At 39.1% G+C, this 144179-nt stretch overlaps 4 protein-coding genes across 7 annotated transcripts; all 4 read left to right on the top strand.

The window, feature by feature from the left end:
* Positions 1-15917: 15917 nt before the first annotated feature.
* Positions 15918-23967, top strand: LOC126377469 (uncharacterized). Its single transcript, XM_050025203.1, has 8 exons — positions 15918-15927; positions 20177-20290; positions 20803-20917; positions 21489-21628; positions 22281-22363; positions 22815-22937; positions 23371-23512; positions 23963-23967. Exons 1-8 carry the CDS (start codon positions 15918-15920, stop codon positions 23965-23967), a joined length of 732 nt encoding a protein of 243 aa, XP_049881160.1.
* Positions 23968-52388: 28421 nt separating this feature from the next.
* On the top strand, positions 52389-134979 carry LOC126377577 (protein Wnt-7b-like). 4 transcript variants are annotated; one of them, XM_050025385.1, is made up of 9 exons: positions 52389-52613; positions 85433-85652; positions 111332-111463; positions 111544-111641; positions 120395-120506; positions 122696-122852; positions 130618-130814; positions 131255-131397; positions 131702-134979. In XM_050025385.1, exons 2-9 carry the CDS (start codon positions 85540-85542, stop codon positions 131851-131853), a joined length of 1104 nt encoding a protein of 367 aa, XP_049881342.1. In that variant the 5' UTR covers positions 52389-52613; positions 85433-85539; the 3' UTR covers positions 131854-134979. The 4 variants fall into 4 exon arrangements, with proteins under 4 accessions (XP_049881342.1, XP_049881340.1, XP_049881341.1 ...); XM_050025383.1 differs by having other exon boundaries at positions 122696-122861; XM_050025384.1 differs by having other exon boundaries at positions 122693-122852.
* Positions 134980-137822: 2843 nt separating this feature from the next.
* LOC126377595 (GATA zinc finger domain-containing protein 1) lies at positions 137823-139746 on the top strand. Its single transcript, XM_050025410.1, has 3 exons — positions 137823-138317; positions 138723-138909; positions 139519-139746. Exons 1-3 carry the CDS (start codon positions 137919-137921, stop codon positions 139683-139685), a joined length of 753 nt encoding a protein of 250 aa, XP_049881367.1. The 5' UTR covers positions 137823-137918; the 3' UTR covers positions 139686-139746.
* A 270-nt stretch (positions 139747-140016) lies between these two features.
* LOC126377624 (U6 snRNA-associated Sm-like protein LSm6) lies at positions 140017-143952 on the top strand. Its single transcript, XM_050025468.1, has 2 exons — positions 140017-140210; positions 142881-143952. The coding sequence occupies exons 1-2, from the start codon at positions 140120-140122 to the stop codon at positions 143027-143029; spliced, it is 240 nt and encodes a 79-aa protein (XP_049881425.1). The 5' UTR covers positions 140017-140119; the 3' UTR covers positions 143030-143952.
* Positions 143953-144179: the final 227 nt, after the last annotated feature.

Raw genomic sequence — 144179 nt, 5'->3', positions numbered from 1 at the left:
TGTAACCAATAGCATACAGATCGCCTTTTGTGTTATAGTTTACACGCGGCCAACATATTGGTCTGACGTTAACTGAAAAAATACAAAAAAAAAAAAAAATTCAGACCAAACAGCGACAGGATTAGAAGAACGTAGTGGGTAGCTCACTGAGACGTGCTAACCTATAAAATGCTACTTAGGTTCTATGACGATCTTGTGACGTAGCGAGTAGGCGCCGCTACTTCAAAAGCGTGCGCTTTCGTGCCCTGATGCCGAGCAGCAGCGGTATCAGTACTGGTTTGAGGCCGAGGAAATGGATTCTGGTAGGGCTCCAGCTAGAACATCACCGTTTGAGAAATTGGTCGGTGTACTGCGGAACGGAAGGCGATTGGGGCAACCACCGTTCTACACGCCCTATCTATGGAGTAATGGCGATTACTCCACCGACAAGAGCGCAGCTTTAAAATAGAGAGAGAGAGAATGATTTCAGATAAGTATAAATGTAGAAAAAAATACTTACAGTCTTTGGTAACAACCAATTCGATAAGGGTGATGGTGTTATAAGTCAAAACTTCAAATTCGGGATGGTTGAGAAAATCCTTAACTTTGACGAACGTTACAGTATTGAGCTCAGAGATGAACATGACCTGACTGTCAGATCTGGGAAATAATGGCAAGTTATTTAAAAAAAAATTAAGACATCCATGAAGTGATGATATTGTGCTTTATGACATAATTAATATATGGCGTCCTTTAATAATATAAACGCTTCTTTTTTTTCTTTCGAGATCTTAAGTAACAAGGCTGATCCCTTATCACCAGCAGGTTCATCATATCCATCTTAGGACTTCGTATCAACAGTGGCTGCAAGTTGTCTTTGATTACTTGTAGCTCTGCCCACCCCATTTGGGATTACGGGCGTGAGTTTATGTATGTATGTATGTAAGTAACAAGGCCGCCAACAGGCTACAATACAATACAAAACTCTTTTTCTTTTTTTCTTTCTTTTACTTTTCTCGGCTACTTGACAAGCTAGTCAAATGAGACGAAACGTCAAAACGAAAGTTTTCTTTAGAATTAGTATGAAAAAAAAAGGCTTTTCGGCGGGAAACGGGAACGGGACAAGTTGCTTTCTTCATTGAGTAATCTAAATAATTAATACGAAGTGGTGTTTTGTGGTTAATGATCGCATTAAGTTAGTCGGAAGACATTCGCGAGTGTTATTATATTGGAGTATTCAATAAACAAAGTGTATCTGCCTATTTTCGCTTCGTGTCAGGAAGCCGCTTCATAACTCAAAAGTTTATGCGGACTTTTGAGTTAATTCGTTTGGGGTTCGGAGTAGGAGTCTACTCCGAGGGTGGGGGCTTAGGTTTCATCATCATCACCTTTCATCATTTCATTAATCATCAAGAAAAAAAATACGTCAGACATGGCTGTATGGGCATAGTTCCCTTTGCCTTACCCTTCGGGGAAAACCAAAAAAAAAAAAAATTAATTCATAAATGAAATTCGAAATTACATTACTGGCACTTTTAAAGCAACAGGTCTGAAGGTGCCCAGGTGGGCGCGAACCTCCGCTCAGGGCGTCGTCTGAGAGGATACTGATGAGGGGGGTTAGCCAAGTTGCAATCGGTTTCGTTTGATTTTTTTTTTTTGTTTTTTGACGTGACTTATTGTAGGTTTGCCGCAGATGGCATAAATACTTTCAAGGACAGAACGTCTACGGACGTTTCGATTCCAAAGTGTGTCATACTACCTATTATGAACCACCAATGACCCATGGTCTCTGTCCGTGAAAGGGTTAACTACTTGGCCCGAAACGGTTTCGAAAAGCGACAGTGACTGTGAAAAAATGTATGGGATTGACATAAGGTGACATGTCAATCTCATACATTCTCATCACTCTGATAAAATATGTACTATACATAGTTTATACGTCACCTGAGTATATGTATTGGTATTTTGGCCACATCATTGGATACTGCCAAAGCATAGTTCGGTTTTATCAAAGCCACGCCTGTCACTGCAACACGGTACCCTTTTGCATGAGGTGTATCTGAAATAAAATACGTGTAGCATCACGCCAGTATACCCGAAGGGGTGGGCAGAGATGTATAAGAATACAGGGTGTTAGTGACATCGTAACGAAAACTTTGAGGGATGGTTCAGACCATGATTCTGAGTTGGTATCAAGAAGAATTTTCCGTCACAAAAGTGTGGAACTGAATATAATAAAAAAAAACTACAATTTTTTTTATGAATTTCCCGACCCGAAAATCCACTTGATATCAACTCAGAATCATGGTCTGAATCATCCCCCTCAGTATTTGTTACGATGTTACTAACACCCTATCTACTTGTATGACTACTTGTATGTACTTGTACAGGGTGTAAATAACATCGTAACAAGTACTAAGTATGATTCAGCTCACTATTCTGAGTTAATATCAAGTGGAAGTTTCCATCGCAAAGGTATGGAATTGAAAATAATTAAAAAAAAATACATAAAGTATCATAAATTTTGCGACGTAATATTCCACTTGATATTAACTAAAAATCATGATCTGAATCATCCCCCTCAGTATTAGTTACGATGTCACTAACACCCTGTATACACCCACACCTCGCCTCGCTTACCTCAACGGGAATGTACATGTACAGTCATGATGAGCAATATAATGTACCCACTTTAGGACTCTGTCGCACTAACATATTTGACATTTAGTGAGACTTACAGTTCAATTTGTCAAAAAAGTTAATGTGACATGGTACCAAAGTGTATACATATTAATGCTCGTGACCGTACATATAAATTCTTCTTTAACAAAATATTATTTCTTACTTTTATTAGACAGATTTTATACTACCTATATATACTACTATACTATAGATATAACCTCTATAGACAATAGGTACTTACGTAAATGTACTCTTAATAAGCCCAGCCAGGGATAATTGGCAGTTTGCCCATTGTTTCCTTCAGGCAGCTTATATGCGTCTTGAGTTTTATCACAATTTTGATCTTCAGCTTCGCCTGAAACGAAACATTCTTCTTCTTCTATCGTGTGAGTTGTGAGGTGGATTACTAAAGTCATCAACCCTGATATCAGGGTTATTATTGAGCCCCCAAAGGTCCCTGACATAACTCATGTAACGAATACATACTTACATCAGTGAGTAATAACCGGGACCAACGGCTTAACGTGCCTTCCGAAGCACGGATCGTCTTACTTTCGGACAATCAGGTGATCAGCCTGTAATGTCCTAACCAAACTAGGGATCACGAAGTGATTTTTGTGATTTGTCCCCACCGGGATTCGAACCCGGGACGTAAAAATTAAAACAAATAAATAAAGACTTACCACAGAAAACAAGACTGAATATAATTAAAAATCTGTGCACTTTCATAATTAAAGAAGCTGAATAAATTAAAAAATCCATTGAATTCATGAACTTAATCTAGAGCTGGCAATAAACTAAATTATTACCCGTATTAATGACCGATTGGCAATCAAACACTGGTTTTTATTTTACCTTCGGAATGTCAACGGATAGATATGTTTACATCAACAGTTCTCATAAAAGTTACAAATACGAAGACATATTTTTATTTACCAAATTCAAGACAAATAAACTGAACATTTTTTTCCGTTTTCACACAGTCCGCTTACCTAACCTGAAGATTTGACAGGTCCGGTTTTTTACAGAAGCCACTGTCTGTCTGACCTTTTAACCCGCGAAGGGAAAACCAGCCTAATACAGGTTAGGTCACAACAACATTCCAACATTTTGAATATACATCTTCACAAAATTATATCATTCAAACATAGCGCCCATATCCGCGAAGGGATATTCAGAGGTGTATATGAGCACATACATACATCCATCCATTCCTCGCCAGCTTATGTTTAAGTCCCATGTATAAGTACTATTACTATTAAACGGCCACAAATCCTGGACACTTGATTTTTGAACATGAAAAATCATTGGTTTAAGTTTACGCGATTATTATCATATTTAAAACACATAATACCGGGTTCTTACCGCGTTTAGGGTTTTACGAGTTTGTACCGGGACTCTCATATCCCTATTTTAGACGCGGTAAGAACCTGTTATTTTGTGTTTTAATTATGAAAAATCATTTACGATATCCATTGAGTTTCTTCTTACCCGAGGCATGAATAGAACTTTATCTAGATAATCGCGATTAATATGTTACATTAGATATTTATCTATTCATAAGTTGTCGATAAACCATTACAATTAATTAAATATTAAAGATAAACGTCAGTAAGTGTCAAATCGATCTTATCTATCTGTTTATTACATTTAATTATGCTATAGTGTCGGTTTTAAATCATATCTTCATACGACAATAAACGTAGGTACAGTCATGAGCAATATAATGTACCCACTTTAGGACTCTGTCGCACTAACATGTTTGACATTTAGTGAGACTTACAGTTCAATTTGTCAAAAAAGTTAATGTGGTATGGTACCAAAGTTTATACATATTAATGCTCGTGACCGTACATGAGTCAAGCGGTGTTGGGGCCTTAACCATGTCGCTAACAGTCTTGATAAGCGACAGTGACATAAGCCGCGATTCTTGGCAACATTTGAATCTAATAAGTAATCTAATAATACTAAAGAATCTAATAATACTATTTTTTCTTCTCTGTGGTAGTATGATCGAGTATACATTGGTATTTTTTGTATTATTATTTTTACTTATTTTCAAAAATAAGTTACTTATGTTGGTTTTTTTTTTGTGTAGATAAAAAATAATGCACGGATTATATTTGGACTATGTCGCTTTTCCCAGCTATGTAATATCTCAACTTACAGCCAACCAGACATAAAATACAGAGACCTGCAACAAACAATAAGCAATTTAGTTAGCCATCTAGACCCTAGGGCTAGATAAGTACAGTCGTGACCCCAAAGATGTTTATCATAACACAATGACATAAATCATCAACTATTAGCTTGGGTATGGACATTATCTTAAATCCATTAAAGAGACAAACCACACTAGCGTCCTTCGACGCCGCGGCGACGCGACGCCAGAGCCGTGCAGGTTCGGCGTTCGGCAGCCGGCCAGCGCTAGCGTCGATGTCGCGTGGACGTTGCGCGGACACTGACACGACGACAACGCTTGAAAGACGCTAGTGTGGGGGTGTCTAATAGTTAGTTTAGTTTATATATATTATGTTTATGTTTATTATTTTTTTTTAAAGAACGTCTAGGGCCCTGTACCGAAGTTTTTCTTGCAGCTTCTTTTTCCCGGCTATACAAGTTGTGGGAACTGCAGTAGTTTTAGGCAGATGAGACGTTCGTTATGTAAAAATTGACGATTCAAAGTGTGTGCGAATTCAAGTGATTCATGTTACCTACTGAATAAAGATATATTTGGATTAATATACCATAAGTCGGGTCAATATATATATATATATATTGACCTAATATATATATATATTCGTCAATATATATCATGGTAGATTCGCCGCCCGGATTTGTATTGAATATCCGGGGTGTGTTGTCAAATGTTTATGTGGGATTTTATACTAACAACCAGCGTTTCCTACAGTTGTTAAGATAAATGTTTTAAGTAGTGACCATGCTTTTAGTTATGTACAATTAATTGTTATGCATAAAGTCATGATACTCATAAAGTACGTTTCTGAGGTCAGAGCGCAGAACACTGCATATTCCATGTCACGATCGCGACCGATATTTATTGCAACATATGGCAATAGCCATAGATATTCCGTGATCGACGATAGACATTACTAAGAGTTACATCTATTTGCGTTACAGCCGCTGTTTGATAAATGTTATAAGAGTTTCTTCCTGTGTAGATAAGATACTTTGTGACGTTTCATTAAATCAATTATCTCCCCAGCATTATCCCGCTTTTCACAGGGTCCGCTTAATTCAAATTCAAATTATTTATTTCCGACTGTATCTTTCAATGATAGTAACAAACAACTTATATTCTAATGTTAGTAACAACTTATACAACTTAAGCTAATACACACGCGCGACCCTTGGCATGGCAGCGTGCAGCTGCATCCAGCGCCTCAGCAGCGGGGAGTCCCACCGGTCAGCTTACCTAACCTGAAGATTTGACAGGTCCGGTTTCTTACAGACTGTCTCTCTGACCTTCCAACCCGCGAACGGAAAACCAGCCGAATACAGATTACGTCACATACCTCCGAAAATGCATTTCTAGGGAATGTTTTCCTTCACCACTGAGCACGAGATAATCGTTTATTATTCAAACATGAATTCGAAAACAAATTCGACAATCATTGGTTTAGGCCTATGCTGGATTCGAACCTGCAACCTCAAAGTGAGAGGCAAGCGTTCTACCAACTGGGCTACCAAGGCTTTTCAAATAATAATATAAACATACTCTAAACTCACAATAGTGCGTGTTTGAACCCCGGAAGGATTATAGGACGATGTCCTGTGAAGATAGGATGTTTTGAATGAATGTTTGTTTCTTTAGACACAGTTAAATATCTAGAAGAACTGACTAAAGTATGTATTTCTTCTATCGTGTGGGTTGTAAGGTGGACCTCATCAACCCTGGTCTCAGGGTTATCATTGAGACGTCAACGGCTGACATGACTCATGTAACGACTACGTGCTTACATCAGTAACTAGTATCGGGACCAAAAGATCAAAAGTCCATACAATTAATTCAAAATTATCATTTTATTTTTATTTATTTTTTTGTACTTAGTTAAGAGTCTTTTTGTAATTAATTATTTTTATTTTGGTGCAATAATGTTTATTTCTATTGTTGTATTGTATTATTTCCACATTTTTTTTTAAATTTTACTTTTTTTATATTTAATATTTTTAAATTGTTTTAAATACTGTGCGAGTTGTTACAATTGTAACTGAATGGAATGTATTTGTTTATGTAATTTGTGTTCAATAAAATATATTATCTTCTATTCTAATCTCTCTTATATTACTTAGTGATTTTATAAAAAAAAATGTTAACCAAATGAAACCCATTTTGACAATTCCCAACCCTTTTGTAACCTGTTAATTATGACGTCATACATTAGCCCTAACAATTCTCACAAAAGTACCAACACCAAAAAACCCATAGAAAAAAGTGGTACAACACACCAATAACTCAAAGAAATGGGTGGTATTAATAGCTCATTATTCAAAACTGGCCCCAAAGGAAGTATTAAGTGTCAAATGTATTAGTTACGAGGTTTTGAAAAAAAGATCTATTGTTGAGTAGTTTTGTGACTGTGAGTCGCTACTTGGAGGCGCCTAAAGAGTTCTTTTTTTCGTCCGCGACTTTATCTTCTTTGTCGTCGATTTGAGCGGTATGTAATCCGTGATAGCCCTGTTTGAAGAACGCGTGTCTTTCACTGCAGTGTCTCTGGTTCTGTTTTTTGGCGGGAAACGGGAACGGGACATTTGCTTTCTTCATTGAATAATCTAAATATGTAATTAATACGAAGTGGTGTTTTGTGGTTAATGATCGCATTACGTTAGTCGGAAGACATTCGCGAGTGTTATTTTATCGGAGTATTCAATAAACAAAATGTATCTGCCTATTTTCGCTTCGTGGCAGGAAGCCGCTTCATATCTCGAAAGTTTATGCGGACTTTTGAGTTAATTCGTTCGGGTTCGGAGTAGGAGTCTACTCCGAGGGTGGGGGCTTAGGTTTCATCATCATCACCTTTCATCATTTCATTAATCATCAAGAAAAAGAATACGTAAGACATGGCTGTATGGGCAAAGTTCCCTTTGCCTTACCCTTCGGGAAAAACCAAAACAAAAAAAAATGTCTCTGGTTCGAATCACGACTCGGGTCATAGATAAATGTTATCACGGGGTTTCCAGGATCTGTGTCCGGTTAATGGCAATGGACTCGCTCCCTATTACATGGGACTTAAATGTAACTAGCGAGGAGTATACACTTCTGCCTACCCCTTCGGGGGTACAGGCGTGATGCTCAACATGTTTTTTACTAACTAGCCAGTTACAGACATTATCATCTTCCAAGTGTGATTCCGTTTTTCACAGGGTCCGCTTACCTAATCTGAAAATTTGACAGGTCCGTTTTTTCATAGAAGAGACTGCTTTGACCTTCCAATCCGATATGAATTTAAAAACAAATACGAATTTCATTGGTTTATAAACCGAACCGGGATTCTAGCCCATAACACTACAATGTAGCTTTATGTATACACTTATGTATAACCTAATACGGAGGAGTATACACATCAGTCATAATTCACGCAGTCGTTAGTATAATGATGCTGTCGACTTACAAGATTACACATAGGTAGGTGAGTAGTTTGCAATGATTTATTGATCGACAAGCAAACTTTAGACGTGGAGATTTATATTAATTGTTATGTAGGTTTATTTGCTATGCTATTAAAGATATTAAAGGAGCGTTGCGGCGGGAAATAAAATGTTTATAGGGTGAGAGCCCTCAGAGCTCACCATTTCGTGGCTGAGCAAAAAATTACAATTCGTCCCTGACGTCGCTAACTAACGTATCTGAATTTTTTTGCGAATCTGATTGGCACCTTTTGCTATTGTCAATAGAGACAAGAGACAAATAATTTTAGCAAAATAATGCAGACAAGTCGGCCACGAATTACGTCAATTAGCAAACGGACGTAACTTAAATTTTTTGCTTTGTGTCTTATTGATAATTGTACAAGGTGCAAATCGGTTTCATTTGCCGATACGTCAATTCGCGACGTCAACGACGGTTTATCCGAATCTACAGTAAGTTTCGCCTAAAAGGCCGGTCAAGTGCGTGACTGACTAGCACAACTAAGGTTCCAGGGAAGCTTACTACTTACTGATGAAAGTTAGTAGTCGTTACATAAGCCATGTCAGGGCCGTTTGGCGGCTCAATAGTAACCCGTCAGGGTTGATGGGGTTGGTAATCTACCTCACAACCCACACGACAGAAGAAGTTTCCTAACATAATTGCGAAACGTATTTTTTACCGTTGAAAAACGATAAACGAGGTGAGCCGTATTAGTTTTTTTTTTTTTTTTTTGACGTGACTTATTGTAGATTTGCCGCAGATGGCATTAACTACCTGGCCGGACAAATGGGGAGCGCTGAAGGCTCTCACCCGGTACAACGTTTAAGACAACAGGCCTGAGGGTGCCCAGTTGGGCGCGAACCTCGGCTCAGGGCGTCGTCTGAGAGGAAAAATATTTGAAAGAATTAATCGACCCTAGTGGGTCGATAGCGATAAGCGCTGAATGAGGGAAATCGTCGACCACGCCGACGGGGTCGGTATCGGGGTCCTGAAGTGTTTGGTGTCGCGAGCTGATTGGCTGCCTCTATGGCTAGAGTAATCAGGGAGCCGTATTAGTGATAACTGCACTTAAGATGAATTAATAACTCATTGGTACAATTCCGGTACCAGGGTTGTAATCGCAAAGAAAAACACATTTTATTATTTAACATAACACAACATAAACAGTCTATATAATGTCCCACTGCTGGGCACAGGCCTCCCCTCAATCAACCGGAGGGGTTTATTAATTAAATTAACCATTATTAACCTACAAAATACCTACATTTAATCCATATCAATTCATCAATAATTTAATATACTTAAATAAAAGAACTTGACACAAAATACCTTAACAAAACAAACATAAAACAGGAATGGAATAAGTAAAAGGGAATAACCGACCGAATTCAATAAATCACATTATTGAAAAGGACATTATGTTTTGAACTGTCATTGTAATACGACCACGTTATGGTTAAGGCTTTATAATGTTGTAGGTCCTACTGATAGCGGAATTTAACCGGCCACAGTCCACACATACTTCATACAAAACACCTCGTTTTACACAGACACTACACACTGACGTTATCGTACACGCGCATCTGTGTGTGTGAAGTCTGAAGATGTAACAGGCTGCCTGTCTGATCTTCCAACCCGCGATACGACAACCGGGTCACATACCTCCAAATTGCATTTCTTGGCAATGATTTCTTCATGATATTTTCTTCACAGCTGAACATGCGATAATCATTTATGGTCCAATATGAATTCGAAAACAAATTCGAAAATCATTGCTTTAGTACTCGAGGCTGGAATCGAACACGTGAAACTACGATGCAAGTTTCTGTATCTATGTATAACATTATAAATTTATATAACGGACTGCGTGCATTTCTTGCCTAACGGCCTCCATGGTCCAGTGGTTGAGCTTTAAGCTCACGATCCGTAAGTCCCGGGTTCGAATCCCGGTGGGGAAATATCACAAAAATTATTTTGTGATCCCTAGTGTGGTTAGGACATTACAGGCTGATTACCTGATTGTCCGAAAGTAAGATGATCGGTGCTTCGGAAGGCACGTTAAGCAGTTGGTACCGGTTACTACTTACTGATATAAGTAAGTAGTCGTTATGTGAGCCATGTCAGGGGCCTTTGGCGGCTCAACAGTAACCCTGACACCAGGGTTGAAGTTGGTAATCCACCTCCCAATCCACACGATAGAAGAAGACCTTATAAATTTATATTTATCGACCTGCATGCATTTCTTGTCTAAAATAATTAAAAAAAATTGACTGGATCTAGAATCCCACTGTTCCTTCTACCCGCTCTCAGTCGACAGACGACGAATGCGGTCAAGTTATAGTAAAGGGTATATAGGCGGCCACAATCGATACGATGACATCTTTATGAGGTCCCGACCAACTTAGGGTAATTTTGTAGAAAAAAAAAATAGTTCGAAATGCTCGAGAATTGATCTCTTTAAAGAATTTGTTCATTCTTTTGTAAAGTATGGTGCTGAGTCCGGTACGGTCACGAGCATTAATATGTATACACTTTGGTACCATGTCACATTAACTTTTTTGACAAATTGAACTGTAAGTCTCACTAAATGTCAAATATGTTAGTGCGACAGAGTCCTAAAGTGGGTACATTATATTGCTCATGACTGTACACACCATCTAAGTTTATTTTAAGTTATACGTGTCATTTTCTTATCCGCCGAAAAGGAAAGGGACGGGTAGTCTACAGGAATAAATGAAACACACGTCAATTTTAGGTAAAAATTTACAATAACCCTCCTAACATTTTATATTGGCCAAAGACCAGACAGATATTTTATTGTTACAACCGTCAAGTAGCCAAATAGAGCTCCAGCGTCTATTATTTTTTTTAGATAGGTATACCAACAGTACACATATTGTAAAATTATAAAATGCAACTCTTAAATTAGTTTTTGTATATGTGCCCCTATTACAGGTACACACTGCATTCACAATTACAACAACAAAACGTACATATCTAGGTGTATATAACTATATATAAATAAATATGTATAAAACTTAAACAGAAATCAACTTCTAAATGTAAACAGCCATACATCTTCTTAGCAAACATAAGAGTTAAAATAACGTATGCATACAGGACAAAAATAAGTATAGTTGGAAACAAAAGAATTAAAATTAAAAATTCAAATGGGAAAATGTACATTATGAACTTATGATGATACAGAGTTAGTAACATGCCTCAGTATCTTAGCTTTCCGTGTGTGAGTGGAAGCATGGAAAAGGTCTATAGCCTTTAATTTAGAATTTAATAAGTTGTACTCGTCACAAAGCGTCTATGATTATAGCAATCTTTGTTGTCAGGATCGTATTTTAAGTAAAGTTAGTGATTATTTAGAAGATATGAATGCATGGGATTAACTGTCTGAGAACTGCAAGAAAAACCTCGGCACAGCGGCTCGGGTTCTTCCCTGTGCCGAGGTTTTTCTTGCAGCTTCTTTTCTCCAGCTATACAGGTTGTGAAAAGCTGCAGTAGTTTTAGGCGGATGAGACGTTCGTTATGTAAAAATTGAGGATTCAAAGTGTAACTATGTTACCTACTGAATAAAGATATTATTGAATTTGAATATGTTACGCCTCTTAGGCGTCATCCTTGAAATATCCGATCACGCCGTCCTTAAAAAGAACAATCTTGATGTCCTAAACAAGATTGTTTCAGATTCAAACAATACTGTTGCAAACTGTATCTGCTTAAACCCATAAAATATCAGTTTTCAACTGTGTAGTCGACAATACAACAACATAAGCTGGTTTTATTCGCATTATGCGCAATTACAGTCACCGTTTATCAAGAATTATCACCGATTTGAATAATATAATAACTGGTGGACGAAATCAATTATGTGGGTAGCTGTGAAATGGTTCTAGTAGTGCGCCGCGCCTTCGGGCTATGCAGGGTTTGACAAAGTTACGCTGTAGGAATAACTCAACACATACCTGAGAAATGCGTTTCGGAGGTATGTGTAACCTGTATAGGGTTTCCCTTTCGCGGAAGGTCAAACAGGCAGTCGCTTCTGTAAAAAACCGGACCTGTCAAATCTTCAGGTTAGGTAAGCGGACCCTGTGACAACGGGATCTTTATTTAGTTATTTATTTTGAGAAATAATTTACAGACATTAACAAGTCTTCACGTAATAGTGGCTAAGTTATTACCTTTTAACAGTCTTAAAAATTAAGTAAAGTACAAACATTTGACATGCCAAATCTAGGTCTAAGTCACTTCTGTTACAAAGAAAGTTTCCCTTTGTCGTAAACCTTTTGGGACATTAACCACTAGAAATTGGTTGATCTTAGGTTTACTGGAATATCTTAGGATTTACTGCAGTTCGAGCTTTTACAGTAACATAATTATATTCCGCCAAGTTTTTGCCGCATTTTTGTATTAAGCGCGTAGCTACGGTAGTGGTAAATCACTCACGCTCATAATCCATAATGGGGTGAGTAGAAACTTGCCACAAGCAATCAGAAGCCGCGCTTTTAGCACTCACGCGATTGTATATTTGCTTCTTCTATCGTGTGGATTGTGAGGTGAATTACCAACCCCATCAACACTGGTGTCAGGGTTATTACTGAGCCGCCATAGGCCCCTGACATGACTCATGTAACGACTACGTACTTACATCAGTAAGTAATAACCGGGACCAACGGCTTAACGTGCATTCGGAAGTACGGATCTTTTTACTTTTTTGGACAATCAGGTGATCAGCCTAGGTAGATTTGCTTCGGATGGCATTCACTACTTGGTCGGGCTAATGGGTGCGGAGGCAACCCTGTGACATGAACGATTCACACGTAGAGTACCGTGTCACTTTCACTATCTGTCATTTGTGTTTTATGTGTTTTTGTATTCAGCTCATTCGGACCTGTTCAAATCCCGTTGGCTGTTACTGTCAGGTGAATTGATGTATAAAATACAGTGATCGGGATAGGTACTGTATTTGCGAGATTTGTCTTAACATCGTCCCAAATCTTCGAATTCGAATCTCGAAACACAATATTCGATTTTTATTAAACATTCAGTTTTACTTAGTGATTTTTTTTTAGTAATTTGTATGTTAACAACAGGCATTGGAGCAGCGCGGTTGAGTATGCTCCGTACCCCCTCCGATTGATTGAGGGGAGGCCTGTGCTCCACCACGCTCCTCCACTGCCGGTTTGTGGAAGTATTTTTACGGCTAATAGCCGGGACCCACGGCTTAACGTGCCCTCCGAAGCATCAACTTATTCTTTCAGACAATCAGGTGATTCTAGCCTGTAAAGTCGTGGTGCCTGTAAAGTCCTTACCAAACATATTACAGTCTCACAAAGTGATTTCGACAATGTCCCCATCGGGAATCGAACCTGGACCACCAGATCGTGAACCTAACGCTCTAACCACTAGACCACGGACATGTTATTTTGTTGCAATAAAGTATATTTGTAACAAGCCTGTCTATTGCGTGGTTTTGTTATCAAAAATCACATCACGTTTCCTTGTTTATTCGCGAACGTAACTTTATGTTTACATTTTAAGTTCACCTTCATTTCACTTTCCGTGGGTTGATTTTTGGGCTCTGTCATGTCAACCTGTCATCAACCTCTTGTATGATACGCCTTAAGTTTGTTATTGTCAAAATAACATCTAATATGATGATAGGCGACAACAATAAAACAAAGAAGGATCGATTGTGTCATTAGTTCTTGTCAATGTGAAGAGTGGGTACTACCTTAACATAGCATCACCATCTCCGTAGCGTCATCCCGTTTTCTCGGAGTCCGCTTACCCAACCTGAAGATTTGACAGGTCCGGTTTTTTACAGAAGTGATTGCCTGTCTGACCTCCAACCCACGAAAACCAACCCAATACAGGTTAGGTCACACACCTCCGAAAATGCATTTCTCGGGAATAGGGTTTCCTCACGATGTTTTCCTTCACCGCGCAGCACGCGATAATTATTTATAATCCAAACATGAATTCGAAAAACTAAACTAAAGATTTTTGTGATATGTCCCACCACCGGGATTCGAACCCGGGGCCTCCGGATCGTGAGCTCAGTGCTCAACCACTGGACCACAGAGGCCGTCAACATTGACCATAAAATATGGTCAAATAAACTGTAGACCATTTACCATTTGGCACATTAGAGTCAAAACTCATAAAGTGGGATCAATTCAAATAAATGATCATAAAACGTTGAGTACTTTATTAAACGCCTACTTACTTCGCGTATCTTACAATTAAGCGGCTTTCACACGTGGGCAGATAAACGCTCAGGAAATAATTTTAAGTGGCAAAAGTGTTGTATATATCTATTAGATAAATCTTACATGTTTATAGACAGGAATAGACGCACCACGCGCCAGTTGACACTATTTTGATGAGCACAGCCAAAATGCACAAAAATACAGAGTGTTTTAATTATGATAATAACCGCGTAAACTTAAAACAATGTATAATATAGATAGCTATAATAGATATCAGCCTGTATCCACCCACTGCTGGGTACAGGCCCCCTCTCTTTCACGCCAACCTTTCCGGTCCTGTGCAAGTCTCATCCATTGCTTTCCGGCATACCTCACAATGTCATCCGACCACCGGGCTGGTGGTCTGCCTCGATATCGCATACCATCCCTTGACCACCATACGGAACAGCCTTAGGCCAAGCGCGCACTACGAGATTTCGGCGCGCGGCAGAAAAGAGCAGCGGCATAATGTCGCACTGTAATACTGCGCCGCTGCGGTGACTCTGCCGTCAAGTGCGCGCAATACAATTTAAAACTGTTTGTTACAGTATTACAGTGAGACATTATGCCACTGCTTTTTTCTGCCGCGCGGCGAAAATCTCGTAGTGCGCGCCTGGCTTTAGTCTTAGTTTTGTAATAGATATAACTTAACATAAAATGAGATTGTGACTACAGGAATTAGCACTACAGACTGTCATGCTGAACACAGTTCTTTTGTAGTCGGCTTTTGACGAAATTCTCAACCAAACCGAAACTTCATCGGGATAAGGTCGCAAACGCAAAGCTTCTAATACCTGAAATAAAGCGTTTACCGGGTCAGTGTGAAACACACTGTTTTCTGTACCAAGCAGGTTGTACTAAGCTTGACAAAACACTCCGCATTGCTAGTCAGCATTTCCAGCTGCTTAACTGGCAGGGAATAAATACTGTTTAAGTACTTATATTCTTAATGATACCCTGTTTGAAGGGCTCACTCAACTTATGACGAAACATACCTAAACCATTCCCCGGACACTTCATACAAAACAACTCGTTTTACAATGATATTATCGTACACGCGCATCTGTGTGTGTGACTGTTGCTATACGATTGAAGGACTAAACTATGTCCGAGGGGGGTGAGGTAAGCCTAGCTCAGCCACTGGTGGGGAGCGGAGAGTTGTCGTTCTATACGTAGTATTGTTCCTTATTATAAGCCTAAACTAATCTTGTTGAATTGTAAGTAGTAGTACATAAGTATATAACATAAGCTTAGGACTATATCCCAATCGCGGTAGTCAGAGGTACATCTATCGCAAGATGAACTAAGTACCCATACCTCACCGAGCCTTATCTTAAGCCAACATGATAAGTGGTAAGCCATATCACTATCTGGTCGAGTCAACTATGTTAGTGAAAACTGCACTTATGATAAATTAATAACTCATTGGTGGAAGTTTGGTTCGAACCGGCGCTGCCTGATTGAAAAGCAAGACGGTTTATCACAGTGACTTGTCCATAACTATAAAAATAGATCAATATATACGTATAAATACAAAAACAGAAATTCTTCATTTCTGTTATGATCCTGTTGGAAATAAAAAAAATACAATGAATGAAGTTTGGTACTAACATAATATACTTACATAAACAGCCTATATACGTCCCAATGCTGGCCACAGGTCTCCCCCCAAAATAATCAGAGGGGGTATGGAGCATACTCAACCTGCTCCGCTACTCACTGGTAATAAAGTTCTTTTTAAATAAGTTTCGCGCCTTTTCATGGCAGGGAACGGCATATCGCTGCCTATAACCTCAAAATAACCCCCACACCACGTAATAAAGTAAGCCACTTAAAGACACCACCAGTAGGTGTTAACTGGATATAACAAGGTATCAATTGAAGGTGAAGGGGCGCTAGTTTATCATCACAATCAAGTGGTATTACCAGTACCCCAGCTATTACCACAAATTACCCCTCGCCTGACCCTGGTAGTTGTGGGAATTTTGCCCACGCACCGAATCGAATGTTTTTCTGTCTGTTTGATACGATAAAGAGAAAGATTTAACAACACCCTCTATGGTTCAGCGATTGAGCGTCGATCTCACGATCCAGAGGTCCTAAGTTCGGATCCCGGTGGAGACATATCACAAAACACACTTTGTTATCTCCAGTTTGGTTAGGACATTGCTGGCTGATCACCCAACTGTCCGAAAGAAAGATGATCCGCGCGTTAACACCAGACACCAGGGTTGATGAGGTCGGTTATTGACATCCTAACCAACACGAGAGAAGAATATTTATCCCAGATGTTTACGAATTACGAAAACACATGACAACCTGAAGTAGTTCTTAGAAGACCGGAAGTCAATCTCATTACCGTGAACGTAAAACTACATTTTGTCTTTTACAAATACCCAGTGGAATCAGTTGTTTGTCGAATTGGTTTTCGAATTCATGTTTGGATCATCACGTGCTCAGCGGTGAAGGAAAACATCGTGAGGAAACCCACGTTCCCGAGAAATGCATTTTCGGAGGTATGTGACTTAACCTGTTTTGGACTGGTTTTCCCTTCGCAGGTCAGATAGACGCTTCTGTAAAAAACTGAACCTGTCAAATCTTCAGGTTAGGTTAACGGACCCTGTGACAAAAATGGGGTAATACTAGGGAGATGGTGATAATGACAAATACCCAGTTAGTAACATATATTATGTATGTCGCTAACTTACGTAAGTCCTAACAGGATATTTGTAAAACGACAAATGATTGTAGGATATTTTGTGTCACTAACACACTAACTGAAGACTAAGACAAGTGCATTCCACTTGCGTCCTTCAGGTTCGCGCCTCGGGACTAGTTATATCAGTTCCTTGTCGAGCAAGTTCTGTCAGTCTGTCGGACAAAGTGAAACCGGGGAACAAGTGATCAGTTAGTCCCGACATGACAGGTTTACTTCGACGTACTATCGAGGACTAACCTCGTATAATACAAAAGAAAGTGTTCGATACGACCTAGGAGGTTTGTTCCTCAGGGTACAAATTCATTATTATATCTAGGTACTTTTTGAGTACTAAATACAAACATTTATCGCATTAGAGTACAAATTATGAACCTGTAGTTAAATGTACTTTTTTTAGTGTTAATTGTTTGTAATTGATAAGTTTAAGAATATTTACTGGAATTAGCTTTAATTAATCTATTTCAGTGCTACCTAATGAACAAACAAAAAACAAAAAGTGGAAAATTCCACTTGATATTAACTCAGAATAATGAGCTGAATCATCCTCCTCAGTATTCGTTACGATGTTACTTACACCCCATTTAAATACATACAGGTAACCATACATGTACGTATATGGGTATTAGTGACACCGTAACGAATACTGAAGAGGATGATTCAGACCATTATTCTGAGTTGACATCAAGTCGAATTTGTTTTTGGTAAATTCATAAAACAATTAGTTTCATACTTTTGCGACGGAAAATTCCTCTTGATATCAACTCAGAATCAAGATCTGAATCATCCCTCAATGTTTTCGTTACGATGTCACTAACACCCTGTATAATTGAAGTTACATGGTTTACATGGTTACATTACATGGTTTATGGTATACGGGTCAAATTGATAATCTCCTTCATTTTTCAAGTCGGTTAAAATTTATGTTAGAATAACAACTAACTGGTGCAAAGTGGAATTCAGATATAATCCGGTAATCTAAGCCACATTGTTGTAACTTACTAACAAACAATAAATTATGCTAATTTAATCTAATTCTTATTTGTAGTATTGCGATTAGAAATATAACTAGAAATGTAGTTAGGTACTGAACCAGTGAAAAACGTTCGCAATTGTATGGAATATCCGAGGTGTGTTTGTATGTAAACCGCTGATGTCTCATACACGAACACCTTGTACAAGGAACATTATATTATTATAATAACACCTGAAGATGTTCATTACCGGCGCGCGTGTATGAAACTATTGATGAATGTTTAGGACTGTGGAAGAGAAATATATCAGGATCGAAACAAATAGAATTCCATAGTCTCTGCTTACCCCGGTCTTCTTGTCGTGTGGGTTGTGAGGTGGAATACCAACCTCATCTACCCTGTTGTCAGGAATATTATTGAGCCGACAAAGGCCCCTGACATGACTCGTGTAACGAATACATTATTTACATCAGTAAGTAGTAACTGGGACCAATGGCTTAACGTGCCTTCCGAAGCACGGGTCATCTTATTTTCGGACAATCAGGTGATCACCCTGAAAATGTCCTAACCAAACTAGGGATCACAAAGTGATTTTTGTGACATGCCCGCTCGGTATTCGAACCCGGGGCCTCCGGATTGTAAGCCCAACGCTCAACCACTGGACCACGGACCCCGGTGGGGGATAGGCGTGAGTTTATATATGTATGTAAGATGTTTATTGAAGTAAAATAAATTATAATATCAAGGATGTGGTAAATAAAAATAAGAGCTGGTAATTGTTATGTTTGCGAGATCTGTTGATGTGAAAACATCCGTTTTCATTCCGAAGATAATTTATAATAATAATATAAAAATAGATCTTTCATTATGCTTGTTCATTTGACGATTAATTTTGTTTGGTTGGTACTGTATTACTGGTACGGTCACGAGCATTAATATGTACACACTTTGGTACCATGTCACATTAACTTTTTTGACAAATTGAAGTGTAAGTCTCACTAAATGTCAAATATGTTAGTGCGACAGAGTCCTAAAGTGGGTACATCATATTGCTCATGACTGTACCTGCAGTAATTATATTACCAGCTCTAAAAATAATACCGTCTTTCTCTTACGATAAGTGCAAGAAAGAAACAAAGCTAGTTTTAACTAAATAAAATTTGTGTCTGCCTTTAGTACTATGGTCAGCTAAGTATTATGTAATTTCAATGGATATTTGTGTTCATTATTCATTTTTAATCATGAAAGTGGAGAAGATTTGTTTAATTATAATTTGTCTTGTTTTATGTGGTAAGTCTTTAAAATCAATCGAATAGGAACATCACTCATTTTAGCCATAATAATGTAACATCCAACCACCACCACCAACCACCACCACTAAACCACCAACCACCAACCACCACCAACCACCAACCACCAACCACCAACCACCAACCACCAACCACAAACCACCACCGTTCCACACGCCCTATCTATGGAGTATTGAAGGCGATTACTCCACCAACAAAAGCGCAGCTCTTAAATAAAGAGAGAGAGAGAGAATGTAACATCACTATTTTATGAAAATATAAGGATTAGATACTAGATTTAACATATTTTTTTACATAAATAGTGTACTGTGGAACTGTGGTGACCCAGTTGGAAGGACGCTTGATTTTTTGTTAGGCCGTAGGTACGGGCTTATTTTCGAATTCTTATTTTGATCATAAATAATTACCACGTGAGGAAACCCACATTCCTGAGAAATCCGTTTCAGAGATTTGACCTAACCTATATTGGGATAGTTTTCCTTACGCGGGTTGGTCAAAGGAAAAGTCAGACAGGCAGTTGCTTCCGTAAAAAACCGGAGCAAAAAAAATAAGTGGTACGAAGAAATTACTGGTGAAACCAGTTAAGAAATTACTGGTTTCAGGAAGCGCTCGAGACAGCAATTTTTGTGACAAAAGTGACAACATTAAAATGCCTGAAGGAAACGTTGGGCAAACTGCGAATTTCCCTTGGCTGGGAATACTAAGAGTACAATTACGTAAGTATATATTATTCTATTATATACTATATTATAATATTATTTGATTCTATTGTATATCGTTTCCATATCTCATAACTGTGAAAAGCATACTTACAATACAAGAAATAAACATAAAATTGCTATTCAAAATTCTAGATTAAGTAAAATAAACGATGGCTCGTCGAACAATCGTTCTATAGCTACGATGAATTTATAAATCTGAATTGATGGAATTATATATTGTTAGTAATTACGATAAATATAGATATTATTACTAATTTATTACCTATTGATTTCAGTATTTATTAATTTATTTATTTTTATTGATATTATTTTTAAGACTATTGTCTAATGCATTCTGTATGACGTATAATGAATATTTGATTATTTGATTTGATTTGATTTGAAAACTGCACTTAAGATATATTAATAACTCATTAGTGCAAGTCCAGTAACGGGGTTCGAACTGGCGCTTCCCGTTTCAGAAGGAAGCTGCTTAACAATTAAATATTAAAAATATATATTTTCAGGGGAGCCTTATTCAAAAAACTACCGGGTTGCCGTAACCGGGGTGGTTCTAATCAAACTGAACTACGCTTTAGCAGTATCCAAAGATATTGCTAAAATACCCAAACATATACTATTGTAAGTATTATACATTTTTCCTGGCGTCACGTGATGTATTAAGTATGCTTATGGGTTGCTTTTCTAAGGAACAGGCACAACCTGCACACTCCATACAAAAATCCCATTCTTATCGTGTGTCACCTAACGCTTACTCCTTAGCAGCTTATGGCCGTTTAGGCTAAGGCTGTGTTTCCATTGACGCGGAGACGAGCGGAAATGTGCAGGAATCGACCAATCACCGTGAGGGAGAGAGTGACAGAGCGTCTTCGTTTTTCGCTCTCTCGAACGCTGTGATTGGTGAAATCCGCACGTCTCCGCTCTTCTCCGCCCATCTCCGCGTCAGTGGAAACCCGGCCTAAAGCAAGACCTAGAGGGGGTGAGGTAAAGCTAGCTACGAATCGAAGCAGCGCGAGTTACAGTTCTAGTATTATTCTTTATTTGAAAAATCCTTTTACAGTTTAGATCTTTTTACAGTTTTAAGATCTTTTAACAGTTTAAAGACCTTTTTACAGTTTAAAAACCTTTTTACAGTTTTCAGATCTTTTTTACAGTTATAAAACCTTTTTGCAGTTAAAAGATCTTTTTCCAGGGATGATAGCAATGTACTGTTCATCTCTACGGTAAATACCACAACGTATGTCAAGGTTAAGGACTGTCTGCACCATCCTGAACACGAAGTGTTGACGTTGAACACCATTACTATCATAGAATTGGAAATAACAAAAAATTGTGAGTACTTTTTCCACTTTTTCATCAAACAGTAATTTTTACAAATAAATAATATATTATGTAAGTAGCATGCAAAGAATATGTTTTATTTTTCAGTTACAGTCAAACCTATATGTTGGTTACGTGCTAATCTTAACACAAAAAGAGATCTATATAGTATTGGTTACACTGATAGTAAGTATAATTATTTAAAATTCACAGAAAATACTTACCATGAAAATACAAAAAACTTAAAAAAAATACCATGTACCACCATGACTCTCCGTTCAGAACGGTTAAAAAGGCCACATTGAAGCAATTCATCCAAAACAGCAATATTGCTATTTGACATTCGTTGACATTCCGCGCTTTTGCCCAAATGTCGAACTGCTCGAACTGATCCCCAAGACATCGTTTGAAGACCGATTTTAAGGCTAAGCGCTTAAACGGGGTGGGTCGGCGCGGCCCTAAACGTTTATTCGTTTAGTCGAGAACCGCGGGGTTCAAAACGCCACATCGAAGCAATTCATCTCAAAAAGCAATATTGCTTTTTGACATTGCGCTTTGCGCTTTTACTTGCGCAAACTATCTATACTTTCAGTTGCTCGAAATTTAACCTTAAAACTTACATCGATTCCGCGTTATAATAAACTTACCTTAGATTTTTTTTCAGTACACAAGGTATTTGAAAAAGAAATACACAAAATGCTTTATTTTGACAAACAAATGTGTGATGAATTCTACATTAGATCAAACGTGAGTGGTGACTGCCAAGTTAAATTAATTACTTATTGCGAAATAATGTAACGTAAGAATTATAATGTTTTTATTAAGCCCCGGTAGCCCATTTGGAAGAACGCTTGACTCTCCCTGTGAGGTCGCAGGATCGAATCCCAGCACTGACGAATGATTTTCGAATACATGTTTGGATCATAATACTCGTAATTATTACGTACTCAGCGGTGAAGGAAAACATCGTGAAGAAATCCACACACCTGAGAAATGCGTTTCGGAGGTTATGTGACCTAATCTGTATTGGGCCGGTTTTCCCTTCGCGGGTTGGAAGGTCAGACAGGCAGTCGCTTCTGTAAAAAACCGGACCTGTCACATTTTCAGGTTAGGTAAGCGCACGCTGTGAAAACGGGATAACGTAATATCACAGGTTTCTCAATATACCTGTGTCGTAAATATTGTTTTTTTTTAACAGCTGAATGAAGAGTTGAAGACTCCAACGCGATACGAATGCGCCTTTGCAGTTCACAACGAAGGTGCCTGCGTTGTCGAGAATGGTATGGCCATTGTCAGTAACGCATCTGGGTACTGGATGTTGGTAAGTTCTTGTTGATGAATCGAACTTAGGGCACACCCCGGACACTTCACACAAAACATTTTATATGGTATCATTTCATATGGAAATGTTTGTGTTTAGATGAATTGCTTCGATGTGGCCTTTTCAACCCCCCAGGTGACGGAAGCCAAATAGATATTTCACCGTATGCTCATGTGATGGTAGCAAAATGGCCAAGCCACATATATTAAATATTCTTCCTCTCAGACGACGCCCTGAGCCGAGGTTCGCGCCCAACTGGGCACCTTCAGGCCTGTTGTCTTAAACGTTGTACCGGGTGAGAGCCTTCAGCGCTCCCCATTTGTCCGGCCAAGTAGTTAATGCCATCTGCGGCAAATCTGCAATAAGTCACGTCAAAAGTGTTTATAAAGTTCAGACATGTAGACTGAAAATATGATAATCTTGTCATCATCAGATCGGCCTGAGTCTCCACGGGCCCGGCTGCGCAGCCCCCAATCGCTTCATTGAACTGAGCACGTTCCTGCCATGGCTGACCAGATCCACGGATGATGCCGACGTCATATCGGATGAAAAATATAGAAGATCTTTTGACGCTGGTAAGCGATAGAATTCAGGCAATGAAACTACTCAATACATCCATATGTAACGAATAATACTACTTGCAGAACGGCAACTCCCCACCAGCGGCTAAGTTTACCTCCCCCCCCCCCCCCCCTCGGTCTTACTTTAGTCTTCAATTGTATGGGCGGCAAACGTCACACACAGATGCTCGTACACGATAACGCCAATGTGTAGTATGTGTGTAAAACGAACTGTTTTGTATGAAGTGTCCGGGGTCTGAAATTTTTTGGAGGGTTTTTAAATGCACAACCCTCGGTGCGCGAGTCAGACCCGCACTTGGCGGGCTTTTTTGGCAAAGAATCAGAATCATTTATTCAACGGTTTATCACAGATAAACTTGTTAAGAATGTCATATTTATTATTACATTTTTCTTTATTATAATTCATAAATGTTCACCTTTAGACCTGTCATATTTTGTCTTTAGCCTAGAAAACTACCCAATTATCATGGATAAACTTGTTGAAGGTCAATTTAACATTTTTGAATCTACGTCATTTCGCAAGGTGTTATGGCTGAGGTGATTCAAGCCTGCAAAGTCCTTACCAAACAAAGGACAGTCTCACAAAGTGATTTCGATAATGTCCCCATCGGGAATCGTCACCTCCAGATCGTGAGCCTAACGCTCTAATCACTAGAATGAATTATTGTTTTTTTTTTCGTTAGGTAAAGCACCAAAGGTTCTACCAGTCCATGCATTATTTCGGGCGGACCCGCCAAGGTCCCACCGGGATTATACGTATTGCCGTTACCCTATGATGTGTACTGAATCGACGCGCACGAAACGGACAAAGCCACGCAAGAGATACTTCGTTGACTTGAGAGACGTGGAAGGTTATGACTCAAGGTACTATGACAACTACTGGTCCCCTACGTGGCAAGATAAATATCTTAAAAAACACTTAAAAATAGACCATTTTGCACCGGGAAAAGCAAGGATCAAATGTAAGTCAACTATGCATGCCCGTGTAAAAAAAAAACTTTTAATATATTAGTACAACTTTTTTTTTGACGTGACTTATTGTAGATTTGCCGCAGATGGCATTAACTACTTGTTTTTTTTTTTTTTTTTTTTTTTTTTTTTTTTTTTTTTTTTTTTTTTTTTTTTTTTGTGACTTATTGTAGATTTGCCGCAGATGGCATTAACTACTTGGCCGGACAAATGGGGAGCGCTGAAGGCTCTCACCCGGTACAACATTTAAGACAACAGGCCTGAGGGTGCCCAGTTGGGCGCGAACCTCGGCTCAGGGCGTCGTCTGAGAGGAAAAATATTTGAAAGAATTAATCGACCCTAGTGGGTCGATAGCGATAAGCGCTGAATGAGGGAAATCGTCGACCACGCCGGCGGGGTCGGTATCGGGGTCCTGAAGTGTTTGGTGTCGCGAGCTGATTGGCTGCCTCTATGGCTAGGGTAATCGGGTCGTCGGGATCGTATATTACGTCCTTCGGACGCCGATACTTTTCAGTACCGTCCCTAAGCGGGATGTAATCGGAAGCCGCAACTACCAGGGGATTCGGGTGGTGCGGAGCAGAATCGAAAAAACGTTTGGAAGCTAATTTGAGCCATTGGGCAATGGTTGGCAGACCTAGGTCAATGTGCAGATTTTCATTGCGAAGGAACCACGGAGCTCCCGTGGCTTTCCGCATGAAACGATTTTGTATTACCTGTAGACGGTGGATTTGAGAGGGACTCGCATGAGCGAAAACTACCCCTGCATAGGTCATGATCGGACGGATGCAAGTCGTGTAGATTTTCACCTTATTCCTAAGGGACAATTTACTTCGCTTGTTAAGGAGACAATGAAGACGGCCCATTACAAACGCGGCGCGATCGCGCACACGTTTGATATGGGCCTTGAAAGTAAGACGTCTATCTAAGACTACGCCGAGATATTTGACTTGCTCCTCCCAAGGGATCGGCTTGCCAAACATCTTAATGATTTTAAGTTGACGGCGTGACCGTGGCGTGTTATAATAGCCCTTTGAAAAGTACACCGCTGCACTTTTCTCCGGGTTTACCTCGATTCTCCATTTGCGAAACCACTTGCCCAAGGCATTGGCCGCGCGTTGGAGGATTCCGGTCATCATAACTCGACCACGGCACGAAGAATAGATGGCTGTATCATCCGCAAATAAAGCTAATTCGGTATTAGGGGATTTGGGAATGTCACTAGTATACAATGAAAATAGTAAAGGGGAGAGAACGGAGCCTTGTGGGACTCCGGCATGTATAGGGTGCGGTGACGAGAGCGTCCCTTCCACGCGGTAGCGAAAGGTTCGATTTGAGAGGAAGTCTCGTATGATGTGCACGAGACGGTCTGGCACTCCCAGTGAATAAAGCTTGTAGATCAAGCCGTTGTGCCAGACTTTGTCGAACGCTTTCGCCACATCGAAGAAGAGCGCTCCCGTAGCGACAGGTTTTTTTTTTAAGTTTAATCTACTAGAGATATGTTCAACAATACGGTGCACTTGTTGAACGCAGGAGTGTTTGGTTCTAAAACCAAACTGCTCTGGTGGAATAAGACTATTGGATTCGGCGTAGTCCCGTAATCTAGCAAATATGAGCCGCTCATAAACCTTCCCCATGGAATTGAGGAGACTTATGGGGCGGTAACTCGAAGGTTCGTTTTTAGGTTTCCCAGGCTTTGGTATACCAATTACAATTGCTTCTTTCCACTGCTGTGGAAAGACGCAGTTGCTCAAGGCGACGTTGAATATTGCCGTTAGTAAGCAGATGAGGGGAGCACCGAAGTTTTTAAGGACACGATTCGTGATACCGTCTGAGCCAGGGGCTTTTCGGGTATGAAATCTTTTGATAATACCTAGGACCTCTTCCTCAGTTACCTGTGGAAGAGGAGGATCGGTGGGAGGTACAGAAGCCCTACGCTGAACTTCAGAGTTCACCGTCGAGAGGTGCCTACGATCGATAGGGAGAGTGCTGGGCGAGCATTGGGCTTCGAGACTGTCGGCAAGGCATTCGGCTTTTCGTCATCGTCGAAAGCGGGGGGTTGGTTAGGCCTATTGAGAGGGGGAGTAGGAACAACCGTATCCTTTTGAAGAGACCTAGACAGCTGCCAGATGGCCTGGTGGTGGGGCTCAATGCCGCTCAAAAGATTATCCCACCGATTCTGTCGCATGTCATTAATACGTTTTCTTACAGTATGCTGCAAGAGACGCAAATGACGGCGACATTCCTCGGTGCGATTGGAATCATATGCACGGGTGGCTGCGTTTTTCTCCGTTAGCAGATCACGGATGTCGGTAGGCAGTTTCCAGCGATGGTCTTCCATCTCCGGAACCTGTTTTGAACTTTCGTTCAAAACCGACCTCACGTGATCCGTGAGGGAGTTAATAGCTGTCGAGGCCTCCTCTAAGGAGGTTATTTCTACTGGGATACTATCTAAGTACACTGAACTGGAAGACTGGAGGCCTTCGGCCACCTTCTCCCAGTCCAGCACTGTCTTAGGGGGTGCTGGATTATCAGGGGCGTCTAAACGGGAGCCTAGTTTTAATATAACAGGTCGGTGGTCGGATTGTAACTCGTGTAGTACTTCTATAGAACATAAACGTAAGTTTATGTTCTTTAGAAGCGCCAAGTCGAGTATTTCTGGTCTGTGGTTCAAGTCAGGGGGATATCTAGTGGGCTGCAATGGTGTTATTATATCATAATAGAGGGGCTCGGCTAGAGTTTCTAATACCCTGCCTCTTGTGTTTGTTGTTAAGCAACTCCAAGAAAGATGTTTAGCGTTAAGATCGCCTGCAATTATGACTGAATTACTGAGATTAAAGAGGGCTTCGAGGTCACTTCTAAGTAACCTCTTAGAGTTATTAGGAGATAGATAAGCCGACACTAATGTGATCGGCTGATGTCCTGTCATGCCTACTCGACAGATCGAAGCCTCAATGTCAGTGAGGGCAGGTGGGTCTATGGGGATACAGTGAAGTGACTTTTTATAATAAATGAGAGTGCCCCCTTTGGGCGCGCAGGTCCTGTCGTTTCGCACTAGATTATAATTTGCCATCTTGGGGTCGCGGTTAGAGGGTTTGAGGAAAGATTCCTGCACTAATAAAATATCTACCTGATGGTGTTTTACAAACTCGTGAATCTCTGCACGTTGACCCAAGATGCCATCAGCATTGAAAAAACCTATTGTAAGGGAACGCGGTTTGACTCTACTTTTATTTGTACAATCCATTATTAGGCTTTAAATTGGGACAGGGAGTCTAATAAACTGTCAAGTTGACTAAGGGCCGACTTAAAGAGAATACTAAATTCCCTAAACTGGTTGACAGGAAATGCAGAGGCCTGAGGGGCCATCGCAGGAACCGGACGAGGCGCGAGAGAGGCTGCAGGAATACCTAAATTGCTACTAGGTTGGGCGCGGGGCGGATTTGTGGGTCGGACGATTGACGGGGGACGAATCCATGCGGATGGACGCTGCGGCGCGAGTTTGGTCTGCGTGAGTGGCAGAGCCGGGAAATCGCGAGTAGAGTGCGAGGAAGGGGCCATATGGGCTTTAGTGGGACCGGGTTGGGAAGCTGCAGCTCGGGCTGCCCTTCGTTGGGCTACCTTGTGGTGGGTGCGTGGAGCCTTGGTGCATCCGCGATAGTTCGCAGGATGACCTTGCTGACCACACAGCACACAACTAGGGGGTTCTACCTCGTTTTTGCCTCTAAGGCAATCCGAGGTAGCGTGATCCCCTAGGCACTTTACGCACCTAGGCTTGGCATGGCAATGCCTACTAGAATGCCCGTAAAGTTGGCATCTATGACACTGCGTTGGGGGGCCTCCCTTATGGGGAGTTTCGACTTTAAGGCCAGATAGACCGCAACAAGTCTTCAGGTTGAAGATCTTCTTGCCCTCATCCGTCCTTTCTAATATGACTGTGAATTTTAAGACAGCACGGACACGGATTACAGATAGTTTTTGTGGTTGTGTGGATTACCAACCTCATCAACCCTGGTGTCAGAGTCATTTCGGACAGTTACTATATCAGTGATCGGAATAAGTAGTGCCTTTTGTGGTCAATAACCCTAAATGTTATGGTTAATATGTATATGACTACGAGATTTTCGAGATTACGTTCATCATCACTAATTTAAGAGCCACGCTCTTGTCGGTGTAGCATTCTCCATGCTACTTTTTAGGGAAAAATAGGGCAGTGGTTTCCCTCTTGCCTTCCACCCTACAGTACTCTGTCTGACGCGAGCGGGATGACGCCCAGAGTAGTCTATTTCAAAGCCGTCCTATGACTTCTGTCTGTTTTCTGTCCTGTCTGTGTGTAGATTACATTATAATATTATCTTCTGCTTGTAGGTATTAAATAAAAGTTAACTGTTTGAGATCATAGATATTATAATTGTAAAAGTTTTTTGATCCAGACAAACAGTTAAGACGCAAATACATAAATGAATATAATAAAAGCTTGATAAAACATTATAAACAAAAAAGAATATAAAATAATTAAATAATTCTCAAAGGAAAAATAAATGTTTAATAAAATTTGAATATGAATACGATAAGAAAGATAGGAAAGAGAGGAAGGGGAAGACCAAGAAGAGCAGATTAAAGAAAATGTTAACATCGTGTCTTATAGGGAAGTCAAGGAATTAGCCTTTGATAGACTGGAATGGAAAATGCTACACCGACAAGAGCGTGGCTCTTAAATTGATGATGGTGATGAATACGATAACGTCAATGTGTAGTGTCTGTGTAAAACGAAATTGTTTGTGTGAAGTGTCCGGGAGCGTTCTTAATACTCTTGATTTTTCAGTCAACAAAATATTAGAATACGGAAAGGACAGCTGCAAAACTGCTACAGATTTAATATACAATGACATTATTGAGATAAAAAATTCAGAACATAGTGAAATTCACCGGGCAGAGTATGGGGTAAGTTTAAACCACCTGTAGCCCCAGCGACATGGTGTCAAGCAACGCGCGCGACGCGTCAAATAACGCGGGTTTCGAAAATAACTATGTCCATATCTATCTATCTCCACTGTGGTCTAGCTACAACCTCCGTGGTCTAGCAACAGCTTTAATGGTCTAGTAGGTAGAGTGTTGGGCTCACGATCTGGACGTCAGGATTCGATTCCCTAAAGGGACATTGAAGAAATCACTTTATGAGACTGTCCTTTGTTTGGTAAGGACATCGCAGGTTTGAATCACCTCATTGTCCGAAAAAGTAAGATGATTCCGTGCTTCTAACGTCAAGCCTTCGAGTCCGTAAAAGACACCCCCCCTAACGCGCAGTGGAGCAGCGTGGTGGAGTATACTCCATACCCCCTCCAGTTGATTGAGGATATATAATATGTTTGTATATCTACGTGTATATAGACAGCATTCACTGTATCTATGGGAAGAAATCTGCATTCTTATTTATCTCCCACGCAATAGCGCACTTAACCCATGCGATAAAGTATTTCAATGGGTCAAAGATAAATAAATTATAAAATGGTAATCTAGAAAAATAATCATAAAAAAAACAATCTCATTTTTCTTTTTTGATGTTTTTTTGTTATTTTTTTTTTACCTTTGATGGGTTTGCTCTTGGCTCCAGACTTGCCCGAAGGCATTGACGAGGCCTCAGATGGAGCGAGCTCGCCCAGAAGGTGCCTGTTCACTCTGGCCTTGAAAGCACCCGGGTTATATGTATTCGGAAATACAAAAGACGGCAAAGAATTCCACTCCCTAGCAGTGCGCATAATGAAGGACGATGCGAAGCGCTTTGTGGGAATAGTTGGGATATCCACCAAATAGGGATAGAATCCGGCCGTACGTCTGCAAATCCGAAGATAAAAGGGGGATGGTGGAATGAGCTCGTGTAGATCGTGCAGATTGTGTGTGCGAGAAAGTGTTTGTTCACTCATTCATTTGTTTTATTTTTTTAAAGAACGTCTAGGTCCCTGTGCCGAGGTTTTTCTTGCAGCTTCTTTTCCCCGGCTATACAGGTTGTGAGAAGCTGCAGTGGTTTTAGGCGGATGAGACGTTGGTTATGTAAATATTGACGATTCAAAGAGTAACTATTTTACCTACTGAATAAAGATATTATTTTTGAATTTGAATTTATTATTTCTTTACAAGCCGACAGTCCCGGTGATTAGTTGCCTTTACTAAAACATTGCTTTTGTTTCAGCTATCACTATACGACATCCTTTATCAAAATGTTACTTGTTTCAAAGTAGATGTAAGTATAAAGAAGTGCTAATTCCAGTTCGGTCACGAGTACTAATATGTATACACTTTGGAACCATGTCACATTAAGTTTTTTGATAAATTGAAATGAAAAATGAAAATGAAAATATTGTTTATTGTATCCGATATAGGACTTAATTAGGTACATTCATTTAATTATAAATACAGAGATATATTCAAACTTAGACCCAAATAAATCCATCTCTTAAGAACTGGGCAGAGGTCCCCAAACTAGGCACAGCCTGTATCTTGGGGAACCAAATTACAATTAGGTTGCTGAGTTTGTACGAATAAGGTAAAATGAAATGTAGGTATACTAAAATTTAGGTTTACAAAGTTTCCCAAAATTATCACTAAAATTAACATATAACTTATATTAGCCAAATTAACTTAACTTCGTCAAAACTGCAACTATTACAATGAGGTAAAGCATTGTGAAAATAAGAATCGTGTGGTGTAACGATGTGTGGTGGATCATCAAAAGGGTAGTAGGGCCTTCGTTTGTTCATAATTTAGGTCAGAAAGATATTTTGTAATTAAAACACCAGCTTGTTGGACTGTAGCTGATTTCATATTGCACAGGTTCACAAATCTATTGTAAGTAGCGATATGAGCAAAGGCGGGAAATCGTTTCGCGAAAACGGTTTTTAGTAATTAAACCGTAAGTCTCATTAAATGTCAAATATGATAGTGCGACAGGGTTCTAAAGTGGGTACATGATATTGCTCATGACTGTACACACCATCTAAGAGAGGTATTACATCTATTCACCAATTTTTCGTAAATTACGACTTTTTATTCAATCAAAAATCGACCTTTCTACTGCACTGTGCATGCTATTAATACATAAAACCAAGATCAGCATACGACCCCACAAATAACGATCACAGTGCAATAATAAAATCGATTTTTGTTTGTATAAAAAGTCATGATCGACGAATGTTGGATAGATGTAATATCCCTCTAAGTTTATTTTAACTTATATCTGTCATTTTCTTATCCGCAGATTGTCCGAAAAAGTAAGATGATTCCGTGCTTCGGAGGGCACGTTAAGCCGTTGGTACCGGCTATTAGCCGTAAAAACACCTCCACCAACCCGCAGTGGTGCAGCGTGGTGGAGTATGCTCCATACCCCCTCCGGTTGATTGAGGGGAGGCCTGTGCCCAGCAGTGGGACGTATATAGGCTGTTTATGTATGTGTTATGTGGCTGATATGTTTTCTATCTGCCTTAAGACAAAGTAATAACTTTTGTGCCATTTTACTGCCGGGAATATTCTCAAAGTGGGAAGATTCCCACGAAAGGCACATCACTGGTCCCGCTTAGGGACGGGACGGTACGGAAAAATGTCGACGCCGTAATATACGATCCTGACGACCCGATTACTCTAGCCATAGAGGCGGCCAATAAGCTCGCGACCCCAAACACTTCAGGGCCCCGATACCGACGCCGCCGGCGTGGTTGGCGATTTCCCTCACTTTCGGTCCACTTGGATTGATTCCTTCTTTCAAATGTTGTCTTAATTCATCTTATTTTTGTACCGGCTGAGAGCCCTCAGCACTCCCCATACGCGACAATTCTACAATCATCATCACCAGCCCATTAACTTCCCCACTGCTGGGGCACGAGCCTTCCCTATGGATGGATAGAGAGATCGGGCCTTAAACCACCACGCGGGCCTAGTGCGGATAGGTGGTTATTAACGACTGCTAATGCAGCCGGGACCAACGGCTTAACGTGCTTTCCGAAGCACGGAGGAGCTCGAGATGAAAAATTTTTTTTTGTGGTCACCCATCCTATGACCGGCCTTTGTGAAAGTTGCTTAACTTCAACAATCGCAGACCGAGCGCGTTTACCGCTGCGCCACCGAGCTCCTCAATTCTACTATAAGCCACGTCAAATATTTTTTTGTAGATCGACAGCTATTCACGCGAGAAGGTGATAGTTTGGCACGAACCAGCGTTTCATACTTATCCAACCAAAATAGAACAACCACCGGAGTTGATATCTGGAAAATATATACCTCCAATTGATAAGTTTGGGGGAGGGCCGCTCAAACAACCGACACCTAATTTCATCAGGGATACAGTCTGGGAAAAAAAAGTGTCAAACGTACACATCATAATACGTTTCAAGTAAGTATAAAATAAGAATCATGAGCTGAACCACCCCCCTCAGTATTCGGTACGGTGTTACTAACGCCCTCTGGAATTAGCTTTAAGTATTTGTCAAATTCAAATTCAAAAATATCTTTATTCAGTATGTAATAGTTACACTTTGAATCGTCAATTTTTACATAACGACATAACGAACGTCTCATCCGCCTAAAACTACTGCAGCTTCTCACAACCTGTATAGCCAGGGAAAAAAAGCTGCAAGAAAAACACAGGCCCGAGACGTTCTTTAAAAAAAATAAACATAAAATATTTTTATGCAATTGAGTAATTTAGATGCCTAATATCAGTTCTCAGACAGTTAATTCCATGCATTCATATCTTCTAAATAACCAATTATGTTTATTGTCATTAATAATAAATATAAGTAGACTTTTATATTGAAATAATATTTTTTTTTATAAAAGTACACGTTTTATAAATAAAATGTAAAGATTGCCACACCAACAAAAAATATAACTTTCTTACAAAAAAATATAAAAAATAAAAAGCTATTATATACAGTTTTAATAGTAAATAAAATAACATAATTTATTTTAAAAACACTTATGTATTTTATATTTGTGAAATTAAATATAAATAAATTATATTAAAACCAATATAATTTATAAATATAAATTATTATATTTACTCGTATTATAACACATACTGAGTGTTAGTAATACCGTACCGAATACTGAGGGGGATGATTCAGCTCATGATCCTGAGTTAATATCAATTGCAATTTCCAAAATTCCACGCAAATTCATGTGTAAATTCCACGCAATAGGGGGCGAGTATTAACCAATTAGGAATACACTAGCTTTTTTAGCAGTCATTGTGGTCCTTTGGTACACCGGCTTGCTTCTCAAACCCCGGTACTTGCACCAATGAGTTACTTCTCTTCTTATCGTGTGGGTTTTGAGGTAGAATACCAACCTCATCAACCCTGGTGTCAGGATTATTATTGAGCGGCCATAGGGCCCTGAAATGACACATGTAACAACTACATACTTACATAAAGTAGTAACCGAGACCAGCTGCTTAACGTGCCTTCCGAAGCACGGATCATCTTACTTTCGGACAATCAGGTGATCAGCCTGTAATGTCCTAACCAAACTAGGAATCACAATGTATTTTTTTTTTTACTGAATGAGTTACTAATTTATGTTAAGTACAGTTTATAGACGGCGATACTGCGCACCACCAATCACGTTGGCCTTACAGAAAGTGGGTAGAGATGAGCGTGGGTATTTAGTTCAATTTACGATTGATGTGGGGAGGTCCCCACCCACCCGTACCCATCCGCTACCCACCCGCTACCCACCACAACCAACCATTACCCACCCGCCCATTACCCATTTTTTAGGTATAAAGAGAAAGCTAAAATGGTACTGCAACTTTACGGGACAAAGTTAAAAAAGATACTTCGTGCTCCTGGGCATCCATTTTTGCAAGAAATCACAAAGCTTAAAAGATATGAGCATTTGCAGATGAAGGCTAAATTTCGCGGGCCTAATGATTTACATAGGTTGTTTTGGAGTGATGAAGAAGTAGATGACGACGGCGTGATGATTCCTACTGTAGCCCCTGACATGGACGAGACCTCAGAGGATTTGGAAATAATAGAACTAAAAACGGAAAAGCCTCCTTTTGATACTTATACAGTAGACTCAAAAGAGAGTTTTAGAGATATAACTATGTACAATAATCACGCAATGCGTAGAGCTGAAATGAACAATTTTATTTTTATTTTAAGTGTTATTGGCGGAGTTGTACTTCGAAATTGAAATAATTTTTAATAGCCTAATTTCCAAGTAGTCAAATCAGTTACTTTTTACTAAACGTCAAACACAAAATTACTATGGTGTGTGTATAAGCACCGTGTGACGTCATATATAAAAACGTGACCAAATCACACTTATAATTACATTTCTCGTTATTAAAATTCAAAAAAATAAACCTATACTAAACCTATAAATGTGACGTGGCCGCTTACTATGGGTCTCGTGAGGAGGCTCGGTGTCGCTCAGCGGGCAATGGAGAGAGCTATGCTCGGTATTTCCCTGCTCGATCGAATCAGAAATGAGGAGATCCGCAGGAGAACTAAAGTCACCGACATAGCTCGGAGAATTGCAAAGCTGAAGTGGCAGTGGGCAGGACACATAGCGAGGAGAACCGATGGCCGCTGGGGCGGAAGGGTTCTGGAGTGGCGACCACGTGTCGGACGACGCTCAGTGGGTAGGCCCGCTACAAGGTGGACCGACGATCTGGTGAAGGTCGCGGGAAGCCGCTGGATGCGGGCAGCGCAGGACCGATCGTCGTGGAGATCCTTGGGGGAGGCCTATGCCCAGCAGTGGGCGTCATACGGCTGATGATGAAACCTATAAATAAACCTAGTCTTTACTTAGCAATCAGAATTTCATAATTTATCTTTGACCTAGGAAACTACACAATTAAACTAAGTTAAAGTACTTACGTAGTATTATTCCTTGTTCTATGGTTAAGGATAAACAAAACGCAAGTTGTGGTACAAATATTAAAAAATGTAAATTTTTTTACGGTTACATTTAGCCGCCGATGGCCCCTGACATGGCTCATGTATCGATTACTCACTTACATTAGTAGTAAGTAGTAACCGGGACCACCGGCTTAACGTGCCTTGAGTCGGATGCACGGCTCATCTTACTTTCAGACAATTAGATAATCAGCCCGTAATGTCCTAACCAAACTGGGGATCACAAAGATAATTTTTGTGATAAGTATATCCCCACCGGGATACGAACCCGGGACCTCCGAATCGTGAGCTCAACGCTCAACCACTGGACCACAGAGGCCGTTATATAATTATGTTTGTACCTATCGAAGTGGATATTAAACATGAGTATTGTATTGTAACTTAACCTACTTAACCACGGTTAAGTTAACCTGTTTCACAACAAGTCACAATACGGCTGCCTGTCTGTTAACCCGCCGTCTTCTCTATCGGACTTCTTCGAATAAACTTCCAAGTACAGTTAGCAAAGAAACACACTAGTATTTTCCAGAAAAATAAAAAAATGATTCCAGTACACACCACCTAATTTTATTTTAAGTTATACCTGTCATTTTCTTATCCGCTAAAACCGAAAGGGACGGGTAATCGAAAGGCAGAAAAATAATACCGCATACGTCAATTTTAAGAGAAATTTGCAAAAGACAGCCCTCTAAAAATTTTACATCGGCCAATTACCGGACATAATTAAGTTGATAGCACACGTCAAACGGGTTGCATACCAGCAATATACCTATTTGATTGGTCCGCGTTATTCATTCACTGTTTTTAAAATAAACAGCCGTCAATCATTCGTCCCTTAAATTACTTGTTTTATAACTAATCTTTTTGCTGACCGTCCAACTTCAATTCAATGTCAGAGGTCCCGGTTGCAAAGTCGTGAGTATTTTTTTGTGCACCGTACTTTATCTTTTATAGTCTGGCAGTCGCAAGATTTTTTAAGACCTGTCACAATATGGCGTCTAGTTGGTTATTTGATCTGTGGATCGTTAGGTGTTGAAACCTGGTTGCGATTAGTGATGTGCCATGTCACAGGAATATTTCCACTTTTTAAAAAGTGAAAAGGGGAAAAACTTATGTAAAAAGAGCTTTATTAGCTTTATTGAATGTATACTTATCGGTGTAAATAATATTAGTACTTACTCAATATTCTAAATACATAGCACTTGCGTCAGTAATATTATTTTGCATTTCATTTTAATATTAACGGTTGTCAATCATCCCTCCCATTCCTTTTCGGTGGATAAGAAAAAGACGCCAGATAACCCTGACACCAGGGTTGATGAGGTTGGTAATTCACCTCACAACCCACACGATAGAAGACTGTCCATTCGTACAGTTTTTTGTGTAACCCTAAAAAGGGTCAGTCCACACAGTCGCCGGTAGCGATCCGTCAGACATTTTATTACTTCAGATAGTAAAAGCGACAGGTTTATCGCTTTGTCGCGACATAAGTGCTAATTTGAAGCATTTTGAAGTTAAAAGGTGACACGTTTTTGTTTCGAATCGTTTTTTTTTTTAAGTTGATGGGCCAGTTGTGATGAGATAATGAATGTCTGAATGTTTAGTCGACTAGGGAAGCTGAAGGAGTAATAGTATTTGATTAACAGTGATATTCATAACATAAACAGCGTATATACGTCCCACTGCTGGGCACAGGCCTCCCCTCAATCCACCACAATGCTCCACTGCGAGTTGCTGGAAGTGTTTTACGCTTAATAGCCGGGACCAACCGCTCAACGTGCCCTCCGAAGCACTTACCCTTTGTACTTTTTCGGTCAATCAGGTGATTCAAGCCTGGATTGTCCTAAATGTCCTAATAACAATTTATTATACATAAACAGCCTATACGCGTCCCACTGCTGGGCACAGGCCTTTCCTCAATCAACCGGAGGGGGTATGGAGCATACTCCACCACGCTGCTCCAATGTGGGTTGGTGGAGGTGTTTTTACGGCTAATAGCCGGGACCCACGGCTTAACGTGCCCTCCGAAGCACGGAATCATCTTACTTTTTCGGAGAATCAGGTGATTCAAGCCTGAAAAGTCCTTACCAAACAAAGGACAGTCTCACAAAGTGATTTCGACAATGTCCCCATCGGGAATCGAACCCGGACCTCCAGATTGTGAGCCTAACGCTCAAACCACTAGACCATGGACGATGTTACAATTTATAATAACAATAAAAAAAGACTAAAAAGGACAATAAATAGTGACAAATAATTCGGGTACTTTTTCGGACAATCAGGTGATGCAAGCCTGCAATGTCCTAAAGAATATCCATTTATAACAACAATAAAAAAATGAAGATAAAAAAAAATAGTAAGAAAAAGTTCGGGGAATCCATGCGTTCGTTCAAAAAGTAAAAGATAAAAGAGTAGCATGGAATGCCCCAATTAATTCGTAAACAAATAGGTTTAAATAAAACAAAAGAGGAAAGTAATACAAAAAATACGGCGTCACAAGTTTTTTTTATTCAAAGACATTTTGATAAAGATCAAAGTGTTTCTTTTTTATATTTCCAATTCTTTTACACTTCTTCGGCTCCTAATTAATGGTTACTTATTTTAAACGTCGCAATATTCGCTTCCTCTATTTACTCGACTGCAGTAAAGCAAAAAGGAGTGTTATGATTTCCTTCAGGCATAGAAAGAAATAGCATAGAATGCGATACGCAGCTTATCTTCTCGGGCATGTCGTAAAAACCGACAGAGGAAGTGTGTGTATGTGTGTGTGTGTGTATGTGTATAAAAAGGTAGCGCAGACGCATCACTGTTTCCTAGACATAGGGCCTTTATATTTTAGGGCCTTTAGGGCCTGAATAGTGACCAAGGAATGGTATGCGAGGCAGACCACTAGCCCGATGGTCGGGTGACATTATGAGGTATGCCAGAAAGCAATGGATAAGATTTGCACAGGTCCGGAAAGGATGGCGTGAAAGAGAAGTGGCCTATATCCAGCAGTGGGCCTATATGGATCACGGGTGTGCCAATATTAAAAAATAATGGTCCATTTCATCTGCACACCTCTAAAATCACACGCCGTGAAGATGGAACGAAACAAACGTAAAACTGGAAACCAGGAACTGTATTTTGAGCACTAGCACAACACAGACAGGACACTCCATAGAAGAAACCCGTTCTTATCGTGCGCGTAGTTGCGAGAGAGACAGACAATCGACACGCGCTCCTTTACTCTTTAACGACTAATGGCCATTTAAACTAAAACATAGAATAAAGAACAATGATGATCTTCTTCTATCGTGTGGGTTGTGAGGTGAATTACCAACCTCATCAACCCTGGTGTCAGGGTTATTATTGAGCCGCCAAAGGAAACATGGCTCTTATAACGATCACGTACCTACATCAGTAAGTAGTAACCGGGACCAACGGCTTAACGTGCCTTCCGAAGCACGGATCATGTTACTTTATGGACAATCAGGTCATGTAACCTAACCAAACTAGGGATTACAAAGTGATTTTTGTGATATGTCCCCACCGGAATTCGAACTGGGACTTCCGGATCCTAAGCCGAATGCTCAACCACTGGATCACGGTGGCCGTACAATGATGATGATGTCCTCTTAGACGTATTCCTCGACGGCGACACCCTCAGCTAGTGTTAGGGCTCTTGCATGGACGCGGGCGTCACTAACAAAACCAAATTAGGTTTTGAAAGTCTTTTTTTTTACGTGACTTATTGTAGATTCGCCGCAGATGGCATTAACTACTTGGCCGGACGAATGGGGAGTGCTCTCACCCGGTACAACGTTTAAGACAACAGGCCTGATGCCCAGTTGGGCGCGAACCAAATCTAAAGAATCGAATCTCGAATCTAATCAAAAACGCGAAATCGTGAATCTAATCTCTATCTTTAGTCTAAATTGCATTTAGTCGTTAAGGAGTAAGGGAGCGCGCGCACACTATCTGTCTTGCTCACACTTACGCGCATAGTAAGAACGTGTTTTTAGGGTTCCGTAGCCTAATGGCAAAAAACGGAACCCTTATAGATTCGTCATGTCTGTCTGTCCGTCCGTCCGTATGTCACAGCCACTTTTCTCCGAAACTACAATAGCTATACTGTTGAAACTTGATAAATATGTGTATTCTATGAACCGCATTAAGATTTTTATGCAATTATAGAAAAAAAAACAATAAATTTTGGGGGTCCCCATACATAGAACTGAAACTCTAAAAAATTTTTTCATCAAACCCGTACGTGTGGGGGGTATCTATGGATAGGTCTTCCAAAATGGTATTGAGGTTTCTAATATCATTTTTTTTCTAAACTGAATAGTTTGCGCGAGAGACACTTCCAAAGTGGTAAAATGTGTGTCCCGCCCCTGTAACTTCTTAAAATATATGATGTAGATTAGCATGCAAACTACCAACGAAAATTGGTTTGAACCAGATCTAGTAAGTAGTTTTTTTTAATACATCATAAATCGTAAACCGTAATTTACTTTTTATTCAATCAACTCAAGTATAGGAACGAAAAAAAAACTTTTATATTATGTTACTTGCTGTTACGGAACCCTTCATGGGCGAGTCCGACTCGCACTTGGCTGCTTTTTTTTGTATGAAGTGTCCGGGCTGTGTGCTTTTATTCCATGACGCTAGCTCCAAGACGAATGAACTATGGAAATAGGCTCGGATCGTAAATATTGTCTTTGCACGTATATTTTGAGCTATGACCTACATTTCCACATTTCTTGAGATTTATAAGCTTGAAACTTTAGTGTTCGATGCAATATGCAACTTCCTTTCCATATTAGATTTAAGGTAATAATGTCCTTCGGTGTAGTGTGACTTACTTCGAGTGTCTCGGGTTCGATTATCGGCTCGGGCTTTAAACCACTGAATTTGAATTCCTGTTTGGATGATAGAATAGAATAGAATAATTTATTTGCCAGAAAACAGTGTTTACAGATGTTATTGTATACAGTAGTCCGTGTTTTCAACTATCGCGCGCGTGTGTGTGTGCGTGTGTGTGTGTGTGTGTGTGTGTGTGTGTGTGTGTGTGTGTGTGTGTGTGTGTGTGTGTGTGTGTGTGCGTGTGTGCATTGCGTGTTTATAGATAAAAATGATATCACTTGGTTTCCCGGATTGGTGCCCGTTTAATGGCAATAGGCTCGCCCTCTGTTACACAGGACTTAAACATAGCTGGCGAGGAGTGTTTTTTTTTTGTAACATATTGGAGATTTCCTGGACTCTTTCTCCAGTGCTTCCTCTGGCCAGCCTTCCAGGAAAGGATCCAAGTCGCCGCGCCATCTCTGTCCCTATTCGGAGACCATTCTAAATGGGGGGAGGCCTTTGCCCAGCAGTGGGACACTTTAGGCTAGATAAGATAAAAAAATAAATAAAAAAAAATTGCTAAAAAAATAAAATCGAAAGAAATTGCTGCTTAGCAATAAGGCCGCCAGATTTTACTGTATCTATCATCCATTTGTGTAAATTTATTTTGTATGTTGTGTGCAGTAAAGTATATTTGACTTGATTTTGATTTGATAAGATAAGATTGCAGATTTGCCGCATATGGCATTCACTACTTGGCCGGATGATGAGTGTGTGTGTGTCTACTATATACTAATGCCTACCCCTTTGGAGATACAGGCGTGATGTTACGTTTATCCTCTATCTGCCTTTCCCATGAGGAATGTAGCGTGCAGATAACTCCAAAGATACTTTACTACAAAACGGTTTAAACCCTAACTATGCAGGTTAATGGTACCAGTTACTAGATAAAACAAATTACTTCTATGTTAGAGTTAAATGAACAACTTGTAGTTAACAGTCGGTATAGAAAACCATTAGGGAACTGTAATTACTATTGGTCGGTTATATTCAATTAAATATCTTTAGTTCCTTCATGCTTGCAAGAAGTTATAGGTTTGGTTTGGTACGGTAACGATAGTTCCGGCCTGTTGCTGGCAACATAATCATCTCCCTAGCGTCACACCCCAGACACTAACCATGACACCCCCAAAAATGATGATAAATTCATCATTTATTTACTTATACATTGTTTTAAGTTTACGCGGTTATTATCATAATTAAAGCACATAATAACGGGTTCTTACCGCGTTTAAATGGGGATATGAGACTCCCGATATTATCATCAGTCATCCCGTGATCATGGCACTTGCAACAGTGTCGAAATATCGGGAGTCTCATATCCCCATTTAAACGCGGTAAGAACCCGTTATTATGTGCTTTAATTATTTATTTACTTAATCTAGAATTTTGAATAGCAATTTTATTTTTATTCCTTGTATTGTAAATATGCCTTTCACAGTTTCTCGGAAGGAGAGAATACATTTCTACGTACATACATAATGTTTCCATAAACATATTGACTTGCGACCGTCAGTATATTTATTTCTTTAAACAGCTCCCTTAAAAGCCATTGATGACTATACGTCAATACAGTACGACTAAACAATAACCCGGTAGATACCTCCTAATTTTATTTTAAGTTATAACCGTCATTTTCTTATCCGCCGAAAAGGAAAGGGACGGATGATTGACAGACAAATGTTAATTTTAAAACGAATGAATGAATAACCCGCGCGCATAAACTAGACATCTCATTGATCACACCCCAGACACTTCATACAAACAACCTCGTTTTCCACAGACACTACACATTGACGTTATCGTACACACGCATCTGTGTGTGTGACATCTGACGCCATACGATTTAAGTCTAAACTGTGTTCGAGGGGGGGGTGAGGTAAACCTAGCTCAGACGCTGGTGGGGAGCGGAGAGTTGCCGTTCTGTACGTAGTATTATTTCTTATTCTATGCTAGCGTCATCCCGTTTTTCACAGGGTCCACTTACCTAACCTGAAGATTTGACAGGTCCGGTTTTGTGACTTGCGTTATGATCATTATAATTGTTAAGTACATAATTAAACTTTAAACGTATTACTTATTTATTTTTTTATTTAGATATATTATTGAATTTAAAAAATAATTTGTAACTGTTTAAAAAAAATGTTATTAATATTTCAATGATTTTTTTTTAAATAATAATTAATTATTTGTGAATCTCCCCCGGTGTCCCCTAAATGTAAATAATATTTGTATTCATTCGGCTCTAAAGGTAGAGTTTGGTGGTATGAGAAAGTAATATTGCAATTTAACATTTGCGCATATAAAAGTAAGTGCGCAATGCAAAGAAATGTCAAATAACAATGTTACTTTCTTAGATGAATTGCTTCTATGTGGCCATTTTAACCCCACTGATCTATATTGGGCTGGGTTTTCCTTCGCGGGTTAGATCACCAGACAGGTAATCGTCTTGCATTTGAAATCAAATCAAATCATCTATTGTATGAATTTAGGTACATAATTTGGTATTAAAGTTAATCACGTACCTCGGAACGCATTTTTCTGGTTGTGGATTTCACGATGATTTCCTTCACTGCTGAGCACGTGATAAATAAACATTGAAGAACCAAACCTGAATTCCAAAACAAATTCTAAAAGGTGTAGGAGTAGGTTATTTTCGTTTTTGTTCCTTTTAGTATAATGTTTGCCCCGCGGCGACGCTTGCGCCTCATTACTCGCCTATTACGTTGTCATTTGCGTGTCCGTCTGTTCATCTTAAAACGCTAGTTCTGACAGTTGGATGATAAATATTAATATTCTTTTTTTTCTGGCGATAAAATGGTGAGAGGATAATTATTTATGGATTTTTCTATTTCTATTTATTCGGTTCGAAACGCAGTGGGTTCAAAAGACCACATTGAAGCAATATTCATCTAAAACAGCAATATTCCAACGACCTCCGTGGTCCAGTGGTTGAGCGTTGGGCTCACGATCCGGAGGTCCCGGGTTCGATTCCCGGTGGGGACATATTATCACAAAAATTACTTTGTGGTCCCTAGTTTGGTTAGGACATTACAGGCTGATCACCTGATTGTCCGAAAGTAAGACGATCCGTGCTTCGAAAGGCACGTTAAGCCGTTGGTCCCGGTTACTACTTACTGATGTAAGTACGTAGTCGTTATATGAGTCATGTCAGGGGCCTTTGGCGGCTCAATAGTAACCCTGACACCAGGGTTGATGAGATTGGTAATTCACCTCACAACCCACACGATAGAAGAAGACAGCAATATTGCTATTTCATATAAGTTAAAATTGCGCATTTCTTTTCCAATGGCCAAATGACAAACAGCAATATTGTTTTTGAGATAGATTGTTTCAATGTGACCTTTTAAAACCCCCTGTTTAATGTATCTCCATACTACTTGGCCGGACAAATGGGGAGCTGTGAGGGCTCTCACCCGGTGATAGTGATAAAAATGTATGGAATTCACATAGGACACATAGTGACACCGTCACTGTTTGACCTTTTGTCACTCTATGTCAATTCCATACAATTTATCACTGTCACTGTGTGACATGTTGTCACTGTGTGTCAATTCCATACATTTTTATCACTGTCACTGTGTGACCTTTTGTCACTTTGTGTCAATTCCATACATTTTTACCACTGTCACTGTCATTTCCCATAAACAACACATTATGCGTGACTTTATAATTTAATACCTAATCATCGGCACAGACCTATCCTAATTATAGATTCCCGTCGTAATTATTTGTTTAAGGCCCACGATAATGTGCTGCTAAAATATTAACTATAATAATTACGGTACTGACAGACAAGGACCGATATGCAGCGCCGTACATCATGGCAACTCGTGCGCACTTGGCTCGTCTATGACACAGGGATGTACTCAGAACCAGGGAGAGTCTATAGGACCCGCCCTTAATAGCTAAAGTCCATAAAGTAGAGAAATTAAGAGACCAATTAAGGGAATAATATCTAAACAACGAAATCAGACGTCTATGCGTCAAAATCTACTCTCACATAACATAAATAAACATAACATAAACTGCCTATATACGTCCCACTGCTGGGCACAGGCGTCTCCTCAATCAACCGGTGGGGGTATGGAGCATAGTCCACCACGCTGCTCCACTGCGGGTTGGTGGAGGTGTTTTTACGGCTAATAGCGATAATAAATGTATGTATGTATTTATATTTATATATTTCTATTTTATTTTTATTTATTTATTTTACTTTTATTTGTTTTTTTTATTTATAGTATTTATTATTTTATACTAGATGTTGCACTGTCCCGCACCAAATTGTAATAATGTTTCCTATCCACTGGTTGCCTGGAAGAAATTGCTGCTTAGCAATAAGGCCGCCAGATTGTACTGTATCTATCTTCATCTGTGTGAATCTGTTTTGTATGTTGTGTGCAATAAAGTATATTTGATTTGATTTGATTTGATTTGATTTGAAAGTCTCACAAAGTGATTTCGACAATGTCCTCATCGGGAATCGAACGCGGACCGCCAGATCGTGAGCCTAACGCTCTAACCACTAGACCACGGAGGCTATCATGGGAGAAATAAGCAACATTTATCCTCAATCCTCGAAACCGATTATGGGCGTGAGTTTATGTGTGTATGTATAGTATTGAGACTGGATCGTATCTTTACTAACATTACGTCTGAGCGAGATACCTTGAGATAATCACCTCCATCTTTCAACGCAGTCCGTTACGGCGCCACCTCTTAACGGCCCCCGTGGCCCGGTGGTTGAGCGTTGGACTCATAATCCGGAGGTCCCAGATTCGCATCCCGGTGGGAACATATCACAAAAATCACTTTGTGCGCTCTGGTTTGGTTAGGACATTGCATGTTGATCAGCAACCAGAAGGGTGAGGGTTTGAATAACTAAAAATGTAGACCAAATGTTAAATGCTGACCATCTGCAAACTGTAATACAATTTTTATTGCAAATAAATGATTATGAATTATGAGGTCGGCGCTCGAAACGAATTGGTGCGGGGTTTGGTTGAAAATAAGTTTTTCTAAGTTTTCTTCTTCTATCGTGTGTTAACCCTGGTGTCAGGGTTACTATTCAGCCGCTAAGGCCCCTGACATGGCTCATGTAACGACTAATAACTTACATCAGTAAGTAGTAACTGGGACCAACGGCGTAACGTGCCTTCCGAAGCACGGATCATCTTACTTTCAGACAATCAGGTGATCAGTCTGTAATGTCCTAACCAAACTAGGGATCACAAAGTGAGTTTTTGTGATATGTCCCCACCGGGATTCGAACCCGGGGCCTCCGGATTGTGAGCCCAACTCTCAACCACTGGACCACAGAGGCCGCTAAGTTTTCTTATTTCCGGTCTTTAGGGACTAAATATAACATCAAAAGTGAATCCCTCGTTAATTTTGTTAGAAAACTTTTTTAGATACGGTTCATTACATGGGACTTAAACATAAAAAAAATTGACTTAAACATAGCTGGCGAGGCCACTTTAACCTTTTACCTTTAACCTACCCCTACAGGGATACAGGCGTGATGCTGCGTTATGTTGTTGTTGTTTAACCATAAACCAAAAAATAAGAAGCCGTGTTTCAATCCTCACAATTTCGTTTAACAAACTCTCATACAAAAGACATCAACGCAAGTTTACAAACACTGAAATACTATTCAAAAACTGCAAGTTGTTCCCCAAAAACACGATAGATGGCGTTGTTAAGTTTATTCTTCGTTTGAACTTCTAATTTCATAGATAACAGACATATGCATCTTTTATCTTTGTTTTTGGGTATAAAAAGCACAATTACAACTTCCACCCATTATTATTCTGATCAATATAAAGAGAAGCAATAATTGGTAGCACATAATTTTATACATAATTTGATCCGAATATCAAGCAACAAATGTGGAGAATGCTCCATGGGGCTCCGGTTGATTCAAAATTCAAAAAAATTCAAAAATATTTATTTTTCAAAATTGGTTTACAAAGTTAGCGCTTTTTGAACGTCAAACAAAATTAAATTACCTACATATTATGTAACTAGCTGTAAAACTACTACCACATCGGAATCTGTAACGCTGAGGGAAAGACGTGGCCAGAAAAACTCCCAGCACAGGGCCCTAGTCCTACTGTTTCATGTTTTCCTTTTCTTTTTTTTTGATTGAAGAAGGCCTGTGCCTGTGCCCAGCAGTGGGACGTGTATAGGCTGTTTATGATATGATATGATATGATATGATATGATGTATTTAATTAATATAAATGTAATAATAAGTGCGACATTTTGTCACGTTTTATGTTCTACATACATACATAAACTCACGCCCATAATCCCAAATGGGGTGGGCAGAGCCACAAGTAATCAAAGACAACTTGCAGCCACTGTTGATACGAAGTTTTTTTTTTGACGTGACTTATTGTAGATTTGCCGCAGATGGCATTAACTACTTGGCCGGACAAATGGGGAGCGCTGAAGGCTCTCACCCGCTACAACGTTTAAGACAACAGGCCTGAGGGTGCCCAGTTGGGCGCGAACCTCGGCTCAGGGCGTCGTCTGAGAGGAAAAATATTTGAAAGAATTAATCGACCCTAGAGGGTCGATAGCGATAAGCGCTGAATGAGGAAAATCGTCGACCACGCCGGCGGGGTCGGTATCGGGGTCCTGAAGTGTTTGGTGTCGCGAGCTGATTGGCTGCCTCTATGGCTAGAGATTGATACGAAGTCCTAAGTCCTTTATGTTCTAATAAATTAAAAATACAGATGTGTAGTGTATGTGGATGTTATGTGTGTATGTGTGTGTGTGACTGTGTGTGTGTGTGTGTGTATATATATCTCTATAATATGCATAGACATATCCGAACAGAGGAATGCGTACGAATATGTTATTTCGTAACGTGAATATGAGCAGACAAAGTGAGTGGCTAGCGTATATAGTTACATGCAACGATGTGGCGTTCCGGGGAATGTTACCACTTTGGGAAAATTCCCGGCAGTAAAAAGACGCAAAACTTATATAAAAAGAGCTTTATTACTTAACCATTAGGCAAACAAGGCCAGAGTACATCATCATCAGCCGTATGACGCCCACTGCTGGGCATAGGCCTCCCCCAAGGATCTCCACGACGATCGGTCCTGCGCTGCCCGCATCCAGCGGCTTCCCGCGACCTTCACCAGATCGTCGGTCCACCTTGTAGCGGGCCTACCCACTGAGCGTCGTCCGACACGTGGTCGCCACTCCAGAACCTTTCCGCCCCATCGGCCATCGGTTCTCCTCGCTATGTGTCCTGCCCACTGCCACTTCAGCTTTGCAATTCTCCGAGCTATGTCGGTGACTTTAGTTCTCCTGCGGATCTCCTCATTTCTGATTCGATCGAGCAGGGAAATACCGAGCAAAGCTCTCTCCATTGCCCGCTGAACGACACCGAGCCTCCTCACGAGACCCATAGTAAGCGGCAATTTAAAAAAGAAAATCAGCCAGTGTTTTTCTATTAAAGAGTGTTTACAACGGGAAAATTCCCACTTTAGAAACATTCCCGGAAACGGCACATCGATGGTTACATGTGACTATTTAAGAGTCCGTATCGTCGGGAAAAAAGGTAGGCAGATACTTAGATTAAGAAATAGGATTATGATTTAAGCCTCCGTGGTCTAGTTGTTGGAGCGTTGGGCTCACAATGCAAATGTCCGGGTTCGATTCCCGATGGGGACATTGTCGAAATCACTTTGTGAGACTGTCTTCGTTTGGTAAGGACATTGTAGGCTGGAATCACCTGATTGTCCGAAAGTAAGATGATTCGTGCTTCGGAAGGCACGATAAACCGTTGGTCCCGGTTACTACATATTGATGATGATGATGATTGTAAGTGAGTAATCGTTACATGAGCCATGTCAGGGGCTTTGGCGGCTCAATAATTACCCTGTCACCAGGGTTGATGAGGTTGGTGATTCACCTCACAACCCACACGGTAGAAGAAGAGTACTTATTTAAATTCATAAATAAGTTAAATAAAAAAAAGAAAACGTTTTTGTTACCAGATCTGTCTTTATTTAGTAATCAGAATTACATAGTTTATCTTTGACCTAGGGAATTACCCAATTGAAATTCCCATGAACTGTTTTGCCGACGCTGCTAGATATTAGGGAAAGCTGCGGTTGCGGCTGAAATTGAGCTGCTAACGGTACTCATGAATAGTCAAAGGTACAGATAGCAGCATTGTTAATTTCATTAGATATTCGTAGTGAATGTATGGCTAGATCTATTGCCTAGATTCCTAGACCAACTAGGTTAGACGCCAGACTTTGTTAAGATCTTGATTTGTGGGTTATGACTTATATATACAGTCAGTATTTGTTGTTTCAAAACATGAATATAACATCACGTCTATATCCCCAAAGGGGTAAGCAGAGATGTATAGTATAACCCACTCCTTGCCAGCTATGTTGAAGACCCATGTAATCGGGCGAGCCTTTCTGGAAACCACGTAATGTTAAAATTTATGATCTAAACAACAAAGTCACAAAATCGAATTCAGTGGTTTAGAGCCCGAAGTAAGATTCGAGCCCGTGAAATTAAGATGTAAGTCACGCGTTTTCCGAACAGAGCTAACACCGATTGTTGTTTCGGATGTTGAACAATAAAGAGACTTGAGGCCTTAGCCAAGTTCATCATCATCAATTTAAGAGCCACGCTCTTGTCGGTGCAGCATTTCCATGCTACTTTTTTAGGGAAAAATAGGGCAGTGGTTTCCCTCTTGCCTTCCTCCCCGCTGTTGGAAACACCAACATTACCAACGTAATTTTCCTCTACTCTGCTTTTCTTTATGTACTACTTAACTGAATAATAAAGGTATCTATATCCCTATATTGTTAATACTGTCACTGTCGATTGTAATATTTGTTGGTAACTTGGCTGTAACCTGGAATCTGACAGAGGGCAACAGTAACTGTCAGTACTATTCAGAGGCGGAGGACAGGAGTCCTAGTATGGCTCTGTAATAGACTACTCTGGGCGCCATCCCACTTGCATCAGACAGAGTACTGCGGGGCGGAAGGCAAGAGGGAAAACACTGCCCTATTTTTCCCTAAAAAAGTAGCATGGAAATGCTGCACCGACAAGAGCGTGGCTCTTAAATTTGTAATGATGAGTATATAAAAGCATACCTCGAACACTCCTGACGTTGGTTTGCGCTTAAAGTGCGAAAGAGACAGTCTACGCTCTTCTCCCTCCCTCTACTCCTTATTGACTTACAGCCATTTAGATTAAACACCCAGAGGGGTTGAGGTCGTAACCCGATCCGAATTGGTGCGGGACGGAAAGTTACCGCTCCATACGTAATATTATTCTTTATTCTATGGTTAAAGGTAAAATCTCATCAAAATATAATCGTCATTTTTATAAAACAGCCATTTTACTTTCAAAATGATATCAATGTTTTTGAAATTGAATTTTAAAAAGGCTGCACGCAATATCGGCAGCGCTTCCGTAAAAACTTTGGTCAAGTGTGAACCGCACTTGAGAAGGTTCTTGACACATCCTGCTTCTTTATTGGATTGGGAACGAGTAAAAAAGAGAAACATTTAGCTGATTCTCAGAAAAACTATAAGTACTATACATAACATAAACTGCCTATATACGTCCCACTGCTGGGCACAGGCCTCCCCTCAATCAACCGGAAGGGGTATGGAGCATACTCCACCACGCTGCTCCAATGCGGGTTGGTGGAGGTGTTTTTACGGCTAATAGCCGGTACCAACGGCTTAACGTGCCCTCCGAAGCACGGAATCATCTTACTTTTTCGGACAATCAGATTTCAAGCCTGAAAAGTCCTTACCAAACAAAGGACAGTCTCACAAAGTGATTTCGACAATGTCCCCATCGGGAATCGAACCCGGACCTCCAGATCGTGAGCCTAACGCTCTAACCACTAGACCACGGAAGCTGTTATAATAATGTCATAAGTACTATATTATATTATTACTATAATATAATGTCATAAGTACTATATTATATATAATTTATTTAAATATTGTTTGTAGGTTTAGGTTTATATCTTGTTTTATATTAGTATAAGTAATTTCTAAATAAAATTTGTACGCGTGTGTATGACTATCTATATAATATTATACGTTGAATGTTTCTCTTGCCACGTCGGTCAGCTGGAAGAAATCTCTTTGTATAGAGATAAGCTTACCTGTACTGTCTGTTTTCTTTGTATATTCCTTGTGTCTGTTTTATTGTATACATATAAATAAATACGAGCAAATGGAATTCTATAGTCTCTGCTTACCCCGGTGGGAAATAGGCGTGAGTTTATGTATGTATATAAATAAAAACCAACACAGGGATTATGGCTTGTACATGACGGACCTTACATTGTTTGAGGTTTCCGTGGTTATTATCATAATTAAAATACCGGGTCTTCTTCTATCGTGTGGATTGTGAGGTGGAGTACCAACCCCATCAACCCTGGTGTCAGGGTTATTACTGAGCCGCCATAGGCCCCTAGCATGACTCATGTAACGACTACGTACTTACATCAGTAAGTAATAACCGGGATCAACGGCTTAACGTTAATTAAAATACATAATGATGCTAATTCCTGTAAATACCATCTAATTTTATTTTAAGTTATATCTGTCATTTTCTTATCCGCCGAAAAGGAAAGGGACGGGTAATCGACAAGCATAAAATTTATGGAACACACGTCAATTTTAAGCACAAATCTAAACCAACCGTCTAAAAATTTTACATCCGTCAATAACCCGACACAGTTAAGTAGACAGCACGTCAAACGGATTGCGTACCAGCGACGTACCTTTTGATTCGCCCGGGTTATTCATTCATTTACTCATTCTCCCTAAAATTAAGAGCTGTGAATCATCCGTCCCTTTCCTTTTCGACGGATATGAAAATGACGGATCTAACTTAAAATAAAATTAGGCGGTGTCTGCAGGAATCGGGGCCATTACCGGGTTAAGATAACCAAACCGGGTTGGGATAAGTTTGCCTCAAATAGCATTTAAACTATTTGGCCGGACAAATGAGGAGCGCTGAGCTCTTATCCGGAAGAAGAAAACGACAGGCCTAAGTGTGCCCAGTGCGATTCATTTATTTTCACAAGGGACCCCTAAAATTGCGTATAATTCGCAAGTACCAGCCGGTCCGAGTACTTTCCTGGCGACATATATGTACTTACGTCAAAACGACTCCCGATATGGTCGAACTTGTTCACTTACAAAAAACGCATCGCATACTCCAACAGTACAACGATGTGGTTAAATGTTCTCATTATGACTTGCTCCATAAACAACCTAATGCAAGGTGTAAGGTGTCTGGAAGATGTTACTATTGAGCAATATAGGCGCTGATTGTAGTGGCATTGTCCTATTTGGCTTTTCTGATTTATTTGCTATAAAATTCCACTGTATTACGCCTACACGTACATATCTATCTACGTAAATTCGGTCCTAAGGGTACTTAAATATAAATTGCCTGAAAGACATTTCAACTTAGCAATAAGGCCGCCTGTTTCTATTTCTCTTTTGTTACTGGACTTCATCTTTCCTGTGTGTGCAATTAAGTACTTATTTGTTATATTAAGTAACTCAAAGCTGTAATCGTGCGCAGAACCACAAGTTGAAGACGACTTGTGGGCAATGGGATTAACCCTAAATTTAAGTGAACAGACTTATACAATAATACTTACAAAGTTAATCTAACTTTGGTTATTGCTCATATCACTTTCGGGTTATCTTTTCTGTAACTTCCGAAAATATTAAAATTCTAAATTCAAATGTAAGTTATTGCGCCAAAATAAAAGGAAATAGTTACAAAAAGACTTAACTAGATCTGGCTTCTAGCTGATTAAAAATCAAATCCTTCCAAATAATATGTTAATTTCTCGCAAAACTATTTATTCCAAGGAAATGCCATAAAGAAACCATAAATAAACAAATAATCCGACTTACATATATCAAGAAGACAGAGTAATGAATTAAAATAAGATTAAACATATTGTAAATAGTTAACTGGCCGGTAATAAAATAAATGCAGTCGCAGAATGTGACCGGTCCATTCCATTTTCAAACGTTAGTGGATGCTGTGAGCTTGTTCGGAACGCACGCGTCTTTCTAACAAGCTGATTCCGCGGAACGAAGTTCGAAATTCAAATCCCGAATTTAGTTTTTATGACGTTTCGTTGTTACATTACTCTGTGTCGCTTTTTAATTTAAAGTGAATTAGTAGGATTTATTTGTGCCAGTGTTTTTTTGTTTTGTGTTAAAAAGTGGACTATTAGAAAAATGTAGACTTTATATTTACAGGTAAAGTTGTGAATTATTTTTTACAATTTCTTTTTTCTCTAAACTGTGTCCTAGTGCTGAGCAAATGCCTGACCTCTTTCCTTACAATACCTTAAATATTTACCTGCTAACAGTTTAAGACGACTCTTTTATTTTTCTAAGGTTCACGTAGTATATTATAACGTCATGAGAGTAGATGATAATTACTTATCAGCACAAAGTTCACCTGCATTAATTTTAACTTAAAAATAATATATTATACATATATAGACGGGTAGTGACGTGACGAAGTTACGTATGTTTCTGATCATAATAAAATTGTGTTGTGAAATTGAGTGTGATTTGTAAACAGAAAATTATTGTATTGTCTATTTTTAGTAGAATATTAATTTAATTTCTTATATATAGAAATATTTTTGAAATATCTAAAGTTTAAATATTTAAACTTACCTACCTATTTTTTTTTCTAGCAACATATTTATCTGTACCTTAACACAACAAACATAAACAGACTGAATACGTCCCACTTCTGGGCAAAGGTCTCCCCTGGAGCGTACCTCTTTCTACTTTCCCTCGTAGAAATTAAGCCATGGTAATGAATCTAATGATTAAAAAAAATTGTCTATTTTGTTTGTAGGTGCATTTTTCTTATCTAAAAGAAAATTTACTTAGCGAAAGCAAGATCTTTCGAACCATTCAAATAAATGCACAAAACTGGTAAAGTTAACCAGTTGTAATATATTAAACGTGTTACCAATTTTATAAATATTTATGCAATTCGGACATTAAATTAGAATAAATTAATCCAAATTGTCTTTTTAGTAGAAAAGTCGCACGTAATTTTGGTATTAATAAAATGTTTAGTATATTTAAACAAATTCGAATTGATTTCTGAGTGATGTATTTATTTTTGTTTTATTTAAGTACCTAATTTGATGCTTATTTTATCGCCAGATCTCAGAGGAATTTCGTTGAAATTTTCTAGGATGGTAATCATCAGAATGGATGATAATTGGACATTACTTATACGGTTCATCATCCATCATTAAAATTCAAATTATAATGTACTTTATTGCACCAAAATACATGGAAAAAAATACAAAAGTACAAAGTACATGACAAATGGCGGCTTTATCGCTTAAAGAGATTTCTTCCAAACAACCATAAGGTGAAGAAATAACCTAATAATTAGTTGTTCGTGTCATCGGTGAAAGTTGTATTTTCATTAGGATAAGAGGTTTCATAACCGACTTCAAAAAAGGAGGTTCTCAACTCTTCCTCCACTAAGCTCAGCTTCAACTGAGCATTTTGGTATTTTAAGTTGACCTTCTATTAACTTAAGGACTTTACTCACTGGAGTCGAGCATAATTATTATCATACTACGAACAAAATAATACGTAATTAATGACGTCTAATTTAACAAAGTAAATTAACGAAGGTTGAAGCGCCGTGTAAAGATACCGAATGTAAGCTGAGTTCGAGGAAGACCTCGAGGTCGCCGCTGAAGACGGAGGATATAACAGGAGGAGTCAATGAAGAATCTCACTTCTTATTTGCCAGTGGAGTCAATGAAGTCACAATTCCGATTATCAGCCCCCTGGCTTACCCCGTTTTCACAGGGTCCGCTTACCTAACCTGAAGATTTGACAGGTCCGGTTTTTTACAGAAGCGACTGCCTGACCTTCCAAACCGCGAAGGGAAAGCCAGCCCAATACAGGTTAGGTTACATACCTCCGAAATTGTTTCGGGAATGTGGGTTTCCTCGCGATGTTTGATTTGATGGTGATGTTTCCTTTTAATGCCTATAAAGATATGTTGGAGATTGCAACGCTAGAGTAAATAGGCATTTGATAGGTTAGCATTCACCTTAGGGCCTGTCTTACGGCCTCCGTGGTTTGAGCGTTAGTCTGACGATCCGGAGGTCTTCTGTAAAAACCGAATCTGTAAAATCTTCAGGTTAGTAGTTCAGGTTCTCCATTTTTCACCACTCTTTCCGGCCCTGCGCTACCACATCCTTCCTGCCATTGCAACGAAGTCTTCCGACCACCGGGCCGCTGGTCTACCCACTGACCTTCTCCTATCTCGTGGCGACCATTCTTTGCCGGCCTTTGTCCAATGACCATCCTCGCGTCTAGCCGAGTGTCCGGCAAGGAAACATAAAGGGGAACAGTTAAACAAATTCCAAAGCAATGAATTACTATTGTGTTGCTAAAAAAAACTTAATTTATTCATAATACGTGTCTTCTAAAAATATTTAATGGTTGAACGTTTACGAAACCAGTAACAGTTTATGACAGAAAATCATCAAAAGTTACATTATTAATTATTGATCGGTTCAGATTATAAACGACATCAATAAATAACGATGTTTAAAAAAGAACTTGACATACTTATCATTTTTTTTTACCCGAGTTGAAATTAGTTAAATTAAATTGCGGTTTTGATAAAAAAAATTACATCAAAATGTGTTTTTTTTTTAAAGCGCTTGCGTGGTTTTCTCTATATAATACCCAAATTTATTCGATTTAAATTCAAAAATATCTTTATTCAGTACGCAACATCATTACAATTTTAAACATAACGAAAACCACCTAAATCTACTGCAGCTTCTCGCAACCTGTATAGACGGGAAAAGAAGCGGCAAGAAAAACCTCTACACAATAGACACTAACAGACAGAACCAAAATATATAAGTTATACCTAATAAGTATGCAAATCCGACTCGATTTTTATAGTCAACATAAGCACTAATAAAACCGCAAATTAATTTACAACGCGATTTTATGTTTATTGAATTTTAAGACACGTCGTTAGAACATCGTAAATAAGATCAATTTCACGTGTAAAAATATTTAACGAGATCGCGAAATCAATTTGCCACGGTTCGTTAGTTAGGTAGATAGATAAAATGGCGATCCTCGAGGTTTATAAAAAGGCCACATCAAAGCAATAGTTCTAGATACGCAATAATGCTATTTGACATTAGTTCGCATTGCGCACTTACTTTTATATGCGCAAATGTCAAATTGCATTTTTTTGTTAGACGAATCGCTTTCGATGTGTCCTTTTTAACCCCTCATTATCTTCTGGTAATATAATTGGGTTGTATATTAGGCTAAAAATAGATTATGGAATAATAATTACTAAATGAAGACAGATCTAAAACTAACGAAAAACCTTTCCTTTTTTTTCTATTTAACTTACTTATTTATAAATTTTAATCAAGAAAAACTCACCTAATATTAAGTCCGACATTTTGTCACGTTTTTCTATGTCACAGTGTGCTTTTTCATACAAATTCCATAGTAATGTCGTGTTTTGACGTTTAGTAAAAATTAACTGATTTGACTAGTTGAAAACTATTGCAATATTGCTTTTTTTTTAGATAAATCGCTTTAATATGGCCTTTTTAATCCCCCTGGTTATCTTCTGGTGAATTCTGTTGTGTACTAGGTTAAAAATAGATTATGAAATTCTGATTACTAAATCAAGACAGATCTGAAAGTAACAAAGAATATTTTCTTTTGTTCTACGTTACTTTTATGAATTTTAAATGAAAAAGAACGTACTTAATTACAAGTCCGACATTTTATCGTGGTTTTCTAGTGCGTCACAGTGTGCTTTTTCATACTAGTAGTAATTTTATGTTTTAACGTTTAGTAAAAAGTAATTAATTTTATTAGTTGCAAACTAGCCTATTGTGTGATGAGCTGAATAGCTCATCCTAAAAGAGGCGAGTATCTTTCTTGCTTGGCGCAACGACCAACGGCGAAGCAAAATATCAATTTCAAGGTGGGAGACGTCGTCTTGATTACAGACCCCAATTTACCTCGTGGCAGCTGGCCTTTAGGCAGAGTGGCAACTCTTCACCCGCGTGCGGACGGGACAGTGAGGGTTGTGGATGTTACGCTCCCAAGCGGGGCGTTATCTTACTAGGAAAGTCCTGCATTTACATTTTCCTATCAGAAATGTGCAACAACAAAATGATAGAGTAGTTGTTATTCAGAGACTGCAATGTTTGTGGAATATCACGTAGAGGTGAACGAATAAAATATAATGACTCGTGGGCCAGAGACGTGCGTCAGACATGCAAGATTGCACAGAGTAATGAGATACATACATAAAACTCACGCCGTAACGGAGTGGGCAGAGCCACAAGTAATCAGAATAAACTTGCAGCCACGTTTACGATATTGTAATATATCTAAATACTATTACATTTTATTTAAATAGTTCTAAGAACACTTATTTATTTTTTCTACGTTCTCTTTTCAATTAAAAATATTGTATAATATTAAAATACAACGTATATTCAGACTAAATTAACTATAATAAAATGTCACTTATTATTTAAACGACATTAAGATACATAATATGTAAACTATAAATAATACTCACTTTAATGGTACATTCGCCACCACTTAAGTATTAGTTTTATTAATACGTATAATATATAACCTATATTTGTTTTATGAATTACGAATAGAATCATAGAATTTCAAGAATAATATTCTGTTATCTATACGTAATTTAAAATTAAACTCTATAATTATTGAATTCACGTTAAAAAAATGAAAAATTTGTGTGGTCTCGAATTCCACATTACTCTGTCATCAGTCAGAAACCACCATTTTTGTCTAATTGGCAATAAAGTTCTACCAATTCGTTGCTAGTTTTCGTAATTACACCCAAAACGGTACAACTACACAGTTTATGTGGTTAATAAATTATTTTAATTAATTTAGTTTTGGTTGTTTAATTTTATTTGTGTTTTAATTTAATTATTATTATAAATCTTTGTTTGATGACTCAATAATGAAGTATTTAGACAATAGATTTGCATTTACTATGTTAAAATGAGCCATGTTGTGTTTGTGAGCCATGTCAGGGGTCTTTGGCGGCTCAATAATAACCCTGACACCAAGGTTTTGCACTTATCCGTAAGACAAATTTATAACTCATGGATGCAATGCCAGTACCGGGGATCAAACCGGTGCTCCCCGTTTGAGTAGCAAGTAGGGGAATGCAATCCTGATCTCGCGAGATCTCTCTAATTTTTCGGGATCAATCTCGAAACATAACATGACGAGATCCCATTCGAGATTGACGGGATTGGACGAATCTCCTTGAGTTATATACTTTTTGTTGTGATTATGCTGATTTCGAAAGAAAACTTAATTATTTAGTTAGTAATATTGAAAAAATAATTAATAATAATAATTTATTTTTATTTTATTATTATTATTATTTTTATAATTTATTTTTAGTAATTTATTTCTGTGCAATAAAGTATATTTGATTTGATTTTGATTTTTAATAAAGATTTTTGTTTTCGTTAAAAAAAAATTTGATTCAATTAACCTCACAAACAAGCAGTTTTAATCGCTTCAGCTACCGTAACTTTACATTGTTTTATTATCTAGACGAGATCCTGAAAATTTCGGGATCTCGCGGGCTTGATATTTCCAATCCCGCGGGATCTCGAATTTGCGATCTCGAGTCAGGATTGCATTCCCTAGAACCAAGTCGGTGTCACACAGTGTCATTTTTTACAACACAAAAAAGGAACTGATTTGTAATTTCTTACGAACCCATTCGGTTGGCTAATCAGAAATCGATTAAGAACTTAAATTCTCATTTTTTTATACTATCTACTATAGTAGTATTTTTTCCTGTTCTCAAAACGGTTAAGTAATGGTTTCCATAACTGTTAAGGTTAAGCAAAAACTATCGATTTTTTGCGGTTAACCTGCGACCAATCGACCCATTAGATGGTTTTTGTTCGATAGATGAATAAGCATTTATTTGGCCGGCCAAGTAGCGAATGCCGGGAGAGCCAAGTCCACGGTTATGTAACTAGTTTTAAATAGAATCGCTACATTCGGAAAATAGTTATGTCATACTAAATTAATAACTCATTCGTGCAAATCCGAGGCCGAGGTTCGAACCGGCGCTCCCAATTTTAGACACAGGCTAATATACCACAGAATCACAGAGACCTAGTAAGTAGTAGAGAGACTGCTGCTGAAGAAATTGCTGCATGAGTAGTAAGGCCGTTGTACATTTCTCTATCTTGTGTCCATTGTGCTCAATAAAGTATTTTATCTATCTATAGCTGTCAAGCACATAACTCTTCTTTTTGCTTCGCCGCAGTCGGGTAAAAATACTAGAAGAAAAATGTTCAAAGCTGTTTTTTTTTGACGTTACTTGTTGTAGCTTTGCCGCAGATGGCATTAACTACTTGGCCGGAAAAAGATTCGATGATCAAAGCTGCGATGGCTATCTCTTTAAACTACGATACGGAACCCAAAATGACTCCAGAAGCATGCGATATTAAGTTTTATTATTATTTACAACGGTTATAATACAGCGGCTTGTAAACCTATCCTCTGGTTGTTAGCTCGTTCACCCGTGAATGTGATTCACGCTAATGGCATTGCCGGTAAGGTAGACTCGTCATTGTACGAAACAGGTATAGAAATAGGCTGATTTCCAACTAGTCAAATCAATTATTTTTTACTAAACGTCAAAACACAAAATGACTATAGAATTTGTATGAAAATATGTTGAAAATAAAATAAAAAAATATTGATTGAATATATTGATATATTAGATTTAACTTAGCAGGTACCTAATTCTCAGTTTTTGTAATTTAACCATGTCTTAGTGAGACTCTGATCCTGCAATCAAATTGCTTATGCAATTTAGCAGGACATTATTATCTTTGCATTTATACCTATGTTATTTAAGGCCTTAATAATAATATATAAATAATAATAATAAGCACACTGTGACGTCATAGAAAAACGTAATAAAATGTCGGACTTATTATTACGTTTTATTGATTAATATTCATAAATAAGATAAATAGAAAAAAAATATGTTTTTCGTTAGTTTTAGATCTGTCTATATTTAGTAATCAGAATTTCATAATTTATAGCCTGTTAAAAGCATTTGTACGTCGCTTACTCGCATTAATACTAATTACTTAACTCCCCGCGCAACGAACCAATCAATAAAATCATAATCAATAAAAAATCCCAAGGTCTTCTTAAAATATGTAGCGATAAGCTGCCATAGTTAACTACAGTTATTATCAAATTAAATCTAGCTCACAGGTCATTATGTAGTTCTAACTAATCACCAGGTAGCCTAGGTCTATTTTGTAGTACAAATCAGAAGAGTAGAGCGTTTACGGTTCACATAAATACGTAAAAAATAATTTAAAAAACGTCGCACCGAACTTCTTTTAAAAGTAGATACAGCCATCCGAAACCGCGTTCGAAACACGTGACGTCTTATTATATTCCAAGATCCATACAAGCTTCACATGCACTCACCGCTGACTTACATCTGTCAAAATTGTAATCTGTCAAACGTAGAATTTGTCAAACGTAGAATCTGTCAAACGTAGAATCTATCAAACGTGGAATCTGTCAAACATTGAATCTGTCAAACGTGGAATCTGTCAAACATTGAATCTGTCGAACGTGGAATGTGTCAAACGTGGAATGTGTCAAACGTGGAATGTGTCAAACGTGGAATGTGTCAAACATAGACAATGATGTTTTAAGCAAATAAATGATTATAATTATGAAAAAAAGTAGACTAAACGTTAATTTCTCTGGTGTCAGATATTATATTGAAAAACGGATTAATCTTTAGCATACCTATTCACGTAAATGAATTATTTTAAACCAGCTCTATCCCTTTCCTGTACGTGTCATAAGAAAAGGAAGGAAGCCGTGGAACAATAATTTAATAAAATTGTCTCCGCTAGAATCGCCTATGAATTAAACCCGTCCTTAGTCTAAATAAAATACTAGAACCGGCAAAAAATAATATTATTCTGTTGATTGAGATGAGAACCTAGGATAATCGGCCAACTGTCAAAATTGGATCAAGTTTTTTACGTTTTATTACGATAAAAAATACACTTTGGTAATTTGATTAATATATCTTCCGTGTATAACAGTCGTATATGTGTACCAGATAGTTGCATATTTGAGATTTTATCTCTTTATTATTTTAAATTAAACAATTTTGTTGTATCCATACCTATAACATCCCATTACGTCCGCTTACCTAACCTAAAGATTTGACAGGTCCGGTTTTTTACAAAAGCGACTGCCTGTCAATTAGCGAAGGGAAACCCAGCCCAATAAAGGTTAGGTCACATACCTCCGAAAAGAATTTCTCGGATATGTGGGTCTCCTCGCGATGTTTTCCTTCACCGCTGAGCATTTACGATCCAAACATGAATTCGAAAACTATTTCGAAAATCATAAGTTTAGGTCCGTACTTCAAAAAATATTGTATGAGTACCTACAACGGCAACAAAAATATAATACGGGATTCAATTTTTCTTTTTGAGCTTCGGAACCCTACAAATATTCAGTAAGAATATTCTCTTTACACTTCTCTTCTGATACGTGTAATAATAAAGTAAAATTATGAAGATAGTATTTAACAATAATTGTATGAAATAACTGCCTAGCACTTTAGTAATAATCATAAAGTAAATAAATCCACTGATACTGTGTAGAAGTCTCTGATGTCTTGTGGTTCACTGGCTTATTTCTGAATCGGGGAGCGCCAGTTCAAACCCCGGTACCGGACTCTTAAGTGCGCTTTACACTAACACAGTCGGCTCGACCATTATAAACTGCGATACGGCTCACCACCTATCATCTTAATGTAACAGAAAGCTCGGTGAGGTTTGGCTACTTAGTTCATCTTGTGATGAATATACCTCTGACTACCCCAAATGGGATATAGTCGTGAATTTATGTTATCACAGAACAGTAGCCGTATCCAAGTTGCAAAATGATTATGACAATTAACAGTGACAGTGATAAAAATGTATGGGATTGACATAAAGTTACACGATTAAGGTTGCACGTTAAGCCGTTGGTCCCGGTTACTAACATACTTATGTAAGTAAGTAGTCGTTTCATGAGCCATGTCAGGGGCTATGGTGGGTCAGTAATAACCCTGACAACAGGGTTGATGAGGTTGGTAATTCACCTCACAAACCACACGAAGAAGAATCAACTGTTTTTTTTTTTGACGTGACTTATTGTAGATTTGCCGCAGATGGCATTAACTACTTGGCCGGACAAATGGGGAGCGCTGAAGGCTCTCACCCGGTACAACCTTTAAGACAACAGGCCGGGTGGGCGTGAAACTTGGCTCGGGGCGTCGTCTGAGAGGAAAAATATTTGAAAGAATTAATCGACCCTAGTGGGTCGATAGCGATAAATCGTCGACTACGCCGGCGGAGTCATTATCGGGGTCTTGAAGTGTTTGGTGTCGCGAGCTGATTGGCTGCCTCTATGGCTAGAGTAATCGAGTCGTCGTGATCGTATATTACGTCCTTCGGAGAATCAACAGTGACAGTGATAAAAGTGTATGAGATTGACATAAGGTGACATGTCAAACCCATACATTTTTATCACTGTCACTGTCGATTGTCATACTTGTTCTACCTGTACTAGTAGTGATTTAGGGCGTGATTTTATGTTGAAAATAATTACATACATTTGTAATCTGTTACCTACTAACAAGAGTAGTCAGTTTTACCTCCAGATTAAATCCATACAAGTTTCTCGATGGTCACCTTACATGGCAAAACCCCATTTAGTTTGACAGTATGTGTAATTGCATAGGTATTTTTGATATACACCCCATATGGCATATGAGGGGAATTTACAAATTGTTGTTTATGGAGCACATATTAATCACGACGTATTTTCTCATACATACATGAATTGAAAAAAATATACAAACTTTTAATTTGTATTGGGGAATAACAAATTTTAATATACTTACCGCTATAAATTAACAAATTAATTTGCTTCTATGCTGTTCTGGGAGCAAATAAAAAACATAGAACACGTTCAGCTGCTTGTCTTCCCGGGCATGTCGTAAAAACCGACAGAGGGATTGTGTCCTCTAACATGATGGACTATTGTTATGGGCGATAGGCTGATCCCTTATCACCATAAGGTTCATCATATCCAGCTTAGGACTTCGTATCAACAGTGGCTGCAAGTTGTCTTTGATTACTTGTGGCTCTGCCCACCCGATTAGGGATTACGGGCGTGAGTTTATGTATGTATGTATAAATTAACAAACTTCTTTGCTGAATTAAATTTATTTTTGATAACTACATTTTATAGTCTCTGCTATACAGGTTGTGATAAGCTGCAGTAGTTTTAGGCGGATGAGACGTTCGTTATGTAAAAATTGATGTGAGCATACTTGGTTTTCTTATACCACGGTTATGACGTGCTAGTGAGATAGGGCCCTAAAATCTGTCATCATCATCATCATCAGCCCATTAACGTCCCCACTGCTGGGGCACGGGCCTTCCCTATGGATGGATAGGGAGATCGGGCCTTAAACCATCACGCGGGCCCAGTGCGGATTGATGGTTATTAACGACTGCTAATGCAGCCGGGACCAACGGCTTAACGTGCCTTCCGAAGCACGGAGGAGCTCGAGATGAAAACTTTTTTTTTTGTGGTCACCCATCCTATGACCGGCCTTTGCGAATGTTGCTTAACTTTAGCAATCGCAGACCGAGCGCGTTTACCGCTGCGCCACCGAGCTCCTAAAATCTGTCATGTAAACAAATTATTATGATGTTCCAAGTACACTCTCACTGAGAAACATTGTCTTCTATTTCCGTAAATACTGGCCAGTGTTCTGTTCAAAATAACCGCACTAGTTTTAGTATGTTGCTACGGTGCAATGACACGTCAAATATCTTCATTCACTCAGTTTCTGGGAGTAAACAACAGATCCCTGAGCTGCTTGTCGATGGCCTTCGTGGCCCAGAGGTTCAGCATTGGGCTCCCGATCTGGAGGACTGTACTAGTATGTACGGAGTCTTGGCCAAGTTGCATACATACATACAAGATACATGTTGATTATGACAATCGACATGTATGGAATTGACTTATGTCAAATGACAGTGACAGTGATAAAAATGTATGGACTGTCACTGTCATTTGTTTTATCCGGCCAAGTAGTTAATGGCATCTATAATGGCAAATCACGTCAATAAGTCACGTCAATATAAAAAAAAACTATCGTTGTAATCGTTCACAACTACTTCTCTTCTATACAATTAAAGGTCTACTATATATTTTTTTTTCACGTAACTTAACTACATGGCCGGACAAATAGTGAGGGTTTTTACTCGGAGACTATGATAATAATATGATTGTTTTATGACATTGCGTAGTTATTCACCGGTTACGACTTTGCATATCTTTGTGGTTGGATTTGCTGGAAATGTGACATAAACTACAGTTTATTGTTCAGCTAAATTCATCTATTTGCCGCGGTTATGTAGACAGCCTCTATAGATAGACGTATGACCCTCTGTGTACGATAAAGCGATTTGTCATAATCATAAATCATCATCTAAAAAGTCATCAATCAATTCATCATCATCAATTGAGTGATAGAGTGAGAAGCAGTGTGTGTGAGATTTGGTGTAAAATACGATATAGTGACTAAGATTAAGAAGGGAATGTTAAGTTGGTTTGCGTAGAGCGGATGAAGGATAATAGGATTACGAAAACAGTAAAGCGAAGGTTGGTGGTAGAATACATTGACCAAATTGGAGATGTCCTTAGAAAAGGTTCAGTACGATCTACTCTGGATCGGCGTGCGTGTATGAAACGATTGATGAATGTAAAGGAAACAACAGAAGTGAGTCAGGATCTGCTTACCCCGGTGGGAAATAGGCGTGAGTTTATGTACCTATGTTTTAATCATCAACTCCCTAGCTTTAACCCGTTTTTCATGACGTAGGCTTACCTGAACCTGAAGATTTGACAGGTCCGGTTTTTACAGAAGCGTCTGTCTGTCTGACCTTTTATCCCGCGAAGGGAAAACTAGCCCAGTACAGGTTAAGTCACCTCCGATACGCATTTTTCGGGAATGTGAGTTTCCTCGCTATAATATAACAATATTACATGTATTTACGGATCAAATTAATAACCTATTTTGAAATCGGTTATAAAGAAATCTTAGTCGATTCGCAGAAGACATCTCAGTCGCTGTTAGACAGACATAATAACATAAGAGTATAAATAGTATGAAGTCTTTACTACACGTCTCAACACCAGAACTAAATGGCGAAAGCCAGGGTATTATATGTATTATAGTTAGAAAGCCTACACTTCTATAGTTCAAACTAGTTACAACTAAATACTTGTATAAGTCACATAGACTTATATACATATAAAATCAACGAACTCTACTGGCTCATCGCGCCTGTTGCGCCGTTGTCACGCTTACCTAACATGAAAATTTGACAGGTCCGGTTTTTTACAGAAGCACTAGGGTCGATTAATTCTTTCACATATTATTATTATCTTCTCAGGCGACGCCCTGAGCTGAGGTTTGCGCCCAACTAGGCACCCTCAAGCCTGTTGTCTTAAATTTTGTATCAGATGAGAGCGCTCCCCATTTCTCCGGCCAAATAGTTAATGCCATTTGCAGCAAATCTACAAAAAGCCTCGTCAAAAAAAGAAATTTGAACAATAAGCAATTGCTCCCGCCGTTTTGATGCTAATTTGAAACGCATTTCTCGGGAATGTGGGTTTCCTTACGAGAAATAAAACGTAAAAAATGTATTAGGTACCATGTCGCGCAATTTTAGTTCTGTGCCCATAAGTACAGAATGCTACATAATTATACAATAATTCGCCTATTGAAAGGGTCGCAGGCAGAGACCGTGGGTCATTGATGGTTCATAATAGATAGTATGACACCTTGGAATCGGAACGTCATTAGACGTTCTGTCCTTGAAAGTGTTAAGATTACTCCACATCAGTGTAAATGTCGTTTTCATTGTAGATCGAAGTTAGGATACGTCATGCGCTTCCATTCGATTAAACAATTGCCGTATTTTTCAATTTTGTCAAATTAAAGAATTTAAGTTAATTAAATGATTGCTTAAAAACCATTGTCAGAATTTAGGTGAACAACCTGTCCAGCAGTTGGATGGTCAAGACAGACATATACTTACTATTTTATTAGCACATTATCTACTCAACAGATTTTTTACGGCTTCACCAATGGCTTTACGTGACCTCTGAAGCGCAGAATTATCTTACTTTTTCGAAAAGTCAAGAAATTGAAGCCTGCGACGCCCTTACCAAACAAAGGACAGTCTCCCAAAGAGATTTCGACAATGTCCCCATCGCAAATCGAACCCAGACCTCCAGATTCTGAGCCTAACGCTCTAACCACTAAATAAATAGTAGCCGGGACCGACTGCTTAACGTGCCCTCCGAAGCACGGATCATCTTACATTATAATCGACAATTGCTTCGACATCGCACAAATCGCGACTTGTATGCGAAAGTCCCTAAACTTCTCCTAACCCACATAAATACTGAGTTATGACGTCTTCAAACTCTTTGTCACATCTGGTCCAATACTGGCAAACTTACCCCAATATCGACTGATGCGATTTCGAATTTCGCTAAGATATACAACAGTTCTCACTCACTAATCATTTGCTAGTGATGCGCCTACGTTGTGTAATACATCACTATATTTACAGCCCAGCGCGGCGGCCATATTGTGAATTTACGTCTAAGTGGTGAAATAAATAACATGATGCCAATCTATGGTGTTGGTTTACGCGGGAGATTGATAACTGCATTAGCTTATAAAACAAAAAGCTATAATTATGTCAGACTATGCGAATGGTGCTTTACATCAAGCCAACTTCGAGGTGGCTAAGATTTTTTTTTATTTCACACTATTTTACAGTCTTTAAACAGTTACTTTTTTGACAGTGAGAGTGATTAAATGTATGAGTTTGACATGCGTGACTGTCAATCCCATACATTTTTGTCACTGTCACTGTCGTTTTTCGTAATTATTTGCAACTTCGCTAAGGCCCCTGGTCTACGTACAAATATACTTAAATTAATATTTACCTACGTTCTTAACTAAAAAGCGACCAAGCATCACCAACGCCCTCGAGTTGTTGGCACTTCGACTTAAAACGTAAATGATCTATGAAAAATAGTTGTTTAAGTCTACTGACTATTACTTTCATATTTACTTACCTAGTTGAATATTAAAGGCTCGTTTGCTATGAAAAACGATACGGTAATCAAAAAAATACCTTAACATATATAATAACAGTTAAAAAAGGATTATATTTGTCACAAAAAGCTCGCCTCGACTCCATTTTGCTGACACTGCAGCCTTAAACGCTCTTATACTTTGTCATGTGTTTGATTTCACCGCGCGATTTTAAGTCACTGCCCGTTTCAACTTAACACGTTTATAGAATATTTATAGAATGGAATAAACGTTCATTTCAATACAAATATGGTTAAAATTAAAACCCAACAAACCTAGTTGTTTGGTTTGACTGTGGTAGTGGTGTTCACATTTAACATTAATGTCAAAATACAGTAGGTATGCGCCAACTTCTTCTATCGTCTTGGTGCTGAGGTCGATCGACCACATTTACCCTGAAGCACACCACAAGTACACCATAAAGTACCAATAGTAAAATAAATAACAAAAACAGTGGTCCCGATTCCTGCACCACAACACCTCCGAATTTTATTTTAAGTTATACCTATAATTTTTTTATCCGCCGAAAAGGAGAGGGATTGATGAAGTGTTAATTTTAAAATGAATGTGAATAAAATAGTATCTCGCTGATATATGCAACCGGTTTGACATGTGCTGTTAACTCAATTCTGTCGCGTTATTGGCTAATATAAAATTTTGGGAGGGTTTTTCAATTTCTGCCTAAAATTGACGTGTGATCCATACATTTTACTGAAATCAGTACTAATGCCACTTCTGGCTTATTTATATTTTTAAATAAATAACCTACATACATCCCAACACTAGCCTTAACCCTTTCTCAATCATAAGCGTAATTCGTAATCCACTCATAAATACTTAATTAACAAAAACAAACAATAATTAACCGTAAAATTCGAAAACTAAATACCGGTTCCCGACGTGCGGTAAAAAATGCCGTTTTACAAATAATTCTCAACTATCGACTATCAATATATCATAACGTAATTAGTGATTTAATGTTTGCTTTAGTTAAGGCGCAGCTTGATTCCACTTAAAAGTATTCATACACACACTCACTCAAACAGAAAGCTCGGTAAAACATGGGCTTAGCTCTGATTGGTCTCGGGGTTATTTATTTTCGTGGGATAACAAACAATTGGGTAGTTTCCTAGGTCAAAGATAAATTACGAAATTCTGTTTACTAAATAAAGACAGACAAGGGACAAAAACCGTTTTCTTTTTTCTATTTAACTTATAATTGTAATAATGAAAAACGTCGTCGACGTGGACGCCGCGGCGACGCGACGCCAGGGCTGGCCTCACACATAGCTCAGTCCAAATGAAATCTTTTACTTAATAAAATAAATAAGATCTCATGTTGACATGCATTCTACCAACTACTTCTGGAAGAAACCCTCCTTAACACATTTAAACTTTATTAAGTAATTGATTTCCAAAGAAAACTTAATTATTTAGTTAGTAATATTGAAGAATGAAGGTATTTTTCTTTCAGATATTTGGATTTCTTTTAGGAAATATTTTGTTTTTATTAACCTCACTATCACAAACAAGTATTTTTCATGTATTTTCAGCTATCATAACTTTATATTTTTTTATGAACTAGACGAGATCTCGAATATTTCGGGATCTCGCGGGATTGATACTTCCAATCTCGCGGGATCTCGAGTTTGCGATCTCGAGTCGGGATTGCAGCCCCTAATACATTCATAACCCTTCGCCGCAGTCGCGTTAACAGTATAAATATCGTATCAATAAATTTAGCTATTCGCAACGCTTCCGCATCGCAACCATCTGTGTGGTAGAGGCCTAATCTACCGTCGTACGGTAATTTAATACTTTGACCTGCGCACCTTTATAGAGTTGTTAATACCCCATAATTAAATACTAAGTCTCCGCCTCCGTAAACTGATGCGCTTCCTCTTTTTTGTCAGGTAACAATGCTGGTATGTATTGAAATGAATTGTAGGAGAAAATTATAGTTTTGTGTTGAATCCGTGATAGCCCTGTTCCGTGACGAACACGTGTCTCCAGTTCTTTTTTTAACCTTACTTCTAGTTCTTCTTCTTGACGTGACTTATTGTAGATTTGCCGCAGATGACATTAACTACTTGGCCGGACAAATGGGGAGCGCTGAAGGCTCTCGCCCGGTACGTTTAAGACAACAGGCCTGATGATGCCCAGGTGGGCGCGTGGGTTAATAGCGATAAGCGCTGATTGAGAGGGTCGGTATCGGGGTCCTGAAGTGTTTGGTGTCGTGAGCAGATTGGCCGCCTCTATGGCTAGAGTAATCGGGTCGTCGAGATCGTATATTACATCCTTCGGACGCCTATACTTTTCAGTACCGTCCCTAAACGGGATGGGTCTTTCTTTGTGATGACGCGTTTGATTAGGACATTGCAGGCTGATGAGTAACAGGGCCCTTACAAAGAATCTGTATGTATGAATTATGTATGTATGGAGGTTTATGAAACAAACAGCTCTATACATATACCAAGCAGGCATGTCCCATCTTAGACATAGACAGATGGCGTGTCGCAGTGGCCTGTTCGATGCGCGGATCTTAATCGCTACCTGCGTCTGCGCATCGCTTTAAAGACTAAGAGCTATGCTAAGAGTTAGAATGTGGTATCAACTTTATAACTTAGCAAAACAAACGGTATGTTAATTCATACATTTTTTCACAGTCACTGTCGTTTTTCGTAATCAATGAAGTGTCTTCCCCGGGAATCTTCCCAAAAGGGGACACATCAAAACATGATGTACTTATTTACACTTGTTATCGTGTTAATACCATGTTTTAAGCAAATAAATGATTATAATTATGACAGTAAAAAGACGCAAAAGTTATGTAAAAATAAAATCAAAATCAAATCAAACACACTTTATTGTAATTAGATCTGGGGGGGTTAAAAAGGCCACAGCGAAGCATTTCAACTGACAAAGCTGCAATTTGACATTTGCGCATATAAAATTAAGTGCGCGATGCAAACAAATGTCAAATAGCAATATTGCTTTCTTAGATGAATTGCTTTGATGTGACCATTTTAACATTTTTAACCCCCCTGGATGCCAAACTGGCCCAAAACCGACCAACCTATAGAAATAGGATAAGGAGAGCCGACCCTGTATAAGCGGGAGAAGGCTAAGGAAGAAAAGAAGAAGAAGACACTTTATTAAAAAGAAATGTACAGAACTTCATTTTAACAATAAGGCACAACACCTGAATACAGTACAACTTGGGCGGCTTTATTGCTATAGGGCAATTTCTGCCAGGCCACTACCAGGAACCAAACATACAATTGGATGCGAGATGGTGCAACAGGAAATAAAAGTAAACTAAAGTTAATATAATAAATAATTATATTACTTTAGTCTTTACGCAAATAGGATCTGAGTACAGAAAAAAACAACTTACACAAAATAGCAGCCAATGCCCTTGACATTATTTATTTATTTATTGCATGTCACATGGTATTACAGTTCTTATAAGTAAATAATGTACAAACATGTGACACCCTGTAAGGGCACCGCAAAAGTATTTCAACAATAACTTACAACTAAAAAAAATAATTATAAACTATTTTTTATAACAGCCTCCGTGGTCTAGTGGTTAGAGCGTTAGGCTCAAGATCTGGAGGTCCGGGTTCGATTCCCGATGGGGACATTGTCGAAATCACTTTGTGAGACTGTCCTTTGTTTGGTAAGGGCTTTTCAGGCTTGAATCACCTGATTGTTCGAAAAAATAAGATAATTCCGTGCTTCGGAAGGCACGTTAAGCCGTTGGTGCCGGCTATTAGCCGTAAAAACACCTCCACCAACCCGCAGTGGAGCAGCGTGGTGGAGTATGCTCCATACCCCCTCCGGTTGATTGAGGGGAGGCCTGTGCCCAGCAGTGGGACGTATATAGGCTGTTTATGTTTTTTTATGTTATGTTATGTTTAGTAATACTTTTATGTCCCACTGCTGAGCACAGGACTTCGTTAGGAAGCTACGCGAATACGGAATATGTTGTACATTTTTTTGTCATCACCTTCATCTTCTCTGCCCCCCACTGAGGCAAATACTGTTCGGCGCGATTTGCCGCTTGTGTGGGTCCTTCTTACTTCAGTAGACCGGAGTGAGATGGTGGCTGAGTTTGGATAGGGACCCAGATCGTATATAAGCAGTTTATGTTATGTTATTTTTTATATAACTTTACTTATTTTAGAAATTATATATACAACGAGAAAAGAGAGAACAAAGAAAGAGATTTTACAACGGGAACGTTCCCACTTTGGGAATATCCCGAGAACGGCACGTCACTGTTCGTAATCGTGCGCAACTTAGCTAACTACTTCCAACTCTAGCCACCCCGACAGGGATTACAAGCGTGATTCGAATCAGTATGTGTCTGACTTGCAAATGAAATAAAAATCCAAAAGTCAAGTGTGAACTTGTACCAAACCCCGGACACTTCATACAAACAACCTCGTTTCACACAGACACCACACATTGACGTTATCGTACGGTCACGATCATTAATATGTATACACTTTGGTACCATGTCACATTAACTTTTTTGACAAATTGAACTGTAAGTCTCACTAAATGTCAAATATGTTAGTGCGACAGAGTCCTAAAGTGGGTGCATTATATTGCTCATGACTGTATGTATGTACGGGTACGAGCATTAATATGTATACACTTTGGTACCATGTCACATTAACTTTTTTGACAAATTGAACTGTAAGTCTCACTAAATGTCAAATATGTTAGTGCGACAGAGTCTTAAAATGGGTACATTATATTGCTCATGACTGTATGTATGTACGGTCACGAGCATTAATATGTATACACTTTGGTACCATGTCACATTAACTTTTTTTACAAATTAAACCGAAAGTCTCATTAAATGTCAAATATGTTAGTGCGACAGAGTCCTAAAGTGGGTACATTATATTGCTCATGACTGTACACTCGCATCTGTGTGCGTGCCCTGTCGCCATACTATTCTAGTCTAAACTATGTCCGAGGGGGTGAGGTAAACCTAGCCCAGACGCTGGTGGGGAGCGGATAGTTGCCGTTCTGTATGTAGTACACATACATACATAAACTTCACGCCTATTTCCCACCGGGGTAAGCAGAGACCATAGAATTCCATTTGCTTCGATCCTGACACACTTCTCTTGCTTCCTCCACATTCATTAATCGCTTCATACACGCACACCGGTTCAGAGTAGATCGTGTTAAACCTTTTCTAAGGACATCTGCAATTTGGTCAATGTAAGTGCTTCTCGATCTTCCTCTGCCGGCCCTACCATCAACTTTCGCTTTATATACCGCTTTTGCAATTTTATTATCCTTCATCCGCTCTGTATGTAATATTATTCCTTATTCTATGCTTGTAGTAATAATAATCATTTCAAAAAAAGAATAGTGTGAACTTGACATTAACTGGCGGTTAATGGTATTTTCATGTCGGCACGCAGTAAGTATGTTGGTCAAAGCCTTTACTATACATACCTGATTATCGTGCGCTGGAGCCTATTTTTTATTTACGTGTTTTGTACATCACGCCTGTGTACCCGGCGGGGTAGGCAGAGGTATAGTATACAGGGTGTTAGTGATATCGTAACGAATACTGAGGAGGATGATTCAGCTTACGATTCTGTGTTAATTCATCATCATCACCAGCCCATCAAAGTCCCCACTGCTGGGGCACGGGCCTTCCCTATGGATGGACAGGGAGATCGGGCCTTAAACCACCACGCGGGCCCAGTGCGGATTGATGGTTATTAACGACTGCTAATGCAGCCGGGACCAACGGCTTAACGTGCCTTCCGAAGCACGGAGGAGCTCGAGATGAAAACTTTTGTTGTCACCCATCCTATGACCGGCCTTTGCGAAAGTTGCTTAACTTCAACAATCGCAGACCGAGCGCTTTTACCGCTGCGCCACCGAGCTCCTCCTTCTGTTTTACTATCAAGTGGAATTTTCCGTTTTTGTTTCCGAGCGGAATCATGAGCTGAATCATCCCCTCAGTATTGGATACGGTGGCACTAACACCCTGTATATACCTCTCGCCAACTATGATTTGTAATGTAATATAATTAATAGCCCCCCTCCGGTTGTTTGAGTCCGGTTGTTGGGAGGCCTGTGCCCAGCAGTGGGACGTATATAGGCTGTTTATGTTGTTGTCGTCCAAAATACCTCAGTGTCTCAAGACGAAAGTCTTTGACCAGTGCGTGTTGCCAGTGATGACCTACGGCAGTGAGACGTGGCCGCTTACTATGGGTCTCGTGAGGAGGCTCGGTGTCGCTCAGCGGGCAATGGAGAGAGCTATGCTCGGTATTTCCCTGCTCGATCGAATCAGAAATGAGGAGATCCGCAGGAGAACTAAAGTCACCGACATAGCTCGAAGAATTGTGAAGTGGCAGTGGGCAGGACACATAGCGAGGAGAACCGATGGCCGATGGGGCGGAAAGGTTCTGGAGTGGCGACCACGTGTCGGACGACGCTCAGTGGGTAGGCCCGCTACAAGGTGGACCGACGATCTGGTGAAGGTCGCGGGAAGCCGCTGGATGCGGGCAGCGCAGGACCGATCGTCGTGGAGATCCTTGGGGGAGGCCTATGCCCAGCAGTGGGCGTCATACGGCTGATGATGATGATGTTGTTGTTGTTATAATTAATAGCGGGCGAATCTATTACAACCGGGTACAAATCCTGGAAACCACATTATATCAATTACTTATACAAATACAAAATACAAATATACTCTATTGCATCAAAATAAAATAATTACAAAAGTCAGAGGTCCCTAGGTCTGCGTCTTACCTGGGGCCTGTTTAATAAAACTTACAATTGTAAATTACAACGACAATTTGGTGTTCATTACGTAGCTAATATGAAACTGCAAAATATTTGTGATCACTAACTCCGCAATGTACATCAAATTGTCATTGTAATTTACAATTGTAAGTTTTATTAAACAGGCCCCAGGTCCAACGCCTGTCAGTGGCTGTGCAACGGGGCTATGCCACCAGTGTAATGGGTTCGTTTGGACGTCAAATTCAGAACACTTAAGCGCCTAGTTCAACATGACGAAGTTACGTATGTTTCTGATTATGCGACAAATTGTATTATTATAATAAAATTGTGACCTGATTATTGCTTCTATGCTGTTCTGGTAGCAAATAAAAAACATAGAACACGTTCAGCTGCTTGTCTTCCCGGGCATGTCGTAAAAACCGACAGAGGGATTGCGTCCTCTAACATAATGGACTAATGTTATGGGCGATAGGCTGATCCCCTATCACCATAAGGTTCATCATATCCATCTTAGGACTTCGTATCAACAGTGGCTGCAAGTTGTCTTTGATTACTTGTGGCTCTGCCCACCCCATTTGGGATTACGGGCGTGAGTTTATGTATATATGTATGTTGTGACCTGATTATTCAATAAATTATTATTACAAAAGACTCTTATATTATGATCCAAATAAATTCAAACTCACAAATAACAAATGCACATCACAACCATGAACACGACAGTGTGTAAAAGCCCTTATAGTTTATAACTTTAGAACATTTACAACTATAAATAGAGACAGATAAAAATACATGGAAAACATCTTGAACAAGTGAGTTTTATTGCCATTTAAGTGTATTAAAATGGTAATAAGGATATGAGCTTCACTGGAAAAATATTCGATATTTAGTAAAACAAAGTGTCTACATACCTTAGTAATCATAAGTAACATAACTGTTTAGACTCAAATAGACGAGAGAAAAAGTGACTACATAACTTTATATTCGTATACAAAAGTATATACTTAATTGAAAATAACAAATCAAATCATCAATAGAAATCAACTCATTTATTGCGTGATAACACCGGCCCACTAAGTTTCTTTCAGGCTGTCCAAGGTTAGCTGGAAGAAATCCCAATTAGGGATAAGCTCGCCTATGCTTTATCTAACGATAAATTATATGTAAATTTGCTTTGTAAGTATTTTAAAGCAAAAGTATACAAACAAATAAACAAACAAATCATTAATATTGCGATGGGAAATTCTCCTTGATATCAAGCCAGAATCATGGTCTGCATCATCCCCCTTAGTATTCGTTACGATGTCACTAACATGCTGTATATTTTCGGACGCGAGTAGCCTTCAGGCGGGCGAATCAGAAGGCCTCAGCCATCTAGCCTGTTCTGTAAAAGCCAATAACAAACCATTGACCAAGTGATAATGCGTATGGTAACATTCTGACGGTCACCGTCGCAATATACTCACGACTTCACGACTTACTTCAAATTGAAGTCTCGTGGAAACAGAGATAAATTTGACTTTACAGCCTACAAAAATTGGGTCGGGTACTGTCGAGAACAATATCATGTAAGTACCCACTTTAGAACCCTGTCGCACTATCATATTTGACTTTCAATGAGACTTACGGTTTAATTTGTCAAAAAAGTTAATGTGACGCGGTTTCAAAGTGTATACATTATGAGTACTCGTGACCGTACTAGGTGCAAAATAAATTATGAAATTCTGATAACTAAATAAAGACAGATCTAAGTGTACGACACATAACATCGCACATTCAGCAGTTTACGTCAGTCGGCCGAATCTAGGTCGACTTACGTTAGTTCACGATTAATCATCATCGCGTGTACTCTCTAGCAGTTTTGTCATTTAATTCCTACAAATAAATCAGCAATTCATCTCTCTATCAGATCTATCATTCAAAGCTGTACAAATCGTACATCTTTATGGTCCTTCGAGCCGGATCTCGCGTGTGCGTTTTATTTTGTGATTTTTTATCGTGAAAATTCGTCGCGCGTGATACATGAACTAGCACACTAAGCAGAACTATTAGTGATACGTGGAAGTTTTGTCATCATTCAAGTACTATCAGTATCAGGACCTTATCAGCATTATAATCATCAGTTATCAGTTCGAGAATCAGCATCAGGAATCATCATTAATCATCAGCTTACATCAGGAGTCATCTTTAATCATCAATATTCAACAGCATCAAAATAAATAGAGTGAGATACATCTTACGATAAATAAGTTGTGTAAATTTTTGGTATTTGAGTGGTAGCGATTCGGTCCCATTGGCCTCCCACCAGCGGGTCTCACCAGTGGGATTGAGAAGGCGCACATACCTACGAGGATACCATAAATCACTATATCAGCATTATCAGCACAGTCACTCTATCAGATTATCAAGTAACCAGCAGGTCGCCAATAATGGATAGCGTACTAGCAAGACAGTATGTACTTATGCACAATATTGAACGAGCCATTATCAATTTTGGCAAGGATGGACCAGAACGCAGGACCCATGCCAACATCGAAAAAAGGATTAACGCCATTAGTCAATACTGGGATGAGTTTAAAACTAATCACATGAAACTAGTGGAATATCAGGACATCGATCATGTTTATTTTAAGCAGAATTGGTATGAAGCGACTGAAAACTTTTATCGAGAAGTAGCAGCATATTTTCACCGCTATCTGGTCTACATAACTGACCCAACATCAGAAGACAAGCCCATCAGGCCATCTGAGTTGAAATGGTTATCAGAGCTAAAAGGTTTCCCGGGAGCAGATTTCAGTGACATTAAAAATCTGTCCCGCGCGATTTCGTCACCTCATATGACCCCGGAAAACAGAGCAACGCACTCAGGTACCCTGCCGCCCGCCTCAGCTCCGCCGCAGGGCCGCAGCGCCGCGTCACCCGCGCCGCCCGCGCACCGCCTTACCGTGCCGTCGCCTCCCCGCGAACTATTCAGCAGCAACATAGATCGTGGAACATCTAGTCAGTTAGAAGAAAAGCTTCGAAAACAGAAAAGCAATTTTAAGGCTTTCACTCGTACCATTAACAGCATTGATTACGACTCTTTATCAGAAAAGTGGGAATTTGAAGACGCTTTAAAGCTCATAGATTCACGTTGGAGGGCTATCGATTCCCTGCACTGGGACATAGATAGCGAGCAGTATGAAGAAGACGTAGACTACGAGCGCGCCTTTACAAGGTACGAGAGAGAGTACAATGAAGCTAAGAAAAGCCTTAGCCAAAAAATGTGGTCAGCGTCATACAAGACCCGCTCCACACCAACAGTAGATATCCCAACATTCCATGGGGACTATCATAAATGGATATCTTTTAAGGATCTTTTCGAAGAGACTATCCATAACAATCGCTCTATGTCCAACGCACAGAAAATGCAGTTCTTGAAGAGCAAAATCAGGGGCGACGCTGAAAAATTAATTCAGCATCTAAATATCAGCGCAGATAACTATCAGGTATGCTGGGACATTCTCAACCATAGATATCATAATAAGAAGTTAATCTTCAGCTCTCACGTCAATTTAATGATGTCCTTACCGACAATGCAGCAGCAAACATCATCGCTCATCAAGAAAATTCATGATAATACAAAGGAGTGCCTGAACGCTATAAAAAATATAGGAGTTGACGTCACTTCCTGGGATCCTTTGTTAGTTCACATCCTATCCCAAAAATTGGACTGTGAAACCCACAAGGATTACATCGAGTCATTAAAGGCCCCCCGTGAATTGCCGTCTTTATCAGACTTTTTAGACTTTCTTGAGAGCAAGTTTACATCACTTGAAGCGTCTAGGCGAAAACAGGACAACAGTATGCACAAATCAAACAATCAGAATCAGCAAACATACAACATGAAAAAACCACATCAGCAACAAAATAATGTTAATTACAATAAATATCACGCTATTATTACGCCAACAAGCCGATGGCAAAATCATATCATGTGTCATCAATATATAAATGTCAACATTGCCAAGGCGATCATTCAATTTTCTTTTGTAATGATTTTATTAACATGCCTAGCGAAATGAAAATGAAGGTGGTAAACGATTTACGACTTTGTACCAACTGTCTTTACGATCATAAAGGAAATAAATGTATATCAACTAAAACATGTCGTAAGTGTCTGGAACCACATAACACCTTATTACATGATGCACTTAATACACCTACGACGTCATCTTTTAAAATACACAATAAGGAAAATGTGAACGTATCTCAAAATGAATCATCAGAAATCTTATTGGCCACTGCACAGATTAAGGTGCTAGCAGCAGACGGCTTATATCGAAACATGCGTGCCCTTATCGACCAAGGGTCACAAATTTCGCTTATCACGGAGAAGGCAGCACAGGAACTCGGATTACCTCGGCGACACTGCAAAGGGGTAGTGTTCGGTCTTGGCACAAAAGAAAACAGCTGCAAGGGAGTTATGGACATATCAGTATCAGCTATACATGGACAGTCTAATTTTAACGCGAATGTCGTAATTATGAAAAATCTCGTGAAAAATCTACCTAATCAATCATTTGGAAAACCAGCATGGCCGCACATTGAAAATATCAGTTTGGCCGATCCGGAATTTTACATCAGCCGCCCAGTCGATATATTACTAGGCGCTGATATATACGCTCTTATCATGATGGGCGGCATTATCAGAGGAGAAAATGTCTCCCAACCTATGGCACAACAAACCCATCTCGGCTGGTTGTTGTGCGGTGGAGCGAAGACATATCAGTGTAATGTCATCTTGAATAATCTTGAAGACACTCAAAGATTCTGGACTATTGAAGACGTTGCCGACAACCCTCTCAATATGTCAACAGCAGATTATCAGTGTATTGAGCATTACAAAGAGCAGACATATCGGCAATCAGATGGTCGCTATGTCGTAAGACTACCGATGAAGCCTGAAACTTCAGCTAACTATCATAAAGCTATCATACCTCCACAAAATTGGCGTCACGTGAAATCAGCTGAAAACCCCGCTGACTGCGCCAGCCGGGGCATAACTGTCAAACAATTAATAGAGCATCCCCTGTGGTGGAATGGACCATCATGGTTACCATCACACACATCAGACAATGAAAAAGTTCAATCAGTATATACAACCGATCAAGAAATAAAGCAATCAGTGCAAACATATGTCGCTACTACAAGTCCGGATGACACAATAAGCGACATAGTAAACAAACACAGCAGTTTCGAGCGTGCAACCCGAGTACTGGCATGGATACGTCATGTGGGGTCGCGTAAACGAGGTAAACAATCATTTTTATCAATTGAAGAATTAGCAGAATCTCGAGAGATGATAATCCGTTATTATCAGCAAACTGAATATGCATCAGAAATAAACAGTCTTAATAATCAGGAGAAAATTAACACAAAGAGCAAAATACTCAGTTTAACACCATTTTTGGATCAGAATGGATTACTCAGAGTCGGCGGTCGTATAAAAAACGCTCAGATCAAGGAAGACATGAAGCATCCCCTAATCGTTCCACACGAAGGTCATCTAACGAACTTGCTTATAGAACAAGCTCATAGAGACACTTTTCATGGTGGAGCACGCCTGACTCTGGCTCGCCTCCGACAGCGCTATTGGGTAATAGGCGGTAACAGAGCAGTCAAGAAATATCTTCGCAAGTGTGTTATTTGCAGACGGCATGATCCTGTGAAGCAGACACAAATAATGGGGGACTTACCAGCAGCACGTAGCAACCCGTCTCGGCCCTTCTTCAACACCGGCGTAGACTTTACTGGATATGTCGATGTTAAGGCCAATAAGGGTAGGGGCATCAAGACAACTAAAGCATACATAGCCGTTTTCGTCTGTATGGTGACGAAAGCGGTACACCTGGAGCTCGTCTCTGATCTATCATCATCAGCATTTCTAGCAGCATTACGACGAATGGCTGCGCGTCGAGGAGCGCCACGCCATATATATTGCGACAACGGCACCAACTTCGTCGGAGCAAGTCGAACACTGAAAGAAGAAATCATTAATCTTCAGGAGACATTAGATGACGAGTTCTACACACAAGCAGCTGAAATGGAAATCGAGTTCCACTTCAATGCTCCATCGTGGCCGAGTGCCGGCGGACTGTGGGAAGCAGCTGTGAAGAGTCTAAAGCACCATCTACGCAGAGTCCTCGGGGAACAGAAGCTCACTTACGAGGAGTTCTCTACTCTTCTAGCACAGCTGGAAGCATGTCTCAATAGCAGACCGCTTGGTGCCTTATCAGAGGACCCGGAAGATATAGACTTCTTAACCCCATCCCACTTCTTGGCTAGCGGACCCACACTTACCATTGTAGAGACAGAAAGGGACGCTAGAACACGATGGCAGCTGACACAAAAAATCTTTACCCAAGTCTGGAAGAGATGGCAGTCGGAATATTTGTGTCAATTATCAGCACGTAGTAAATGGCAACAGCAGAAACCAAACCAAAAGGTGGGAGACATCGTTATCATACACGACGCGAACTTACCAGCCGGAAGGTGGCCGCTGGGCAAGGTGGTAGACCTGCATCCTGGGAGAGACGGACACGTACGAGTGGTGAGTGTCAAAACTAAAAATGGCATCATACAGAGACCGATCGTAAAATTATCACCGTTACCTGTAACCGATGAAATCCAGCAGGAAAATCAGCAATCCAATCAGCGAGCAAGCAAGAAAACTAATATCAGTTCCAGCTTTAAAATACTAGCTGTCACATTACTAACAATGATGATGACTTTACCGATTCATTGCGCTCACAACATCACTCCACTAAGCAGTAATCAGAGCATCTATTTTGATAAAATTTCGGACATGCATCTAAACAGAGATCAATGGAAGCTAGTTGTATTTTATAATTTAAAACCTTACTGGGAAGGAGCCGAAGCACTTGCAAAATGTATTAACAGCCTTGACAACATGTGTTCTAAGACTGATAAACACCTATTGTGTGATGTAATCATGCTTCAAATACGACACGGCTATCAGGAACTCGACCGCTATAATCACATGTTGCTCGGTCAGCGAATTGACGGCGCGCACGCACGTGCTCGCCGCGGCCTTATCAATGGAGTCGGTAACCTAGCACGTACACTGTTCGGCGTACTCGATGATCAATTCGCAGAACAATATCAGAAGGATATCGAGTTACTTCAGACGAATCAGAAGCACCTAGCGACCTTATGGCGTAATCAGACATCAATCGTTGAAGCGCAGCATAATCTATTACAAAGAGTTGAAAACACCATGGATCTACAGAACAAGTATATGAATAAACACATAAATAAAATCGAACAAATGACGAACACATTAAAAGAAAACATTGAAAATACCGCAAATAGCAATAACTTTGCTTTGTCGGCGATCATAGCAAACAATATCTTCCAAGGTCTGCGAAATATACAAGACTACCTACTGAATACTATAGTCGATTTACACTACGGTTCGTTTAATGTTCACCTTATCAGCCCAGAGCAGTTTCAGGATGAACTAAATGTTATTTCAGGCCAGTTAGCAAAGGATTTGTCATTACCTATCAATAACATAGCTGCTGATCTACCTAAGCTCTATCATATGTTGAAGATCAAGGCGAAAATGACGAAACAATATTTTATTTTCGAAATCAAGATACCACTTGTGGCTCGGGATTATTATGAGATCTATCGTCTTATCCCTACCCACCACGGAATGAACAACAGCATGATGATCAATATTATACCGATATCAGAATATATAGCGATGAATATGCAAAAGGATTCATATTTCCCAATGACAGAATCAGATATATTACGTTGCGACCGCTACGATGACGACACTTATTTATGCCCACTACAAAGACCAGTGTATCATATGACATCAGACAAGAGTTTATGCGTCAGGAATGACGTCACGAAGCAGTGTGCAGTGAACATAGAACCTTGCCAAACCACGTGGTCAGAGTTACAAGGAATCAATACGCATCTATATTCCTGTTGCGGACAATGTCCAGTTCGTATCATATGCGGGAATCAGGTTACCTCAGAACAATTATCAGGGAATGGAATTATCAGTACGAGTGGAGGTTGCATAATCAAGAGCACACACTTCACTATCTATTCTCATAGACAACAGAGCACTGAGCTAAATGTCGAAGCCGACGTGTTGAAGATCGATATTCCACCAATAAATAACATCATAGAGCTACCGATCAGTATTATTAAAGAGGAGAGCATTGCCGATCAATTAAAATACGATAACCATACGTATTTTCATCAGCAAATTGATAAGATCGGAAAACAGATTCAGGAGATGAAGGAAAGTGGTGCGGAAGTAATGAGCATCGTTAAACCCACCTCTCACGACGCCATACAATACGGGATGATATGTATCATTTCTGGAGTTGTGATTTGTGTAGCAGTAGCATACGGATGGCTTCGACTACTCAGACACCGGAAGCAAGCCTCCAGCGGCATCAGCAGGGCGGGGGCGCGCTGCGACCGCCCGCCCACGCCCCGCGCCCCTCCGCTCGCGCGCCCTGCCGTGAGGGCAGCGTGCGCGCACCACGCAGGTGACCCACTACCTCATGAAGCAAGTGAACGGGGCCCGACGACGGACCACTCACCCACAACATCAGAAGCGAGTTTAGTTAATAAGGCGACCTCGCCAAGTTTTATAAATCATTTTAATAATATGTAACTTGTTAGTGAGTACAATCAAATATTTAAGTATCAAATAATTAAGTTGAAATGTAAAATATTTAAGAACTTTATGTACTATCATATCATCTCATCAGACCCTCTCACGCCTCCTTTTCCTCTCCCGGAATATGTACGACACATAACATCGCACATTCAGCAGTTTACGTCAGTCGGCCGAATCTAGGTCGACTTACGTTAGTTCACGATTAATCATCATCGCGTGTACTCTCTAGCAGTTTTGTCATTTAATTCCTACAAATAAATCAGCAATTCATCTCTCTATCAGATCTATCATTTAAAGCTGTACAAATCGTTCTACTAACGAAAAACATTTCCATTTTTCTATTTAACTTATTTATTAATTGTAATGAAAAAAAAAACGTAATAATAAGCTCGACATTTTATTACGTTTCTCTATGACGTCTCTCTCTCTCTCTCTCTCTCTCGTCGTCTCTTGTTGGTGAAGTAACCGCCATTCCTCTCTTCTTCCCGCCAAAACCTTCACCTCCCGACACGACACGACCTGCACCTTCTCTTTTATTTGTTTCATAAATGTTATCCTAGGTCTACCCCTTCCTCTCTTCCCTTCAATTTTTCCTTCTATAATGTTTGTTATAAATGAATCGTGTCGTATCAGGTGGCCAATCATATTTCCTCTCCGGTTCTCTATAGTCTTCAATATGGTTCTCTTTTCTTCAACTCTTTCCAGCACTTTTTCATTTGACACCATTTCAGTCCAGCTTATACCCTCCATCCTTCGCCAACACCACATCTCAAACTCTATCACGTCACAGTGTACTTTTTCATAAAAAAAATTGTGTTTTAAATAGAATTCGAAAACAAATTGGACAATCATTGGTTTAGGAATGTGCTGGTTTCAAACCTGCGATCTCAAAGTGAGAGGCAAGCGTTCTACCAACTAGGCTACCACGGCTCACGCCTGTTTCGTTACTAAGTAGCAAATATTCCTCACTTTCCATTTGTCGATTATATTACAAGTATGACAGTAAGTCACGATCGCTCTTTACAAATGCTTACGTCTTACAACAACGGTACATTGTGTAACGTATGAAATGCTAGTGTTTAAGTATATGTAATATACATAACATAACACACACACACACACACACATACACATACACATACACACACACACACACACACACACACACACACACACGCACCTGCATCTCTAAAGGAGTAGGTGGAAAAGCATAGTAGGGGTGTACTCCTCGCCAGTTATGTTTAAGTCCCATGTCCATCAACCGGGTACAAGTCCTGGAAACCATCATCATCATCATCAGCCCATTAACGTCCCCACTGCTGGGTCACGGGCCTTCCCTATGGATGGATAGGGAGATCGGGCCTTAAACCATTACGCGGGCCCAGTGCGGATTGATGGTTATTAACGACTGCTAATGCAGCCGGGACCAACGGCTTAACGTACCTTCCGAAGCACGGATCTTACTATTCACTAATGTAAGTGAGTAATCGTTACATGAGCCATGTCAGGGGCCTTTGGCAGCTCAATCATAACCCTGACACCAAGGCTGATGAGGCTGGTATTCCACCTCACAACCCACACGATAAGAAGAGAAGATATTAGCAACAGATAATTATACTAATTATAATCATATAGGTATTTATATAATTACGACTTGTGACCAATTTGCACTTTAAAATAATAACCAAATAGGCTTATGACCAAATTCGAAATTTCACTATTTAATACGGTTCAATAAAAAATAATTGCCTAGGGATACGAGTGAAGACCTCAACGGTTGCAGAGGCGAAGATGGGAGCCATTGGTACGGCAATGCAGGACGGAAGGGGCAAGTCACAGGGACTGTAACCTGGAACCAGACAGAAGGCAACAGTAACTGTCAGTACTATTCAGAGGCGGAGGACAGGTGTCCTAGTACGGCTTTGTAATAGACAACTCTGGGCGTCACCCCACTTGCGTCAGAGTACTGCGGGGCGGAAGGCAAGAGGGAAACCACTGCCCTATTTTTCCCTAAAAAAGTAGCATGGAAAATGCTGCACCGACAAGAGCGTGGCTCTTAAATTGACGATGATGGAAAATTAATTATTAAGTTGTGACCAAAATGCACTCATTTTACCAGTGACCTTAGTACACTAAACCTCAGAAGCGACACGTGTTGCAAAATCCTCACCCAAGTTAACTTATGTTCATTTGTTCAATGTAACAATAGACAATTAGATAAAGAAGCTAATACTAACGACATTTCTCTTAGAAACGAGGCGAGAAACTTCAGAATATTTATTCTGTAACACTTACACATCATCATCATCAGCCCATTAACGTCCCCACTGCTGGGGCACGGGCCTTCCCTATGGATAGATAGGGAGATCGGGCCTTAAACCACCACGCGGGCCCAGTGCGGATTGATGGTTTTTAACGACTGCTAATGCAGCCGGGACCAACGGCTTAACGTGCCTTCCGAAGCACGGAGGAGCTCGAGATGAAAAACTTTTTTTTGTGGTCACCCATCCTATGACCGGCCTTTGCGAAAGTTGCTTTACTTCAACAATCGCAGACCGAGCGCGTTTACCGCTGCGCCACCGAGCTCTTCACATATAAACACCGTATATACGTCTATACGTCACCGTACTTACTCATATAAACACCGTATATACGTCCCACAGCCCCAGTGGTCGAGTGGTTAGAGCGTTAGGCTCACGATCTGGATTCGATTCCCGTTGGAGACATTGTCGAAATCACTTTGTAAGACTGTCCTTTGTTTGGTAAGGACCTCTCAGGCTTGAATCACCTGATTGTCCGAAAAAGTAACATGATTCCGTGCTTCGGAGGGCACGTTAAGCCGTTGGTCCCGGCTATTAGCCGTAAAAATCACCTCCACCAACCCGCAGTGGAGCAGCGTGGTGGAGTATGCTCCATACCCCTTCCGGTTGATTGAGGGGAGACCTGTGCCCAGCAGTGGGACGTTATAAAGGTTTATGTATTCGTCCCACAGGCGGGTTAAAAAGCCCACATAGAAAAATGAGTCATGTGAGGGGCCTATGGCGGCTCAATAATAACCCTGACACCAGGGTTGATGGGGTTGATAATCCACCTCACACCCACACGATAGAACAAGAAGTAGCTTACTATAGGGTAGGGTATATATTTTTTATGTATACTGGTACATAAATATATGTAACAAACACCAAAATAATCAATGAATATCTTTATTTGCAGGTGACAAACAGCACAGTGGGCCGACAACCGACGACGCCAGTCAAAAAAGTGACAGTGAAAATGTGTTTTAAAAGATAAAAATCTAAAGCGATTAGGATGTGAAAACAATGTTGGGATGCGTGCGTCGCGCGGGCACTGTGGTACGCGCGGCAAATACCGGGACAAAACACAAAAACGGGAATTTTTTGCTCGTCCTCTTAATTGTACTACTGTGCGTCAGGTGAGTCTCATTATGTTGAGTTTTTTTTTTTAAATTTTGTTACGTAATTTAAGTGGGGTCTTATTTTGGATAAAGTTCAATTTTTGATTGGTTTCGGTTGCCTTTTCTGGTTATAAAGGTTGTTTGGGAGAAAGTTGGACGTGCTTTTTTGTCTTTGCTTACAGAGTGATGAGATGTCGCCATTAGTTCGACCAAGTGGTAAATGCTATCTCAGGCAAACCTACAATAAGTGAAGTCTTCTTCTTGACACCAGGGTTATTCAATAATAACATGTCAGGGGCCTTTAGTGGCTCAATAGCCGTCAAAAACATGGCTCATGTAACCCGGTGGGAACATATCACAAAAATCACTTTATGAGCCCTATTTTTGTTTGGTTAGGACATTACAAGCTGATCACCTTATTGTCCGAAAGTAGGATCGTCCGTGCCTCAGAAGGCACATTAAGCCGTTGGTCCCGGTTACTACTTATGTGAGTATGTAGTCGTTACATGAGTCATGTCAGGGGCCTTTGGCGACTCAATGATAATCCTGACACCAGGGTTGATGAGGCTGGTATTCCACCTCACAACCCACACGATAAGAAGAAGATTACTTGGCTGTAAGACTACAACGTAAGTCACTTATTCCCCGAACTGGGTTACCACGGATTTTAGTTAGACGATGTATCCAATTTTCAGTAATTGATTTGACTGGATACCAAATCGCTCTGATTTCCATACAAATTCGAGCTAATATTGAATTTGCATCAAAAATGGCCGCGCCACCGACAAAATAATCGGCCATAAAAATTTACAACATAACTTTTACGTTATAAATCGTGGAAGAAGTTTTTTTTTTATAAGCAGTATAAAATTCGGAGAAATTATTTTGAAAATTGGCCTTATTAGCAATAAAGCAAATAGCAATTACCTACCTCACGCCCACCCGGTATTCTTCCCCGTCATTTTTGGTCCAGAAAAAATAAAATCAAAATGTCGCCCACCAAAACTTAATTAAAATTGTAAATACTTTAGATACAAACTAATAATTATTTAAATAACTTGTCTGCAAAATCTTATTACGTAGACACTGCACAGTGGTCCGACCTCAGAAAAAAACAAACAAACCTTCCTGTTACGGAACCCTAAATACGCAATTTATACTATATTTCATGATGTCTTATTACGTCGTCAACATAAGATTGACGAAAAAATGACAATAAGATCGAATTATAACAAAAAATATCCCCTTAATAAAGCAAAACCCTGCAATTACGCCCAATAAATCCATATACAATACCAATTTTCTAAAAAAAGACCAACCATTTTGCTTTTTAACGGCGAATGAGACATGAATAGAAATGTACTTGTTAACGTATTATCTGTAAAAGGAGACTAACGTTTACGCGCGCGTTTGGGAGCAAATGGTTTTTTACGGAGCACGGAATCAGTTAAGAGGTTATTTGATGTGGGTTTTAGGGATCGGGGGACTAAAAAGGTTACTTTGAAGCATTTCATTCAAAAAGCGATATTGTAATTAGACATTTTCGTACATATAAAAGTAAATTCGCAATGTCACTTAACGTCAAATGGCAATCTTGGTTTTATAAATGAATAATTTCAATATGGCCTTTTTAAACGCCATTAAGTAACTACAAAAATTCTACTCAACTTATGATATTGTACGTATTACAGCAATACTTACTTGTTTAATCAGAAAAAAAATACATGGCACTTGATATAAACCTAGTAGGTAATTACAATCTTTGCTCAAATATTTATCTTTACTGTAATTAGTTTTATTTTATTAAACCTAACCTGATTTAAGCCAATGCATGGAAATACATTAGATATGAAGAACGTAAAAAATAAGTAATATTATTTCGTAACAATAGACATGAAAAAGTACATACAAAAAAAAAACATGAAGGGATGGTATGCGATATCGAGGCAGACCACCAGCCCGGTGGTCGGATGACATTGTGAGGTACACCGGAAAGCAATGGATGAGACTTGCACAGGACCGGAAAGGATGGCGTGAAAGAGAGGAGGCCTATACCCAGCAGTGGATGGATACAGGCTGAATAGATAGATAGATAGAAATATGAAAAAATATTGGAAGCAAACCATAAACTCCACGCGGCATCGGTGATTCGGGCTTGTGCCATGTATTTTTAAGTTGTTGTCTTTTGAATCTGTTACTAATACTAGGTTAAGGTTTCTGTTACTGACATAGTAAGGACTAGTTTCCGAAATAAATATTTTTAATTTGAGTTTGAATAAGGCAATCAAAACTTAACATTGCAAAAAATACTTTAGATTAAATCTAATATACTACGGAACCACAGTCTCCCTAATAAAAGCGCGAACGTAACGTAAACGCATTCGTTATTGAACATTAGGGACTCGATACACACAGTGAGCAGCCCAATTATATTTTTTGTAGAAACAACATCTTGTTAAGGTATTGAGAACATAAAAGATGTTTATATTATAACGTGTTTTGAACGTGAATTGAGTTTTTATGTATTATTAAGTAAATCATATTATTAGAGTATTTATGATCAGAATTTGTGCCTAGCTATGCATAATGATCGTATATTCGGCTCGGAGAACGCATGGTTTCCATCGTAGAGTCACGAATTCGAATTAGGGAATGGAATCCCGATCTCGCGAGATCTCGTCTAATTTTCGGGATCAATCCCGAAACATAATATGACGAGATCCGTCGAGACTCGAGATTGTCGGGATTGGGCGAATCTCCTTGAGTCCTTGGGTGGATCTCCTTTTTGTTTTGATCATGCTGATTAGAACAGATTAGAAACTTTATTTGCGTCAAACATGGTGAATAAGGTGTCATCATCATCAATTTAAGAGCCACGCTCTTGTCGGTGTAGCATTTTCCATTCCAGTCTATCAAAGGCCAATTCCTTGACTTCCCTATAAGACACGACGTTAAGCTTTTCTTTAATCTGTTCCATGTAAGCTCTTCTTGGTCTTCCCCTTCCTCTCTTTCCTTCAATAATAATAAGGTGTATTAAGGTGTATTTCCAAAGAAAACTTAATTACTTAGTTAGTAATATTAATGATTAAAGGTTTTTGTTTTCTTTTTAAAAAAAATGTTTTAATTTAACATCACTATCACAAACATACAGTTTTCATCGTTTCAGCCATCCTAACTTTTCATTTTTTTACGAACTAAACGATATCCCGACAATTACGGGATTTTGCGATCTCGAGTCGGGATTGCATTCTCCAGTTCGAATCTCGGCTCAGATTCTAAATCACTGCATTCGACTTCGCAAGTTTGTATCATGGATAATTAATATAATAGTATAATTAATATAATGTAATACTACGGTCACGAGCATTAATATGCATACACTTTGGTACCATGTCACATCAACTTTTTTGACAAATTGAACTGTAAGTCTCACTAAATGTCAAATATGTTAGTGCGACAGAGTCCTAAAGTGGGTACATTATATTGCTCATGTCAGTCATGTCTGTACAATATAATATTGGTCCTTACTGTTAAAGAGTTCAGAGAGAATGTTCCCATTCCCACTCTGGGAACGTCCCCGAGAACGGCACGGTATGTATTGCACAAGAAACTACCAACTGATTCCTAGCATGGAGTTGGTCACAAATTGGCCAACCTGGTACTGAACCATAGTAAACATCAGAGGGCATCATTCTTGGTTCAAACAACCCATCATTACTGCCAATCCTTTCAACGGACTCCGTAACCGAAACGACACTCGCTAGTGATGCCACGCTGTAGTTTACCCAGACGAAAAACATTTTACTTTTTTTTATTTTATTTTTTTCATTATGGACAACTTACAAGCCACACTCTGCACATGCAAAGTTACAAACAATAAGCAAAAGATTAAGAGCTAGCTCAATCACAAGTAGTCAAAGCATGCACAATCAAGTGAACAACAAAAACAAGATATAACTATATTACATGATTATCACGTGCTCAGCGGTGAAGGAAAACATCGTGAGGAAACCCACATAACTTTTTTCCTTCTTGGGTTGGAAGGTCAGACAGGCAGTCGCTTCTGTAAAAAACCGCACCGATCAGCGGATCCTATGAAAACAGGATAACGCTAGGGAGATGATGATGATGATTTTTACCGACATTCTTCATCTTCTTTTCGTATGGGTTGTAAGGTCGACAACCGCCCTCACCAACCCTGGTATTGGTTTATAAATAATATTTATTTCCTTTCCTTTGGTAGCTGGGGGCAGACACCAGAATCCTCAGATCTCAGGTTCAGGGAAAAACGGGTGACTCCCACTCGGGTTCGTTCTTGAGGCAAAGGTTGGCGTTGGCCCTCGCTATTCAGCGCGGTAATGCGGCGAGCGTTATGGGCACCTTACAACCGGAAACAGTCAGGGGCGCGTTATTTAATGACTAAGTTTTTTTATAATATATTTCTAATTTTGACATTTGTACTAACAATAATAAATTAATTATAAATTTTCGTAACGCAAATCGTTTATTTTAGGATTATTTCAGAACAGCCTCCGTGGTCTAGTGGTAAGAGCGTTAGGCTCACGATCTGGAGGTCCGGGTTCGATTCCCGATGGGGACATTGTCGAAATCACTTTGTGAGACTGTCCTTTGTTTGGTAAGGACTTTTCAGGCTTGAATCACCTGATTGTCCGAAAAAGTAAATTGATTCCATGCTTCGGAGGGCACGTTAAGCCGTTGGTCCCGGCTATTAGCCGTAAAAACACCTCCACCAACCCGCAGTGGAGCAGCGTGGTGGAGTATGCTCCATACCCTCTCCGGTTGATTAAGAGGAGGCCTGTGCCCAGCAGTGGGACGTATATGTATAGGCTATTTATGTATGTTATGTATGTATTTCAGAACACTTATTGAAAGTCTTTTTGTTTTATTCTACAATCCTATTCTAAGAATTTTTTCCACGAATATTTAACTATATTTATAATAATTTAGAAAAAAAAATAGGTAAAAGCTTTCCCAAAAAATACCAAAAGACACAATCACATCGCATCACTAGTGTGAAATCGTCTTCCTTGAAATAACTATCGGTGAAGCAGGAAACTATACGTAAACATGAAGCATTTAGATTCAAATTGGCTTGCACATAACAGTCATTATGACGGCCCATCATTTTGAATTTCGAACCTAACAACCACGCCCACTTCAGAGCGATTCCGTAAACGATATTGTGATTTACGTAAAAGTTTACGTTTTGGTTTATATAGGTAAGTTAATGAGGAAATATGTGAAAACGCAACTGTTTATTTTTGCAATTAAAACACATAATAACGGGTTCTTACCGCGTTTAAAATGGGGATATGAGACTGCCGATATTTCGACACTGTTGCAAGTGCCATGATCACGAGATGACTGATGAGATAAGATACGATACGATAGTGGAGTAGGTAGATTCATAATTTTCTACGGGCAGACATATCTGTGTACCCGCTTTCTTTGCCGCTTGTTTATGTTTTTGATATCGGAATGTTTTTGTTTATTTTTGTTTATGCCTTATGTTATAAAGTACAAAATAACGAAAAAAATACATCGATTCAGCCTGTTATGTCCTAACCATGGTATAAGAAGACCAGGTATGCTCAATCCTATGAGAAGCCGCCATTGTTAGCCCTTTAATGACGTAAGTGTTACCACCGCGTTACCACTAAATTGGTATCTCCAACATTCCAAGGACGTAAATTTTATTATTGAAAATTAAGTGAATTACTGACTAATGTATTTCATTACTATTACTTGTCACATATTTATAAAAATAATTAAAACTGTAAATAAATCACTCATTACTACTCATTAGAAATGGACTGTATTAATTTAAATTTAACAAAAGGTGGAAAAAGCAACACCCATCGCCATTTTTCTTTTTGTTTTGGTTTTCTCCGAAGGGTAAGGCAAAGGGAACTATGCCCATACGGCCATGTCTTACGTATTTTTTTCTTGATGATTAATGAATTGATGAAAGGTGATGATGATGAAACCTAAGCCCCCACCTTCGGAGTAGACTCCTACTCCGAACCCCAAACGAATTAACTCAAAAGTCCGCATAAACTTTCGAGTAATGAAGCGGCTTCCTGGCACGACGCGAAAATAGGCAGATACACTTTGTTTATTGAATACTCCGATATAATAACACTCGCGAATGTCTTCCGACTAACTTAATGCGATCATTAACCACAAAACACCACTTCGTATTAATTATTTAGATTATTCAATGAAGAAAGCAACTGTCCCGTTCCCGTTTCCCGCCAAAAAGCCCCACCCATCGCCATGATGTTCAAAGGGTAGAAGAAAGATTAGAATGCGGTGTTGCCATATTATAAAATTAATTCTAGTGTGTACTACACAATACATATAAGTATTAATTTTAGTAATTATCTTAGTTGTTAATGTTTTATATATATGATGTATTAATACTTAATAAATATATAAATAAATAGAGCTTTGTAGATAAGTCACATAAACTTATGTCACAATGCCTTCAGAGGTGGGTAGAGTTATTTGTCACAAGAAAATTGCATATTGCCTCTTTTGGTTTTTATTATGGAGGTTTAACATCCCATTATTTTATTGCTCGTTGCTATATTAGGTGCTTCATCATCGGCACACACCGGACACTCCATTCAAATATCTTTTTCTTACCGTTTGCTAGCTAACACGTGATCGAGACCTCCCCACTACTCCTTAGCGATTTCTATTTTTGAAATATTTCGACTCAAACATGATGCTCTACCATCACTGGGTGTGTATGTTCGAGGGTGTGTGGGAGGGTGTTCTTTTTTTGGCCATAGAGGCAGCCAATCAGCTCGCGACACCAACCACTTCAGGACCCCGATACCGTCCCCACCGGCGTGGTCGATGATTTACACTAGGGTCGATTAATTCTTTTAAATATTTTTCCTCTCAGTCGACGACCTGAACCGATGTTCGCGCCCAACTGGGCACCCTCAGGCCTGTTGTCTTAAACGTTGTACCAGGTGAGAGCCTTCAGCGCTCCCCTTTTGTCCAGCCAAGTAGTTAATGCCATCTGCGGCAAATCTACAATAAGTCACGTCAAAAAAAAAAGGTAATTGACCTTACAACCCAGACGGGAGAAAAAAATTGAAGTAAGTACTTAACTTCAAACAGCAAACGTTAACACTTGCGTTAAGTCCGAAGCGACGTCCGCGTCAGTTTCTGTTCATTTAAACTGACTGACTGACAGCAAAGTACTCGTATGGTCACGACATGAATTAACGTAATACTTAAGTTAAATGCTAGAGAGAATTACTGGGTTAGTCTCAGATTGTCTAGGTCGTAGGCTGCATGAAAGACTATTCTCAAAAACTACACAGGGTGTTAGTGACATCGTAACGAAAACTTTAAGGGATGGCTCAGGCCACGATTTGAGTTGATATCAAGTGGAATTTCCCGTCGCAAAAGTATGGAAAAAAACACCAAAATTTTCACGTCTTTATTTTTCAATTTCAATTGAAAAATAAAACGAAATGATGAATCATTTCACCTAGATCTTTTATTGGCTTTAGGGATTAAAAAAAATAATTTAAAAAGGCAACAACAAACAAATTCATTCTGTTTATCGTAAGTGCAAAAGAGATATATAATATCGTCTCTTTCACGGTAGGCGATGAACTGTATCTCTGTGCTGCTGTCAATCTAATTCATTTAAAAAAGCAATATTGCTGACCTCCGTATCGTAAACCGTCGATTCTTAACTCGCAAGCACCACCTCACCGCGCGGTCGATCGCCTAACTCGTGTGATAACGCGGAGCTGGGCTGAGAGCAGCGGAGATGTGCAGGAATCGACCAATCACCGTGAGAGAGTGACAGAGCGTCTTCGTTTTTCGCTCTCTCGAACGCTGTGATTGGCCAAATCCGCACATCTCCGCTCTTCTCCGCTTATCTCCGCGTCAGTGGAAACCCGGCCTAACTTACTATGTCGCATACACCACCAAACCGCTCTACTGCGGTTAACCATCAACATTAACCTAATACTTTCTCCAATTCAAAACCCAGTAAACGTCTAACATAATACATAATCCTAAAGAGAAATCCCAATAATTGAGTTAGTACCATTTACCAATGATTACAGTGTAAAACCGATCCCATAATTCATGGTATTACGATCAACTATCAACCACGGAACTATCTATTAAACCCCATGAGATTGTGTCTAGAATATAGACATTTATCATAAGATTATCGGCTATGACTTCAATAGTTACACGACGCTTCAATAGATTGAAGATCTTAGTGTTTTTTCTTATGGTAATTTCATGGGATTATTATAACATAGGAGCTCGGTGGCGAAGCGGTTAACGCACTCGGTCTGCGATTGTTGAAGTAAAGCAACTTTTGCAAAGGCCGGTCATAGGATGGGTGACCACAAAAAAAAAGTTTTCATCTCGAGCTCCTCCGCGCTTCGGAAGGCACGTTAAGCCGTTGGTCCCGGCTGCATTAGCAGTCGTTAATAACCATCAATCTGCACTGGGCCCGCGTGATGGTTTAAGGCCCGATCTCCCTATCCATCCATAGGGAAGGCCCGTGCCCCAGCAGTGGGGACGTTAATGGGCTGATGATGATGATTATAACATAACATGGTAACGCAGTTGGTTGAACGCTTGCCTCTCATTTTGAGGTCGCAGGTTCGAATCCAGCACAGGCCTAAATGATTGTCCCCTCAAAGTTTTCGTTACGATGTCACTAACACCCTGTAAACTTGGCTTAAGAAATCTCGTTAAAGGTCGTTAAATTACCAAAGGTGTCTAAATTACCATAAATAAATGGCCATAAACTCTCAACTCTGAACACCACTCAATTTGCAGATACATTTTATTACCACTCCTTCTAGGAAGAGTTCGGCTTCGTTTTAAGCCGCATGGCGTAAGCCGAAAGCTCTCCGAATTAGCTCTTTTTATGACCTAACTTTTTGATTAAAAGATTTTTGTGAACTTTTGTTATTAGTTATTATTAGAGATGTAAGGTTACGAGCACTAATATGCATACACTTTGGTACCATGTCACATTAACTTTTTTGACAAACTGAACTGTAAGTCTCACTAAATGTCAAATATGTTAGTGCGACAGAGTCCTAAAGTGGGTGCATTATATTGCTCATGACTGTACCGACTAACATAACATAAACAGCCTATATACATCCCACTGCTGGGCACAGGCCTACTCTCAATCATCCGGAGGGGGTACGGAGCATACTCCTTCCTACACGCTAATCCACTGCGAGTTTGTGGAGGTATTTTTTACGGCAAATAGCCGGGACCAAAGGCTTAACGTGCCTTCCGAAAGACGGAATCATCCTACTTTTTCGGAAAACCAGGTGACTCAAGCCAGCAAGCCCCCAAACAAAGGACAGTGTCACAAAGTGATTACGACAGCGTCCCTTTTTACGATATGAGCAACTAAATGCACGATTAACTAACTAACTATTATTTATTATGATATGGCCAAACGTTGGCAGTCATATCGTAAAATTAGTAACATTATCCACCGGTTCGATTCCCGATGGGGACATAGTCGAAATCACTTTGTGAGACTGTCCTTTGTTTGGTAAGGACTTTACAGGCTTGAATCACCTGATTGTCTGAAAAAATAGATTCCGTGCTTCGGAGAGCACGTTAAGCCGTTGGTCCCGGCTATTAGCCGTAAAAATACCTCCACCAACCCGCAGTGGAGCACCGTGGTGGAGTATGCTCCATACCCCTCCGGTTGATTGAGGGGAAGCCTGTGCCCAGCAGTGGGACGTGTATAGGCTATTTATGTATGTTATGTTATGTATCCACCGGTAGTGGTGGTAGTGTCGATTATATTTAAAACTTGATTGATATTATAATCGATGAATCAATGTAAATGTACAATTTTCCATATCGAATAGGAATATAATTTTGAACCTAAGAAATTAATCGACAATTGACGTTTCAACGATATGGTCAACTTAAGTTGGCTATTTCATGAAATATGTCGATTTCATGAAATGGTCGAACAAATCATGAAATTATCAATTTTACGATCTGACCACGACATATATACGTATATATGTTGATACAAATACCTACTTTATACGCTGTACAAATAAGGTGTTTATTAACTTAAGTAATGTAATTATATGCAAATTATTCAATGTTTTAATGGATTTTGCACATTAACTTAGGCTTGCATTTTATATTGGACTTTTAAAGCAACTATGATGTCTTCAGGACCGTTTAAGTTGAGTTTATGTAGCATAAAATCTTTAAATTATCGTTTTAACATTGATATCATGTTATTTGAGACCCTATCTACGTTTCTGCGTCATTTATAGAATTTACTTTGTAGACAATAGCCAATTGGATAGAATTGTCCTTATGTAGGATGTAACTACCGAACTTAACGACCTCCGTGGTCCAGTGGTTGAGCGTTGGGCTCACGATCCGAAGGTCCCGGGTTCGATTCCCGGTGGGGACATATCACAAAAATTACTTTGTGGTCTCTAATCTGGTTAGGACATTACAGGCTGATCACCAGATTGTCCGAAAGTAAGATGATCCGTGCTTCGGAAGGCACGTTAAGCCGCAGTTTAGGAGGATGGGACGTTCGTTATGTTTCGGTATGTTTGACACACTTTAATTAAACCCTTTACGAGTTTCAGTGTCGTAATGTATGAAAGTCATGTAATTATAACACCCTGTATATGGATTTTAAATAGGTAAGTAAATAAATAAAAAAAATGTAAAAAATTACTATTCAAAGTGTAACTAAGTATGTTACATACTGAATAAAAACTTTTTTGAATAAAATTTGAAAACGCCCAAAATTCCAGCACCCAGACCTAAAAAAAAAAACGAAACTCAATATTCTAGTGTATGATTACCGTGATAATGACACACTACCGGATGGACAGACGGACAATGCGACACGGTCTGCGGGCTGTATATAGTGAATGGCTTTGTCTGTCCCATACAACACCATACAATAACCATACAAAATGCTGTTGGTTTTACGACTGATATCATCCGTTATGGTCAATTAGGGTCATCTAATTTGACTGTATTTATTGTTGAAAATGTCACAGTTACGAAAATGAAGAATTTTTTTTTTTGACGTGACTTATTGTAGATTTGCCGCAGATGGCATTAACTACTTGGTCGGACAAATGGGGAGCGCTGAAGGCTCTCACCCGGTACAACGTTTAAGACAACAGGCCTGAGGGTACCCAGTTGGGCGCGAACCTCGGCTCAGGGCGTCGTCTGAGAGGAAAAATATTTGAAAGAAATAATCGACCCTAGTGGGTCGATAGCGATAAGCGCTGAATGAGGGAAATCGTCGACCACGCCGGCGGGGTCGGTATCGGGGCCCTGAAGTGTTTGGTGTCGCGAGCTGATTGGCTGCCTCTATGGCTAGACTAATCGGGTCGTCGGGATCGTATATTACGTCCTTCGGACGCCGATACTTTTCAGTACCGTCCCTAAGCGGAATGTACTCGGAAGCCGCAACTACCAGGGAATTTGGGTGGTGCGGAGCAGAATCGAAAAAAAAATGAAGAAAGCACACATAAAAGTAGTATCCTAGACAAAAGATAAATTATGAAATTCTGATTACTAAATAAACAGATGTAAAAGTGACAAAAACGTTTTCTTTTTTCTATTTAATTTTAACTTATTTATGAATTTTAATAAAGAAAGATGTAATAGTAATAAGTGTGTTTTGTCACGTTTTTCTATGATATCACAGGTTGCTTTTTCATACAGATTCCCAACAAATTCCATAGTTATTTCGTGTTTTGACGTTTAGTAAAAAGTGCACATGAATTCATACACTCACGCGCATTGTAGTCATGAGCAATAATCATGTACTTTAGAACCCGTCGCACTGTCATATTTGACATTTAATGAGACTTAAACGCCTAGTTAGTCTCCGAATAGAGACAGACGCAGGCGCGGCAGACCGAGGCGGAGATGGCGCGACGACTTGGATGCTTTCTTGGAAGGCTGGCCGGAGGAAGCACTGGAGAGAGAGTCCTGGAAGAAATGGAGGGAGGCCTTTGCCCAGCAGTGGGACACTTTAGGCTGGATAAGATAAGATAAGAAACGCCTAGTTGGACGTGACGAAGTTACGCATGTTTCTGATTATGAAACTTACGTTCTAATTTGTCAAAAAAGTTAATGTGACAGGGTTTCACAGTGTATACATATTAGTACTCGTGACCGTACTTACACTATCTAAAGGTATTTTTTTCATTTCCAATGCAAGTGTGAATCTTGTTTTAAAAACGTATACATAACCTTAAATCCGACATAGAAGGAATAAGTATTATTTATTTTCTTCAGCAATCTTTTCCCATTAAAACTAATACTTAAACCTACTTAATAAAACAAATAATCTCCTTCATACGATTCATTAGTTATACTTAAACAAATTAATGTTATTACAACAGTATTATGTCTAATAAAACGTGTAAGAACTTTCCAAATTATCATATCGATGCGTTTGACAAGAGAATATAATTTGTTGGCTATTACATGGTACTACATTACTACATATCTGTAACACAGAGAGGGATGTAGGAGAAATGAGGCCATAAAATTAAGGGAAAAGCTTCCTCTATCGTGTGGGTTGTGAGGTGGATTACCAACCTCATCAACATTGGTGTCAGAGTTACTATTGAGCCGCTAACGGCCCCTGACATGACTCATGTAACGACTACGTACTCATCAGTAAGTAGTAACCGGGACCAACGACTTGACGTGCCTTCCGAAGCGCGGATCGTCTTACTTTCGGACAATCTGGTGATCAACCAGTAATGTCCTATTAAAAGCTATAGGATTGCCATATTAAAATTCGGGGTCCTAAACTAGGGTTCCAGGGCCACATTATAATGGAACAGCCGTCGTAGAAAATTCTTGGCCCTAGGCCAAAACTTCCTAACAACATCCCTGTATCCCAAGCCGTCTCGACAGACCAACATGCGTTCAGAAACACGGTGCTCGTAAATCAGGGAAGGTATGCTAATAGGCCACGATTATTTGGAATATATCGACTAATGATAATATATTGTGGGCTCTAGACTATGTTTTTGATGGGAAGGGATGTAACTATTATTTTACTAGGTTAATTTGTAACTGTTACAAATTGAGCGTGATATAAGATGAATCACGCTTTAGGGAGGCGAAGACGATATATTCCCTAAATATGTTTAATATTTAAATTACAATAATAATATTGTATGTATTCTTAGGTTAAGATATATTATATTGTATGGGCTTTAGTTGCCTGAATAAAATAAATAAATATTGGTGCTAATTCCTGTAAACACCATCTAATTTTATTTTAAGTTATATCTGTCATTTTGTTTTCCACCGAAAAGGAAAGGGACGGGTAATCGTCAAGCATAAAAATGGAACACACGTCAATTTTAAGCCGAAATCTAAAACAACCGTCTAAAAATTTTACATTGACCAATAACCCGACAGAATTATGTTGACAGCACGCACAGAGATGCCTTCATTCTTCACACTCATTCTTCCTAAAATTAAGAGCTGTTGAGTAATTTGTTATTTGTTGATAAGAAAATGACGGGTATAACTTGAAATAACATTAGGAGCTGTCTGCAGAAATCGTGGCCAATGTAACTATAAAATAAATAACAGATTAACATACATCACTAACCACCTCTATTGCGCAATATTTTTAAAAGGAATGTGGTTCCGTATATCCCCAAACCAAAGACCACCTTGCTACCTCCTTTGTCCTTAGTTTACAAAACTTTTTGGTCTATTTAATTAGACTGAATACTCGAAATACTTTAAAACTATTTTTAAATCTTCGGAAATAATTTAACCTTGTTTACTAATGACGATGAAATGAGAAATGAGGAGATCCGCAGGAGAACTAAAGTCACCGACATAGCTCGGAGAATTGCAAAGCTGAAGTGGCAGTGGGCAGGACACATAGCGAGGAGAACCGATGGCCGCTGGGGCGGAAGGGTTCTGGAATGGCGACCACGTGTCGGACGACGCTCAGTGGGTAGGCCCGCTACAAGGTGGACCGACGATCTGGTGAAGGTCGCGGGAAGCCGTTGGATGCGGGCAGCGCGGGACCGATCGTCGTGGAAATCCTTGGGGAAGGCCTATGCCCAGCAGTGGGCGTCGTACGGCTGATGATGATGATGATGACTAATGACGATGGGATATTATTGTCGTAACTGCAACTATTATTTATAACAAACTGGCTACCGGTTATTTATGACTGTACTTATTGTATAATAGGATAATAGAATTGCAAAAGCGGTATATAAAGCGAAAGTTGATGGTAGGGCCGGCAGAGGAAGACCGAGAAGGACTTACATTGACCAAATTGGAGATGTCCTTAGAAAAGGTTTAATACGGTCTACTCTGAACCGGCGAGCGTGTATGAAGCGATTGATGAATGTGGAGGAAGCAAGAGAAGTGTGTCAGGATCGAAGTAAATGGAATTCTATAGTCTCTGCTTACCCCGGCGGGAAATAGGCGTGAGTTTATGTATGTATGTATGTTACTGTATAACTTCATAATGTACTACTTTCGGGATAGACAGAAAGAAAACTTAAAACTTTAGTTCAATACGATCCTGTCGACCCGATTGTTTTAGCCATAGAGGCGGCCAATCAGCTCGCGACAACAAACACTTCATACCGACCCCGCCGGCGTGGTCAACGATTTCCCTCATTGAGCGCTTATCGCTATCGACCCACTAAAGTCGATTAATTCTTTCAAATATTCTTCCTCTCAGACGACGCCGTGTGCCGAGGTTCGCGCCCAACTGGGCACCTTCAGGCCTGTTGTCTTAAATTTTGTACCGAGTGAGAGCCCTCAGCGCCAGCGCTCCCCATTTGTCCGGCCAAGTAGTTACTGCCATCTGCGACAAATCTACAATAATTCACATCATAAAAACCTTTTTCATTCACCAATTTTTTATTTCACTGGTGCAGCCCACATATCTAATCGTCAAGAAGCATTGATTTTAATTTAATAACAAATTAAAAATTATCTAAAATTGTTTCCAAACAGCCTTCACAAGTTGAATCATGGCCGAATGTTGGGTTAATCTTTTATTTTTGTCATAAAATTTATTTTACGATTGTTTAAAGGGTTCCTAAATGGGTAAATGAGTACCCTTTAAAGTCATAAAACAAATTGTTTTAAGTAGTTTCTTAAAAGTAAAGGTCTTAATGAGCCGGTTCGAAATCCGGTACCGGAGTTGCACCAATGAGTTATTAATTTAAGTGCAGTTTCCATTGTCACATTCCCGGTCCCGGGTTCGACTCCCGGTGGGGACATATCACAAAAATCACTTTGTGATCCCTAGTTTTTGGTGGATCTAAATAACTCATACGAAAACGACCTCCGTGGTCCAGTGGTTGAGCGTTGGGCTCACGATCCGGAGGTCCTGGGTTCGACATTTGACAACCATTGGACAATAGACGTTACAATACTTAGCCCTCGTGAATGAAGTCGCGCGCAAATGCTTGAAATTTTATTTAAAACTAAATCAATTTCACACCAAGTTATCAACTAACATGAGTTTAAGTTATTGAATTATTAATACCCTATATATATTATGTAACGTAATTCTAAGCACGCTGTCTCATGATTTAATTTATCTAAGTTAGATAAGTTAAACCTTGGGTAACATATGTACTTATTACTTACAGGGTCAGATAAAACGTGTGTGCTAAGTGGAATAAGATGGTGTTCATAGTAAAGATAGGCCAAACGACAAAAATAAAGACAGTGATTAAAAATATGAGATGGAATAGATTAAAAAATAGTAACAAACAGTAAAGATTCATCATCACTAATTAAAGGACAGATATTAGTAGGGGAGCCCCGAAAAGGGCTGTTTGTGGTTGAGTCCTGAAAAGGACTGTTTTGGGGATCCATGATGTAATCGCAGGATAAAGCACCGGGAGATTCGCAAGGAACAGTCCGGTGAGCCATTTCAGAAAACCGGTGAACAAAAAATCTGGATCCGACTGAACCGGTGTAGGACCAACCATGGAAAGTCAAACCATCATCTACATAAATGGGGCTTAAAAGAATCGCCATACTGTAAATGTGGTCACCCGGATCAAACCATATCTCACATAGTGAACGAGTGCCCTCTGCACCGGTTCCCAGGTGGCATAGCCGAGTTGCATTGTGTGACGGATGCGCCAGAGACTTGGTTAGGGGAGCTTAAGCTGGATATGTGATCCACGCAGGATATTTTATTTTTGTCTGCCATACGCAATAATCATCATCAGCCCATTAACGTCCCCACTGCTGGGGCACGGGCCTTCCCTGTGGATGGATAGGGAGATCGGGCCTTAAACCATCACGCGGGCAATAATAATCACTAATTAAAGAGTCACGTTTAGTATTTAATTTACATTGTTTCCATTTGCGGTAAATGTGAACGCATGTAATTGGCAAGCTTATATACCAAAATGCTGTGTTTTTTTATATATGTATTGGTGTATGTGTACCTAAATAAATAAATATACTCATCACTAATTTAAGAGCATCGCTATTGTCGGTGTAGCATTCTCCATGCTACTTTTTATAGAAAAATAGGGCAGTGGTTTCCCTCTTGCCTTGCGCCCCGCAGTACTCTGACGCGAGTGGGATGGCGCCCAGAGTAGTCTATTACAAAGCCGTACTAGGACTCCTGTCCTCCGCCACTGAATATTACTGACAGTTACTGCTGCCCTCTGTCAGGTTAATTATTTTCAGTTTCATACTTTTGCGACGGAAACCACTTGATATCAAATCAGAATCATGGTCTGGATCGTCCCTCAAAGTTTTCCTTAATATGTCACTAACACCCTGTCATCATCTCAGGCCTTTACATCTTTATCAGATGATTCAAACAGCGTTTCTGTGGCAGCTTTTAAAATGGCTGTACAGTCCGATGCGAGAGCGACAGTAGCGGCCAACACCCGTCGTAATAAAAGGGTATTCTCTTTGTCGGTTTTAACGACATGCTCGAGAAACAGAATGAGTTCTTTGTTTTTTTTTTGCTTACTTTTTGGGCCTACCCAACCCAATAGAGATAACATTCGTGGTTCATGCATTGCATGTAATTGAATAATACATACATACATTAACTCACGCCTATTTCCTACGCTCCGCATTTGTCCGGCCAAGTAGTTAATGCCGTCTGCGGCAAATCTACAGCAAGTCAGGTTAAAAACGAAAAAAAAAGGCCAGCGACTATAGCCATTTGCTTCGATCCTGACACACTTCTCTTGCTTCCTCCACATTCATCAATCGTTTCATACACGCACGCCGGTTTAGAGAATTTATTAATCTGTTATACAATTTCATCAAATTATGGCGCCCATTTATAACCAGGCCAATAAATAAACAAAGCGCCCCTTGGGTCAATAAATCTAGAATTAATTGGGTCCAAAGCCAAGCGTGGGTCGGACTCAACAGGTACACAACTCATACAACACTGGCTATTTCAATTTAATATCATTCCTATTGGTTTTTGAGAAGCACATTATACTTCTTTTTCTTCTATCGTGTGTATCGTGTATCGTGGGATTGTGTCCTCTAACATGATGGACTAATGTTATATATATAGGCTGATCCCTTATCACCATAAGGTTCATCATATCCAGCTTACGACATCGTATCAACAGTGGCTGCAAGTTGTCTTTGATTACTTGTGGCTCTGCCCACCCCATTAGGGATTACGGGCGTGTGTTTATGTATGTATGTCTTCTATCGTGTAGGTAGTGAGGTGGATTATCGACCCCATCAACCCTGGTGTCAGGGTTATTATTGAGGCGTCATAGGCCCCTGACATGACTCATGTAACGACTACGTACTTACATCAGCAAGTAGTAACCGGAACCAACAGCTTAACGTGCCTTCCGAAGCACGGATCATCTTACTTTTGGACAATCTGGTGATCAGCCTGTAATGTCCTAACCGGGATCACAAAGTGATTTTTGTGATTTGTCCCCACCGGGATTCGAACTCGGGTCCCCCGGATCGTGAGCACAACGCTCAACCACTGGGCTTCTGGGTATGTATTTATTGATTCCGTGCTTCGGAACTTTAAGCCGTTGGCCCCGGACTACTGGCCTACACCTCCACCAACCAGCATTGGAGCAGCGTGGTGGAATATGCTCCATACCCCCTCCGGTTGAGTGAGAGAGGCCTGTGCAAAGCAATGGGACGTATATAAGCTGTTTTATGTTACTTTTATTAACGTAGTAGGTAACTATTAAGTTATCTACGAGGAGCTCGGTGGCGCAGCGGTAAACGCGCTCGGGCTGCGATTGTTGAAGTTAAGCGACTTTCGCATAGGCCGGTCATAGGATGGGTGACCACAAAAAAAAGTTTTCATCTCGAGCTCCTCCGTGCTTCGGAAGGCACGTTAAGCCGTTGGTTCCGGCTGCATTAGCAGTCGTTAATAACCATCAATCCGCACTGGGCCCGCGTGGTGGTTTAAGGCCCGATCTCTCTATCCATCCATAGGGAAGGCCCGTGCCCCAGCAGTGGGGACGTTAATGGGCTGGTGATGGTAAAGTTATCTATGCTTATAATGAGAAATTTAAATAGAAAAAATCTTACTTAAACAGAACCTGAACCCGCAGCCCTTGTCAAGCTGAAACGAGCTTGTTAAGGAACAAGTAATGTGCTCTCCGAAGCACCGTTCTTACTTTCAGACAATATGGTGATCAGCCAGCAATGTTCTAACCAAACTTGACATCATATTAATAATAAGATCTTTTTATTTGTTCTCCACAATGTACATAAATGGGTTTCACAAAATAATGCACAATTGAAGGGTATGTACGAGTGGAGACTGGCGCCCGAGATAAGCCAGAGCCTGTGTTTCGGGATCACCAGTGCTCCAGATGTACTTCCCGGATGTCTTAACATTAGTTACCTATATGTATACATGTTTAAGTTTTAAACTAAGAAATTTAATTGGTGTGTGTGTGTGTGTGTGTGTGTGTGTGTGTGTGTGTGTGTGTGTGTGTGTGCGTGCGTGCGTGCGTGCGTGCGTGCGTGCGTGCGTGCGTGCGTGCGTGCGTGCGTGCGTGCGTGCGTGCGTATAGAGTGCATCATAAAGTGATTTTAAGATGTGTCTCCGATGGGATTCGAACCCAGGACCACAGTCGTTACATGAGCCATGTCAGGGGCTTTTTTAACCTAGACACCAGGGTTGCTGAGTTGGTTATCTACCTAACAACCCACACGATAGAAGATGATTGAAGCAAGAATATTTCCTTTGCCGGACGGTACGTAATTAAAATTTTCTAATTACTGAGAGTAATTAATACAACACAACTACTTTCCAACGCCGTGGGAGTCTTGAAGGTATATTTGTCAATAATGAATATATTAATATAAAATAATTACAATTTAAAACGAACATACGCGTTTTATTATCTTAAAATGAACTTTCGAAATTACTGTTCTGTGTTTAACTGCCCACAAAATTTAATATTGTGACGAAATCTTTACCTACCACAGGCTTATAATGCCACGCCTCTGTTCCTTAATGGGATAGTCAGAAACACAAATCATCAGAAAATAACATGAAACCAATTTTGAGTTTAGAGTGACTTGCATAAATTAACGCGATGTCCTTAAGCCCCTATCTCACTATGGGTTGTTATATAGATTCCCAACCTCATCAACCCTGTTGTAAGGGTTATTATTGAGCCGCCAAAAGCCACTGACGTGGCTACGTACTTATATCAGTGAGTAGTAAACGGGACGTGCCTTTCGAAGCACGGATCATCTTACTTTCGGACAATCCGGTGATCAGCCTGTAATTACCTAACCAAACTAGAGATCACGAATTTTTATGATATGTCCCCAGCGGGATTTCAACCCAGGACCTCCGGATCGTGGGCCTAACGCTCTAACCACTAGACCACAGAGGCTGTTATTTACTAAACACTAGATAAAAATCTGTTGTTATCTAACCCAACCCAACCTAACCACTTAACAGGGTACCACAGGCTCTATTAGTATCTGTGCAATAAATCATATAATTATTGGCAGTCGACAGACGGACAGACAAGCTTTGTGTGGGAGACACCGGTTTTATATATTGAAAGATTTGCTTAAACGATTACAGAGAAATTATGCTTCCTGTAATACTGCCCAGGTTTAGTTTTATCTTCAATAATTTTAGTTCTATAGTGGCCCCGATTCCTGCAGACACCTCCTAATTTTACTTTAAGTTATACCTGTCATTGTCTTATCCACCGAAAAGGAAAAGGACGGATGATTGACGGCTCTTAATTTTAGGAAGAATGAGTAAATGAATGAATAACCCGGGCGAATTAAAAAGGTATCTCGCTGGTATGCAAACCGTTTGACGTGTGCTGTCAACTTAATTCTGTCGGGTTATTGGCCAATGTAATTTTTTAGACGGTTGTTTTTGTGCTTAAAATTGACGTGTGTTCCATAAATTTTATGCTTGTCGATTACCCGTCCCTTTCCTTTTCGGCGGATAAGAAAATGACAATAAAATTAAATAAAATTTCATGGTGTTTACAGGAATTAGCACCAGTATATTTATTTATTTATTTAGGTACCTATACATACACCGATACACACACACAACATTATATAAAAAATAGTTTGGTGTACAGGGTGTCAGTTACATCGTAACGAAAACTTAGAGGGATGATTCAGACCATGATTCAGCGTAGAAATCAAGTGTGATTTTCCTTCGAAAATGTATTAAACTGAAAATAAATAAAAAAAACAACCCAAGCTACCCCAGCACAGATTGCAAGATTTTCCAACAAGGAAGTGTGTAGGAGACACTTAGGCCTAAGCAAATAAAATAAAGTGCAATTAAATTTGCATACACGTTGAAGTAATATTATTCAGGTCGGTTATCTATTTCAATATATCTACTTTTCGTCAAACCCATAGCTGGTATGTCGACCATAAACTGCCTCTCGCAAATGTTCATACCAAAGTTGTCTGTATTTTTATTAAGTACTGTAAAATTTTAAGTCTATGTTCAATAAACGATTAGAGAGACAGACCTTACTCTTACTAGGGGGCAGGTAAGAATCTTAACGGGTCTACGTCACATTGTTTCATGTGACGCTTAAGCACATCTTTGTACCGCAGAATTTGGCCGCCTTGTTTCCGCTTGCCACTCTGAAGTTCCGAATAGAAGATGCACTTCGTCACTCTGTCATCAGACATCCGGGAGACATGGCCGCACCACCGCAACCGCCGCCGAAGGCAGGTGAACGGCCGTTATGGAGGCGTACAGTGAACACCAAGGTGTTTGACTTCGAGAAGGAGAGACTTCAGAAGCTCAGGCTGCCATAAATTATAATTATTTAGGAGGAGTGCTGACGTGCATTGAATGCGGTCGTACATTTAATGCTAAGATCGGATATGTCAGTCACTTGAGAGCACACGAACGACGCTCTCATTAGTTGTTGAGTCGCTGTGGCCGAATACGGTCAGGAAGGATTGATTGATTGATTGATTGAAGAATCTTAATAAGGGCCCTCACGGGGCATTGCAGACTCAACAAGCACCTGCATAATATAATGGAGCTGACCGAGTCCCCTTTATGCAGATTATGTTTAAAGGAAGATGAGACGCCATCACATCTGCTGTGCAGCTGTGAGGCTCTCATACACAGTAGAAGCCGCACCCTTCGGGGCCACATAATGGATCCCCAGGAGGTCATGGAGCTTCCTCCCAAAAAGACGCTCGATCTAATCGAACGGATCGGTCTAGAGGAGGAGTTTTAAATATATAGGGTCTTGGCCACAGTAGATCTGACTAGGTCGCAGTGGCCATTCGGGCTGCATTAGTCCGAGCCCTCTTGACTCATCAAATAATAATAATAATCAATAAATGATAATAATCATCGCCAGTCCATTTATGTCCCCACTGCTGTGGCACGGGCCTTCCCTATGGATGGATAGGGAGATCGGGCCTTAAACCACACGCGGGCCCAGTGCGGATTGGTGGTTATTAACGACTGCTAATGCAGCCGGGACCAACGGCTTAACGTGCCTTCCGAAGCACGGAGGAGCTCGAGATATAAACTTTTTTTTTGTGGTCACCCATCCTATGACCGGCCTTTGCGAAAGTTGCTTAACTTCAACAATCGCAGACCGAGCGCGTTTACCGCTATAAATGATATTGTTTATTATTATAGACGAATGACTGACTTCATCAACAGTAGTGTCTGAATTTAAAGAAATACTATCATGCGTAAAAAAAGATACTAACCCCGCCGGCGCGGTCAACAATTTCCCTTATTTAGCGCTTATCGCTATCGATCCACTCAGTATTCGGTACGATGTCAAATTTTCCTGTCGGAAAATTCATAAAAATGTTGGTGATTTTTTAAATTATTTAATTATTTTTCGTGTTTCTATCGTGTGGGTTGTGAGGCGCAGTACCAACCTCATCAACCCTGGTGTCAGGGTTACTATTGAGCCGCCAAAGGCCCCTGACATGACTCATGAAACTACTACTTACTTACATCAATCAGCAAGTTAGTAGTAACCGGGACCAACGGCTTAACGTGCATGTATGTTAAAATAATTAAACAAATATGGCGGACGTCGGCCATTGCTGAAACGTGGGTAGTGTGAATTGTCTGTCTGTCACTGCGCCGTTAATTGGCCGTGTCATTATGGCTCTAGTATTAATGAAGCCTGTGTGGGAATGGACGGAGAAATCTGCGCTCTAATTGTTGAAGGATGTCTGTAGGTACGTAGTTAATGCCATCTGCGGCAAATCTACAATAAGTCACGTCAAAAATAAAAAAAAAGTCCGAAGGAAGATATTGGTGCTGATTCCAGTACGGTCACGAGAATTAATATGTATACACTTTGGTACCATGTCACATTAACTTTTTTGACAAATTGAACTGTAAGTCTCACTAAATGTCGAATATGTTAGTGCGACAGAGTCCTAAAGAGGGTACATTATATTGCTCATGACTGTACACACCGTCTAAGTTTATTTTAAGTTATACCTGTCACTTTCTTATCCGCCGAAAAGGAAAGGGATGCGTTGACAGGCATAAATTTTATGGAACACACGTCAATTTTATGCAGATAAAAGATCCGCCCAAAATGTTATATTGGCCAATAATCCAACAGAATTAAGTTGATAGGTCACGTCAATCGGATTGCAAATTAGCATAGAATAAAGAATAATACTACGTATAGAACGGCAACTCTCCGCTCCCCACCAGCGTCTGAGCTAGGTTTACCTCACCCCGCCCCCTACCCTCGAACATAGTTTAGACTTGAATCGTATGGTGTCAGACGTCACACACACAGGTGCGCGTGTACGATAACGTCAATGTGTAGTGTCTGTGTAAAACGGGGTTGTTTGTATGAAGTGTCTGGGGTGTGATATCGATGAGGTTATTCATTCAATCATTTTAAAATTAACAGCTGTCTGTCAATCATCCGTCCCTTTCCTTTTCGGCGGATAAGAAAATGACGGGTATAAAAAAATAATAATTAGGAGGTGTCTATACGGCTATTGTTTTGTCGTACTGTCTTGGCGTAGCAGAGCAGCGTGGTGGAGTATGCTCCATACCCTCTCCGGTTGATTGAGGGGAAGCCTGTGCCCAGCAGTGGGACGTATGTGCCTACATAGATTGAGATAGTAGATTATAGACACCTCCTAATTTATTTATTTATTTATTTATTTATTTAGATAGGTATACCAACAGTACACATATTGTAAAGTTATACAATACAAGTCTTAAATTAGTTTTTGTATATGTGATCCAATTACTAATTAATTAATTTTTTAATTTATTAATTTTTTTATTTATTTATACCCCTACATATACCCATACAAACAACCAATTTATGTTATGTTTTATGTTTATGATTTGACATATAGTCATCAATAGCTTTCCGACTGCGATTGCGCGTCACTTTGTAGAGATTGGCTCTACGTCGCATCTTTCATTTGTTTGTACCTTCAAAACTCTATTATAATCGCGCTACTGTGTTAAGACGGACAGACGGACAAGAAAGTAATAATCATATAAGGGTTCCGTTTACCTTTTGAGGTTCGTAACCCTAAAAAAACATTATTTCTTTTAAAAGACTAACTGTTCGTCTCACAGCTGATGTCTCAAACTACAAACACGTAAAATGCACATTAAAATACAGTTATTTATCAACAAACAGAGCACAATGTCGCTCTCACGATGTTATTTGGAGTGCAATTTATGAACGGAAGGCTTTTGTTAATCCGAATGCAGTAATTGTAGTTCCATGTGGCTGAACGGTATGCAAATACCATGAAGTGTGTCCAATGGTAAAAGTTAGGCCCGTATCTCACTAGAACACCAATGTGCCCTAACTCACTAAGGACACCATTGTGACTTTTCTCATTAAGGACACCATTGTGACTTTTCTCACTAGGACATCAATGCAGCCTATTTCACAGGGACACCATTATTCCTATCTCACTAGGACACCATTGTGGCCTATCTCACTAGGGCACCGTTATGGCTTATCTCACTAGGATACCTTTATGGCTTAAATCACTAAGGACACCTTTATGGCTTAAACCACTAAGGACACCTTTATGGCCTATTTCACAAGGAGTCTATCTCACTAGAATACCATTGTGGCCTATCTCACTAGGACACTATTGTGGCCTATCTCACTAGGACACCATTATGACCGATAGGTCTTATTTATTTATTTATTTTATTTATTATTTATTTTATTAAATCTTAATACTAAAAATACAATTATCAATGCCCTGCAAAACTGTTTAAACAGTTTGTCTGCAGGAAAAGAGTCTCTACTAATAATATGAACTTATATCTAATAGTCAATTAATAACATACAATAAGTTAGCTAGGACACGAGTCTAGAAGGTGTTGTTTAAGTAATTTTTTATATTTAGTTTTATTTGGTTCTAGACGGATGTTCTCAGGCAAACTATTAAGCAAATAGGGAAGTCTCTTTTTTAGAGTTCTATCGCCATAGTAATTATTAACTCTAGGGACTTCGAATTTGCCCGCGCACACCGACCTCGTGCCATAACTATGGCTTGCTAAAGATAGTTGGTCATGCTCTTGATTGCCATGGTGGTTAATAGCCAAAAGGTATTTATGTTTGAATGAGATATCACTAGAACACCATTGTGGCCTATCTCATTAGGGCACCATCGTGGCCTATCTCACTAGGACACCATAATGGTGGCGCTATCACTGTCCCGCCACCAACGAAATGTATGCAGTTGATACCTGGTGTCTTGTTGGTTGCGCAACCAATATTTCCTTCTATGATGGATGTTGTCCTAGTGTTATAGGGCCCTAACCCTCTCTCTCTCTTTATTTAAGAGCTACGCTCTTGTCGGTGGAGTAATCGCCATTCCTCTCTTCTTCCCGCCAAAACCTTCACCTCCTAATCTGACACGACTTGCACCTTACTATCTCCCTAACCGCCCTAACTATAACTAACTAACGGGCCCTATCTAACTAATAATTTACTTTGGTTATTATAGACGGTGATACGGCTCACCATCTGCCACGTTGGTCTAACAATACCTAGTGTATGCAGTTGATATCTGGCGTTTATACCACTGCGTTATGTATTGAGAAGGGCCCAAACCCTATTTGTTTTGTAAAAGGTATCCATCTCTTACAGGAGCAGTACGTCAGCGGGCGTGTCGCTGGGCGCGCACCTGGTGTGCGCACGCGCCGCCGGGCTCACGGACAAGCAGCGCGCGATGTGCCGGCAATCCCCCGCCGCCATCGCTGCCGTCGGGGACGGACTAAGGTTAGTTTTTTTTAACGTGACTTATTGTAGATTTGCAGAAGATAGCATTAACTAGCTGGTATTCGATCATTTGTCACCAGGATGGCGTATGCGGAGTGCCGCGCGCAGCTGAGCGGCTACCGGTGGAACTGCTCAGGAGTGGGAGACGGCAACCATTTTGGACACGTCATGCCGCTAGGTCAGTATTACACAGTTAACCATCAGAACCATGATGTATCTAGCAGTCAAACAGAATCGATCAGCGTAATCTCGGCTAATTACGTCACAGGCCAACTGGAAGAAGTTTCTGTTGGAAATAAGATGTGCCTTTTGGCTCTCTTCATGTTGTCATATTGTGTTTCTCTGTTATCCTATGTAAGTATAATAAATTATGAAAATAAAACTAAAAATAATCACTATGCTAATGAATATCACAGCACTAGCTTCTGCTAGTTTGTTGGCTTTGTTTTTGGTTATTTGGCTGGTTTCTGGCTTTTTGTGGTCTGAGTTGGCTTTAGCCATTAACCGGGCATAAATCCTGATAACCACATGATGTTAATTCAGATGACAAGCTTCTTCCAATCCAATGGACGAGAGTGCAATGCTAACAAAACCTTGCAATAGACACTCTAGTTTCAATCCAGGTCAAAATTTTAGGTCTCAATTTTGGCGACCTTGTCGTTTTAAGCTATTTCTTCCAGGCAACCATAGGGTGAAGAAAACAAGAAGATATATAATAGATTACGAGAGCAATAACATAATACTTACCTAACGAAAAATGTTAGACATAAAATAAATTTCAATTCGAGGTTACGGAATTTTCCTCCAGTGTTTCCCTTGTCATAAAACAGCTAATAATAATAGTATTTGATATTGATTGGTAATCAATAAGATGTAATAAAATATAGACTATATTAAAGTCACATTAAATAAACCATAAAACACAGTAGGTACCTAACTCATGTTTGTATAATCTACCTAAGTAAATTGGTATTCAATTAATCAATCTTCGATCGTTTGAAACTAATCATTATTTATTTAACTCTAATGGCTCATTTACTATTCACTTATGTTCACCTACATAATTATAGACTATAAACTATAACATAATATGCACGCCTGTATCCCGGAAGGGTAGGCAGTGGTCGTCGCTAGGAGGCAAGCCTATTGCCATTAACCAGGCACAAATCCTGGAAACTAAATGATGTTATTAACTATCTATGAGAGAGAGTCTTTAAATTAAAACGCCCACATTCCTGAGAAATGGATTTTCGGAGGTATACAGGGTGTTAGTGACGTCGTAACGAAAACTTTGATGGATGATTGGATTCTGAGATGATATGAAGTGGAATTTTCCGTCGCAAAAGTATGGAACAGAAAATAATAAAAAGAAAAACAAAAAATTTCATGAATTTTCCGACTGCAAATTCCACTTGATATCAACTCAGAATCATGGTCTGAATCATCCCCCTCAGTATTCGTTACGGTATCACTAACACCCACACCTACTTGTATGGGTACAGTATGTATTGTGCGGGGTGTAAGTGACATCGTAACGAATACTGAGGGGGATGAAACAGCTGATTATTCTGAGTTAATATCAAGCGGAATTTTTCATCGCAAAAGTATAGAATTGAAAATAATTTTAAAAAACTAAAAAAAAATCATGAATTTTGCGACGGAAAATTCTACTTGATATCAACTCAGAATCATACATACATACATACATAAACTCACGCCCGTAATCCCTAATGGGGTGGGCAGAGCCACAAGTAATCAAAGACAACAACAACAACAACAACAACTCAGAATCATGGTCTGAATCATCCCCCTCAGTATTCGTTACGATGTCACTAACACCCTGTATAACCTAACCTGTATTTGGCTGGTTTTCCCTTCGCGGGTTCAAAGGTCAGACAGGCAGTCGCTTCTGTAAAAAACCGGACCTGTAAAATATTCAGGTTAGGTAAGCGGATCCTGTGAAAAACGGGATAATGAGTAAGTATGTGTTAAATTAAAACTCATAAAGTTGAATTCAGTTTGAATTTAGTGGCGAACTACAACGAAATCATGCGTTCTCCAAACAGTGCTATCACTACTTCGCTATTCGATTCGCTACTTTTTTTGGTTGGATTTCCCTGAAGAGCAAGGCAAAGGGAATGATGTCCATACAGCCATGTTTTATGTATTTTGTTCTTAATGATGATTATTGAAATGATGAAATGTGATGACGATAAATGATGAATGATGGAGTTAACTCAAAAGTCCGCATAAACTTTCCAGTTATGAAGCGACTTTTAAATATTCAGATATAATCAAAAAAAAAATCAAAAGTAATAATAACACTATCGCGAATGTTTTCATACTAACTTAATGCAATTTTTAAGAACAAAACACCAGTTCCTATTAATTATTTAGATTATTCATTAAATAAAACAACCGTCCCTTTCCTGTTCCCACCAAAATGTCCCCCGATTCGCTACTCGCCAACACTCACGCGCATGCACAGATGGTCATCGATAAAAACAATAAATGTATTATTATTTATCGATAGATCGCCGATCGTGATCGTTACCACCTACCACTCGTGAACATTATAATTTATGATCTTTATAAGACATAACTTTTTATTGCAATAAAGTCATATAAGTTATTATTGATAAATAATTCCAATTCGAAGCTTTGGTTTATTATTACAATTATTTATTTACATATACACCGAGGAGCCCGGTGGCGCAGCGGTAAACGCGCTCGGTTTGCGGTTGTTGAAGTTAAGCAACTTTCGCATAGGCCGGTCATAGGATGGGTGACCTCAAAAAAAATTTTTCATCTCGAGCTCCTCCGTGCTTCGGAAGGCACGTTAAGCCGTGTCTGCAGGAATCGGGGCCATGGATGTTAGAAACGGCAGGATACCTCTGTCGGTTTATACGACACGGTGTCGGTCGTATAAACCGGTTGATACGGCTCGCATTCTAACAAAAAGCAAACAAGATTGTTCCTTTTTAATCAATTTCAAACATTATTAATGAATATTTTTATTTCGATCTTTGACCATTAAATTCGTTTTTGGGTTATTTTACTTTGTTGATTGGCGAACACGTGCAAAATACGAATTTGTAATTAAGAAAATAGATACCTACAGATCAGATTTCATCTGAGTTTTGACTAGTTTTTGAAACTGGATATTAAGCATACAAACATAGACAATTAGGTCCCTCAGGTCTGTTGTCTTAAATTTTGTACCAGTTGATCCCTCAGCGCTCCCCATTTGTCCGGCCAAGTAGTTAATGCCATCTACGGCAAATCTACAATAAGTCACGTCAAAAAAATGTTGGTGGTCGAATCAGGTTGCTTTAACTTGCATGGCAACATTAAAACAATAAAAATAAGCGATATTTTTATTAAGAGAAATGATTTCAATCCCTACGTTAAAATAACTAACAGGTAAATTATTATTATATCTGAAAAATTAAGCAACGAAATAATAATCGGAAACTAAGAAACCCGAATCTTCTTCTTATCGTGTGGGTTGTAAGGTGGAATACCAGCCTCATCAACCCTGGTGTCAGGGTCATGATTGAGCCGCCAAAGGCCCCTGACATGGCTCATGTAGCGATTACTCACTTACATTAGTAAATAGAAACCGGGACCAAAGGCTTAACATCCCTTCCGAAGCACGGATCATCTTACTTTCGGACAATCAGGTAATCTGCCTGTAATGTCCTAACCAAACTAGAGATCATAAACTGCCTATATACGTCCCACTGCTGGGCACAGGCCTCCCCTCAATCAACCGGAGGGGGTATGGAGCATACTCCACCACGCTGCTCCACTGCGGGTTGGTGGAGGTGTTTTTACGGCTAATAGCCGGGACCAACGGCTTAACGTGCCCTCCGAAGCACGGAATCATCTTACTTTTTCGGACAATCAGGTGATTCAAGCCTGAAAAGTCCTTGCCAAACAAAGGACAGTCTCACAAAGTGATTTCGACAATGTCCCCATCGGGAATCGAACCTAGACCTCCAGATTGTGAGCCTAACGCTCTAACCACTAGACCACGGAGGCGGAAACTAGGGATCACAAAGTGTTATTAGTGATATGTCCCCACCGGGATTCGAACCCGGGGCCTCCGGATCGTGAGTCCAACGCTCAACCACGACCACAGAAACCCGAATGAAACAAACGATTCTATTAAAAAGCGACAAAACACCAAGTAAAACACAGGGCGAGGTAACCCGCCCACTACAGTGATTTATATGGCACAGCTAATTGACTGTATGTCCACACCTGACGGCTATATCCTCAGGGAATATCTCTCTGGAGCCTGTTTTGAATCCGTCGGAAATCGAAGAAATAATAGGGGCTTGCGAGACTGGTTGGATGTGCTTAGGATTAAATTTGCCTTTTTGTTTTAGTCAAGCTGTGGTGTGCAGAATGATATTAAGGCAGTTTAGTCACAGCTATTGTCTAGCAGGAGTAGCTATTTAGACCGGTGTTTATTCATAATCATAACGTTTATTGCAAGTCACAGTTAACTGTTTATGTCATTTACTGATATGTTTAAAACATATTAGTGCTTTGTTTTTTTTTTTTATTCAAGGTCACCAACAGAGTTAACAACAAGTATCTTACAGCAAAAATCTTCATAAAATGACATAGTAACTGTTACCCTAATTATAGGTGACAACGGCATGCAATGGACTTATAGCAAAGCTAAACTATCCTAAATCTAGTTGTACAAAAGAAAAGCAAAAAAATAATAAGTAAAATGTAAATTAAAAAAATAATTAAGATAACAAAATGATGAATGATGAATGCGACCAAGAATGTGTCAGCCTCGCGCAAAAAGTCGTGAAAACTAACTTCACTTACTCATACAAATAAATATACATCGCTCGCGAAGACTTTTCGAGTAGATGCCTCTTCCACATGAACAACAATCGTTAATCAATTCATTGTTGTTTTTTTAGGATACTTGTATCTTCTAAGCCTACCTGGAAACCAATAATCTTATAGCTATTAAAACCCAATCGTTATATTCCAATTGTTGAATAATAGTAAAAAAAAAAATAATAATAAAAATGTTTATTTCTCCACTTAAAACACAAAACAAAACAAAAAAAATTCTTAGTTGGCTAACATTGTGATACAAGTGTATTTTAAGGGAGCTGGTGCTTGTAAAAGGATTTCCCTTGTACTACAGGTCATAATAAGAATAGCTACTATTCATCACCGCTAAATTAAAAAATAACTAACGTACCAAAATCTTCTCGTGGCTCGCGGCGACAACGCGATAACATTTCACAAGATTGACAGATACAAGTACCTCTAGCTACTGTTATAGTTTATTTCCTCAACAACCGCTACTCTTTTCACCATCACGCTAATAAAAAACAAATCGTCACGCTTCCAATCGTCACTCATAAAAAGCCCTTAGTTTGTCCGTCTGGCGTGTCAAAACTTTTTTTGTTTATTTATCCAATTCGAGTGTTAATTGAGAGAGCGGTCCGAGAATCGTCCCTTGCGGCAACCCATTTGTTTGTCAGTTTGTTTTCGTTTTTGATGACGGATTTGTTTGTCTAATAAATTAATTCGGTTGTAAATGCTGTTGAAATCGAATGTTTATGTTAATTTGTATTGACAGGTAAGGTTAACTGTTGATTTAAAGAGCGAGATGCGTGTCAAACACTTTTTATCAGTCTCTTTTTAAGACATGATTTAGATAGCCACAGGCTTTAATATTTGAATAGATTATTAGTTGTATTCTGTCAAAAGGTGCATTTAATTCAAAAATATAATAACATTTTAAGCAATTAGTTAATTTAAGTTAGAGACCAGTCCAGTAAAAGTATGTTTCCAATTTCGCTAGTCAAATATACATCCATCGAAATATGAACTGAGTACCCACGCTTCACCGAACTTTCTGATATACGAGCTTGTGTGTTTTGTAATTTAAAGACATAAAAAGCCGTTACAAAGACTTCGCCATCAAACTCTTTTGAATTGCCAAGCTTGAGTTTACTTGGGTATACCGCTAGAATAGAAAAAAGAACTTTATACCCATGACTTTACAAATCTTAATGTTATCAGTCAATACGCCGTAATTTTACACAGCATTTATAGCAACGATAATCTGTCCGATCCTCTACGTACATACATTAATTTGTTGATAAATTTTATCAATACCGATTTGTAATACACGAAGCGATATGATCGGCATACTAGGAACACACTAATTGCCTTGTCAAGCCAATAGATTAATTTGACGTCTTACTACGAAATAAGGATATGAAAACATACCAGAAGGTTTGATCAACAAAGTATTATGGTTCAGGGAAATAAATGAAAATATAGGCTGTAATATTCCCCAGAACATCTCCCAGTAATAGGCCTTTTTTAGACTTATTGTAGATTTGCCGCAGCGGTGAAGGAAAACATTGTGAGGAAACCCACATTCATTTTTTCATTAAGAGTAAGGGAAAAGAGACAAATATTGAGAGCTATTGAGGACGGAAGAGGCAAGATGATTAGGCACGTAATGAAACACGACGAATTTATTAAAAACATCATAGAAAGGATGATAGAAGAAAAGAAAGGAAGGGGAAGACCAAGAAGAGCTTACGTGGAACAAATTAAAGAGAAGCTGAAAGTATGAACCTTTGATAGACAAGAATGGAGAATGCTACACCGACAAGAGCGTGGCTCTTAAATGACTGATGATGAATATTTTTTTATGTACATACTTAGTCGAAAAATTCATGCTGTTTTGGTAGCAAAAGGGACCTCAAAAAATCTTAAGGAAGAAATACAACGTGACAACCGCTCTGCTACTAAATCAGTCTTAAATCCCACACAAGCTACTAAATAATCTACTCGAGGAGGGAAAGTAAAAGGAAGATTTTTTTAAATTATGTCGTCAAGCTCTCAAGTGGACCATAAAATTAACGTAAATCACTCAAAACGTCATGTGACGTGTTACTGCGAGTTGACTCACTTGTGTAACAGGTTAGTATTCAGGATTTGATCATGGGGGTCGAAATTGAGCGAACTCTTAAAGCTTAGAAAGTCATCGTATAAAATTACGTATTAGTTACATATATTCTGTAATCTCATTGACCCAGTAGGGTCGATTAATTCTTTCTATAATCCTAATATTATCCTCTCAGATGACGCCCTGAGCCGAGATTCGCGGCCAACTGGGCAACCTTAGGCATATTATCTTAAATTTTGTTCCGGAGACCCCTCAGTGCTCCCCATTGGTCCGGCCAATTAGTTAATGCCATCTACGGCAAATCTACAATAAGTCACGTCAAAAAAATACAGATGATTGAAAAAAATACAGATGAAACACAGATGATACCATATACTGTATCTATCTTCATCTGTGTGAATTTGTTTTGTATGTTGTGTGCAATAAAGTATATTTGATTTGATTTTTTGATTTGATTTTGATGATACGTATGACTCGCCTGCGTTGAAACACTTCATGGGGGTTTTAGTGCTGATAAGTGCTGTCCTAAGTGCCCTAACACCTGCACTATTAAAGACCTTTACGAAGCCACTGACAATGCCGTAAGTGTGGCCAATTATTAGTCAGCAAAAATTTAGTAGCGATCGCCATCGACTCGAAAAGAAGAAGCGCTGATTGAGGGAAATCGTCGAGGGAAACGCCGGCCGGGTCGGTATCGGAGTCCTGAAGTGTTTGGTGTCGCGAGCTGATTGGCCGTCTCTATGGCTAGAGTAATCGGGTATCATCTGTAGGATGCTGTTGTTTCTTTTATAACCCAAGTACGTCCCAGGCCTGTCTGTAGGCTTAATGTTATTAATATATTCTGCACTACCTTTCCTCAAGCTGTCACTGACTTGGAATCACTCCATTTATATCATGTAAATAAACGGATAGCGCGGTAGGACCACTTCTGCAATTTGTAGGGCAAATGACACTTGATAAGATAAATCTTTCTTCCTGACTTGTACATCTTGCACCCACCTGTGATTTGTTAAAGTACGCTCTAGAGATTTTCTAGGTCTAACTTCTGGGGGGTTAAAAAGGCCATATCAAAGCAATAAGGGACTTTCCAGGCTACGTTTCCCAAAAAAATATATAGATGGCGCTGATGAGTTGCCTTCGTTTAACCTTCTAATTTCATGAATAACAGACAATGGGCCCCGATTCCTGCAGACACCGCCTAATTTTATTTTAAGTTATATCCGTCATTTTCATATCCGTCGAAAAGGAAAGGGACGGATGATTTACAGCTCTTAATTTTAGGAAGAATGAGTAAATGAATGAATAACCCGGGCGAATCAAAAAGGTACCTCGCTGGTATGCAATCCGTTTGACGTGCTGTCTACTTAACTGTGTCGGGTTATTGACAGATGTAAAATTTTTAGGCGGTTGGTTTAGATTTCTGCTTAAAATTGACGTGTGTTCGATAAATTTTATGCTTGTCGATTACCCGTCCCTTTCCTTTTCGGCGGATAGGAAAATGAAAGATATAACTTAAAATAAAATTAGATGGTATTTACAGGAATTAGCACCAATGACCCCGATTCCTGCAGAACCTCCTAATTTTATTTAAAGTTATACCCGTCATTTTCTTATCCGCCGAAATTCGACAATTGTTAATTTTAATAAAATACCCATTTGACGTGTGCTGTCAACTTAATTCTGTCGGGTTATTTTGGCCAATATAAAATTTTGGGAGGGTTATTTAAATTTCTGCCTAAAATTGACGTTGGTTCCATAAATATGTCTGTCGATTACTCGCCCCTTTCCTTTTTGGCGGATAAGAAAATTACAGGTGTAAACTTAAAATAAAATTAGATGGTTTCTACAGGAATTAGCACCATTATGCATTTTTTATTTGTTTTTGAGCCTATATTATAAAAAAAAACATACTTAAAAAGAAATAAAAAGTATTATGTTAAATATATTTTCTTATATTACAGCGACACGGGAAGCCGCGTACACATACGCGATCACATCAGCTGGGGTCACGCATGCGCTCAGCACGGCCTGCGCCAAGGGGGACCTACCAGCATGCGGGTGTTCCACTAACAGGTATGTTGGCTCATCTTCTAGACATAGGCATATCAATAACATATTGAACATACATACATATTCATATTAATATTACGTATATTGTTAGAGGGTAAGACATTTAAAAAACGTCTAAAAATTGGCTAGTTAATAAGGAATTTTATGACTTGAATGAATATTTTCAACAACTTAAAATTTACAAATGTTTATGTGATTAATTATTAATTAATAGGTACTTACTTAATTTAATCAATAAAATTTTATTATGCTATTATCCATATGCCAAACTTGAAGATCAACCTAACCAACCTACTTAATTCCTTGATGCTTAATACTGATATTATTTGTAATATTGTACGTCCGACATGGACATGCTGTTGAGTCAAATTTTATAATGTTTGACACCTGCATGTATGTACACAGCTTCACAATAAATGTTTCTTGTTTTGTTTGTTAAGGATATGCCAACCGCCTTATCACAAAGCAAAGACTGAACTCAAAGTCAAAAATATCGGTATCCGGTTCGTACCTTGTGCAACGGTTGTCCATCGCTATCCAGCGTGGAAACGCGGCTAGTTTGATGGGCACCTTTGCGCCGGGAATGACACGAGGTGGATTATTTGAACATGACGCACGTGCACATAGACGTTAACTCACTGATGTTGATTAAAAATCATTTAAAAAAAAATTAAAAAAAATATCTTAATTCATTAAGTAATACAATGAGGGACTTTCCAAGTTCCTCAAAAACAATATAGATGGCGCTGTACAGATTTTCCTTCATTTAACGTTCTAATTTCATGGACAACAGACATCTTTTATCTTTGTTTTTGCGTATAAATGATGTTATTTTTTATTACACTCAGGCACAATTACATCTTCCACCCATTATTGTTCTGATCAAAATAAAGAGAAGCAATATAGGTAGCGACATAATACATAATGTGATCCAAATATAGGCAGTAATGGTCCTGATTCCTGCAGACACCTAATTTTATTTTAAGTTATACCCGTCAATTTCTTATCCACCAAAAAGGAACGGGACAGATCGTGATTTTAAAATTAAACTGTTAATTTTAAAATTAATGAGTGAATAAATGATATGCAACTCGTTTGACATGAGCTGTGAATGACAACGTAATTCTCTCGAGTGATTGGTCAATGTAAAATTTAGAGATGGTTCTTTTCATTTCTGTCTAAAATTGACGTGTGTTCCATAAATTTTATGCCTGTCGATTACGTGTCCCTTTCCTTTTGGACGGATAAGAAAATGACATATTATAATAATAACTTGAAATAAAATTAGGTGTGTGCTGGAATCAGTAGGTACTTATTGATGGTAGTAACAGATAACACCCTAATAATAGTCTTAGGACTTGATAATACCCTCAACTCTTATTTTTCAATTACAAATCTCCTGTAGCTAACGGCGACTTGTATTAAATATCTCCATCTCGGTTCATGAATATTGCATTACAATTAGATAGAGAGAGATAACTTTATTATGTCGAGCGGCGCCAGTAGCCGCCCTAGGGCAATGTTAATTAAACGCAGAACCTTATAAACTTATGCTGTCCTGGTACTTTTGTAAAGAATAATCAGTATTTTATGGACTTCTTTTTTATGGTATGAATTCTCCGTGATCTAGTGTCTTCTTTCCGCCGTGTGGGTTGTGAGTTCAATGACCAACCTCATCAACCCCTGGAGACAGGATTACTATTGAACCCGACAGAGCAGTTCCAGTGGGGCGGCGGGATAGTAGTGTCTATGTTATGGAATCTGTCCACCCACACTGTGTGAGAACCCCATTTGTCCGGCCAAGTAGTTAATGCCATTTGGGAAAAACTAAAAAGTCACGCCAAAAAAGAAATATGTCTCTCCCTTTCTGTGCTATCACGTGGTTGGATAAAAAGTACCAGGCGTTCATAAGCTAATAGGAGATTCTTTCTATCTAGTAGAAGACGGACCGTGACCCCGACAGAGTGGTTCCTGTGTCTATGTTATGTTATGAAATCTGTCCCCTCTGGGTGAGAACCCTCAGCGCTCCCCATTTGTCGGGCCAAGTAGTTAATGCCAAAATGCAAATCTAAAAAAAATCACGTCAAAAACAAAAAAATGACCCCTCTTTCTTTGCTATCGCGTGGTTGGGTAAGGTACCTGGTATTTACCAGGCGTCCATAATCTAATAGGAGATTCTTTCTATCCAGTAGAAGACGCACCGTGAACCCGACGGAGCAGTTCCAGTGGGGCGGCTGCGGGGAGGCGGCGTACGGCGCACGGTTCGCGAGGAGGTTCCTCGATGCGCGGGAGTTGGAGGCCGATGCGCGCGCGCTTATGAACCTGCACAACAACCGACTTGGCCGGAAGGTGAGCGAGGTAGATATGAATATGATGTTGGATGAATTTTCAATTAAAAAAGTCAAATTACTTGTATTGACATGGTTTACTTTTCTCAAAATCAAATCAAATATACTTTATTGCACAGAACTAAATTTCAACAATCAGACATAACAACATGAATACAGTACAATTTGGGCGGTCTTATTGCTCTAGAGCAATTGTATTTTTTTTCTTTTCTCCTGTTTATTTGTTAAGCAAAAAATACTTACAGTCACACACCTCTCGTGCACAACTGCAACTGTACAATCAGTCATTTGCCGAATGTTTCTAAAGTGGCAATGTTCCCGTTGTAAAAACTTTAATTTTAATAATTCACGTTCTTTAACAGACACTGAATATATTCTAGAATCTTTGGTCTTTTTGTCAATATCCAGTTAGAACTTACATAAGTTGGCGCCATATATAGGTTCTAACTGGATATTAACGGCCTCCGTGGTCCAGTGGTTGAGCGTTGGGCTCACGATCTAGAGGCCCCGGGCTCGAATCCCGGTGGGGACATATCAAAATCACTTTGTGGTCCCTAGTTTGGTTAGAACATTACAGGCTGATCACCTGATTGTCCGAAAGTAAGATGATTCCGTGCTTCAGAGGGCACGTTAAGCTGTTGATCCCTGCTATTAGCCGTAAAAACACCTCTACCAATGCGCATTGGAGTAGCGTGGTGGTATGCTCCATACCCCCTCCGGTTGATTGAGGGGAGGCCTGTGCCCAGCAGTGGGACGTATATAGGCTGTCTATGTATGTATATTGACTTCATCGTAGACGCGTATCTGTATGTATACCCATAAGATTGAAGACTAAAGTAAGACCGAGGGGGGGTGAGGTAAACCTAGCTCAGCCGCTGGTGGAGAGCGGAGAGGGGAACAATGTCGGAACGGCACATCACTGCGTACAATCCTACATACCCAAAGCGTCATCAATTCACACATTTCATTGCACATAAATTGCCATTGTATTGAAAACGCGACAGCCAACAAATAAACAACGAAACGGATGCCTTATAAAACCACTTCATTATCCCAATCCAAATTGAATGCGCGAAAACAAACTCGCAATTATTATAAACCAAAACCAATAATCATAAAGAAAAATACAATTAATAATTTTAACAGCGACTATTTTTTATCTGTCTACAACTCTACATATTGGCATGCGAACTGTCTGTTTAAAAAAGTGGCTTATTAATAAATTAAAAAGTAAAAAATGCAAGATGGCGGGTCGTTTTGGCGGGAATGAGTAAAACAAAAAGCTAATATGGCTGACGTGTTTTGTAATAAGATGTTGAGTTTTGTTCTCACCGGGAGCGTTAATATCGCTCATAACTGATACATCGTGTTTGGAATGATAAGTGGGTATGCGAATACGAATTTTAGTGGCCTGTAAGGGTTCTGTACAAAATTATACATAATCATATTTTTTGCGTTACACATGGTAAAAAGTTTATAACAAGGTAAACAGCAAAAATTAGGTGAGCAGCACATACAAACCCGGATTGAGCACAGCAATTTTAAAAGAAAGTTTATATAACATAAACAGCCTATACATTGTTTTAAGTTTACGCGGTTATTATCATAATTAAAACACATAACGGGTTCAAATGGTTTCTAACATTCCGATATCAAATAGATAAACAAGCGGCAAAGAAAGAGGGTAAACAGATATGTCTGCCCGTAGAAAATTATATTATGGATCTACCTACTCCACTCCAATCTCATCAGTTATCCCGTGATCATGGCACTTGCAACAGTGTCGAAATATCGGGAGTCTCATATCCCTATTTTAAACGCGGTAAAAACCCGTTTTTATGTGTTTTAATTATAAACAGCCTATATTAGCACCACCGCTGGACTCAAGGCACCTAAGAATATTAACACATTAGTTTTCATCATCTCATGTTTTTACTTCAATATTACGTTATGGTGACGTGATGTTGATTCAAATATAATCCTCTCAAACGACGCCCTGAGAGCCGAGGTTTGCGCCCTACTAGCCACCCTCAGGATTGATGTCTTTAACTTTATTCCGGTTGAGAGCCCTCAGCGCTCGTAGTTTATGCACTGTGCGACGAATCTAGAATAAGTCACGTCGAAAAACTAACTAACGAATTAAGTATGTCTTTATTTTTTTTAACACGTCCACCCTGCCTGCCTGTAGATACCCGTTAATTTGCAACAAACTAGCGCACATTATCTAGAAAACCCGCACGAAATCACTCAATATGAGTAAACCGTAATTTTCTGATAGAGATATCAAATCAACTAACAGCAACTGGCATGTAATCAAGGGGTTTCACATCTACACCAGAGGAACCCTGCAGCAGAGTGCGTTCGAAAACGGAATCACGATCTACCTCCCGCGTTTTGCGTTTTGCCTGAAGCATAATTCTGTACCGTCGGTGAAAAGTAATACAAGTCCAAAATTCAAGTTTTGAGAAAATCGAGTTTAAAGTTAAAAAAATTCTAGCTCGCGACTTATAAGGAATAATGGAACAGAAGTTAGATGTGTCGATAGGTGATGATGGAAGGTTTCTTTTCTAATAATTAGTTATATTTAGAACCTAAACAGAAATGGTAGAGGATCAAAATAAATTACATGTATCAGTTGACACCAACTTTTATACTGTGTAAATTGATACAAGTCTACTTATACCTTTTTACACACATAACTATACAAAAGTAATCGTTGATATATCATATTTCAATTAATAATTTTACAATCTTATTCTACGAAAAACAAAATGTCTTAGAAGAAAGTTTATTTCATAAAGTTGTAGAAAGGCAAAATTCTATTTATTTTCTTTAAAAAGTAAAGAAACGTAACTTATATCAATTGACACAAACGATAAACTATAACGAATTTGTGTCAAGTGGTTTAAAATGACTTATTTTTACGGTTTTATTGTGTAAAATGATACATGTTTTTACGAATTTCTAGTAATAAATACATATAAAGATGGTGCACGTATACATAGTGTAAGGTGGCGACAATAAGATATTTTTGTTATGATATTACTCTCAAAACTCATAAATAAGCGGTCAAAACCACCACTGCTGCCCGCTACAAACACATTTTGTCCACAACGCCCCTAATCAAAACCACTTTTGGTTCATTTTTGCAGTCAAAATCTTACAAATTCAATTATGATAATATTTCCACCCCTAACAAATGAAGGTAAGGGGAATCATATTAAGACTTGTCATTAGGAATGTTTCGGGCTAGCCTGGCAGTATGGCCTGAAGATAAAGGTGATGTACCTACGTACATTTTAACCAAAATCACACAAACCGGTAAGTGTTACTTCTTTCCTGCTGAAACTATTTAAAAGATCACAACTCATTCCACAATCAAAATCCCCTAAAGTAAAGTAACATTCGATATTTCGAATTATCAAAATTCCCGGCCTAAAGGTAGACGGCAACATTGACAGAACGATAAACGGAGTCGAATCAATGTTGACGATAAGAATAGGTAGTGAAAATGAAGATCATTGTTTCACCTGCAAAACTATTGGTTACACAGGGCTATCCTCAGGGTAGGTCTTATCACCTTTACCATGGTCTGTCATGGTTAAGCTAAATGAGCTCGTTTCCGCAAAACTCTACACGTAAGCACACGTGGGGGACTTTCCGCGTATCCTCGCGTATGGACCACTATTGTGAAGTGGGCAAACTTCCCACTATATCATCATCATCCTTCTGCCCTTATCTCACTCTAGGTGGGGTCGGCACAACATGTATGGGCAAATGTCCCATCTTCTTCTTCTATCGTGTGGATTGTGAGGTCGATTACCATCCCCATCAACCCTGGTGTCAGGATTATAACTGAGCCGCCATATGCCCCTGACTTGACTCAATGAATACTCGAATGTCCCATATGTAATGTTATTTTAATGGGCTCAGTTTTCCGCATAAACGCAAGTGGTCCATTATGCGTGCTTTTATTGACTATGTAAACCTACTAACTCCTTTCAGAAGCTCAAATACCTCCTGGGATTTTTAGAAACTTTGTGACCTGGTTTAAATAAGGGGTTGTGCCCGTGGTGTTGCCAATTATTTATTCTAATCTAATCTATCCTACAAGATCCCACTGCTGGGCCTTTGCCCAGCCGTGGGATCTTGTACTTTTCCCTTCCTCTTTCCATTTTTCACAGTCCTGTGCGTAATTCTCTATTATGTAATCAAAATACAGAAAAAAAATATTACTGGTGGTGCTCAAGAGTTCAGAGTAGTTATTTCCTTTATAAAAATGAGGAAGATAGACAAATTTACACCATTCAACGTATTTGAGAAACTGGTAATCTTCTCTTGTGAAGATGTGGCAGATCCTGCTGCCGATGCCGAGCTGGATCCCAGTAGGACCTTAAACCCAAAAGTATGTACGATCATCTACGGCTGTGTAGGTTCAAAAATACAACTACCGGCGCTTGCATCAAAGATCTAACCAGCGTGTATTGAATGGCTTGCATATTAATTGGAGCTCGATAATATTTGGAGCCATTATTTCACGTCTACAACCTCCTTGGCAATGAAGGCAGCGTTCAATTTGCCACCGCTTAACCTGCATGTAATCAAGAAAACTATGTAAAACAGCTATGCTTCGAGCTAAGTGAAGGAGACTAACGACAGTTATGACAAATCTCAAATACCTCTTGACTAACCCTGCCATGGTGATAACGACGCCATGATCAGGACCCACAACTTATTGAGGTACTGTAATTAAGTACTACAAGGTAGCTATAGCAGAAAGAGAAAAAACACGGTTTGGTCTGAAGTACTAACATTCGCAATGCGGATCAGATATGGTTTGCTGTGGCTCTAGACAAAATTCAAACACAAAAAGTCTTCCCATAGACAGGTTTATGCGGAGGTCACCCTAGGATACACACTGGTGGTGCATGGAATCGAACTTGTATGTATCATTATACACGACACGTTATTGATATCCAAGATCGTATTTTCTGAAATAATTTGATATATATTAATTTATATTACTTTTCACGAAAAAATAAATTTGGTGTTTGATGTTACAACTAAAATTATATCATTAAACACGGACCGTGAGAATTCAAGGATTGCGTGTATTTTAATATATGTTGAGTTGCATTTACTTACACCAAAATATTTCATGAAAATCTTCATTTCACTTTAATGCAAGTTAAGATGAATTATGTTACACGTATTATAACAGCATGAATCCTTCACAAACAGTACTTATATCACTGAACACAAAAATTATCTCCGTATTTATAATAGCTACAGTTACGAGAATTAGACAGAAAGAAAGAGAATTTTTTGAACATGAAGTGTGTGCTAATAACTCAAAAGTGATACAACTCGAGTTGTATTACTTTTCACCGACGGTACAGAATTGTGGCTTCTGAACGTACCAACCGCTAATTTTGCACAATACTGTAATTGGTCCTCGAGGGCATAAGAGATGCGTCGAAACGTCGAACGTTAACAGTGGGATACTATTTGCGTGCGCAAACGCAAGTTCTTAAGTAAAAAAGAGAACGGGTTTTGTTTTAGGCAGGGAAAATGGGTTTCCTTTAGCAAAATTATACTACTGGTTGTCACAGGTCTTAATTTTTTTTGACGTAGCTTTTTGTAAAATTGCCTGAGTTTTAACTACTTGACTGGACAAATAGGGAGCTTCTCACCTAATACAAAAAATTAAAGAAAACAAAAAAAAATCAAATATATATATTTGCTCAGGCCTGAGGATGCGTAGTTGAGCGCGAACCTCGGCTCAGGGCGTTGTGTGAAAGGATTATATTTGAAAGAATGAATTCCCGAATCGATTTCCCTAAGGAATTTAGGAAATTAAAGAAATCGATTTGATGGATCTGTAGGGCTAACATGCGCAACTTGACAAAATTTCGTCACAGTCATTTTATCGATTCTGACGATATAATTATGTCGTTTTGTCGATTGGTGCTAATATGTGAACCCAAATAAGTCATATGTCGTTCTGTCAAAATACGAACAAAATCACGTGCCACGCATGTTGGGGAAAAAAGAAACTTATGGATTCCGACAAAATTGATTGAATCGATCGATAATTTGCCCTGCTGGAAGCTTCAAACGTCGACCCTTTATTGGGGAGCTTCTTGTAAAATCAACGACCAACCCCATCAAACCTGGTGTCAAGGTTACTATTGAGCCACCAAAGATTAACATGGCTCATGTAACGGCTACATACTTACACATACATACATAAACTCACGCCTATTTCCCACCGGGGTAAGCAGAGACACACTACATACACTACATACTTAAATACTTAAATAGTATCAGGGAGCGGAATTGCTTGCTTCGCATCGATACTTAGAGAAGATTAAGTTCAATTTTAAGTAGTAGATCTGAACATCTTACAAGTACAAATTACATAGTACAAGTCTAGATTAAAGCGAATAAATTAGACGTTTCCGCAGCTTTACGATTGACGATGGTATATTTTCCTCAATCAAATGGACAGATGATGTATCTAATAAAACTGTAGCGCACATTATTGGCACTAAAACATCATGAACCGTTGGAGCTGTCGTTTGGAATACAGGTTGCAGGGTATGGTTTGCATCTGAATGGCTGAACCAGTCTTGTTGGAATTCCTTCAAGTGGCTTTGGGATCTGTATACGAACAGTTAGGCAAAGGCAGTGCCGACCCTAGCAAAATATGAAGGTGATGCGTGACCGCAACCTCGCGCCCCACAAAATAAAGTTTTTTTCTCGATTAGTTTACGGCCACCGAAATACATATACATACATACATACATAAACTCACGCCTATTTCCCACCGAGGTAAGCAGAGACTATAGAATTCCATTTGCTTCGATCCTGACACACTTCTCTTGCTTCCTTTACATTCATCAATCGCTTCATACACGCACGCCGGTTCAGAGTAGATCGTATTAAACCTTTTCTAAGGACATCTCCAATTTGACCACCACCACCGAAATATACCTAATTAAATCTTTCAAAAATGTCGTTTACGGCCACCCATTAAATGTATGAGTTTTAGTGGCCGGTAAGAGGTCTAATTCACAGGGCAGGTGTGCCCAATCCAGTTACTCCCCTGTAGATCCGGGGCTGCCAGCCAGGGTGGTCCTGTCTTGGCTGATTTTGCCCCAAAACGGCGCCCGGTGCGATCGCACCGTTCGCACCGCCGTAGGGCCGCCATTGGGCAAAGACAAACAGTTCTCGCCAGCAAGTCTCATGTAATAGAGGCAATCCTATTGTCATTTATTAATTCGCGAAAAACCAAAATAATTCACAATTTTTACCATAAAAAACTCAAGTATGCGTTACAAAATTATACAGAGTGATAGCGACATCGTAACGAATACTGAGGGGGATGATTCAGACCATAATTCTGAGTTAATATCAAGTGGAATTTTCCGTCGGTTGGCTGGACTGCTACATCGATTTTAAACGTTATTCATTTGGCCCTGTCAGCAATCGATATCAGCAGGACCTCCAGATCGCTGGTCGAATACTCTGACCAAGGGAGACTGTTGATATGTCTTTAACAGTGACGAGCTGTTCCTTAGTACACGCTCTTTAACAGACACTGGCTGCTGCTTTTCTTTTTCAAACTGTTCTTTTTTATACTCTGGTCTTCTGCTTAAAGGTTAGGCTCTTTTTATATAAGTGACGCGTCTTCTGCTGCCAAAGTGGGAGCATTCCCAGGAACGACACGTCATTGGTCGTTAACGAACCCTTCTCCTCCCCAGCTGGTGAAGGACCTGGTGCGTCGCGAGTGCAAGTGCCACGGCGTGTCGGGCTCGTGCGCGCTCCGCACGTGCTGGCGCGCGTTGCCGCAGTTCCCGGCCGTGGCGCGCGCGCTCACCGACAAGTACCGCCGCGCGCGACACGTCACCTCACACCCGCCCGCGCCCGCCACGCATGGGGGACACCTTGTTGTACGCAGGTACGCTTGCAAGAGTCTCTACTTTTCTATCAGGTTTGGATGAAAGATGTAGCACTCTTTACGGCGTCCTTGTCTTTAAGGCGTTTGTCAAACAACGACGGTGAAGCAGTTCAAATGTAGGATTAACTTGCATGTACTAAATGTATTCGTGTGTAAGCCATCAGCAGATTACACACAAGTCAATGGAATATTCGAACCGCTTCACCGCCGTTGTGTGATAATTGCCTAAAAGACAATGGCGAAGTGAAGAGTGTTTAAAAACCGCTTCTACGCCAACCGCGTCCGTGCGGTGTTGTGTGAACACCGATTTTGCGCTCAGTTCGAGGTCTTCCAGGTCACAACTGAGAACTGAGTCAAGGAATATTCGAGTTAACACCTTAGAATGAGAGTGCAGATGTTGGCATATAAGCAGTTTATTTATCGTGTGTTTCCTTTCCCAGAGCGCGTCAGAACGCCGGCGTGGGTCGTCAGCCGCGGAAATCAGAGCTGGTGTACCTGGAGGCGTCTCCATCCTACTGCGAACCTGACCTGGTCTCCGGCTCACTCGGCACGCACGGAAGACACTGTAATAGAACATCTAGAGGTATTTATTTAGGGTTCATTTTTCGAACACAGTTAGCTCCACCATTATAGATGGCGATACGGCTCACCACTTATCACGTCACCCTTAAGTCACCTTATGTCAACTTAAGTAACCTTAAGTCACCTTAAGTCGCCTTATGTCACCTTAAGTTAACTTATCTCACCTTATGTCATCTTGTCTGACCTTATGTTACTTTATGGCACCTTATGTCAATCCCAACTTTTTCAACTTCGCTAAGGCCCTGTAACGTATTAAGTTCATAATATTTTTTTTGAACCACTCATTCATTCAGTTCTCTCTCCAGGCGAGGACGGGTGCGAGACCCTCTGCTGTGGACGAGGTTACAACACGGTCCGGACTGTTGAGGAGACGAAATGTCGGTGCAAGTTCCACTGGTGCTGCCGAGTGACTTGTGAAATCTGCGTCGCCGTCAATGAGGTGCATGTGTGCAAGTGAAGGGACAGCTTCGGAATATACAGGTGTAAGTGACATCGTAATTAAAACTTTGAGGGATGATTCAGAGCATGATTCTGAGTTGATATCAAGTGGAATTTCCTGTCGGAAAATTCATGACTTTTTTTTATTATTTTCAGTTCCATACTTTTGAGAGAGCCAGAATCAAGGCCTGAATCACCCTTAAAGTTTTCGTTACGATGTCACTAACACCCTGTATACAGAAAACATGACGTAATAGTACCTACTCATTGCTATGTTAATATTAAGTATGTGAAAAGTTCCGTGTTAGCAGCAATCCGGAGAGTCTTCAGCGCTCTCTATTTGTCCGGCCAAGTACAATAAGTCACGTCAAAAAATAATAAGAAAGACCATCACGTTGGCCGAACAGAAAACTCGGTGAGGTTGTTTCTTCTTAGTTCATCTTGCGATGGATGTACCTCTGACTACCCTATTGGGATATAGTCGTGAGTTTTTGAAATCCAATCAAATACCGTCGCCTTATAGTGAAAATGACGTAAGCGTTTTAAAAAAAAATATTTTTTTGTCAATTTTTATTTTTTTCTTTTCTTATCCACGAGCGCATGCGCCACTTGTATGCTGTACGGCAGAAACGTACTTAAATAATGTTATCATTAAAAAATAAACACTTAGTATTTATTTAGAAGTAGTCTATAAGATTTTCATACTGTTTTCATTTCAATAACTATAATAACCTGTAAAAATTATCTTTATAAACCTTACTTTTTTATTTCATAATTCAACTTAAGCATTGTATAATAAAGTAAGTATAATATTGGCCCCGATTCCTGCAGACACCGCCTAATTTTATTTTAAGTTATATCCGTCATTTTCATATCCGTCGAAAAGGAAAGGGACGGATGATTCACAGCTCTTAATTTTTGGAAGAATGAGTAAATGAATGAATAACCCGGGCGAATCAAAAGGTACGTCGCTGGTATGCAATCCGTTTGATGTGCTGTCTACTTAACTGTGTCGGGTTATTGACGGATGTAAAATTTTTAGACGGTTGGTTTAGATTTGTGCTTAAAATTGACGTGTGTTCCATAAATTTTATGCTTGTCGATTACCCGTCCCTTTCCTTTTCGGCGGATAAGAAAATGACAGATATAACTTAAAATAAAATTAGATGGTATTTACAGGAATTAGCACTATTAACCACCGATTAATAGTAAATAAAATACCATTACTAATGACTTTATCTGCGCAAACATATCTTCCTAATGAGGAGCAAAACAATATAGATGGCGTTGTACAGATTTAACGAGATAATTACCTATTTACTCATTGCTCGAGTACTTAATTATTCAATCATATAATGTTATGACAGAGGCATTATATAAAAATAATTGTTGCTTGATATTTAGATCAGGGGGGTTAAAATGGCCACATCGAAGCAATTCATCTAAGAAAGCTATATTGCTATTTGACATTTGTTTGCATTGCGCACTTACTTTTATATGCGCAAATTGCAATAATGCTTTCTTAGATGAATTGCTTCGATGTGGCGTTTTTAACCATCCAGATATTTATAGAATTTGCATTTCAATTTGCATGTTATAATTTAAATAACTAAATATGTAGACCAAATCTTAAATGCTGACCAACTGCAAACTGTAAAACCATTTTTATTGCGAATAAAAATGATTATGATTATGATGATTATGAATTATGTTGCTACTTATATTGCTTCTCTTTATTTTGATCAGAATAATAATGAATGGAAGACGTGTTGTGCCTGGGTGTAATAACAAGGGTCATCATTTATACCCAAAAACAAAGATAAAAGTCGCATAATGTATGTGTTGTCTATGAAATTAGAAGAAACGAGGGCAACGATAGACAGCGCCATCTCTATATTTTTTGGAGAACTTAGCCTGGAAATTCCCTCGTTATTAAGTAAGCAAGTAGGTTTTCATTCCACATTCCAGCTTTGTACCTACTTAAATTTTACATACTCACCTATTTTTAATAATATTTATAAATAGAATTAAGCGTTGTAAGTTGATAATGATATATTATTCAATACTAAAAAACAAATAGTTTGCCTTCCGAGCTACACAAAAAATAATACAAATTATATTCCAACTTGAGGGGTTAAAAAGGCCACATCGAAGCAATAGGCTAGTTTCCAACTAGTCAAATTAGTGACTATTTTTCTGAACGTCAAAACACGAAATTACTATGGAATTTGTATGTAAAAGCACAGAAAAACGTGATAAAATGTCGGACTTATTATTACGTTTTTTATAAAAAAATATTATAATAAAAAATAAAATAAATAAAATATAAATAAGTAAAATAATAAAAGAAAATGTTTTTTAACAATTTTAGATCTATCTTTATTTAGTACTTATAATCAGAATTTCATAATTTATCTTGAACCTACCCAGTATACGACCCAATTGCTTCGATGCCGTTTTAACCCCCTGGTTTAATAGGCTCACATTTTTGACGGCCTTCTTCATGACAGACCTGGGCGGTTAAAATGGCCACATCGAAGCAATTAATCTAAGAAAGCAATATTGCTTTTTGACATTTGTTTGCATTGCGCACTTATTTTTATATGCGCAAATGTCAAATTGCAATATTGCTTTCTTAGATTAATTGCTTGGATGTGGCCATTTTAACCCCCCTGTTCGGAATAACAAAATAATCATTCTCCTTCTATTGTGTAGATTATGAGGTGGATAACCAACCTCATCAACCCTGCTGTCAGGGTTATTATTGAGCCGCCAAAGGCCCCTGACATGGCTCATGTAAGGACTACTTACCTACCTACTTATAAACATTGCGTAAACATTATTAAGGGTTGTGTTGTATGAAAATAAATGTACTTAATACTTTTAACTAACATGACCAGTCTGAATTGTGATGTTTTTCGAGATTTTTCTGTACTTAATCGCACTATACACTATTGTAAATAGTTACGTTCACGTAAGTTAACGTATTTTATACCTTATGCATTTAATAATAAGACTCAACGGCTTTAAATTGTTACACTTAATGATACAACTTAAGTTTCTTTACATTCCGCGTAGATTAAGTTTTAACTTATTCACTGTAACACCTTTATGACCTTTTTGAAATAAAATTTTTGTCACTGAATTCGGGTTTTTTACTTCTATGATCATCGTCATCACTAATTTAAACACGGCCTACGTGGTCCAGTGGTTAAGCGATCCGGAGGCCCCGGGTTCGAATCCCGGTGGGGACATATCACAAAAATCACTTCGTGATCCCTAGTTTGGTTAGGACATTACGGGCTGATCACCAGATTGTCCGAAAGTAAAATGATCCGTGCTTCGGAAGACGTGTTAAGCCATCGGTCCCGGTTACTACTTACTGATGTCAGTATGTAGTCGTTACATGAGCCATGTCAGGGGCCTTTGGCGGCTCAATAATAAGCCATCAGAGTTGATGAGGTTGGTATTCCACCTCACAACCCACTTGATAACAAGAAGACTAATTTAAAGAGCCACGCTCTTGTCGGTGTAGCATTCTCCATTCTTGTCTATCAAGGGCCAATTCATATTCATATTTTTTTTCTTTGACTTCCCTATAAGATACGACGTTCGCCTTCTCTTTAATTTGTTCCATGTAAGCTCTTCTTGGTCTTTCCTTTCCTCTCTTTCTTTCTATCTTCCGTTCTATAATGTTTTTAATAAGTTCATCATGTGTTATTAAACCCCCTGTACTTAGTATGTATAAGTATACTATAATACATCTCTGCCTAATCTGCTACCTGATGTGTGTGTATGTGTAATAACTAATAATGTGTACACATAACATAACACAAACAGCCTATATACGTCCCACTGCTGGGCACAGGCCTCCCCTTAATCAACCGGAGGGGGTATGGAGCATACTCCACCACGCTGCTCCACTGCGGGTTGGTGGAGATGCTTTTACGGCTAATATCCGGGACCAACGGCTTATCGTGACAATCAGGTGATTCAAGCCTAAAAAGTCCTTACCAAACAAAGGATAGTCTCACAAAGTGATTTCGACAATGTCCCCATTGGGAATCGAACCTGGACCTCCAGATCGTGAGCCTAACGCTCTAACCACTAGACCACAGAGGCTGTAATAATGTGTACCTATAATGTATTAAAAATTGTCATAAAATATAATAAAAATAATCTCCGTGAACACGACATTCTCCCATAATAAGTATACAAAAATACTTGTAAGTAAAACTTTTTTACATCGTTAAAGAATCAAAGATGCAGAAGTTACACGACTTACACAAAATTAAGTTCAAATTCTGCCTAATTGGCTGAAATTTCAAGCCAATTATAAGTTGGCAGTTAATACACATGTTGCAAAGTTTCTAACTGAAAGACGTCTTACATCTAAACTCTTTGCAGTGAACTTTTAACGAATGAAATCCTTAACTTTTAATGAGGGTTTAACTATGAGTGCTTATAAGCTGTACTTAGAAAAAGAATTTTACACATATATGAGTTCATTTATGATAAGATGCTGTTACCGTATCCCGTTGGTCCCGGTTACTACTTACTGATGTAAGTAAGTCGTTACATGAGCCATGTCAGGGGCCTCTGGCGGCTCAATAATAACCCTGACACCGGGTTGATGAGTTAGGTAATCTACCTCACAACACACACGATAGAAGAAGAAAGATCTAGGGATCAAGTTGAAAATGCTGTGGCGTGGTTTCCAGGATTTGTGCCCGGTTAATAGCAATAGGCTTGCCCCCTATTACATTGGACTTAAACATAGCTGGCGAGGAGTGGATGTATAATAGAATTACTGACGACCTCCGTCCGTCAGAAAGATGATCCGTGCTTCGGAAGGCACGTTAAGCCGTTGGTCCCGGTTACTACTTACTGATGTAAGTAAGTAGTCGTTACATGAGCCATGTCAGGGGCCTTTGGCGGCTCAATAGTAACCCTGACACCAGGGTTGATGAAGTACTCCACCTCACAACCCACACGACAGAAGAGAGAAGAGATAGAATTATATTATATTAGTACCAGAATTGTAATTTACTTCTGCCTGATAGAGACGTGAGATGTTTTCCATCCTTTTCTCTACCTCTCGTGATTTTGAGTCAATAAAACTTTTTAATATAACAGATTAAATAACTAATTATTTTCATTATCTAGCTTGCAGTGACAAACGACGCAAATATTTTTATTTTACTACATTTTTAACAAAATGACTGTAAATTGTTTGGACATCCGCCACGACAGATAAAACTATAAATCCGTCAGATTTCCCGCCATTCATCACTCGCCGTCACAAAAGTAACAAACTGATTTAAAGCGTGGTCGCTAGTAGGCACCACATTCTGATGCTTATTTCACGGAGAAAACTGTGATAAAACCAAACAACCCAGAACGAATTTATCTACAGATAGTTTCCCACTTAGCATACTAATAAAATCAGCAGCTTATCGTTCAAATATCATTCGCTCGTAATAAATTAAACTCGATTTTCGTGGCCATAAACATGCTTGTAAAGCAAACACGCTCGACGCGCAATCAGATAACGGCTATAACTCACGAAAACTGGTATTCGATGCAAATTCACCAGTTTCAAAATGATTGATACAGTAGTCCTAGCATTTACCATAATTTGTAGCTTCTGATAAAACTTTAAATTATTGTTATAGTTTTGGTATGGTATTTTTAGAACACGCTTTTTAGTTTCCACTATTATAAAATAGGTGGCGTTAAATAAGAGTTTTGCTATTCGACAATAGATGGCAATGTTTAGTGAAAACGTTCCATTTTACCTAATTATGTTACAAATAAAATACTGGTCCGACACTTATTTCATTGAATTTCAGTAAAAATAAATACATGATTTGATCACTTTGATAGTGTTTTACGATTTTAAATGTTCACATTTTTACGATATTTACTAGATCTTTTAAAGATGACTATTAAATGGGATCATAAAAAATCACGTGGAACGGATTTTAACTGTCAATGTGGCGTCCGATTCCCATTGTTTTGTGATTATGTTTTTGAATTAAATTCACCTTTTGACGAGCATTTATTGATTAGATTTGCTTAAAAATGCCAAAACCAACATGTGTTCAATGTGGTACAAACGACTCTTTACTTTGGCGGAGCGCAGAAAACGGTCAAATATGCAATGAATGTCACATAGCTAATAATGTAACTAAGGAGGTAAAAGTGGAGCTTACGGCTATAAAAATCGAGAGAGAAGAAGATAAACAGGACCAGGATGATAAAAATGGGAAAGATGGGGCGTCTACGCCTGCTAAAGCTACAGGGAAGGGGACTAGAAAAAGTACAAGAGCGACCAGATACAAGCCAAAAACGCCCGCCCCAACCCCCGTAAAACCGCCCGCACCACGGGGCAGAGGCCGTAGAAGTATTTTTAAAAGGCAACCGCTCAAGGCTCCGACAGCCACAGCTACTGTAGTGACCAGTGATTCTATATTTTTCAAGGTAAATTTGTATTTCTCATTACTCTCTCATAAGAACTTCTTTATACTAGTAATAGCTGGACAAACAGATAGAAATAACTTCCTGAAAGGCATCTAGTTCCTATTTGGATTGTTAATTGTTTAAACAATTATTTGAATATAATAATAGCCTGGATACAAGGAGGCACTTTAGAAGTGTTAACTGTTTGTTGATAATAATCTTAAACATAATTTATGAACCGAATCGTAATATACATTTAATTTTTAAAATAATACAACCTCATTCTTTAAAATATACTGAATATTTTACAGAATTAAGTTTTATTATTTTCAAGGCTGTTTAGACAAAATATTATTTACCATAGTATTCACTGCTGGCTTATTCTTTTTTATATTCTTGTCTTTTAACTACAATTTCCTTTTCCAGGGTAATTACATGCAAGTCGGTGACATAGTGTCAATGATCGACATAGATGGTGGTACGTACTACGCACAGATCCGAGGCTTCATGACAGATGAGTATTGTGAGAAGAGCGCCGTCGTTACCTGGCTCCTGCCGACTAAAGCCAGTCCACCTCCTGAGAAAGGGTTTGACCCTGCCACTTATATTATTGGTAAAATTTTTACTTTATTACAATCCTGATACATCACCTTCACCTATCAAGGACATGACATTCATGCACGCTCCCCAATTTAGAGTACTCTTGAGCTGGCCTTTCTTTGAAACATCCTGGATCTGATCATGGTAATGCCTAGGTCCTCTTCCAACTCGGAATTCTGTGGTCTCTGCCTAACTCAACATTGTCTCATGTATGTATGTTTTACTTTATCTTACTTCTCATATACTCTACTAACCCACAGCGGAGCAGCTCGGTGGAGTATTCTTCAAACTTACTCTCTTCTAATATAAGATCATAAAAAATGCCTGATTTAACCTCTTGAAGCCACGATTTACAGATACAATAGTTAACAATGGGATTTGAGTGTTAGAAGGACATTTGTTCATTATGTATAGTTTTTATAAACACCTATCCTTTTAAACCAATATTTCTTTTCCCCACTTACTTTTTTCCACACGTAGAATTAAAACAAACATATTCTATTCCATGAGCAATATTAAATCTTTAATACACCCTTTATGCAATCTCTTACAGGTAATATTTTATTGTATAGAATTTTTAATTAAAAAAGTTTTAATATAATAAAAAAAATGTGGTCCACAGGTCCAGAAGAAGAACTGGCGCGGAAACTAGACGTAATGGATTTCGTAATGCATGCACCATCAGACTACTACAAAGCTAGCAACAGTCCATATCCACTCGTTGACAATGAAGTTAACAACTATAATGGCTATATCTGGACAAGCCTCGAGCCTAAAGAGAGGACGTAATGTTTGTTTCTATTGTATTTGTAGTAGGTATTAAAAATTAAATGTAAGATTTTTTTATTGACATATCTTGTTTTATTTCTGTTTCGTAAAAGTTTTATCTTCTGCTTAATAGGCTGAATGTATACTAAAAATACATGCAAAGTTGAAAATTCAGTTATTTATTAGGTACCTACTCACACGCAAAATTCCATAGTAACTTTAGTCACCACTTCTAAAACTGCGTACTTAATTCGATTACCTACTTGCTAAGAACTTCATAAAATATTATCTTCCTTATAGGCTGTATGCATTGAAAAACATTCGTGCTTAACAAAGCAACAACAAAACGTAGCTGGTAATTCATTTTGAGAGGTTAGAAGCGGCATTCGTTATTTTAGTAGAAATAAGAGTTTTACTCCTTAAATAAGCATAATTCTACTGAATTCTCGTTAAAAATGAGTCGCAAAGAAGCCCTATCGTCATTTATTCAACAAATTCATGGCCGTCCCGTTGTGGTCAAGCTAAACAGCGGCGTTGATTATCGAGGTAAGTTTTTGTAAATATTTTCGTTAGTATTTAATACATAGATTATTTATTCGTATTTCCACGACAGAAAATATCGGGATAGGCGTCTTATACACATTAATGTATAATGTCTATAAACTATACAGATGAGATATACTGAATTGTTGATCACTATACATAGTACGTGGTGTCAGCTGGGGCAAGTGGACTGTGGGATGCATCGTATATGTAAGCTATTTGTACTGCATAAAAAAGAACACCTTTTCTTGAGAGATTCACTTTATTTCGCGGAAAGACGCAGAGCAAAACTTGTAAGAAAAACAGAGAGAGCAGACAATTTTGATGTAATATAACAAGTACTTAGTAAGTGTTTCGTTGTTGTTGTTTATATCCGCCTTATATAAGGCAGGCAAAGATCTGAGGACATACAACCTTGACTTTAGTAATTTAATATTCAAATTTCATAATCAAAATAGGCCTAAGCCTTGTCTTCAGATGTCAACATTTACCTAAATATATTGTGTTGGTGTTGCCAACATGTGGATCCCCTATTCAACATCTAAGACATGATTAGTTAAATATTTAAATTATGTTTTGGCTTATCTGTACCAGTCAAGCCTCTGAATAATAAATTTAGGACCTATGTATCGTTTTATAATTAGAAAACAAAGAAAACCTGAGTTTCCTGGCTAGATTTTGTAACATTTTACATTTATATATATATAAGTATAAAACTGTATTATTCAGCTCAAGCATTTTATTTCATTGTGACAATTTTTTCTTCTACTGTATGGGTTGGGAGATGAGTGACCAACCTCACCAACCTTGGTCTCAGGGTTACTATTGACCCGCCAAAGGCTGCAGACATGGCTCATTATACGGGCTCACTAAATAATAATTACTTAAGTAAATAGTAGTTAGCACAATGAAGTAAATAAAAAAAACCTTATTTACCTAATTAAATATATAAGCATGTAAGGCAAGGCACTCAAGGGATAACCATAAACATTAAAGACTTATTGTTAACTCTTTTGATGACTGTTAATAAATAAATAAATTAGAAAGAAAGAAAGAAAGAAACGTTTATTATAAAGGGACACCACAGTAACAAATACAAAACAAATATAATCTTGTATTTACATAAAGGCTGAATGCAGTGATGTGCCATTCCCGGGAATTTTCCCAGAGTGGGAATATTCCCATTGTGAAAACTCTAAGGGTGCCACCAGACCAATCGATCGATCATCAATCGACAGCATCGATCAACGTCGATCGAAGTTGATCGACTGGTCTGGTAACTTTAATTGATCGACAGATACTGTTCGATTAAGCAATCGATCGATTGCCGGGCGATGACACCGATCGATGGGTGTTACCTGACCAATTGATCAATCATAGATCGACGGCATCGATCAACGTCGATCGAAGTTGATCGACTAGTCTGGTAGCTTTAATTGATCGACAGATACCATTCGATGCCGTCGATCGATAATCGATCCGTCGGTCTGGTAGAAACTATCGATCGACGTCGACTATTCCATTCTACCATCGATCGATGCTGTCGATTGATTGGTCTGGTAGAACCCTAATTGTATTGTCTCTAGTTGTATACTGGCTGCAAATATCTGTCTAAAAGTTAGGTAATTAAGCTCTTTTTATATAAGTTTTGCACCTTTTTACTGCTAAGAATATTCCCAAAGTGGGAAAAGAATATTCCCAAAGTGGGAAAAGAATATTCCCAAAGTGGGAATATTCCCGAGAATGGCACATCACTGGCCCAATGCCATAGCTGATTATGACCATTTGTTTTATAAGCAAACATCTAAAACAAATGCATGTGCATTGATGTCAACCTTCAACTAAAATCAAGAACAGACTATTCAAGTTCTTGGCTTTAAAGTATTATTTACTTGTACATAAACTCACGCACATAATCCCTAATGGGGGTAGACAGAGCTATAAGTTGCAGAAGGCAACTTGCAACCACTAGGTATACAAAGTTTTAAGGTCGATTTTTTAAAGTTGTATTCTGTATTTGATTGGGTCAAAGATACATTTTAAAATGCTAATCTAAAAAATCAATCTATCTAATATTTTTGTATTATTTTCAAATTTTATTTATGAATTAAGTGACAATCTAATGGGCGTGCGTCGCTGGTTATATATGAATGAAAACACATGCTTGAGTTTATAAATGTGGACTGTAATTAAAAAAAACTTTATATAATATAAATGTACAAAGTTAGAGAAAAAACAACACCCATCGCTATGATGTTATAGGATAGGAGACAGAGAGAAAAAAACGGTGTTGCCATAATACAAAAAAAACATTAATTTTAGTGTGTACTTCTCATATTCTGCAACATTGCAAAAAGAACAGAGATTCATTTAAAAAAGTTACATTATTATCAATGTATAAAAAGTTTAAACTAAGTAAAAATATGAACAAAATCTTTGTGATGCTTACTTATTGATGACGTCACACAGCAATATAATAAAAAAAATGTTTTAACATTTTATAAAAATCATCTCATTTGACCAAGGTGTCCAAGTAGCTTAATCAGTAAAGAAACTCATGTTTCAACTGTGTAACGGATGTTATTTATAACTTTTTAAAATGATAGATTTTTAGTTATAAACTGGTAGTTTATTATGAGTAAGTTTGTATATAACATAATATTTTCTTTTCAGGTGTGCTAGCATGCTTAGACGGCTATATGAATATAGCTTTGGAACAAACCGAGGAGTATGTCAACGGTCAGCTTAAGAACAAATATGGTGATGCCTTCATCCGTGGTAACAATGTTTTGTACATCAGCACTCAGAAACGAAGGATATAGCATGCGGTTAATAAGGGTATCAATAATTAAATCTTATGAAGGACTTTTTAATCGACGTTCCCCAAAAGCACGATAGATGGCGTTGTTCTTTCTTCGTTTAACCTTCTAATTTTATGGATAACAGACATATGCATCTTTTATCTATGTTTTTGGTTATAAATGATGACCCTTTTTATCACACCCAGGTACAATTACAACTTCCACCCATTATTATTCTGATAAAAATAAAGAGAAGCAATATTAGCAACATCATTCTATACATAATGTGATCCAAATAGCAAGCAACAATCAGTTTTATATTTGCTTCTGCCATTATATTACATTTTTGAATAATTATGTACCCCAGCAATGAGAAAATAGGTAATTATCACGTTAAAAGTGAACAACGCCATCTATCGTGTGTTTGGGGAATGTTGATTAAAAAGTCCCTCATTAAGTAACAGTTTTATAAAGGACCTTAGATAAGACCTTGAAAAAAGTTTTAATGTACAGTGATATGGTGCCGATTGATTATGACAGTTATAAAACTCGCTTTATCTCTCCCTGTCTTGCACTCGTCGTAAGTAAAGGACAGCACTATTTTTATTTTTAGTGCTGTCAGATTAAAATAAAGTTTTGTCTGCCAGAATCGGCACTAATATTCATGCAATTTTCTTTTTTCTGATTTCTCTAAATATTTGTTTAAATCCACTGAGTAAATTCAAAACCTAGAAAATTAAAATAAATAAATGATAAAACTTGTAAGCTAGGTTAAGGTTTTTTGATTATAAAATAAATAAGCATGTAATCAATTTTAAGTTTCTTATATTCTAAACTTTACCCTTAATGAATTACTATTACAAGCAGTGGGACGTATATAGGCTGTTTATGTTTGTCTTTATTAATCACAATTACTAGGCCTTAAAATTAAATAATCTACATACTAGGCACTTCAAAAACACTTGATTTAATATACTCTGTCATTCTCATTAGCTCCAGGATAAGTGTAATAAAATCTCACATCTCCATAACTTTGATCCTGAAAAACAAAAACGAATATTTAATGCAAACATGAGATTGCATGGAACTTTTGTTCTGTAAATCATAATAATAAGGGCAAAAGAAAGTCTAAAATTGTTTTTTATTAATATATTAATTAATTAATTATTAT

The sequence above is a fragment of the Pectinophora gossypiella genome, chromosome 23, assembly GCF_024362695.1.
Source record: "Pectinophora gossypiella chromosome 23, ilPecGoss1.1, whole genome shotgun sequence".
Classification (NCBI taxonomy): domain Eukaryota; kingdom Metazoa; phylum Arthropoda; class Insecta; order Lepidoptera; family Gelechiidae; genus Pectinophora; species Pectinophora gossypiella.
The sequence above is the reverse complement of the archived record's forward strand: the minus strand, read 5'-3'. Positions and strand labels throughout refer to the sequence as shown.

Bases quoted from the DNA above. Each gene is read 5' to 3' on its own strand.
- LOC126377469 (XM_050025203.1), top strand. The intron at 20,291-20,802 runs GTAAGTATATAT...ATATATTTTCAG, and splicing joins AATACTAAGAGTACAATTAC to GGGAGCCTTATTCAAAAAAC. The intron at 21,629-22,280 runs GTGAGTACTTTT...ATTTTTTTTCAG, and splicing joins ATTGGAAATAACAAAAAATT to TACACAAGGTATTTGAAAAA.
- LOC126377577 (XM_050025382.1), top strand. From the start codon at position 85,540: ATGTTGGGATGCGTGCGTCGCGCGGGCACTGTGGTACGCGCGGCAAAT. The intron at 120,507-122,692 runs GTATGTTGGCTC...CTTTCTATCCAG, and splicing joins TGCGGGTGTTCCACTAACAG to TAGAAGACGCACCGTGAACC. The intron at 131,398-131,701 runs GTATTTATTTAG...TTCTCTCTCCAG, and splicing joins CTGTAATAGAACATCTAGAG to GCGAGGACGGGTGCGAGACC.
- LOC126377595 (XM_050025410.1), top strand. From the start codon at position 137,919: ATGCCAAAACCAACATGTGTTCAATGTGGTACAAACGACTCTTTACTT. The intron at 138,318-138,722 runs GTAAATTTGTAT...TTCCTTTTCCAG, and splicing joins GTGATTCTATATTTTTCAAG to GGTAATTACATGCAAGTCGG. The intron at 138,910-139,518 runs GTAAAATTTTTA...TGTGGTCCACAG, and splicing joins CCCTGCCACTTATATTATTG to GTCCAGAAGAAGAACTGGCG.
- LOC126377624 (XM_050025468.1), top strand. From the start codon at position 140,120: ATGAGTCGCAAAGAAGCCCTATCGTCATTTATTCAACAAATTCATGGC. The intron at 140,211-142,880 runs GTAAGTTTTTGT...TTTTCTTTTCAG, and splicing joins CAGCGGCGTTGATTATCGAG to GTGTGCTAGCATGCTTAGAC.